At 40.9% G+C, this 132,648-nt stretch overlaps 1 protein-coding gene and 1 pseudogene across 5 annotated transcripts; one reads left to right on the top strand and one right to left on the bottom strand.

Annotated features, from left to right (window-relative positions):
• Positions 1-2,000: 2,000 nt before the first annotated feature.
• PIK3R3 (phosphoinositide-3-kinase regulatory subunit 3) lies at positions 2,001-109,344 on the bottom strand. 5 transcript variants are annotated; one of them, XM_012434561.2, is made up of 11 exons: positions 109,093-109,344; positions 108,186-108,295; positions 56,758-56,866; positions 53,926-54,024; positions 43,379-43,559; positions 42,185-42,310; positions 24,841-24,983; positions 19,143-19,319; positions 8,665-8,739; positions 8,029-8,199; positions 2,001-5,734 (listed from the first exon to the last, which is right to left on the bottom strand). In XM_012434561.2, exons 2-11 carry the CDS (start codon positions 108,289-108,291, stop codon positions 5,536-5,538), a joined length of 1,386 nt encoding a protein of 461 aa, XP_012289984.1. In that variant the 5' UTR covers positions 108,292-108,295; positions 109,093-109,344; the 3' UTR covers positions 2,001-5,535. The 5 variants fall into 5 exon arrangements, with proteins under 5 accessions (XP_012289984.1, XP_012289983.2, XP_012289985.1 ...); XM_012434560.2 differs by having other exon boundaries at positions 109,009-109,104; XM_012434562.2 differs by lacking the exon at positions 109,093-109,344 and adding an exon at positions 108,402-108,926.
• LOC105727127 (large ribosomal subunit protein eL8-like) lies at positions 6,256-13,654 on the top strand (annotated as a pseudogene).
• Positions 109,345-132,648: the final 23,304 nt, after the last annotated feature.

Here is a 132,648-nt window from a genome sequence, read left to right on the forward strand (position 1 = left end):
TAGGATTAAGGGTGCAGATGGTAGTGAAGTTAAAGTGTTGTTTTGATTGATATTTGGTGAAGGACTTTAGGTAGATATGAAGCAGAAGGCTATCAAGGATGACTATATACATTTCTGACATATAACCAGATAAATTGTATTTCCATTCACTGAAGTAAGAAGGAAGAGAACCAGGGCTGAGTAGCTCAGTGCTGCATTCCATATGCCAAATATGATGTAGCTTCCAATGGAGGTCTGGGCAAGTGAAACAAACATGTAATCGGCCTAGAGATGGTAGGTGGATTCATGGCTGTGCATAAAACTGCAAGATAAAATGGCCTTGAGAGCTGAAGGAATCCAGGAGATGTAAAAGGAACAGTCAGATGTCAGCAGAATATGACGTTGAGTCTTAATAGGGTCCATAAAGGACCTTTCCATGGAGAGGATAGTTAACAGTGATGGTTATTGAAGACATCAAGAAAAGCAGTTTCAAACAGTGGTGGAACCGGTACTGAAATGCTTGAGGTGAGGAAATTAGGACATTTAGACAGCTCTCTCCAAAGGCTTGGCTTTGAAGAGGAGAAAAGAGATGATAAAGGGATATGGGATGATTGAATAGGGATTGGGGGAGTAGAATGAGAAACAACCATGTTTAGATGTCAATGGGGATGATCCAGTTGAAGTAGAGAAAGAATCGATGATTAATCTTGGGGAGATTCCTGAGGTGGAAGAAAATAGATTGCAAAATAATACATGTGGAGTAACTGACTTTAGCTGGAGGGTACTTTTGTAATTTAACAGGTAAGAGGGAGAATAGTTATGTAGATATAGATAAGTTTGTAGGTTTGGTGGTAGGAAGGTAAGGGAATTCGTAGCCAACCATACATTTTCTGCCAAGTAAAAAGTTTTTTGTTTTGTTTTTTTGAGATGGAGTCTCACTCTGTTGCCCAGGCTGGAGTGCAGTGGTGCAGCCTCGGCTTACTGCAACTTGTGCATCCCGGATTCAAGCAATTCTTGTGCTTCAAGCCTCCCGAGTAGCTGGGATTACAGGTGCATGCTACCACGCCTGGCTAACTTTGTACTTTTAGTAGAGACGGGGTTTGACAGCATTGGCCAGGCTGGTCTCGAACTCCTGACATCAGGTGATCTACCCACCTCGGCCTCCCAAAGTGCTGGGATTACAGGTGTGCGCCACCATGCCCAGCCCCAAGTAAACAAGTTTAAATCTCAGAGCCCAGTGGAAACATCCAGCTGGCAGGTAGAGTTCAGAAGAAAGAACTGGGAAGAAGAAAGGAATTTGAGCATCCTAAACACAGAAGTGGGAACAACTCTGAGTTAGGAGAAATCATCCATAGTTCTAACAGTGGTCTTGGGGGAGGGTGTGTATCATCTAAAATGTAGTGAGGAGAAAAGACATAGGCAAGGTCACTTAGAACAACAGATTGCTCCCTGCTCAATCTATTTGTAATTGAGCACACATGGGTGGGGCCTGAGACTTGGATGAGAGCTGCAATGTCCTATGCAACAAGAGGTTATCACGTTTGCTCATTACATTCCCAAAATATAATGGAACCTCAGCAATGTGCAGGAGATGACAAGGGCCTGGGGGTAACAAGACGACAGACTGTAAAGCTGGGCCCATTTCCCCCTCCCCAGAGTAGAATGTAGAAACACTTTTAATTCTGGGTAGAAATATATACGAACCAATAAACTGGGCTTATTACGAGTGGGTGGTGAGGTGTGGAGGAAATGGCTTTCAGATTTAGTTTTCTCAGTCAGTATCTGAGACTTCCTGTGTCCGGTGGACAGGACTCTGGCATGCCTAGTTGGAGTCAACGTCCTCTCCTAGAAGAAGAGAGCCTCTTGTTGCCCCAGTTCAACCCTAGTACTAGGTCTTTTGGTGCTTGCTTACTGGAGAGAAGGTTTGAAAGTTTCAAGGGCTATTCAACACCCGAGTACTCCTCCTCTCTTGACCTCCACTCTGCCCCAGCCCACCCCTTCATAGCATGAAGACAAAAAAATTACTTTATTGCAATGTCTTTATTGCATTACTAGAGCAAGCTGGCCAGACTGTCCCCTCTTGGGGAAGGTATAAAACAAAAAGACCAGTAAGTATCTCCTCTCATCTTTCCCCCTACCCTCCCCCACAATTGCACAGCAATGTCTGAACACATCTGGTGACAAGAACAATTTGCAAAGTGGTCTAGGAACTACATTATGAACTGTCCCATCACAAGACATACAGTTGGCTTTCTTGTGAGTCAGATATTTTTTACGTTAACTACATGAATTTTTTTGACTACATCAAAGACAAGATTTTTCACAAGTAACAGGGCACCAAAGTCACATGCTGGAATCTGTAAGGAAACAGGGTTGTTTGCCACAAGTGGCTGGAGCTAAAGCAGGGCTGAGCAGTTGGTAGCAGAGGGCCCAAGCAAGCCCCGATCTGGACCCTCTGGTTTCTGAGGCCACTGAAGCCTCACAGAGGGCTGCTCTGGGTTCTTTAACTAGCAGCAGAGACCACCTGAGGAAACAGGAATGGCCCAGGTGCAATTCTCAGTTTAAGAGAACACATGGGGCTGATTACGTGCAGCAAAGAGGGGAGACCCATGGAAGACACCACATTGGCTCTCAAAGCTTCTTCAAAGCACATGAGGCCTAAAGTAAGTGGGAGGTCCCATCAAGGCTTGGAGAGGGAGTGAAAGTGTTTGGAGGTCATCATTCTTGGGCAGATCAATGGGAAGGACACAGGCAGCCTATCCAGGCCCGAATCAGGGCACGGCATCTATGGCCAGGTGGAGGCAGCACTGTTTTGTGATGAAAGCTTCGCCTGGAAAAGCTGGGCCTAGCACCTGTGTCCAGCCAGCCCCAAGCTGCTTTCATGTCAGTTGCTGGGTTCTCTGGCCAGGGGTATGATGAGCCCCTCTGATCTTGGTCGCTCTTTGCCCTCTGCCTCGTTGAAACTGCAGTTAGGATGCCAAGACAGATAGTCCCAGGGTCCAGATCATGGGGCAGGACACGGCACTAGACTCTCATGAAGGAGGCCAAGACCTGCTCCCAAGTCATGGGAGAAGCACCTTGCTACCCTACCCCTCTTACACACCAGGCCCAGTAGCTAGTAGACTGGTCCCTATGCTATTTCCACTGGCTCAGGGTCAAGCAAGTTATGTGGTAACTGGTCAGAAAATATACTGTCAAACCTCTCAAATGACCCCTGGGTCTTAGATCCCATGAAACAATGAATTCAAGAATGAAGAACTGAAGAAGAAAAGTGAAGGAATGTAGGACTGAAACAAAGTAGCCCTTCTTTACAAGCCAGCCCAAGTGTAGATAAAGATGGTACATGGTCTTTCCCTGCACACCCTCAGTGTCTGCCCAAAAAGGAGCAGACACATTATTGAATACTACAGGCAAGTATCTGTATTTCCATTTTGGCTTAAAAGACATTCAGAACACATTGAAATTTTAGTACCATACAAGAGGGATTCCTTGCACATAATCTTGAGCATCCACCTGCTTCAGCAGGTTCAACACCAGACGCAAAGCCATCCAGCTGTGCCCAGCAGCAATTAGCTTGGTATTATTCAGTAAAACTTTCAGTAAGATTTCAATCGACAGTTTGGGAAAGGAATGTGCTGGCTATTAGTTAAATGACTTTGGAGGAGGGTTCATTTGTCTCTGCCTCACCCAATCCTGAAACTGCAGTGTAACCAAGGAAAAGCCAAGATAAGCACTTCCCTTCCTATCCTCATCGCTAGTAACTGGAGGTTCTTCCAAAATTATACATCTATGTCTACATTATGGTCCATATTTTGGACCCTGTCATAGAGATAAGTGCACAGGGAAAGTAATATTTTTCTTTCACCCCAAAAACTAGAGCTTTCCTAGCTGTAAGCTTTATAAACCAAGACGCAGTACTGGCTTCTCTACTCAGCCAGGATGCCTGACTGCACAGCTTTGGGCTCAAACAGCTGACTCACTCTGAGCCTATTAAGGTTCCAGGATTGGCTCAGAGGCAGCTGGACTCTATTTGTCAAATGACTGTTGACTGATGGGTGTGGGGCATGATAGGGGCAGGAATAGATGCCTGCCCCCACTCCATTTGCCTAGCTTCACTCAGTTGGAAGGCTTAAGCCACATGGAGCAGAAGATTCCTGGCCTAAAATCAAGGCCACTGGAGCATGAGGGCAAACTGCACATAACTTTAATGGCAGGATCACAAAAAAAGGCAAAGAGAAAAGCTTCCAGATGGCTTCTACTAACAGTCTAAACACTAAGCCATCTTTTCTCCCTGCAAAAGCTTCAGAAACCACTGTATGGAAGCACATGTGTAATGTGGTATGACTCTCACCCTGGACCACAGGGCCCCTGGGTCTGTGATTTACTGAGGCCTCTGACCACAGACTGACTCCCCTCCTTAGCAACCTATAACTCCCAAAACCCTATCCAGCAAAGGAAGGGGAGATGAAGGGAAATTAAACCATGTTTACAATTTCTGCAGGGCCTTTACACTTGGGGAAGCACATATAAGAATGTTGTTGTTCTATATTGTTATTTGGTATATCAAGCCATCTAAAAGCACTGGATTGCACCTTTTCTTTACTCATACAAACAAGTTACAAAGGTTTCAAACAACAGATCATTCTTTAGGCTAAGGAAACACCACACAAGCACCAACTTCATTTTATAATTCAAAGCTCACCATCCCCACAAAAAGAATGCTACTCCTCATCTCTGAGAAACAAGGCAGGACAGAAGGGGTTACACTGACCAATTTTAGTGTTTGCTAAAACTCACAAATTCTAGTCTTTTTATGTTCAAGTTTTGGTACAGAAGTATACATTCATCTACTAGTGCCACCTTTTCCCATCCAACATTGGTCTGGCAACAAACATTGTTTTGTTGGCTTCTGAACATAATACTTCTTCAGAGGGAGGGGCTAATGAGATGCTGAAGCCTAAATTATGTTGGTAAGAAATAAAGTACCTTCAGTTGAAGGTTTTTTATCACCTTGGCTTAGATTGTTTAAATGAAATCCCAAGCCTCCCCATTTTCCTTTGGTTGTCTTTTTCGTCAAATCCCATCCTATCACAAAATCAAAATAGCCTTCCCCGTGAGGGGAAGAGAGACTGCCAGAGCAAAACAGAACTTCCAGCAGAGCCATGCCCCTGCTGCACTCTCAGAGTTAAAGATTTTAAAAAGACATGGACTCTTCAGAAGCTTCCAAACACAACCCCACCCGCTATCCCCATCAAGCCTAATATTCTGTTGAGGGTGCCTGGCTAAACAAAACAAAAACCCCAATGAAATCGACTTTCAGAAAAACATCTGCTTCCAGCTTAGTATGTCAGTGCAGCAGCATGGCTGAGTCCTAGAGAACCTCAGGCCTCTAATGCCCCCATCCTGGCCAGCTGCTGCTCGGCCTCTCCACTTCACATTCACAGAATCACTTCTTGTGCAAAACAAGCAGTCTATGTAGAAAGAATGCCCTCATCATAGTCTAATAAAAACTGTAGAAAAAAATGCCAGAGAACCACCTCTCTTCCCACTTCCTTTTTATCTGCAGAGCGAGGGCATCTGTGCATGAATAGGGTAGGCAAGCCTGACGTTGAGGGAGTCGTTGTGCTGAACCAAGGATGTCTGCTGGTAATGGAGCACCAGCTCCTTCAGAGAGCTGTACAGGTTGTAGGGCTCAGCAAAGCCATAGCCCCGAGCAGTGCTGTAGATCACACAGTGCTTCACTTCCCCATCGGCCCTGCAATGATATACCATGGAAGAAATGTTAAGGCAAGTAACAATAGATAAAGGGACACTAAATGGACAGCAGTCTGAGAGCAACTGTTATGCAAATAAGCATTTTTTGTTAATCAGTCAAAGCTTGTAAAATTGTGTTCCCCCCACTCCCTACAGACTTGGCCATAGATACAGGTGTTAAAACAACCATAAATGTAAGGGTTTATTTATTTATTTATTTTTAGACAGGGTCTCACTCTATCACCAAGGCTAGGGTACAGTGGCTTCATCATAGCTCACTGCAGCCTCGAACTCCTGGGCTCAAGTGATCCTCACACCACAGCCTCCCAAGTAGCCAGGACTACAGGTGTGAGCCACATGCCCAGCTAATATTTTATTTTTAGTAGAGATGGGGTCTTGCTATGTTGTCCAGGCTGGTCATGAACTCCTGGGCTTAAGGAATTGTCCTGCCTTAGCCTGCTAAAATGCTGGGATTACAGGTGTAAGCCACCACGCCCAGCCAAGGGTAGTTTTTGATTAATCAGTTTCTTTTTTTTTTTTTTTCAGATGGAGTTTCACTCTTGTTGCCCAGGCTGGGGTGCAATGGCACAATCTTGGCTCACTGCAACCTCTGCTTCCCAGGTTCAAGCAATTCTCCTGCCTCAGCCTCCCAGGTGGCTGGGATTATACGCATGCACCACCACACCTGACTGATTTTCTACTTTTAGTAGAGACGGGGTTTCTCCATGTTGGTCAGGCTGGTCTTGAATTCACGACCTCAGGAGATCTGCCCACCTTGGCCTCCCAAAGTGCTGTGATTACAGGCATGAACCACAGCACTCAGCCCTGATTAATCAGTTTCTTTATGTAAGGACTCCAGCCAAGTCCTTAACCTACAGGCTGCCACCCAATAACCTGAGTGAGAGTAAGTGACTGCATTTACTGCCTTTCTTCTTTTTATTATTCTTAAAAGATCCCAAGTCTTGTAAGAACCATCCTCTCCTACATTTCCACTCAGATAACTTGAACAGCCCAAGTCAAGGAGAAATGAAATGTTGCAAGTAGTTCTATCTTTGGATAACAGTAATCCAATGCACTTTTCAACTCCTCCACCATTTTCCTCCCATGAGACATCCCATTCATCTTTTTGAGGTCCATCTCAGATGCCTTTTCCACAAAACCTCCCAACCCACTCTTTCTCCACTATTAATGATACTTATTTCACAGTGGTTCTGTTTATCTTGTACATTTAGTGAAATGAAGAAAGCCTGGTGCAATAGAAAAATGTAGGTTTTGAAACCAGGTAAACTTGGATTCAAACTCTGTCTCCATTACAGAAGTAGACCGCTAAAAACAAGATGATCACAGAAAGCACTGAGCAGTCTGTTAATATGGATGCCTTCTGTCTATCTTCTCCACCTTGCCCTCTAAGGGTCCAAGCACTTTGTCACTGTTTGCCTTCTGCAACATCCATCAGTAGCATCATCATAATAATATTAGCAAGTGACATTTACTTCTTATGTGCCTGCACTGTTAAAAGTATATTGTATTACATAGATTAACTCATTAAACCCTAAAGTAAGTTTTATCCTTATTTTACAGATAAGGAAACTGGGCAAAGAAAGATGAAGTAATTTACCCAAGGTTACCCAGTGGGTAAGCCGTAGTGCCAGGATCTGAACCCAGCATATCTGGCACCATCATACCTCTTTTCTAAGTGTGGTTTTTATCAATGAAGATGTTTGCCTTCCTAAGGAATATATTCCACACTCAGGCAAAAATCTGACTAAGGCACAGTTAGTTATTCCCAGAATTTCACTTTCCATTAAAAGGAAAATAGGCTTTTCTCATAAAAGTCACAAGATTATCTTACAGAAAACACATCCACATTTCCTATCACTACATCAATAGAACAATACATAATTTAAAATTTTAGATAGTTTTCCTTCTAGGGTAAAAACAGTTCTATTTAATCAAGCCTTCCCTAATCTGACATTGGAGACCATACTAGGCATATAGGATACTACTAAAGAATTAAGCGATTTTTTTTTTCAATTTAAGATCTCACATTACCTTTCACAGACACCTGAAATCTAACAGCAATACTGCAGGGCCTAATCTACTTATCATGTAAATTAAAACCTCAAGATAATTTCAGCTATCATTTCTCATAAAGCTGGGGTTTTTTGTACAAATAGTTATGGACCAAGCCATGGGTCCTTGTTACTGTACTTTCATCAGAATTTCATGAAGGGTTGATTTTATATTAATTAATGCAAAAGATTTCAAAAGGTTATATCCCCAGAGAAGACTTACACCACAGAGCAAGCATAGCATCCTTTCTTGCTACTCTCACGAATTAAGAATGAACCATCAGGTTTCCCATAAAGCAAATCCTCTGCTTGTACTCGATTGATATCCTCAACAAACCAGGTTTTCTCATCATAGTGGGGCAGGTTTTCATCTTCCTCATTAATAAAATAGTTCCTAAAAATTAAATGTTAATATATTATTCTAACAAGTTACTTCCATCTAAAAGCAAATACATAAATAAAACACTCTTCTAAATCTTTAAACCACAAATGACAAAGCAAAATTGCAATTAGTTGGCTGTTAACTTCATTACTTGCTATGGTGCAGAAAGCACAGAATTCGTATGTTTCATCCAATAAGCTGAAATACAAATATCTGAATAACAGTGCTTACACATCCAGATTTTGAGTAGCTATACTCAAAGTAGCTTATACATCCAGATTTTGAGTTTAGAGGCAGGTCTCTGAACTCAAGTACCTATAGGATACACTTTAGGCAATTCAATTCAAAAGAGAGTCAAAGTTCTCAATTCAATGCTCTCAAGTGACAATGACAACCAGTATTTAGCATGTATAAACAAGATGCATGTCTTATATATATAACAAAGCCCTCTGACAGAAAGGTATATAGAGAACTTACTCATCAGCATCCTCATTCTTAATTCCCAGCCAGGCATTCAGGCGTTTCTGTCTCACTCCTTTGTGATTGAGCCATCTGCCAGAGGGAAGACACCAGTGTCAGTATCTATGCAACTCTGACTGGACAAAGTAGATATGTCTGAGCCAATCAAACTTCTAGAGTCTAGACTCCTCTTGTTTTTCCTAATTTCACAAAGAGTAGGCAAAGATTTCCCAAAATTAGTGTCTCAATTACTTTTCTTTCAACTATCAAGATGAACTAATCTTTTCTGGAAAAAGGCAGAAATATACAGGGCTACTTGAAATTCGGCACTTCATTTTTCATTTTTCTTTTCTGGAAGATGTGACACCACAAGCACACACATACTTGCACTCACACACAGTGGGACATGTGTTTCTGAAAACATTAGTTAGGTGAGCATGCTGTCACATTTGCAATCACTAAGCCCGAGGATCCACTTCCCATGTGACCTACTGAATTGAGATTAATATTTTAACTAAAAATTTCAAGTTTTATTTTTGCATTTAAGCAAGCCACAAGAAATTCAGGGTGGCAATCTAAGTAATTAATATGAGTGAACTTCATTACCAAGAAAATCATAGTATCCAGGCCGGGCGCAGTGGCTCACACCTATAATCCCAGCATTTTGAGAGGCCAAGGCAGGTGGATCACCTGATGTCAGGAGTTCAAGACCAGCCTGGCCAACATAGTGAAACCCCGTTTCTACTAACAATACAAAAATTAGCCAGGTGTGGTAACACATGCCTGTAATCCCAGCTACTAGGGAGGCTAAGGCAAGAGGATTGCCTGAAACCAGGGGGCAGAGGTTGTAGTGACCCAAGATCACACCACTGCACCCCAGCCTGGGTGATAAAGTGAGACTCCATCTCAAAAAAAAAAAGAAAAGAAAAAGAAAATCATAGTATCTTAAAATTTACCGGTATTTTAGATGTAAAATGAGGTAAACCAGCACATTTTTTTCCTTTCAGATGGCCAATAGTCTAAAACTAGGGTGGAGTGGAAAACACCTTCATTCATCACTACCCACCAAGCAAGGCTCCTTATCATTCAGGTTTCATCACAAACACCATCTCCTCAGGGAGAACTACCCTAACTGTCCCAACTAAGGCAGTCCCCAGTCACTCTCTACACTTTACCTTGTTTTATCATCTTCACAGCACTTAGCTAAAATCCATTATTTTATATTTTTATTTGTTTTGTCTGTCTCCCCAGTGAAATGTAAGCTGTTATCCTGTTCCCAATTATTAAAGCAGCACATGCACACAGATATTCAGTAGTCAGTAAATATTTGCTGCTGGGCTGCTTTTAACAAAATCTTCACAACTCCAGGATCATCCTGTATCTCTCTCTGACCCCAAGTATCCAAGATAACTTGGCATCACACCTAATGTTAAAGTTCTGTTAGACAGATTTCAGTCTTCCTCAGTAAGACTTGCCCTTTAGTAAACTTGAATTTCATTTTTTATGCTTAGCAAAACTGGAAAATAGGTAATATATGATCTTGATACCACTGATTTAGTAAAAAAACCCCTCCCCTACTCCATCACTCCTCTCATCAAAATATACAGATGCCCTCCTCTAAACATTCTTATCACCCAAAGTCTTCAATCCTTAAAGAAACTGACCTTCTCTTTATCAAAGAAACAAGCACGCTGGCTAAAAAGGCGTGAACTGAAAGAATACACCACATTTTCTCTTGAATCCCCAAGTTCTTTTAACCACCAACCTCTTTAAACCGAGCCTCTCTTTCTGCCACACAGAATGTCAGGAACCCGTTTCCTAACACTTTCCTAATTAAAAAAAAAAAAGAATGCTTTTGCTCCACCCTCCATTTATAAAGGTGCCGACCTTCTGAGTTAGGCAGCTTTTCCAATCTCCTAAAAGTCCGTTTCAAAGACTTAACTAGTTCTGAGTCCTTACATACCTATTAACAGTGCCAAGAGCTGATTAGATTTTAAAAATCATTTTCAAATACCTCAAATAACTTTAGTAAATGTGTTAATTCACATTTAACGTTATTGAATAATGCACTGATGACAAAGGCAATAAATTCTACAGGAAAAATCTGAGGCAAAACATTCAAAGACCTAACATCCAGTTCTGATTCTGTTAGTGTAGTAACTGGGTTGTAAAACCAATTAGATTTTTAGAAAGGACGCTATATATACATATTTTTTGGCATGGTCTTGGACTTGTCTCTCTTTATACCTGAGCTATCTCTTCTTAAAAAAACAGGGAAAATACTACCCCCATAGATTACATCAAAGTAATCTTAAGAAATACAAGACAGGGGACCTCCTCTTTCGGCTTTGGAGCCCCATTTCCTCTGTCTTTGTATGGGGGAGTTTCTTCCTTCTGTCTTCTCCCTTCTTGACTATTAAACTTTCCACTCCTTAAAACAAACAAACAAACAAAAATGAAATACAAGACAGAAATAAAAGCTGGTATATCTTTTCTAGCCCTACCCCAGCAAGTAGGGAAAAAGAATGTATACGTAGTGTCCTTTCTAAAGATCTAATTGGTTTGACAACCCAACTACCACACTTTAAGAGGAAGAGAGCTTGTGTTTCAGTCTAAGACAAAAGGATTGAGCTGGGAAGCCCTTGAGAGATAAGGACAAGAAAAGATATTCTGAAGCTGAAGCTGTAGTTCTGGAAGAAAGTAGACACTTGCCTAGAGCCTGGCTAAAATAGGAAATGGAGTGACAGAAAACGGTGCCTCATGCACAGGGCATCCTGGATGGAGAGTGAGGTTTTAAGATACAGCATCAGTTGGGCATGGTGGTTCACGCCTACAATCCCAGCACTTTGGGAGGCCGAGGTGGGCGGATCATGAGATCAGGAGATTGAGACCATCCTGGCTAACACAGTGAAACCCCGTCTCTACTAAAAATACAAAAAATTAGCTGAGTGTGGTGGCACATGCCTGTACTCCCAGCTACTCAGGAGGCTGAAGCCGGAGAATCACTAGAATCCGGGAGGCAGAGGTTGCAGTGAGCCGAGATCGTGCCACTGCACTCCAGCCTGGGTGACAGAGCAAGACTACGTCTCAAAAAAAAAAAAAACAAAAAAAACAGGTGCAGCATCTGTTGGTGGCCAATGATGAGATTACTATAAAGGACACGTTGGAATTTTCTCAAACAGCCAGATGGCAAGACCCAATGATTAGGCAGAGGAGCACCCAATGACAGGAGTCAAGAGGGAGGTACAGAGGACCTTGCACTCCTCTAATTTTCTGGCACTACTTCAGGATGATATTCTTAAATCATCCAAGTGTCAGTGTATGTAGGAGGTAGGAACGATAACAGAGATTAAATATTTTTAATGTAACCAGGCCAGTGGGAGCTTAGAATACATTTAATTTTTTTAAAAAATGAGAGGCCAGGTGAGGTGGCTCGGGCTTGTAATCCCAGCATTTTGGGAGGCGAAGGCAGGTGGATCATGAGGTCAGGAGATCGAGACCATCCTGGTTAACACAGTGAAACCCTGTCTCTACTAAAATACAAAAAATTAGCCAGGTGTGGTGGCACACTCCTGTGGTCCCAGCTACTCAGGAGGCTGAGGCAGGAGAATCGCTAGCACCAGGGAGGCGGAGGTTCCAGTGAGCCAAGATTACACCACTGCATTCCAGCCTGGGCAACAAGAGTAAAACTCCGTTGCAAAAAAAAGAAATATATTAAAGAATGAGTCATTATTTTAAGAACCCAGATTATCACTAAAGGTATGAATGTAAAATAGTGCAATCACTGCACAAAACAGTCTAAGCAGTTCTTCAATGAAACACAGAGAATTACCGTATGATCCAGGAATTTCACTCCTTAGTATATCCATGAGAAATGAAAATATATGTTCATCTAAAAACCGGTATATAATGTTCACAGCAGCATTACTGAAATAGCCAAAAGACAGAAACAACCCAAATGTCCACCAACTGATGATGATTAAACAAAATGTGGTATAACCATACAACAGACTATTATTTGGCCATAAAAGGAATGAAATACTGATATATGTGCTCTCCTCCCACCGCCCAAGATGCCGAAAGGAAAGAAGGCCAAGGGGAGGAAGGTGGCTCCAGCTCCTGTTGTGAAGAAGCAGGAAGCCAAGAAAGTGGTGAATCCCCTCTGTTTGAGAAAAGGCCTAAGAATTTTGGCATTGGACAGGACATCCAGCCCAAAAGAGACCTCACCGCTTTGTGAAACGGCCCCGCTATATCAGGTTGCAGTGGCAGAGAGCCATCCTCTATAACCAGCTGAAAGTGCCTCCTGCAATTAACCAGTTCACCCAGGCCCTGGACCGCCAAACAGCTACTCAGCTACTTAAGCTGGCCCACAAGTATAGACCAGAAACAAAGCAAGAGAAGAAGGAGAGGCTGTTGGCCCAGGCCGAGAAGAAAGCTGCTGGCAAGGGGGACATCGCCACTAAGAGACCACCTGTCCTTAGAGCAGGAGTTAACACCATCACCACCTTGGTGGAGAACAAGAAAGCTCAGCTGGTGGTGATTGCACACGATGTGGATCCCATTGAGCTGGTTGTCTTCTTGCCTGCCCTGTGTCGTAAAATGGGAGTCCCTTACTGCATTATCAAGGGGAAGGCAAGACTGGGACGTCTAGTCCACAGGAAGACCTGCACCACTGTCGCCTTCACACAGGTTAACTTGAAAGACAAAGGTGCTTTGGCTAAGCTGGTGGAAGCTATCCGCACCAATTACAATGACAGATATGATGAGATCCGCCGTCACTGGGGAGGCAGTGTCCTGGGTCCCAGGTCTGTGGCTCGAATCACCAAGCTCGAAAAGGCAAAGGCTAAACAACTTGCCACGAAACTGGGTTAAATGTACACTGTTGAGTTTTCTGTACATAAAAATAATTAAAACAATACAAACTTGCCTTCAAAAAAAAAAGAAGTACTGATATATGCTACAACAGATGAACTTTGCAAACACCATGCTAAGTGATAGAAGCCAGTCACAAAAGAGTACATTTTTTTTTTTTTTTTTTTTTTGAGACGGAGTTTCGCTCTTGTTACCCAGGCTGGAGTGCAATGGCGCGATCTCGGCTCACCACAACCTCCGCCTCCTGGGTTCAGGCAATTCTCCTGCCTCAGCCTCCTGAGTAGCTGGGATTACAGGCACACACCACCATGCCCAGCTAATTTTTTGTATTTTTAGTAGAGACGGGGTTTCACCATGTTGACCAGGATGGTCCTGATTTCTTGACCTAGTGATCCACCCGCCTCGGCCTCCCAAAGTGCTGGGATTACAGGCGTGAGCCACCGCGTCTAGCCCAAGAGTACATTTAATATTATTTCATTCAAGTGAAATGTCCAGAATAGACAAATCCATAGAGATAGAAAGTAGATTAGCGGTTGCTTAGGGCTAAAGGAAAGGGGTGATATGGATAATAAGTAAAGGGTACAGGGTTTTTTTTTAAGGTGATGAAAATGTTCTAAAATATGTGATGACTGTAAATACCTGTGAACATACTAAAAATACTGAATAATACACTTTAAATGGGTGAACTTTATGGTATCTAAACTGTATCTCAATAAAGTTGTAAAAAAAAAAAAATGAAACCAGAACACACCACCATCCACAGAACTCCTTTGTTTTTTTTGGATACGGAGTCTCACCCTGTTGCCCACACTGGCATATAGTCGGGTGATCTCAGCTTACTGCAACCTCTGCCTTCCGGGTTCAAGCAATTCTCCTGCCTCAGCCTTCCGAGTAGCTGGGACTACAGGTGTACGCTACCACAACTGGCTTTTTTTTTTTTTGAGAGTCTCGCTCTGTCACCCAGGCTGGAGTGCTGTGGTGCGATCTTGGCTCACTGCAACCTCCGCCTCCTGGGTTCAAGCGATTCTCCTGTCTCAGCCTCCCGAGTAGCTGGGACTACAGGCACCTGCCACCACGCCTGGCTAACTTTTTTGTATTTTTAGTAGAGATGGGGTTTCACCATCTTGGCCAGGCTGGTCTCCAACTCCTGACCTCAGGTGATCCACCCGCCTTGGCTTCCCAAAGTGCTGAGATTACAGGCATGAGCTACTGCGCCTGGCCACACAGAACTCCTTTATCTGCAACACCCCCCCGCAAGCCAGTACATATATTACTTAAAACTCATCAATTCCCTAATAACATTAAAAAACCCTCATCATTATGTACCTGTATTGTTATGGCCATTATTCTTTATTTTAAATTTATGAATTTTTGGTTTATGAATACTGTAGTCCCTGCTTATCCATGGAAAATAGTTCCAAGACCAAAAGACACCTGAAGCCACAGACAGTACTAAACTATATATACTATTTTTTCCTATACATACTGTTTTTTCCTATATATACATACCTGTGGTCGTTTAATTTATAAATTAAGTGCAGTAAGAGATTAACAATGATAACTAATAATAAAATAGAACAAGTATAACAATATGCTGAAGTAAAAGTTATGTGAACGTGGTCTCTCTCAAAATGTCTTATTGTACTATACTCACCTATCCAGTTTATGGCTGACTGGGGGTACCTGAAAATGTGGAAAGCAAAACCACAGCAAGCAAAGCCATGGATCAAGGGAGACTACATTACCAGAAAAGGTAAATGGGAATCATGAAGGACCTTAAACTCATGAGGAAAACGAATTGCATATTAACAACAAAATTCCTTTTTTCGAAAGGGAATGTTTAAAAAAAATTTATACCTAAGAAATTTTTAATGTATTTATATAATATACATAAAGCACATTGATCTTAAGTGTACTGATGATAAATTTTTACCTATGTATAAACCCATGGAACCCCACTCATATTAAGATTCAGAACATTTCCAGAACCCTTAAAGGCTCCTCGTGCCATTTTCCCATCAAAATTCCCACCATAAATAATCACTATTTTTAATTCTCTCATCACAGATAGGTTTTACCCATTCTTGAGCTTCCAGTAAATGGAACTATATCATAGAAATTGTTTTTTTTTCTATATTTAGGAAATAAAATTCTGTATTTAAACACTCAAGAATATCCTACTAGTAGTACACCAAGATGTCAGCAGATAATCGCATAGAATCCTTGTGGGCTATGCAGTGGCCAGTCAGGGAAATGACTACATCCAAAGAGGGCTTAAAGAAAGAATGACAACCTTTAGCTAGGTATCACAGAATTCCAACCTATTCCTTTAAAACAGGACCAGAGAGAGATCATGCAGCAACTCAGTATCATGGAGCAATGCTAATATGCAGCACATATTTTACTACCAGTCTTCTTCAGGACCAACGATATACATTTCAGCATTAGAATATATCAAGTCCACCAAGTCCAGAGGCAATTCTCTGTTAGAAACATCAAAGCATGGACTATGGGACACTGAACTATTATCCTTCAAGCAGCCCTTCCCAAAGAAGTAATGGTTGTCTGTGTCTCCCTATACATCTGAGTTGTCCTTACTTGTAAGTCATCAATTTGTCATCCATGATGTTATCTAAACTCTTTTATATTTGTTGTTGTGTTTTTGTTTTGGTTTGGTGTGTGTGTGTGTGTGTGTGTGGTTTTGTTTTTTTGTTTTGTTTTGTTTTGGTGTGTTTTTTGTTGTTGTTGTCTTTTTTTCTTTTCTTTCTTCTACAGTTTATACAACCCATTAAAGAAACTTCCGGGCCGGGCGCGGTGGCTCAAGCCTGTAATCCCAGCACTTTGGGAGGCCGAGGCGGGTGGATCACGAGGTCAAGAGATCGAGACCATCCTGGTCAACATGGTGAAACCCCATCTCTACTAATACAAAAAATTAGCTGGGCATGGTGGCACGTGCCTGTAATCCCAGCTACTCAGGAGGCTGAGGCAGGAGAATTGCCTGAACCCAGGAGGCGGAGGTTGCGGTGAGCCAAGATCGCGCCATTGCACTCCAGTCTGGGTAACAAGAGTGAAACTCCATCTCGGAAAAAAAAAAAAAAAAAAAAGAAACTTCCAAGGTCTGGTTTGCCACATACTACAGTCTGAATGTTAGCATCTTCTGAAAATTCACAGGCTGAAATTCTAACCCTCAAGGTGATGGTATTAGGAGGTGAGGACTTTGGGAGATGATTAGGTGATAAGGGGAGAGCCCTCATGAACAGGATTAGTGCCCTTATAAAAGAGGCCTGATAGAGACCCCTAGCTCCTTCTGCCAGGACATAGCTATAAGGTGCCATCTATGAACCAGAAAGCAGATCCTCACCCCTCACCAGACACCTAATCTGCCAGTGCCTTGAGTTTGGACTCCTAGCCTCTAAAACTGTGAGAAATTTGTGGTTTACAAGCTACTCAATTTATGGTATTTTGTTATAGCATCCTGAATAGACTAAAGTACTACACTTATTCATGTCCCTTGGGATGGTATATTCCTTGTATTTCTTACTGCTTTTCAGGGTAAAGAAGGACTGCCATTCATTGCTTTGGTGTATAGCATAGCCTTCTTGGGCCTTTCTTCAGCTTCATGATGTGATTAGAGCCACATGAGCATTCCAAGAGCAGACACATCCTACTTTCAGATAAGAGCACCTCCTTGCCTTGTTTACAAAGCTCTTCAGTATGCTATATACACTTGGCTTGACTTTTTTTGGCCACAATAGCAAACTAAAATAATCTCTTGAGAGGGTTGTTATTAAAAATTACTCAGCATGGTGTAGTTGTAATTGTTCACCCCCAAAAATATCATCTTAGACCGGGCGCAGTGTCTCACACCTATAATCCCAGCACTTCAGGAGGCCAAGGTGAGCAGATCACTTGAGGTCAGGAGATCGAAAGCAGACATGGTGAAACCCCATCTCTGCTAAAAATAAAAAAATTAGCTAGGCATGGTGGTGCACAGCTATATTCCCAGCTACTCAGAAGACTGCAGTAGGAGAATCACTTGAATCTGGGAGGCAAAGGTTGCAGTGAGCTGAGATCATGCCATTTCACTCTGTGTGTCAGCCTGGGTAACACACAGAGACTCTGTCGCAGAGGGGGAAAAAAAAAACACCTTAGGCCGGGCGCGGTGGCTCAAGCCTGTAATCCCAGCACTTTGGGAGGCTGAGGCGGGTGGATCACGAGGTCAAGAGATCGAGACCATCCTGGTCAACATGGTGAAACCCCGTCTCTACTAATACAAAAAATTAGCTGGGCACGGTGGCGCGTGCCTGTAATCCCAGCTACTCAGGAGGCTGAGGCAGGAGAATTGCCTGAACCCAGGAGGCGGAGGTTGCGGTGAGCCGAGATCACGCCATTGCACTCCAGCCTGGGTATCAAGAGCGAAACTCCGTCTCAAAAAAAAAAAAAAAAAAAAAAAAAAAAAAAAAAAAAAAAAAAAAAAACCACCTTAAAGCTTCTTCTACTGAAACTCTCCTGCCACAGTTCCAATCTCTAGGTGTATATTTCATCCTCTTTCTTTCTCAAAGAACCCTGAAGTCTATGGAAAACCCAGAGTCAAAGGTCTCTGCTCAGTCTTCTCCTGCCAGTAGTTTGAACTGAGTGGTGTTAAATGCATCAAGGTCACCCATAAATGTACTGCAGAACAGTCTATTCATTACCCAGAACTAAGCCCAATATCTAGTATCTTCCTTTCTCATGCATTCTGTCCTATGAAGCAGTTATTTATCCTTCTAAAAATCTAATTCACATATTTTATTCTGATATCTTTCCATTTACATTTGGAAATTATCTATTATTCCTATATTTGGTTAACTCAAGTTTTCCCTAATATTAAAGAATTAGGTTTCACTACTCAAATTATCTCAAGTGCCTTTTATAGACACATTTCTGTTATTTATATAAATCATGTCATTTCTTTTTATTTATTTCTTTATTTTGATTCTCACTCTGTTGCCCAGGCTGGAGTGCAGTGGCGTGATCTTGGCTCACTGCAACCTCCACCTCCATGGTTCAAGTGATTCTCCTGCCTCAGCCTCAAGTAGCTGGGATTACAAGCATGTACCACAATGCCCGGCTAGTTTTTGTATTTTTAGTAGAAACAGGGTTTCACTATGTTGGACAGACTGGTCTCAAACTCCTGACCTCAGATGATCCACCTGCCTCAGCCTCCCAAAATGCTGGGATTACAGGCGTGAGCCACCACGCCCAGCCTAGAGCCTATTTCCCCTCAGAGGAAATAGAAATTCTCCACTCATTTCTACTATGTAAACAAAGATTCTGATTTTTGTGTTTTAGGCAAACATTAATCTGCTCTTTTTAAGGTACAGCATTTTACTCATGCCACAACCAGCCTCAGATATTTCCAAGGCATTTGTATAAATCAGAGTCCTACATTCTGGTTTGTTCCATATAGTGACTTCAGATTAACCCTGGTACCCCTACAACCATGAAGCCCACTTTCCTAAAATCGTACCATCTTACTGGCCAATTCTCAATTACAAATGTCTTCTTCCACCTCTAGTGTCTCTAGTGCTGGTAATAAACCTGACGCTAGCGTCTCCCTCCCCATACACTTCCAGACTACTTACACAAGGTGTTGATCTCGGATCTTTCGCAGCTGGATCAGGTCAGGTTTGATACTATTCATTTTTTTATCTATTTCTCGGTTGTCCAAAGCTTGTTTCTTCAAATCCTGCTCTAGACGCATTTTGCTATCATGAATCTCGCCCAGACGTGATTTCAATTTATCATAATTCATCATAATTCTGTAAAAATATGTGACATGTTAAGGCTAAAATACAAATCAAGCAGAAAGATCCCACAGTGTGAGCATGGTCCTAATATCTTTCTTTTTGGCAGGGGGGACAGTCTCACTCTGTCATCCAGGCTGGAGTGCAAGGTACCATCCTGGCTCACTGCAACCTCCACCTCCTTTCAAGTGACTCTCCTGCCTCAGCTTTCCCAGTAGTTGGGGTTACAGGCACCTGCCATCACGTCTGGCTGATTTTTGTATTTTTAGTAGACATGGGGTTTCACCATCTTGACTAGGCTAGTCTCAAACTCCTGACCTCAGGTGATCCGCCCTCCTCAGCCTCCCAAAGTGCTGGAATTACAGGCCTGAGCCACTGCCCTGGGCGAGGTCCTAATATTTTAAGTGTGGTGAATGTTTGTTTTTGCCTGGCCCATATCCATTCCCATTTCTGGTATTAGCACCCTGATGTTCCCTGGAGGTAAGGATTCGTGCCCTCTCGCAGATCCAGGGATGGACACACACACATGGCCCAAGACTGGCCAGTAAGAATATTCCATTCTATCCCATCCCTCCCCTCAGGCCACAGTGACTGGTTCAGGAGTGGAAATAAGACTAAACTGACCCAATGAGAGTCAATTCTAGAACATGTGCTAGAAGTAAATTGTTAAAATAAATTCTCTCTTTCCACGCGAATTGCTAAATTATGAATATGCAATTCTTGTCCCAGCAGCTATACTGTCACTTCACTGGCAAAGCCTGCCTGAAGATGAAGTCAACCCAGAGAAAAAGTGAGCCAAAAGACAACATGAGAGAGAATCTCAATAACCTTATTTGGGCCCTGAATCCAGCCATGACTGAACAAGTGAAAAAAACTATATGTTTGATATTCAACAGGTAGCACAACACGGCGGTTAAGAACAATGGTTTTGCAATTAGCCTACCTACGTCTGAATCTCTTCCCTGTCACCTGCTGTGGGCAAGTTATTTAACTTCTCAGTGCCTTCATTTCCTCATCTGTTTAAAATGGTGATATGGTTTGGCTGTGCCCTTACCCAAATCTCATCTTGAATTGTACTCCCGTAATTCCCATATGTTGTGGGAGGGATCCAGGAAGAGATAATTGAATCATAGGGGCCGTTTCCCCAGTGATTCCCCCCATACTGTTCTCGTGGTAGTGAATAGGTCTCACGAGATCTGACGGTTTTATCAGGGGTTTCCACTTTTGCGTCTTCCTCATTCTCTCTGTGCCTGCTGCCATCCATGTAAGACGGGACTTGCTCCTCCTTGCCTTCTGCCATGATTGTGAGGCTTCCCCAGCCACGTGGAACTGTAAGTCCATGTAAGTCTTACAGTTGCTCAGTCTCAGGTATGTCTTTATCAGCAGCATGAAAATGGACGAATTCAGTAAACTGGTACTAATAGAGTGGTGCATTGCTGAAAAGATACCCAAAAATGTGGAACCAACTTTGGAACTGGGTAACAGGCAGAGGTTGAACAGTTTCGGGGCTCAGAAGAAGACAGGAGAATGTGGGAAAGTTTGGAACTTCCTACAGACTTGATGAATGACTTCGCCCAAGAGGCTGATAGCGATATGGACAATAAGGTTCAGGCTGAGGTGGTCTCAGATGGAGATGAGGAACTTGTTGGAACTGGAGCAAAGGTGACTCTTGTTATGTTTTAGCATAGAGACTGATGGCATTTTGCCCCTGCCCTAAAGATTTGTGGAATTTTGAATTTGAGAGAGATGATTTAGGCTATCTGGCGGAAGAAATTTCTAAGCAGCAAAGCATTCAAGAGGTGATTTGGGTGCTGTTAAAAGCATTTCGTTTTAAAAGAGAAACACAGAATAAAAGTTTGAAAACTTTGTAGGCTGACAATGCATTAGAAAAGAAAGGGGAAAATGTCTCCAGGGTATATCAGAGGTCTTTGTGGCAGCCCCTCCCATCACAGGTCCAGAGGCCTAGAGGAAAAAGTAGTTTCATGCGCTGGGCCCAGGGTCCCTGAGCTGAGTGCAGCCTAACGACTTGGTGCCCTGTGTTCTAGCTGCTCTAACAATGACTGAAAGGTGCCAACATAGGGCTTGGGCCATGGCTTCAGATGGTGTAAGCCCTAAGCCTTGGCAGCCTCCACATGGTGTTGAGCCTGCAGGTGCACAGAAGTCAAGAATTGAGGTTTGGGAACCTCTGCCTAGATTTCAGAAGATGTACGGAACACCTGGATGTCCAGGCAGAAGTTTGCTGCAGTGGCAGGGCTCTCATGGAGAACTTCTGCTAGGGCAATGTGGAAGGAAAATGCAGGGTTGGAGCCCCCACAAAGAGTCCCTACTGGGGCATGGCCTAGTGACACTGAGAAGAGGGCCACCATCCTCCAGAGCCCAGAATGGTAAATCCATTGAGCTTACACCATGTGCCTGGAAAAGCTGCAGACACTCAAGGCCACGCTGTGAAAGCAGCCAGGAGGGAGGCTGTACCCTGCAAAGCCACAGGGGAAGAGCTGCCCAAGACCATGGGAACCATCTCTTGCATCAGTGTATCCTGGATGTGAGACATGGAGTCAAAATAGACCATTTTGGAGCTTTAAGATTTGACTGCCCTGCTGGATTTTAGAGTTGCATGGGCCCTGTAGCCCTTTTGTTCTGGTCAATCTCTCCCATTTAAAACAGTGTATTTACCCAATGTCTGTACCTCCACTGTATCTAGGAAATAACTAGCTTGCTTTTGATTTTACAGGCTCATAGGCAAAAGGGACTTGCCTTGTTTCAGATGAGACTTTGGACTGTGGACTTTTGAGTTAATGCTGAAATGAGTTAAAACTTTAGGGGGCTGTAGGAAAGGCATGATTAATTTTGAAATGTGAAAATATGAGGTTTAGGAGGGGCCAGGGGCAGAATGATATGGTTTGGCTGTGTCTCCACCAAATCTCCTCTTGAATTATACTCCCATAATTCCCACATGTTGTGGGAGGGACCCAGGGTGAAACAAATGAATCATGGAGGTGGTCTCCCCCATACTGTTCTCATGGTAGTGAATAAGTCTCATGAGATCTGATGGTTTTATCAGGGGTTTCCGCTTTTGCATCCTCCTCATTCTCTCTTTGACTGCTGCCATCCATGTAACATGGGATTTGCTCCTCCTTGCCTTCTGCCATGGTTGTGAGGCTTCCCTAGCCACGTGGAACGGTAAGTCCAATTAAGCCTCTTCCTTCTGTAAATTGCCCAGTCTCAAGTATATCCTTATCACTAGCATAAAAACGGACTAATACAAATGGATACCTACAGGAATACTTACTTCACTGGGTTTTTCTGTTAATTAAATGTGACAATACACGTAAAGGACAAGGACATTCCGTGACATTATCTTGGTAAGCACTCAACAGATGATGGCTATAAGCTTTTCCAACACACAAAGTTTTGCTATGCTCTGAACCCTTATGGTAACAACTGTCCACATTATTCCCTTGTCACTTAATATGTGGCTTTACATTACTATTAAAAATTCATAGGCTGGACATATGCCTGCAATCCCAGCACTTTGGGAAGCTGAGGTGGAAGGATTGCTTGACCCCAGGAGTTCAAGACCCCATCTCTACAAAAATTTTTTAAAAATTAGCCAGTGCAGTGGCACTTGCCTAGAGTCCCAGCAATTCAGGAGGCTGAGGCAAGAGGGTCCCTTGAGCCCAGGAGGCTGAGGATGCCATGAGCCATGATCATGCCACTTCATTCTGGGCAACACAGCAAGACCCTGCCTCAAAAAATAACAAAAAAAAAAAAAAACAGGCTGGGCATGGTGGCTCATGCCTGTAATTCCAGCACTTTGGGAGGCTGAGGCCAGCAGATCACCTGAGGCCAGGAGTTCAGGACCAGTCTGGGCAACTTGGTGAAATCCTGTCTCTACTAAAAATACAAAAATCAGCTGGGCATGCTGGCAGTAGCCTGTAATCCCAGCTACTTGGGAGGCTGAGGCAGGAGAATCGCTTGAACCCAGGAGGCAGAGGTTGCAGTGAGGAGAGATTGTGCCACTGCACTCCAGCCTGGGTGACAGAGCGAGATTCTGTCTCAAAAATAAATAAATAAACAAAATAAAATAAAACAAAACTTTATTATTCTACTTTACTTCCCTCTGCAACGAACTAGAAGTCTTTTTCTGTTTCTTCATCGTTAATAAAAATTACCATTTATTGAAAGTCCACCATGTGCCAAGATAGGTATTTCTTAATTCTCTAGCATTCCAACAAGATATTATTCACAGTTTATAGATAACAGACTGAGAAGAGTTAAGTAATTCACCCAAGGTTATACAGCTAATAAATAGCCAATACAGAATTCAAGCCCATGGTTTTCACCATTAAGCTACACTGCCTCACAGCACTTAGCTCTAAACTCATGCACACAGAAATACACTAATACTGTGGTGCTAATAATACGAGAAATAATTTTGCTTTTCCATTGCATATCATTTAGTTGTATTTATTATCCACTTTTGCATGTCTCAACCCACTATAATCTAGCTTAGTTTCTAATTCTTCCTAAATTTGCTTTGGTGAAGGCTTTTAACATCCTTTTAGCTATCAAATCCAATACTTCTTCTGCCACTCATTCTTTTTGTGTAATCTCATTCTCAGCATCTACCATCAAATACACAGCTACACCTCCCGAATACTTTCTATACCAAGTTCCAAATCCAAATAATCAATTGTCTGCCCCTCAGAGAGCTCCACTTGTGTTCTCACAGGAACCTCAAACTCACTGGTTCCAACCCTAAACTCTCCTCATGGACTTCTTATTTTGGTGAAAAACACCATCTTCCAGTCTTTCATGCCAGAAATCTAGGAATAATCTTTGACTTCTCATAAACCTACCCTACCTTGTCAGGCATAAAGTCCTTAGCATTCCATGACCTCTCCCTTCTTTTCTGCTATTTCTCAGGTCCAGGCCCTCACTATCATTTAGCCTGATGACCACAATCATGTGCACAATCATGATTGCACAGTCATGTGCAAGTCAGGCTGGTGTTCCTGCCTACAGTCCTGTTCTACTACAATTTATTCTCAGACTGCTGCCAAAGTTGATATTCAATTCAAAAAACTATTCAATGAGCACCCATTATGTACTCCCATACATAGATAGGTACTAAGGCTACCAGGGAAAATAAGCCACCATGCCTACTCTCAATGAGTTTACAGTTGAGTGAGCATGGCATTCAGTAAATGTTACACTAGGGATCAGGACCAGACACTTTAGAGACCCAAAATAAAGCCCTTAAATTGGTCTCCAGAATCAAGGAACAGTTTTTGGAAAAGGTGGTATCTAACCTGAAGTCCTAATGGATGAGCAGGAGTTAATTTGGGGGAATGAAGAAAGAGCAGAGGAGAGAGTAGTTCAATTTGGTGCCATTAGTGGAAATAGCAAACAGTTCCAATAGTAGGGCCATGCAGTTTGAGGGGGTAAAAGCAAACAAGACAGAAATTATTGGGGAAGAAAAGAAATCCTGTCTCACTGATTCACTGATGCCCTTGGAGGTACTAAGTAGACTTACCGTTCAATCTCCTTTTCATTCCCCTCTCTGCGAAATCGCTCAATATATTCTTTGCTGTGTTGTTCTTGTGTGTGACACTGCTCTTCAAATATTTTAATTGTTTCATTAAAAGCTTCTATTGCAGTCCTCTTCATCTGTATTTCCTACAGGAGACAAAAAGAAAAAATACATTGTAACCTCGGTCTTAAACAAATTTTATAATTCTAGTTATTAATGTAATTCCATATAAGACCTAGTCTTTAAAAAGTCTTTCTCCTTGTTTAGAAGGGCTAAAACAAGACCTTTTATTCAACCCCTACTCTATTACTTATATGTAAAATACATCATTTAAACTATAAAATAGGCTAGGCATGGTGGCTCACACCTATAATCCTAGCATTTTGGGAGGTCGAGGCAAGTGGATCACCTGAGGTCAGGAGTTCGAGACCAGCCTGGCCAACATGGCAAAAACTCCATCTCTACTAAAAATACAAAAAAATCAGCCAGGCATGGTGTTCTGTGCCTGTAATCCCAGCTACTCAGAGGCTGAGGCAGAAGAATCACTTAAACCTGGGAGGCGAAGGTTGCTGTGAGCTGAGATCGTGCCATTGCACTCTAGCCTGAGTGACAGAGCAAGACTCTCTCTCCAAAAAAAAAAAAAAACAGTTGTTTATATGGCTGTCTCTCTTTCCTTATCTCCCAATCACACCAACTCACTCTATCCTGGCTTTTGTACTTACCATTCCACATACTACTCTTTTCAAGGTCACCAACAATCTCCTCATTGACAAATTGCTCTCTCTTATCCCAAACCATCACCATTTTTCCTAAAATTATATGTAATCCAGATGTCAAATATCCCCATGCGGCCTATTCTCACCCTTGCCAATTCTGACTCAAGGTACACTATCTCTTCCCATTCTCTAAGAAGAATTCACTTACACTAAAGCAATCTAGATTTTATCTAATTTCACAGGAAAAACAGAGGAGTTTTATAAGACATATCTCAACACCAACTCTTTAACCCCCCTTTAACATTTACTTTCCTTACACATTTACTATACTGCTAATTACTGGATTCCTCTGTTCCTCTTGCCTCCCAAAGCTTTAAGCCTCCATGGCTCCTCTCTGCCCAACTGCTACTCCAGTCTTGCTTCCAGTTCTCACAAGGGAAATTTCTAGCTTCTACCTAGTGGCTTTTTTGGTTGCCTCCATCTACCCCCATACCTAACTGCCCAACCAGAGATTTCCAGTCCAGCACCAGTCTCATATCAGCTGCTCAGGGCTCCTATTCTGCAGTTAAATCTCCCAATATTACTGAACATGGGGGCAGCCTATGGAGCTTTCTCTGCTTTCTCCAGTCATGGCAAGAAAGCAGATAGGCAGCTCTACACAAGTCAAAGCCACACACAACAGTGGCCTTTCTTTTCTAGTTTCTGTTCCTAGGATGATGATTAGCCCTCCTCTAGACCTCAGTTCATACAATGAGTTTGACTCCAAGACCCTGCCAAGGGAAAAGTACTTTTGGTTCATTATCTTGCATGAATTCATTCAACAAATAACTGAACACTAACCAAATACCAGGTATTATTTGAAGCATTTGGGATACAGGAGCAAACAAGCTTAGACAAAGGTGTCTACCCTCCTAGAACTTAAGAGTTTAGGGATTATACAAGCAGACATAATAAGTAAATAAATTAAATAGTTTGTTAGAAGGTGAGAATTATTATTTAAAAAAGAAAAGTAGAGTGGCAAAGGAAGAATAGAATGTAAGATGCAACTTTAAATAGCATTTTCAGGTAGGCCTTACTGAGACAAAAAACATCTGAGAAGACTTGAAGGAGTACAGGAGTTAGCCAAGTGACCATCTGGAAGAAAAGTGTTCCAGGCAAAGAAATACCCAGTGCAAATACTTGAAGGTGGGAAGTAGGACTGCTGGATTTTAAGGTAACTCTATTTTTCATTTTTTGAGGAGCCTCCAAACTGTTCTCCACAGTAGCTGCACTAATTTATATTCCCACCAACAATGTACAAGGGTTCCCTTTTTTCTGCTTCCTCTCTAGCATTTTTATTGCCTGATTTTCAGATAAAGGCCATTTTAACTGGGGAGATATGATATCTCAATGTAGTTTTGATTTGCATTTCTCTGATGATCAGTGATGTTATGTACCTTTTCATATACTTGTTTCCATTTATATGTCTTTTGAGAAATATCTAGTCATACCTTTTGCCCATTTTTAAATTAGATTATTAGATTTTTTCCTATAGAGCTGTTTGAGCTCCTTATATAGTCTGGTTATTAATATATTGTCAGACAGGTAGTTTACAAATATTTTTTCCCATTCTGTGGGTTATCTCTTCACTTTGCTGATTGTTTCTTTTGCAGTGCAGAAGCATTTAAATTTGACATAATCCCATGTGTCCATGTTTGCTTTAGTTACCTGTGTTTTTGAGGTATTACTCAAATCTGCACAGTCCAATATCCTGGAAAGTTTCCCAATGTTTTCTTGTAGTATTTTTAAATTTTGAAACTTAGATTTAAGTCTTTAACCCACTTTGATTTGATTTTTTTTTTAATATGGTGAGAGATGGGAGTCTAGTTTCATTCTTTTGCATATGAATGAAACTAGTTTTCCTGGCACCAATTATTGAAGAGACTCTCCTTTCCCCAATATATGTTCTTGGCACCTTTTGTCAAAAATGATTTCACTGTAGGTGTATGGATTTATCTCTGGGTTCTCTATCCTGTTCCACTGATCTATGTATCTGTTTTTATGCCAGTATCATGCTGTTTTGCTTACTAAGGCTCTGTAGTATAATTTAATGTCAGATAATGTGATTCCTCCAGTTTTGTTCATTTTTTTTTTTTTAATTGCATTTTAGGTTTTGGGGTACATGTGAAAAACATGCAAGGTTGTTGCATAGGTGCATACGTGGCAGTGTGATTTGCTGCCTTCCTCCCCTTCACCCATATCTGGCATTTCTCCCCATGCTATCCCTCCCCAACTCCCCACCCCCCCACTGTCCCCCCCACTCCCCCACAACAGATCCCCGTGTATAGTGCTCCCCTCCCTGTGTCCATGTGTTCTCCTTGTTCAACACCTGCCCATGAGTGAGAACATGTGGTGTTTGATTTTGTGTTCTTGTGTCAGTTTGCTGAGAATGATGGTTTCCAGGTTCATCCATGTCCCTACAAAGGACGCGAACTCCTCGTTTTTAATGGCTGCATAATATTCCATGGTGTATATGTGCCACATTTTTCCTGTCCAGTCTATCATCGATGGGCATTTGGGTTGGTTCCAGGTCTTTGCTATTGTAAACTGTGCTGCTATGAACATTCGTGTGCATGTGTCCTTATAGTAGAACGATTTATAATCCTTTGGATATATGCCCAGTAATGGGATTGCTGGGTCAAATGGAATTTCTATTTCTAGGTCCTTGAGGAATCGCCACACTGTTTTCCACAATGGTTGAACTAATTTACACTCCCACCAACAGTGTAAAAGTGTTCCTATTTCTCCACATCCTCTCCAGCATCTGTTGTCTCCAGATTTTTTAATGATCGCCATTCTAACTGGTGTGAGATGGTATCTCAATGTAGTTTTGATTTGCATTTCTCTAATGGCCAGTGATGATGAGCATTTTTTCATATGCTTGTTGGCCTCATGTATGTCTTCTTTTGTAAAGTATCTGTTCATGTCCTTCGCCCACTTTTGAATGGGCTTGTTTGTTTTTTTCTTGTAAATCTTTTTTAGCTCGTTGTAAATTCTGGATATCAGCCCTTTGTCAGATGGGTAGGCTGCAAAAATTTTTTCCCATTCTGTTGGTTGCCGATTCACTCTATTGACTGTTTCTTTTGCTGTGCAGAAGCTGTGGAGTTTGATTAGGTCCCATTTGTCTATTTTGGCTTTTGTTGCCAATGCTTTTGGTGTTTTGGTCATGAAGTCCTTGCCTACGCCTATGTCCTGAATGGTTTTGCCTAGGTTTCCTTCTAGTGATTTTATGGTGTTAGGTCTTATGTTTAAGTCTTTAATCCATCTGGAGTCAATTTTAGTGTAAGGTGTCAGGAAGGGGTCCAGTTTCTGCTTTCTGCATATGGCTAGCCAGTTTTCCCAACACCACTTATTAAACAGGGAATCCTTTCCCCATTGCTTGTTTTTATCAGGTTTGTCAAAGATCGGGTGGTTGTAGATATGTTGTGTTGCCTCCGACGCCTCTGTTCTGTTCCATTGGTCTATATCTCTGTTTTGGTACCAGTACCATGCTGTTTTGATTACTGTAGCCTTGTAGTAGAGTTTGATGTCTGGTAGTGTGATGCCTCCCGCTTTGTTCTTTTTGCTTAGAATTGACTTGGCTATGCGGGCTCTCTTTTGGTTCCATATGAAGTTTAAGGTGGTTTTTTCCAGTTCTGTGAAGAAGGTCATTGGTAGCTTGATGGGGATAGCACTGAATCTGTATATTACTTTGGGCAGTATGGCCATTTTCACGATATTAATTCTTCCTAACCATGAACATGGAATGTTTCTCCATCTGTTTGTGTCCTCTCTTATTTTGCTGAGCAGTGGTTTGTAGTTCTCCTTGAAGAGGTCCTTTACATTCCTTGTTAGTTGTATTCCTAGGTATTTTATTCTCTTTGTAGCAATTGTGAATGGCAGTTCGTTCTTGATTTGGCTCTCTTTAAGTCTGTTATTGGTGTATAGGAATGCTTGTGATTTTTGCACATTGATTTTGTATCCTGAGACTTTGCTGAAGTTGCTTATCAGTTTCAGGAGATTTTGGGCTGAGATGATGGGGTCTTCTAGATATACAATCATGTCATCTGCAAATAGAGACAATTTGACTTCCTCCTTTCCTAATTGAATACCCTTTATTTCTTTTTCTTGCCTGATTGCTCTGGCTAGAACTTCCAGTACTATACTGAATAGGAGTGGTGAGAGAGGGCATCCTTGTCTAGTGCCAGATTTCAAAGGGAATGCTTCCAGTTTTTGCCCATTCAGTATGATATTGGCTGTCGGTTTGTCGTAAGTAGCTTTTATTATTTTGAGATACGTTCCGTCGATACCTAGTTTATTGAGGGTTTTTAGCATAAAGGGCTGTTGAATTTTGTCGAAGGCCTTCTCTGCATCGATTGAGATAATCATGTGGTTTTTGTCTTTGGTTCTGTTTATGTGGTGAATTACATTTATAGACTTGCGTATATTGAACCAGCCTTGCATCCCCAGGATGAATCCTACTTGATCATGGTGGATAAGCTTTTTGATGTGCTGTTGTAATCGGCTTGCCAGTATTTTATTGAAGATTTTTGCATCTATGTTCATCATGGATATTGGCCTGTAGATTTCTTTTCTTGTTGAGTCTCTGCCAGGTTTTGGTATTAGGATGATGTTGGTCTCATAAAATGATTTGGGAAGGATTCCCTCTTTTTGGATTATTTGGAATAGTTTCAGTAGGAATGGTACCAGTTCCTCTTTGTATGTCTGGTAGAATTCTGCTGTGAACCCATCTGGACCTGGGCTTTTTTTGGGTGGTAGGCTCTTAATCACTGCCTCGACTTCAGACCTTGTTATTGGTCTATTCAGGGTTTCGACTTCTTCCTGGTTTAGGCTTGGGAGGAGGCAGCTGTCCAGGAATTTATCCATTTCCTCCAGGTTTTCTAGTTTATGTGCATAGAGTTGTTTGTAATACTCTCTGATGCTGGCTTGAATTTCTGTGGCATCTGTGGTGATATCCCCTTTGTCATTTTTTATTGCATCTATTTGGTTATTCTCTCTTTTCTTTTTTATTAGTCTGGCTAGTGGTCTGTCTATTTTGTTGATCTTTTCAAAAAACCAGCTCCTGGATTTATTGATTATTTGAAGGGTTTTTCGTGTCTCTATCTCCTTCAATTCTGCTTTCATCTTAGTTATTTCTTGTCTTCTGCTAGGTTTTGAGTTTTTTTGATCTTGCTCCTCTAGCTCTTTCAATTTTGACGATAGGGTGTCAATTTTAGATCTCTCCTTTCTTCTCATGTGGGCACTTATTGCTATATATTTTCCTCTAGAGACTGCTTTAAATGTGTCCCAGAGATTCTGGTATGTGGTGTCTTCATTCTCGTTGGTTTCTAAGAATGTCTTTATTTCTGCCTTCATTTCATTGTTTATCCAGTCAACATTCAGGAGAAAGTTGTTCATTTTCCATGAGGCTGTGCAGTTCTGGGTTGGTTTCTGAATTCTGAGTTCTAACTTGATTGCACTGTGGTCTGAGAGACTGTTTGTTATGGTTTCCGTTCTTTTGCATTTGCTGAGGAGTGATTTACTTCCAATTATGTGGTCAATTTTAGAGTAGGTGTGATGTGGTGCTGAGAAGAATGTATATTCTGTGGATTTAGGGTGGAGAGCTCTGTAAATGTCTATTAGGTTTGCTTGTTCCAGGTCTGAGTTCAAGTCCTGGATATCCTTGTTAATTTTCTGTCTCGTTGATCTGTCTAATATTGACAATGGTGTGTTGAAGTCTCCCACTATTATTGTGTGGGAATCTAAGTCTCTTTGTAAGTCTTTAAGAACTTGCCTTATGTATCTGGGTGCTCCTGTATTAGGTGCATATATATTTAGGATCGTTAGCTCTTCTTGCTGCATTGATCCTTTTACCATTATGTAATGTCCTTCTTTGTCTCTTTTGATCTTTGTTGCTTTAAAGTCTATTTTATCAGAGATGAGAATTGCAACTCCTGCTTTTTTTTGCTCTCCATTTGCTTGTTAAATCTTCCTCCATCCCTTTATTTTGAGCCTTTGTGTATCCTTGCATGCGAGATGGGTTTCCTGGATACAGCACACTGATGGGTTTTGGCTTTTTATCCAATTTGCCAGTCTGTGTCTTTTGATTGGGGCATTTAGTCCGTTTACATTTAGGGTTAATATTGTTATGTGTGAATTCGATCCTGTCATTTTGGTGCTAGGTGGCTGTTTTGCCCTTTGGTTGATGCAGATTCTTCATTGTGTTGATGCTCTTTACCTTTTCGTGTGTTTTTGGAGTAGCTGGTACTGGTTGTTCTTTTCTATGTGTAGTGCCTCCTTCAGGAGCTCTTGTAGAGCTGGTCTGGTGGTGATGAACTCTCTGAGTTCTTGCTTGTTCACAAAGGATTTTATTTTTCCTTCACTTATGAATCTTAGTTTGGCTGGATACGAAATTCTGGGTTGAAAGTTCTTTTCTTTAAGGATGTTGAATATCGGCCCCCACTCTCTTCTGGCCTGTAGGGTTTCTGCTGAAAGATCTGCAGTGAGTCTGATGGGCTTCCCTTTGTGGGTAACCCGACCTTTCTCTCTGGCTGCCCTTAGTATTTTCTCCTTCATTTCAACCCTGGTGAATCTGATGATTATGTGTCTTGGGGTTGCTCTTCTAGAGGAATATCTTTGTGGTGTTCTCTGTATTTCCTGGACTTGAATCTTGGCCTGCCTTGTTAGGTTGGGGAAGTTTTCCTGGATAATATCCTGAAGAGTATTTTCCAGCTTGGATTCATTCTCTTCGTCACATTCAGGTACACCTATCAAACGTAGATTAGGTCTTTTCACATAGTCCCATATTTCTTGTTGACTTTGTTCATTCCTTTTTACCCTGTTTTCTCTAATCTTGCCTTCTCGTTTTATTTCATTGAGTTGATCTTCGACCTCTGATATCCTTTCTTCTGCTTGGTCAATTCGGCTGTTGAAACTTGTGCATGCTTCACGAAGTTCTCGTGTTGTGTTTTTCAGCTCCATCAATTCGCTCATATTCCTCTCTAAGTTGTCCATTCTCGTTAGCATTTCGTCAAGTCTTTTTTCAAGGTTCTTAGTTTCTTTGCATTGGGTTAGAACATGTTCTTTTAGCTCACGGAAGTTTCTTATTATCCACTTTCTGAAAGCTGATTCTGTCATTTCATCACACTCATTCTCCATCCAGTCTTGTTCCCTTGCTGGTGAGGAGTTGTGATCCCTTGTAGGAGGAGAAGTGTTCTGGTTTTGGGTGTTTTCATCCTTTTGCGTTGGTTTCTTCCCATCTTTGTGGATTTATCCACCTGTTGACTTTGTAGTTGTTGTCTTTCTGATTTTGGTAATTTTAAGTCTGCTGTGGCAGAACTCATAACCCCCCTGCTCTTCCCCCCAGGTGTTCTGTCCCAGGGAGTTACGGTTTTATGATGTTCCCCTGTGCGGTTGCTGTTTTCCCTGCCCACAAGGTGGCAGCCTAGTCACACTCAGGCTGCAGAGGCTTCGCTAAGCTGCTGTGGGCTCCACCCAGCTTCCATGTGAACTTCTGGGTGTAGTTAGAACTGCTTCCGCTATGTTGGCCCGCCCCTGTAGTGACGGAGTCTCTGTAGTGGCGGGTTGCCTTGGTAGATTGCCCTGGGAACAGCAGGGTGCCTATGGAGAACGCCCCTCCTCCACAGAGCTGGACCATCCCGGTTTCAGTTGTGTTTGCAGTGGCGCTTTTTCTTTTTTTTTTTTTGCTCGGGAATCTCCTGTCTTCACTCCCTGTTTCAGGTCTTCTTGCTGGGTAAGAGGGGACACCGTCTCATCTGATCTGCCTCCGGAGCCGCTGCGTTGGCTAAAGCCGCGGCTCTGAGATTCGTGGCGCTTGGCCTGGCTCCCCGTTTCAGCTCCCCTTGCTGGCTTATAGGGGACTCAGACTCTCTCACTCTGTACAGTGAGCCGCTGCCTCAGGGTGCCAGCCCAGCGGCTGCGCCGTTCAAACCAGCGGCGCTGGCGACCCGTGTGGCTCCTCTGCGTGTGAATCTCCTGGTCTGTGGGCAGTAAAAATCAGTCTGGAAATACGGCGTCCACTCACCCTCTGTGCTTTCTCTCAGAGCTGCATTCCCGAGTTCCTCCTAAGCGGCCATCTTGGATCGATCTCCAGTTTTGTTCTTTTTGCTTGGGATGGTTTTGCCTGTTCTGGGTCTTCATGGTTCCATATAAATTTTAGGATTTTTTTTTTCTATTTCTGTGAAGACTGTCGTTGGTATTTTGATAGAGATAGCATTAAATCTGTAGATTGCTTTGGGGAGGTAGTATGGACATTTTAACAATCTTTATTCTTCTATCCATGAATACAAAATAGCTAGGCTGGGTGCAGTGGTTCACTCATGTAATCCCAGTACTTTGAGGTGCCTAAGGAGGGCAGATCACCTGAGGTAGGGAGATCAAGACCAGCCTGACCAACATGGAGAAACCCCACCTCTACTAAAAAAATACAAAATTAGCCAGGCATGGTGGTGCATGTCTGTAATGCCAGCTATTCAGGAGGCTGAGGCAGGAGAATCCCTTGAACCCAGGAGGCGGAGGTTGCAGTGAGCTGAGACTGCACGCCAGCCTGGGCAACAAGAGGAAAACTCTGTCTCAAAAAATATATGTATATATATCTTTCCATTTTTTTGATGTCTTCTTCAATTTCTTGCATAAATGTTTTATAGTTTTCATTATAGATATCTTTCACCTCTTTGGTTTAATTCCCAGCTATTTTATTTGTCACTACTGTAAATGGGATTACTTTCTTGGTTTCTTTTTCATGTTGTTTGCTGTTGGCATATAGAAATGCTACTGATGTTTGTATGTTGATTTTATATCTTGCAACTTTACTGAATTTATCAGTTCTAAGTTTTTGGGTGGAGTTTCTGGCTTTTGACAAATACAAAATCATATCATCTGCAAACAAGGATAATTTCACTTCTTCCTTTCCAATTTGGAGGCTCTTTATTTCTTTCTCTTGTCTGATTACTCTACCTAGGACTTCCAGTCCTATGTTGAATAACAGTGGTGAAAGTGGACGTCCTTGTCGTGTTCCTGACTGTAAAATAAAACCTTTCAGTTTTTCCCCATTCAATGTGATACTAGCTATGGGTCTGTTGTATATGGCTTTTATTATGCTGAGGTACGTTTCCTCTATACCCAGTTTTGTGATGGTTTTTATCATGAAGGGATGTTGAATTTTATCAAACACGTTTTGAGCATCAGTTGAAATGATCTTATGGTTTTTCTCCTTCATTCTATTGATATGATATATCACATTAATTGATTCACATATGTTGAACCATCCTTGCATCTCTGGGATAAATTCCACCTGTTCATGATGAATGACCAAAAAGTTGAAAACAAGATAAATAAACACAGCCTACCAAAACATATAGGATGCAGCAAAAGCAATGCTCAAGTGAAATGTATACCTGTAAACATCTAACTTGAAAAAGAAAGGCTAGACATGATGATTCACATCTGTAATCCCAGCACTTTGGGAGGCCGAGGTGGTTGGAACACATGAAGTCAGGAGTTTGAGACCAACCTGGCCAACATGGTGAAACCCCATCTCTACCAAAAAATGCAAAAACTAACCAGGCATGGTGGGTGCATGCCTGCAGTCCCAGCTACTCAGGAGGCTGAGGTAGGAGAATTGCTTGAACCCAGGAAGTAGAGGTTGCAGTGAGCCAAGATTTCGCAACTGCACTCCAGCCTGAGCAACACAGCACGACTCCATTTAAAAAAAAAAAAAAAGGAAAAGAAAAAAGCTCTCAAATCAATAACCTAACTGTATATCTTAAGGAACCAGAAAAAAAGTGAGTGGCAAAATAAACTCAAAGCTAGGCCAGGCATGGTGGCTCACGCCTGTAATTCCAGCACTTTGGGAGGCCAAGGCAGGTAAATCACCTGAGGTCAGGAGTTCGAGACCAGCCTGGTCAACATGTGAAACCTCGTCTCTACTAAAAATACAAAAATTAGCTGGGCGTGGTGGCACATGCTTGTAATCCCAGCTACTCAGGAGGCTGAGGCAGGAGAATCATCTGAACCGGGGAGGCGGAGGTTGCAGTGAGCTGAGATCACGCCACTGCACTCCAGCCTGGGTGGCAGAGTGAGATTCTATCTCAAAAAAGAAAGAAAGAAAGAAAAAAACCCAAACCTAGCACAAGGAAAGAAATAATAAAGATTAGAGGAGAGATAAATGAAGTAGAGAATTAGAAAAACAAAAAAAATTGGCCGGGCGCAGTGGCTCACGCCTATAATCTCAGCACTTTGGGAGGCTGGAGAGGGTGGATCACCTGAGGTCAGGATTTCAAGACCAGCCTGGCCAACATGGTGAAAACCCATCTCTACTAAAAATACAAAAAATTTGCCAAGTGTGGTGTCAGGCACCTGTAATCCCAGCTACTCGGGAGGCTTAGGCAGGAGAATTGCTTGAACCCAGGAGGTGGAGGTTTCAGTGAGCTAAGATCATGCCATTGCACTCCAACCTGAGCAACGAGAGTGAAACCTTGTCTCAAAAGGAAAAAAAAAAAAAAGAAAAATCAACAAAACCGAAAATTGGTTGTTTGAAAAGATCAACAAACTTAGCAAACCTTTAGATAGACTGACTAAGTAAAAAAGAGAAAACACAAATTACTGAAATCAGAAATGAAAGAGGGGACATTACTACTGACTTTACAAAAATAAAAAGAATTATGAAAGAATGTTATAAATAACTAACTATATGCTGGCCAGGCACGGTGGCTCATGCCTGTAATCCCAGCACTTTGGGAGACTGAGGTGGGAGAATTCCTTGAACCCAGGAATGAGAGACCAGCCTGGGCAACATAGTGAGACCTCATCTCTACAAATTAAAAAAAAAGCCAGGCATGGTGGCATGCACCTGTGGGCCCTAGCTAGTCGACAGGCTAAGGTGTGAGGATCACTTCAAGCCCTGGTGGTTGAGGTTGCAGTGAGCTGTGATCATGCCACTGCACTCCAGCCTGGGTGACAGAGCAAGATCCTGTCTCAAAAGATAACAATAAATAAATGAATAAATAACTGAATGCCAATAAACTGGATAACCTAGATTAAATGGACAAGTTCCTAGAAGTATACAAACTACAAAACTGAGTCAAGAAGTAATAGAACATTTGCATAAACCTTTTTATTTCTACCTTATTGAATGTTATTTCTACCTTATTGAATTCCTACCTTATCGCAGGTAAGGAGATGTAATCAGTAATCAAAAATCTCCCGACAAAGAAAAGCCCATGGCTTCACTCGTGAATCTATCAAATATTTAAAGAAGAATTAATACCAATACTTCTCAAACTCTTCCAAAAAGTAGAAGAGGAGGGAATACTTCTTAACACATTCTATGAGGCCATTATCACTCTGATAGAAAGTCAGACCAAGACACTACAAGAAAACTACAGACCATTATCCTTTATGATACAAAAATCCTCAACAAGCTACTAGCAAACTGAATTCAACAGAATATTAAGAAGACTATACATGACAAGCACCTGGAATTTATCCCAAGAATGCAAGAGGAGTGGTTCAAAGAGCAAAAATCAGTCAACATAATATACCACATTAAAAGAATGAAGGAAAAAAAACACATGATCATCTTAAATGATATAGAAAAACATCTGACAAAATTCAACACTCTTTCATGGTAAAATCAACATCCAATAAGGTAGAAATAAAAAAGAACTCTTCAATATGATAAAGATGCTAAAGACTAAGTTGTGTCCCCCAAAAAGTTATGTTCAAGTCCTAATCTCTGGGACCTCAGAATATGATTTTTTTTTTTTTGAGACGGAGTCTCTCTGTGTCACCCATGCTGAAGTACAGTGGCATGATCTCAGCTCACTGCAATCTCCGCCTCCCAGATTCAAGTGATTCTCCTGCCTAAGCCTCCCAAGTAGCTGGGATTACAGGCATGCACCACCACACCCAGCTAATTTTTGTATTTTTAGTAGAAACAGCGTTTCACCATGTTGGCCAGGCTGATCTCGAACTCCTGACTTTAAGTGATCCACCCACCTCAACCTCCCAAAGTGCTGGAATTAGAGGCATGAGCCACCATGCCCAGCCTCAGAATGTGATCTTATTAAAAAACATGGTCTTCGCAGATATTAGTAAATTAAGATGAGGTAATACTGGTGAGGATAGACCTTAATCAGTGACTGGCTCTTCATAAGAGAAAACAGATATACAGAGAGAGTATGCCATTAACAATGGGGACAGAGATTGGAGCAACATAGCTACAAAACAAGGACTGTCAGCAACCAACCACCAGAAACTAGGAAGAAGCAAGGAAGGATCCTCCCCAGACCATTCAGAAAAGGCATGGTCTGGCCCTTCCAACACCTTGATTTTGAACTTCTAGTCCCCTGAATAGAGCAATAATAAAATTTTTGGTGCCCAATTTCTGGTATTTGGTTACAGCAGATCTAGGAAACTAATATAGTCATATATGAAAAACTCAAGGCTAAAAATCATAATCATGAAAGACTGAAAGTTTTCTATTTAAGATCAGGAATAAGACAAAGATGTTCACTCTCACCACTTTCATTAAGCACAGTACTGAAAGTTCCAGTCAGAATAATTAAGCAATAAAAATAAACAAAACCACCAAATTGGAAAGGAAGAAATAAAACTATCTCAAAAGACATGATTTTGGACAGGTGCGGTGGCTCACACCTGGAATCCCAGCACTTTGGGAGGCTGAGGTGGATGGATCACTTGAGGTCAAGAGTTTGAGACCCAGCCTGGCCAACATGGTGAAACCCCATCTCTACCAAAAATACAAAAATTAGCCAGTCATGGTAATGGACATCTGTTAATTCCAGCCACTCCAGAGGCTGAGACAAAGAATCACTTGAACCCACAAGGCAGAGGTTGCAGTGAGCCAAGATTGTGCTACTGTACTCCAGCGTGGGCAGGCGACAAGACTCTGTCTCAAAAGAGAGAGAGAGAGAGAGAGAGAGAGACATCAGCAAAGTTGCAGGTACACACAAAATCAGTTTTATTTTATTTTTTTTCGAGTTCAAGTGATTCTCCTGCCTCTTGAGTAGCTGAGATTACAGGCATGCACCACTATACCCGGCTAATTTTGTATTTTTAGTAGAGATGGGGTTTCTCCATGTTGGTTAGGACGAGTTCATGTCCTTTGCCGGGACATGGATGAAGCTGGAAACCATAATTCTCAGCAAACTAATGCAAGAACAGAAAACCAAACACCATATGTTCTCACTCATAAGTGGGAGTTGAACAATGAGTACACATGGACACAGGGAGGGGACCATCACACACTGGGGACTGTCAAGGGGTGGGGGGCTAGGGGAGGGACAGCATTAGGAGAAATACCTAAGGTAGATGATAGGGTGATGGATGCAGCCAACCACCATGGCACATGTATACCTATGTAATAAACCTGCATGTTCTGCACATGCACCCCAGAACTCAAAGTACAATAAAAAAAAAAAAAAACTAAAACTCAACAATAATAAACTACCACCAATGAAATACCATGGGTTCAAGGTTACAGTGAGCTATGATCATGCCACTGCACAATTACTTGGATGACTATTTTTAAAAACTACAAAAAATAATAAGTGCTGCCGGGCGCGGTGGCTCAAGCCTGTAATCCCAGCACTTTGGGAGGCCGAGGCGGGTGGATCCCGAGGTCAAGAGATCGAGACCATCCTGGTCAACATGGTGAAACCCCGTCTCTACTAAAAATACAAAAAATTAGCTGGGCATGGTGGTGCGTGCCTGTAATCCCAGCTACTCAGGAGGCTGAGGCAGGACAATTGCGTGAACCCAGGACGCGGAGGTTGCGGTGAGCCGAGATCGCGCCATCGCACTCCAGCCTGGGTAACAAGAGCGAAACTCCGTCTCAAAAAAAATAATAATAATAATAATAAGTGCTAGGGAAGATATGGAGAAACTGTAACCCATGTGCACTGCTAGTGGGAATGTAAAACAGGTTAGTCACTCTGAAAACAGTTCCGCAGATTCTCAAACACATAGAACTACCAAAAGTACTAGTTAGATATCCAGAGGAACTGAAAGCAGAAACTCAAACAGATATTTGTATGCCAATGTTCATAGCAGCATTATTCACAACCAAAAGCTGGAAACAAAGCCTAATCAATAGATGAATGGATAAACAAAATGTGATATATATATACATAATGAAATATTACTCAGCCATAAAAAGAATAAAATTTTGATATATGCTACAACATGAACAGATCTTGAACACTTAAAGAATAAGCTAGACACAGAGGGACAAACATTATATTATTCCACTTATTTAATGTACCTACAGTAGACAAATTCATAGAATTAGAAAGTGAGAGTTGGAGCAGGGTGTGGTGGCACACACCTGTAGTCCCAGCTACTTGGAGGACTAAGGTAGAAGGATCACTTGAGCCCAGGAGTTTAAGCACAGTCTGGACAACATACTGAAACCCCATCTCAAAAAACATATATATTTTTTGGCTGGGTGCGGTGGCTCACTTCTGTAATCCCAGCACTTTGGGAGTCTGAGGGGGGTAGCTCACTTGAGGTCAAAAGTTCAAGACCAGCCTGGTCAACATGGCAAAACCCAGTCTCTACTAAAAATACAAAAATTAGCAGGTGTGGTGGGAGGCGCCTGTAATCCCAGCCACTTGGGAGGCTGAGGCAAGAGAATTGCTGGAAGAACCTGGAAGACAAAGGTCACAGTGAGCCAAGATAGTGCTACTACACTCCAGCCTGGGCAATGGAATGAGATGCTGTCTCAAAAAACTAAATTAATAAAATTTTAAAAAAATAAAGAAAGAGCTGGCTGGGTGCAGTGGCTCATGCCTGTAATCCCAGCACTTTGGGAGGCTGAGGCAGGTGGATCACCTGACGTCAGAAGTTCGAGACCAGTCTAGCCAACATGGTAAAACCCTGTCTCTACTTAAAATAGAAAAATTTGCCAGGCATGGTGGTGCATGCCTGTAATCCCAGCTATTCGGGAGGCTGAGGCAGGAAAACTGTTTGAACCCGGGAGGTGGAGGTTGCAGTGAGCTGAGATGGTGCCACTGCACTCCAGCCTGGGCGACAGAGCGAGATTCTGTCTCATAAAAATATCAATAATAAAATTTAAGTCAACAAATGTCAAAAGACTGTAAACTTAATTAATATATTCACTAACAAAATTAATTTAAATTAGAAATAAATAATATATTTGAAAGTCCCAAATATTTAAAAATTAAAAATACATGGGGCCAAAGAAAAAATCACAAAGAAAATGAGAAATTATTAAAAACTGAATAATAAGGAAAACAGAGTATGACAAAAGTTGTGAGATGCATATATGCAGGCTTAGAAGGAAATAGATTGTTTTAAATGCTTATTTTAGAAAAGAAGAAAGTTTTTAAACCAATGAACAAAATTTCCACCTTCAGAAGCTAGGAAAAGAGAAAATCAAACTGAAAGGAAGCAGAAAAACATTTAAAAGAGCAGAAATTCAAGAAATAGAAAGTAAACACTAAAAAAAATCCATTATTGTTATGTACTAGAAAGAACCCAGGTTAAGTTATTGTTGCACTGAGAATTCACTATTAATTAAGTAGAATCAGCATGGACTAACGTCTCTATAAATCATTTGATATTCAGAGTAATAACCTATGTTTCAAGAGAATGTATATGAGAAATACAATTAAATACATTTTCCTAGGCCACTTCCAACCCAAATATTATAAAAGGTAAACTTCTCTGAAGATACCCAGCTTCATAAAAATTCCAAAATATGTAACAACTGACAAACTATGTAACAACTTAGGGCAAATTAAACCAATCCAAGTCTAGCTAAAAAAGAATCAAAGTAGTCAGGCATAAGAAGTCCTAGGAAAGGAACTAGATTATTCTACAGAATTTTGCTCTATATCATAAATATTAAAAATAATTATTACTGATTATTAAAGTTAATGATCTAAAAACTGTACAGTTAAGCCTACTAGTAATCCCACAATTTCTGCCATCAGCTCCTTCTTCCTCAGGAAATCCCCACGTTAGCTGAGCACACATGACCAAATAAAAACTAGATTTCTCAGCCTCCCCTACAGCTAGCTGTGAACTGTAGCAAGGTATGACCATGTGACTTAGTTCTAGCCAGTGGGGATTAAAGTGAAAGCTGAGTGTGCTCCTTTTAGGAAGTTGTCTTAAAGATAGAGAACCTTCCCTTCTCCTTCCTATTCTTCCTTCCTGTTTACTACAATATGGTTGTGATGGCTGATATTAGAGTAAGCCCTCTTCCACAGATAGCAAAGCATCAAAACAGAAAATGCCTTTAAGTTCTAAGGACAGTGGAGTTACCCTAACACCCCTGTAGTGCCTATATACACATGAAAGAAAACTAAATTTCTATCTGAAGACTTTGTTATGTTTTTTGTCATTTGCGACCAGTTAACATTAACTGATACAATTATATCCCTAACCAATTAAGAAAGGAGGGGAATTTATATCATCCAAGTTTCAAAAAAAGCTGTTTTAGCCTTTAAGACATTAAAACAGCTAAAAATCACCAAGTGAATGATAGAAAATTTAATGTAACTAAAACATTGCACACATACTAGTCAAAACAACATAAATATACCAACCTGGGATGTTCTAGTATATTCTTCATATAGCCTATCATACTCTTTACTCTTCTCCTGATACTGAGAGTGGTATTCTTGCAGTTTTTTACCTACTGCATCAATATTATCTTCTTTTACCAACTGATCCTATACAGGTAAACAAAAAAAATAAAGAATGTTAACAATTCTGACATGCAACTTTTTCCACATCTGTTGTTTAAAGGAAAATATCACCTCAACCATCTATTATTTTTAAATTGTATTTCAACTGTAGAAGTTTAAGCACTGTATTAATATCAAGCACACAAAGGTACCAAATCCTTTTTTTTTTTTTTTTTTCGAGACGGAGTTTTGCTCTTGTTACCCAGGCTGGAGTGCAATGGCATGATCTCGGCTCACCGCAACCTCCGCCTCCTGGGTTCAGGCAATTCTCCTACCTCAGCCTCCTGAGTAGCTGGGATTACAGGCACGCACCACCATGCCCAGCTAATTTTTTGTATTTTTAGTAGAGACGGGGTTTCACCATGTTGACCAGGATGGTCTCGATCTCTTGACCTCGGGATCCACCAGCCTCGGCCTCCCAAAGTGCTGGGATTACAGGCGTGAGCCACCGCCAAATCCTTTTTATAACAGTAAGATCAGCCTTTAAATCACATCAAAATAATTAATACCTTAAAAATTAAGATATGAAGTATAAGTGGGAAACATAAACATAAGTATTTTTATGTAAAGTTAACAAATACATGCGAGAAGCTATTACAGAAGGGTAGCCACAAAATAAGTTCCAAAAATATCTAAAATCTTAAGCAGGCACTAGGCACAGTGACTCATGCCTATAATCCCAACACTTTGGGTAGCCGAAGCAAGAAGACTGCCTGAGCTCAGGGGTTCAAAACTAGCCTGGGCAACATGGCAAGGCCCTATCTCTACAAAAAATTTTAAAATTAGCCAGAAGTTGTGGCATGCATCTGTGATTACAGCTACTCAGGAGGCTGAGGCAGGAAGACTGCTTGAACACAGAAAGTCGACTGCAGTGAACCATATTCATGCCACTACACTCCAACCTGGGGCAACAGAGACCCTGTCTCAAAAGAAATAAATAAATAACAAAATGGCTAGATTTTTTTTAAAACTGATAAGCCTGGTAAATAAAATCAAATAAGGTTGTTAAATAATGACTTGCTCAATAGCTATCAAGGACTTCCATAATCATACCTGTTGGTATCGGGACACTGGGTACATCAGCTTCACATCAAGTTTGGGATTGTACTGAGCAAGAGATTCATGGTGATAGTGGTTAATGAGCTCCACCACAGAATTAAATGTCAGAGGATCAGAAAAGCCATATTTACCATCCCGGTGATAGATCTTTATTAATTTATTATTGCCTCCCTTCCTGTGAACAACAAGACAACAAAAGTAGATGTTTTTTCCCCCAAATTCAACTGAAGTACTGGTTTCATATGGAGATGTGAAAGCTTGGTGTCACATAATAAACAAGTTTTACTATGTTAATGAGGCTGGAAGGAGCGAAAGGGCATATATTATTGTGTGTGTAAACATATATACATTATTATTTTCACTTTTTTTGTCCATAAAATACCTTGGTTATTAAAGATCTACGGATCTTCAGAGCATTCAGTATGAACAAATGTAGCAAAAAAAATCACTTAAGAAAAATAAAACAGAAGTAAAATCTATTTTTGTTTACATTCTGAATGAATTTTCAAATTTAAATTCTATCATTATTTTTTTCAGGGAGAACAGAAAAAATATCTCTTAAGGACCTAAAGATATGTGGTTGTATGTCTCTGTTGGGGGAGCAGAAGCCATCTCTATATGAAGGGGATGATAAACATTTGTTGCACAATCACCAACACACTCAAGGTTTTGTTGTTAATGCACAAACATAATTGAGCTCCTTAATCTATGATTTATAGCTTTGTAATTAATCTAGAATCTTATTTTGTCTTTTATACTTGCTTATAATTCTCAGAAATGATTGTTTAGGTCATTACAACACGTAAATGATTCAAGTCATTCAACTGTTTTACAAAGTGTAGCTTTTGAAGAGCTATGTATATTAGATGAATATAATTTCATGCTTGGATAGTTCAGGCCACCTTTGTTTACTGAGTCATATCTAAATGGTCCCTTAAAAGATAATTTATAACCAAAGTTCAAAATAGCAATGTTTTGCAAGTCCCATAAGGCATAATCTAAAACAACAGCAGGCTGATTCATGGCAAAATGCTGTACCATTCCCATTCAACTCTTCTTATAGCAGCATGCAGACTTATGCCCCCCTCTCTTTATACCATGCCATTTTATATAATAAATGAGGCATTGGAATTTGTAAAAGGTCAAACACAATAAGTTTGACCCTAAAACTGATTTAAACAATGTTTAGAATGTCAGTTTTTAGATGGAGATAGACTATTTCTATTAAATATACATGAGAAGGACCATCTAATCATATACAGTTACTATAAATGTGCACACCCACAAATACAATAATTGCAAGCTGGACTCTCTATTAAAGTTAAAAGGCATTCATTCATTTAAAATGATGTGCTGCATAACTATGTGCCAGGAATTACATAATGCACTACAGATATATGATAAGCCAGATACAGTCCATGCTCTCATGGAGCTTCTAGTTTAACTGCATAAGGAACATATCTCTATCTTTCAGTTTATTAAGGAGGATACAAAATTTCTCAAGATAGAACACAAAAATAAACAACGAACTATACCAAATGGTAATATGCCTACTGGGAAAAAAATAAAGCAGAGTAAAGGGAAAAGAGTTCTTGTGGTGGAGGAATTGTTTGTGTCGCTCAAGGAAAACCTCTCATTCACGTGACATTTCAACAGAGTTCTAAGTGAAGTGAGGGAGCTAGCACAGCAGATATGTAAGGGAAGTTTTCCAGAGAGAGGTGCAGTAAGGGTATGCATGGCATGTTCGAGCAACAGCAAAGAGGCCAGTGATGCTGGGGCTGAATGAGCAAAAGTGAGAGTAACAGAAGGCTAGGTAAGAGATGTAAAAGGAGCTTAGATTATGTAATAGCAATCTGTAGGTTACTGTAAGGGCTTTAGTTTTTACTGAGTGAGATGGGGAGGCACAAAAGGGTTTTCAGTAGAATTATATAATCTATCTTGTGGTTTAAAGGGCTCACTCTAGCTGCTGAGTTGAGAAAAGACTGTTCAAAGTGGGCAGGAGTAGAAGTGGCAAGATCAGTTATGAAACTATTATAATAATCTAGGCAAGACATGATGGTGTCTTGGATGAGGGTAGCAGCAGTAGATAGAGATCATGAGAAATAGTGAGATTCTTAATATATTTTGAAGACAGAGCTGACAGGATTTGCTGATGGCTTAGATACAAATATGACAGAGACAAGATAAAGATGACTACAAGGTTTTTGTCTTTAGCAATCAGAAGAATGGAATTGTCATTTATTGACATGAAGAAGGCTATTTAAAAAGAATGTGTATAGCTGGGCGCAGTGGCTCACACCTGTAATCCCAACACTTTGGGAAGCCAAAGTGGGTGGATCGTTTGAGGTCAGGAGTTCAAGACCAGCCTGACCAATATGGTGAAACTCCATCTCTACTAAAATATAAAAATTACCCTGGCATGGTGGTGCATGCCTGTAATCCTAGCTACTTGGGAGCTTGAGGCAGGAGAATTGCTTGAACCCAGGAGGTGGAGATTTCAGTGAGCCGAGATCGTGCCACTGCAGTCCAGCTGGGGTGACAGAGTGAGACTCCATCTCCAAAAAAAAAACCATCCAGACATTTAAAACCATACTATAAGCAAAAAAAAAAGTTTGAGATGCCTACTAAACATTCAAAAGCAGATGATCCAGAAGCCTACTTAAAGAATCTAAAGTTCAGGAGAAAGGCCTGGGCTAAAGATACAAATTCAGGAGTTGCCAGCCTACGGATGTTATATGAAGGTGAGCATAGCTGGACAAAAGAAGAGGTCCAAGGTCTAAGCACTGGGGTATGCCAATGTTTAGTGGTCAGAGATATGGAAGGAAGAACCAGCAAAGGAAACCAAAAGGGAGCAATTAATGAAGTAAGAGGAGAACTAAGAGTGTGATATCCTAAAAACCAATTCATACAAAAGCATTTCAATAAAGAAGAAATTATCAACCAAGTCCAGTGATAACTGGTTTGGCAAAGCAGAGATCACTAAATGAACTGAGTAAATGGTTTCAGTGAAATGGAAAGGACAGAAGCCTGACTGGAATGGATTCAAGAAAATAGAAGAATATGGAGAAGAAATGCCCATAGACAAGTGTCTCAAGGAATACTGCTGTCAACAAGGGAAGAGAAATAGGGAAGTAGCTAGAAAGAGATACAGGGTTCACAGAATTTTATTTATTTGTTATTCTTAAATGGGAGATAATAGACCATATCTATATGCTGATGGGAATGACTCAGTAGAGAGACAAAAATTGTTGATCCAAAAAAGAGGACAAGATAATTCCTAGAGTGATGTACTTGAGTAGATTAGAGGGATGGGATGGGATACAGTCCATAAACGGAGAAGCAGACCCTGGGCAAGGACATGAACAGTCATCCACTGGAATAGGAAAAAGGCAGACTATTCACATTAATGTGTAAATATGTTGATAGCTATGGTAATAGGAGCATGAAGGAGTTCTCATCTGACTGTGTCCACATTATCAGTGAAATTAAAAACAACCTAAAGAGGTTGCTTTTAATTTCACTGATAATGTGGACACAGTCAGACAGAAGAGTTGTCCTTTAAAAGAAAAAAAAAAGAACATGTGAAATTGTCACTTAGGAAATAGATGGGGGAGCAGGGTGAATGGATTGTGGAAATGTGGAAGTTAAGCAAGGCAGTTTTTTTTTTCTTTTTATCTTTTTTCTTTTTATCTTTTTTCTTTTTATTTATTTATTTTTTTTCTTTCTTAAGCTAGGCAGTTTTAAAGGTCACTTAAGGTTAGTGGTCATAATTAATGTGAGACCAGTTCGTGTGGTCATGTCCCTTTCTCCACATTCAGCAGATCAAGTACAGGCAAGAACTAGGTGGAGAATTGAATTTAGTAAGTGTTGGAATTTAGTCAGGTTAGGGTCAAATTTCTTAAGAATATATTAATATGGGTAACTTTAATAATAATGGACCATGGACTCTAAGCAGAGATGAGAGAAGGAATGAAGGAATTGAAGGTCATGTCTTTATCTTGCTAGTCCTCCTTGTAATCTCAGCACCTAGTCCAATGCCTGGAAGATAGCAGATTCTTAAAGATTTCTTAAGTATCCAGATTTTCTACAACGAATACTAGCTACCAATTTAAATACTAAGAATTATTGAACTGAAAAATCTCTATTTCCTCACTACCTACTACTCTCTGCAGTCTGGCTCACAATCATTCCTCTCATTTGAGAGTCACCAATGACTGTGAACAAACTGAGACTGTGTCCCCACCCTTTATCCCAGACCTTCCTTCTCCCTCACTCTCTCCCTTCTTAGTATTTCATCCTTCCATAACTTTGATGAAATTATTATTTTCTTTTGCTCTCTCAAACTACTTTTCCTGTCTCTTCCCTGACCCCAAACACAGTTATTCCCTAAAAAAAAAAAAAAAAAAAAAAAATTTGCCTTCAGCTTCCACCTTTTAAAATTTATATATTTTTTCATAAAAATCCCATTTACTCTATATGCATATGGTGGCTTGACTCCTTCTCTGGCCCTATACTCTCTTCTAAGCATTAAACCTACATTTCTAGCTATATCCTAGATACAAATTTACCTTGCAATTCTGGAGCAGCTAGAAGTCAACATCTATCCCTTCTAAAAATCAATACTGGCTGGGTATAGTGGTTCACGCCTGTGATCCCAGCACTTTGGGAGGCTGAGGCAGGCAGATCATCATGAGTTTGAGACCAGCCTGGCCAACATGGTGAAACCCCATCTCTATTAAAAATGCAAAAACCAGCTGGGCGTGGTGGTGGGCGCCTGTAGTCCCAGCTGCTCAGGAAGCTGAGACAGGAGAATGGCTTGAACCCAGGAGGTGGAGGTTGCAGTGAGCCAAGATGGCACCACTGCATTCCAACCTGGGCAACAGAGTAAGACTCCATCAAAAAAACAAAAACAAACCAGTATCTATCCTTTCTTCCCCCTAAAACTGCTCCTGACTTTCCTATTTCTATAAATGGCATATTCATTCTCAGCCTACCAGGTTCAAACCACAGTCACCTTCAGGTTTCCCTCAACTTCATACCTATTCTATTGTCAAATCCCTCTGCTCTCAAACTCTACATTGCCTTTTAATTCCCCAACTCCTTTCCTAGAGCTACTAGCCTAGGTAATTGTGTATCCAATCATTTGATCATGTCATTCCCCATTCCCTTGCTGGTTCAAGCAATTCTTCTGCCTCAGCCTCCCAAGTAGGGGGACTATAGATGCACGCCACCATGCCCAGTTAATTTTATATTTTTAGTAGATATGGGGTTTCACCATATTGGCCAGGCTGGTCTTGAACTCCTGACCTCATGATCTGCCCCCATCTCAGCCTCCCAAAATGCTGGGATTACAGGCACGAGCCACTGCGCCTAGCCAATATTGATTTTTAGAAGGGATAGATGCTGACTATCCCTTCAAGCTAAAATATAGCCTGATCACAGTTTCCCTGCAGAAATAATATAGTGGTTCTTCCCAACTACCTACAACATTAAATACAAACTCCCAAGTTTTGGAATTCAAAGCCCTCTTAAACATGACCCCTTTCCAACCTCTTATCCCTTACCACTTCTTCTTTACAAATTTTATCTTTTAGCCAAACAGGACTACAACTTACAGAAAGCTGCTATAAATTCTCACCTCTGTATATTTGCTCCTACTGTTATCTATTCCTGCAACTCTCTCCCACTTTTTACATGTCTAAACCTATCCCCTTCTTCAAGATATTCTGCAAATGCAATTTCTTCCATGAAGGTCAGTTTTCTACATTCTCTTAACAAAGATAGCTCTTTTCCTCCTTTCAGCCTCCAAAGCATATTGTGTGAACCTCTCCTGCTATTAAACTTTCACTCAAAGCCATTTTCTCATTTCCTTTGTCTTCACTAGACTATATATTCCTTGAGACAGAAGTTTTAACTCATTGTTAGATACCCTGCAGAGTAACTAGCACCAAGTTGCAAGTACTTATTAAATTGAATTAAGATCATCACTCTTCTGCCTTGCAAAATCTATCAAGGTCTAGTTCAACTGTCATTTCCTGAGAAACCTTCTCTTTGTCTTTCTCTTGTTAAATGTCTTTCCTTCAAACATTTATTCAACACCTATCAAACACCTACTGTATGTCAGACTTTGTGATAGACACATGAAAACTTTCAAACATTCTTGCTAATGCTATCAAGTGATGAATGGATAAACAAAATGTAGTATATATATATAGCAGATTATTATTCAGCCTTAAAAGGAATGAAATTCCATAACTTAGTGTGGGATTAAAACCATTTTCCAGATAAATAAAAAGCATAGTCATCTATTAAATAAGTATTTATAGGCTGGGCATGGTGGCTCATGCCTGTAATCCCACCATTTGGGAGACCAAGGTGGGAGGATCACTTGAGACCCATAGCGTGAGACCAGCTTGGGCAACATAGTGAGTGAGACTTCATCTCTACAAAGAAATTTTTACAAAATTAGCCACCAGGCAGGGTGGCATATCCCTGTAGTCCTAGCTACTCGGGAGGCTGAGGCAGGAGGATCAACTGGCCCATGAGTTTGAGGCTTCAGTGAGCTATGATCACATCACTGTACTCTAGCCTGGGTGACAGGGAGAGAGCGAGCCTATCTCTTTCTCTCTCTCTCTCTCTCTCTATATATATATATATATTAGGCATCCATTCTCTAATGCTTACCCATTATCAGGCACTAATCTAGACACTGGAGATATAGCAATGACTAAACAAATTCCCCAACCTCAGGGAATTTAAATTCCAGTAAGGCAAGATAGACTAGGTAGAAAAGGAGAAGAAAGTAGACAGTGAGCTACCCATACAGTGAATTAGTCAATGCCATGGGTCTATATGAGTCAGACTATTCTGACTGTTGCTTTGCCTCTGCTGTCCTTTATGATAACTATGTCCACCCTGCCTTTGTCAACTGAGTGCCTTCACTTGGCCTCTGCTACCCTGGGATCCAGTTATTTCACTGCATTTACAATTGACTGACTGCAGTTCCCATTTTAAGGTTTGGCCTAAAGAGAAGAGCAATCATGGCGTTCAGGGATGATGGGGTCCTCCTCACAAAGTACTGCTGAAAAGTATGTGATCTGGACCCACCCAGTGTGAATAAACTTTAAGTGACAAAGCCACTCTAGCAACCCAGTCTCCTCCCTAAGTCTTTGAATCTCTCCCTCTATGTTAACCAAGATAGATCAGATACCTCCAGCTGGCTCACAGTAGGCCATCTTTTCATCCATGTTTCAGCCAACTAACCAAATAAATTTTTGCCTTTCCTAACTCCCTGAGCCGCAATATTAAATGCAGAATCTCTATTTGGTAGGCCAATAACAATAAATTCAGCCTGATCCAACTTTATGTTCCTTCCACCATTATCTTGCACCCTAAATATCTATTCCCATACATGTTTTCCAGATTTCTGCTTGTAGAAGTTAGAAAACTCAAGTAGCTCTTTTAGCATGTAGCGCATCTCCTCATGGGTCATATTTTGTACCTCATCTTTAGGGGCTGCTGTGATCCAAAGTCTAGTTATAGGTCTAGAAGCAAAGAAGGGTGGCGGGCATGGGTCCTGAGGCGACTCAGCATCCTCTTGCTTAGCAACTGCCTTGAGGAAGGCCATTATGGTTTCCTGAGGCAATGCAGGGTCAATCCCCTTAGACACAGGTGGAAAGGCCAGTGTAGGGGGGATGCTGCTACTGGGGGTGGAAGGCCATTTCTGCTAGCAAACAAGACTCATCAGAATTTAGGAGCTCAGTGTCCCCAGGTTCATCAGGGTCTTCCCACACATCCCCATCCCAACGTACAGAATCCCATTCTTTCCCAACCAACGCCCTCACTTTAACAGCAGACACCTTACAAGGCCAATATTTCAACTTTGATTGTAATTCAGCTAATCACATGATGAGGGCATGATTGATTTTTTGCAATTTCACACCTGTGGCAACAGAAAAGAAGATACTGACTCAGGGTATACTTAGAAGCTCTTGGGCTATTTATGGCAGAGCTGGGGCCAGGAAATCAAAACCCTGAGCTCATCCTTTACTTTCATCACTTTGTCCAGCAACATTAGAAAACCTTAGTTTTCTATAAATGTTTGAAAGTATCAAATACAGAGTTGCCAAGTTTCTTGCCTCTTACAGGTGGTAAATTAGGTATCAAGTGCATATATTTTGCATATCTCTATATAAACAGTTCACATCATAGACTATCAGTTTTCTCTGTACTATTAGAAGTAGGGTCCTTAGCATTCTTAAGTCTCATCAAATTAGCCAATTCCAGAAACCCCAAAACTAATTAAGGAAACTGATTGTTAAAATTATCTTCCCAGGCTGGGCGCAGTAGCTCACGCTTGTAATCCCAGTACTAGGAGGCCAAGGCTGGAGGACTGCTTGAGCCCAGGAGTTTTGAGACCAGCCTAGGCAACACAGGGAGACTCCATCTCTACAAAAAATAAAAAACACAAAAATCAGCTGGGTGTAGTGGCATGCACCTTCGGTCCCAGCTACTCAGAAGGCTGAGGTTGGAGGACCACTTAGGCCTGGGAGGTTAAGGCTGCAGTGAGCCATGATCACGCCACTACACTCTAGCCTGGGAGACAGAGCAAGATCCTGTCTTAAAAAAAAAAAAAAAAAAAAATTATCTTCCTATAGAATCATTCTTGGTACCAAATCTGTGTTAATCAGAGTTCTGCAGAGAGACAGAACCAATAGGAGAGAGAGAGATAAATATGACAGGATTTATCAGGGGAATTGGTTCACATGATTATGGAGGCTGAGAAGTCCCATTACAGGCCATCTGCAAGCTGGGGTGCCAGCAGTGTGGCTCAGTCCAAGTCCTAAAGCCTCAGAACCTGGGAAGCTAATAGTATAACTCTCAGTCCAAGACTGAAGGCTTTGAGAGCCCACAGGCATGGGGAGGATTGGTATACGTCCTGGAGTCCAAAGGGTGGAGTTCTGATTTCCAAGGACAGAATAAGAGTGTGCTCCAGCTCCAAGACAGAGAGATAAAATTCTTTCTTCTTTTTGTTCTATCCTCAGCCAATTGGATGGTGCCTACCCACATTGAGAGGCAATCTTCCTTACTCAGTCCACTGACCCAAATGCTAATCTGCTCTGGAAACACCCTCATAGACACATCCAAAATAATGCTTTACCAGTTCTCTAGGTATTCCTTAATCCAGCCAAACTGACACCTAAAATTAATCATCAGATATATTAAGGCCATGGAACAGGACAAGTTCACCTTAAGAGAATGAATACAGAGAAGAAAAGGAGGCCCAAGTCTGAGCCCTGGAACACTTAACATTTAGATATTTAGCAAAATAACTTAAGAAGAAAATCAGGAAAGTATGATGTCTTAACAGCCAAAACAATAAACTGCTTTTAGGAAGAAGTGTCTATGACTAATGCTGCTAAAGGTAAGAAGAGAGAAGTGGCCACCGGTTTAGCAGTATCTGTGGAGTGGTGGAGACAGAAGCCTGACTGGAGTAGAGGAAAAACTGTGTTCAATGAATTATTGTAGAATACTGATTAGTCAGCACAATTCAAGTGCCAAGGTATTCATTTCTTTAGCTCTTTACCTGAAACTAAAATAGTGCCTCCAAATTTATGCCATATTAGCATAAAATATTGCATTATTTTTCCTAAAGATATTAAGCTGGAAAGGCAGCAAAGAGTCAGATGAATCTGGATTTGAACTCTTCCACTACCACCTTCTAACTATATGACTTTAGGTAAGTTTCTTAACCATGTTAACCCTTAGTTACCTCACCTATAAAACAGGAGTAGTAATAATACCTACCTCATAAGGCTGTTGTGAGGAATAAATGATACATTGCATGTAAAGGGCTTAGTACAAGAAAGTTAGTCATTGTTATTGTTACTGTTATTTTCTTTTTGTTAAATAGTTCCTTTTTTTAAAAAAATCATAAGGCTTTATTGTAATTGGGCTACTTTATTAAAATTAAATATAGAAATTTCTCATGCAGTTTTCTCAACCTTTAAAAAATATGTGTAAATATAAAAATTCATATATCCAACACTTAAAAGACTCTAACATGCCCAAGTGGGAAGCATGATACTGGCTGAGAACTACTTCATCTTCAACATATCCTCATTAACCAAAATTATGTTGAGTTCTGCTTTCTAAAGTCTGCATTAAGGAAGATAATAGGGTTATTTGAAGGACAGATTCATTTTTACCCTTACAGTATTCCCATGACTTCTACTTCCTTTATAAGGTCAACTGTATGCTTCTTACTCCCTTACATTTTGGGATTTTAGCCTTTTCATTTTATTTCTACATTTTTTTAAGTTACCATTTTTATACAAAATGTTTAAATACTTATTTAAATACTTAATATACAGAAAAAAGAATTAGCCAAACTATATATTTATGTACATTTAATTATGTACATAAATTAAATCAAAATATGAAAAATTATATAGATAAAGATACAAATACAGAAATATCTGTATACCCAGAACTAAAATAACATTAGTAGAGCACTAGCCAAAAGACTGAAAAGTACTTACCGCAAAGTCAAAGTATAATCTCCCTGCATTTTTGTTGAGGCATCTCGGACCAAGAAGGTCCCATCTGGCATATCCCGCAATTTGTCATTTACCTCCTCCCTGAAGAACAGAATTTTAGGAAAAATGAAAAAATATAAACACTGGTTGCCTTTACATGTTACTACTAAAGCTGCTTGGGTAGTAGGTGTGCCTAAGGTTATAGAATAATGGAGGCCTTTAGAGGTCATTTAGTTCTTCTCCCTAAATATGTTCTTTCTGTTTTGATTTTTGGTGTTATGCAATCTAAAGGAGGGCTATTTGATTTTTAAACTCTTCCAAATTTCAAATGTGTGCAAGAGATACTGTTTCCATTAAACCTTTAGGGCTTCTTTACGCAGGTCTGAACTTGTAAAGTTTCAGGAAAAAACAGTGACTGTTTAGAATGAAGGTTATATTTAAGTAACAGTGACAGCTGTTTCTGAACAGAAGGGGGAAAATTCACTAAATTCATAACCTTTCAACTGGATATTCTCCTAGTTTGAATTTTACTAATAACAAATTCCTTCTGTAGAGTTGGTTTAGGACCTTAAGGCACAACACTAGAATGCTTAAGGAAATGGCAGGGCATAAAAGACCCTTGAATCACAGCAGAACCACATGATCTTAAAATAAAAAAATAACAGACTATTTTATTGTACAATATTAAAATAGAAATATTCGAATCAATTTTAAAGTAAAATGGCCAGGTGCAGTGGCTCATGCCTATAATCCCAGCACTTTGGGAGGCTGAAGCAGACAGGTCACTTGAGGTCAGGAGTTTGAGACCAGCCTGGCCAACATGATGAAACCCTGTCTCTACTAAAAATACAAAATTAGCTGGACATGGTGGTGGGGCAAGCGCCTGTAATCCCAGTTACTTGGGAGGCTCAGACAGGAGAATCGCTAGAACCAGGGAGGCAGAGGTTGCAGTGGGCTGAGATTGCACCACTGAACTCCAGCCTGGGCAACTGAACGAGACTCTGTCTCAAAAATAAAAAAAAATAAAAATAATTTAATTAAATGTATTAAGTCCTCTTCAAAAAAATTAAACACAGAATTACCATATGACCTGGCAATTCCATTCCATTACTGGATATATACCCAGTATATACCCAGGGACTCAGGGACTCAAATATTTGTACACCAATATTAATTGCAGCATTATTTACAATAGCCATAAGCTAGAAACAATCCAAATGTCCAGATCATGGATAAAAAACTATATAGCATATACATATAATAAGATATTACTCAGCCTTAAGAAGGAATAAAATTCTGACACATGCTACAACATGAATGAACCTTGAAGACGTATGAAAAAAGTGAAATAATCCAGTCACAAAAGGACAATTATTATATGATTCCACTTATGCATGGTACCTACAATAGTTGAATTCATAAGACAGAAAGCTGAATGATGGTTGCCATGAGCTGAAGAAGGGGAGAAGGAGAGGTTATTGTTTAATGGGTACAGAATTTCAGTTAGGAAAAATGAAAACATTCTGGAGATTGATGGTGATAATGGTTTCACAACAATGAAAATGTACACTTAAAATAGTTGAAATAGTAAGGGTAAAAAAATTAAATAAATACCATTTTGGTAGAGGAAGAGAACACAGAAGAGAAAGGAATAGATAAGTGTATTGAGGAATACAGCATCAACCTTGAAGCTGATTTGACAGAAATGGATAGAGCTTTAAAAAGAAAATACATTTGAGACCCATTAAAGCAAAGTTTAACAAGAAAAAAATTTTAATAAGAAAATATAATATTCTAATTAAATGTATATAATTCCCTCTTTAGATTCAAAATAATCTAAAACCACACTTTACCCAAAAAACAAATTTGTCTTAAAGAGTCCTGTTTATCAAACTGGGGTGTGTAAAGAGACTGCATTAAATTCACCTAGGGAAGCTGTTAAATGCAGATTCCTGGGCTCCACCTCAATTAATTTTTGTGCATGCAAAGACTTTGGTATCACTGGCTTAGAGAAATAAAGGTACAGAAATGTAAGCACCCACAAATATTGTTAATTCTAAAACACATGTAACTATCCTAAATGTCTAGGTGTCACTTGTTCAGAAATCCATCCTCAATATAGTATTAGAAGTAATAATCACACCCATAATTTAAAATTTTTCAGCTGGGCACGGTGGCTCAAACCTGTAATCCCAGCACTTTGGGAGGCCAAGGCGGGTGGATCACCTGAGGTCAGGAGTTTGACCAGCCTGGCCAACATGGTGAAACCCCAGCTCTACTAAAAATACAAAAATTAGCCAGATGTGGTGGTACATGACTGTAATCCCAGCTACTCAGGAGGCTGAGGCAAGAGAATTGCTTGAACCCATGAGGCAGAGGTTACAGTGAGCCAAGATTGTGCCACTGCACTCCAGCATGGGCGACAGAGTGAGACTCGGTCTCGAAATAAATAAATAATAAAGATTTTCTTGTCACTTTTTCATGGGAAGCAAAGTATTAAGACACTTACGAAATGTTCCCACCCAAAATTTTTTAAATTTTAATCTTTAAATGACAATTACTAGTGCATTACAATGCTCTACTTTCCTTCTTTTTCTTTTCTTTTTTTTTTTTTGAGAGTTGGGGGTCTCACTGTTGCCCAGGCTGGAGTGCAACAAAGTGCTCTCTACAACCTGGAACTCTGGTATCAAGCGATTCTTCAGCCTCAGCCTCCTGAGTTGCTGGGATTATAGGCGTGAGCCATCATGCCTGGCTTAAAATTATTTACTTTAACTACTAATTATCACAAATGACTTTTTAAAAAACTGCATTCAATTACAGTAGCATTCTAGTTACCTTGAAATATCCCCCCAATACCATTCTGCATCCTGAAGAGAAACAGAACAGTCCTTCATTCCATTTGTAACTGCTGAAGTCATTGGCTTAGGTGGTTTTGGTGGAAGAGCTAGAAGAGAAATGAATATTATTCTGCAGATGTAAATTATTGTTTTCTAATTTCCTCAGTTAGGAGCAGCACACTAACCAAGGTATGTTAAGATTCTAATAATTATCAATCAAGTTAAGTATTATTTTATGTTAAATGTTAGCCACAGAAAGAATCCTTTTGATTGCCTAAAAAGTGAAAATTTCAAGATATTTGGTTTTCCCTTTCTTCTGAAACACCGACTTCTAAGTCTGTAAAACTTCATCATCTCTCAAAAGACAATACACAGCCCCTTTCAAAACAACACAGTCCAAAAGCCACTAGGTGACCAATGTACAACATAAAGACTATAGTTAATAATATTGTATTATATACTGGTAATTTGCCGAGTAGATTTTAGGTACTCTTACTACAAAAAAAAAAAGGGGGTAACTCTATGAAGTGATGGGTATGTTATTAATCACCTGCTTAACAATAATAGAATGAACCCTCTTGTTTTGAACTGGAATTATAGCTACTGATATCAACTCATGAATTTCAATGTATATAAACATAAATATGTAAATGCCTGTACACAGAATACATATATTCCCTAGCTCTGTCCCCTGAGACAGAGATCCCAAAATCCCAGGCCACAGACTGGTACTGGTCCATGACCTGTAAGGAAAAGGGCCACACAGCAGGAGCGGAGCAGTAGGCAAGCAAGCATTACTGCCTGAGCTTCAGCATTAGATTCTCACAGAAGCACAAACCCTATTGTGAATTGCACATGCAAGGGATCGTGGTTGTGTGCTCCTTATGAAAATCTAACTAATGCCTGATGATCTGAGGTGGTACAGTTTCATCCTGAAACCAATACTCCCACCCCAACCCCACCCCAGCAATGAAACCGGTCCCTGGTGCCAGAAAGGTTGGGGACTGCTGCCCTGAGAGGTCCTGGGGACAATACCCCAATATGGGCACCTAGACCTTGCTTTATAATACCATTCTCTACTAAAAGGAAACCGGGCTCTTTGAAGAAACAGCTGATTCCAGGAACAGAATAGCACAAGTATCAAATAAGCCTGGAACATCATCTTGTGCCAAAAAGGAAGGAAGTGCTCAAAGAATGAGAGAGGCTATGTTAAAAGAACAAAATGGTGAGCTTGAAGGGGCTCTCACTAACCAAATCTGGAACAGCTGGCATATCAACACAAATGAAAACAGTAAAGAAATATAACTCGTTAAACAAAACAGGAATATATGTGTCCATGTAGATATAAATAAATGAAAGAAACAAAGGTTGATGAAGACCGAAATTAGTATTATCTCAATGTACTGTCCCACAAGATGCTAACTGCAAAAGAAAAAACAGTAATAGTGGGAAAACCTGGCAAATACCACCTTAATCAAGCAATCAAGGTCAATGTTACAAATAATGGTGAAACTCTGGGCCCTAATACAATGCACTAAAAAGGACATAACATCACTTCTATGACATTCCTGCCAAATATGCATAAACTGAATCTAATCATAAGGAAACATCAGACAAACCATGATTGAGGGATATTCTACAAAATAACTGACCTGTAATCTTCAACAATGTACAGGTCATGAGGGTCAAGGAAAGACTGAGAAAATGCATGTGTAATTCTGGACTGGATCCTTTTTGCTATTCAGGACAACACTGGGACAATGGGCAAAACTTGAATGGGATCTGAGGATGACATGGTAGAAATAGAGCAATGTTAGTTTTCTGATTTTGATGGTTATATTGTGCTTCTGTGCAAAAATATTCTTGTTTGTGGAAAATATGCAAAAATGATCATCATATGTCATCATGTTGACAACTTACTCTCAAATGCTTCCAAAAAATTATGTTCTTTGAACCGTACTTGAATCTTTTTTGAGATTGTTTCTTTTTTCTTAATTTAACCAAAAAATTGCAAGCAATCTGGGGGAAAGGAGAACATTGTGAATATTTTCCCCAAAACAGAAGTCCCTTAATTGGCCAGGTGCGGTGGCTCACACCTGTAATCCCAGCACTTTGAGAGGTGGAGGCGGGCAGATCAGCTGAGGTCAAGAGTTCGAGACCAGCCTGGACAACATGGTGAAATGCTGTCTCTACTAAAAATACAAATATTAGCTGGGCACGGTGGTGCACACCTGTAAGCCCAGCTACTCAGGAGCCTGAGGCATGAGAATCACTTGAAGCCAAGAGGCAGAGGTTGCAATGAGCCGAGATTGCACCACTGCATTCCAGCCTGGGAGACAGAGTGAGACCCTGTCTCAAAAATGAAAGAAAGAAAAGGAAGAAAAAAAGAAAGTAAAGAAAGGAGAAGGAAGGAAGGAAGGAAGGAGGGAAGGAGGCAAGGAGGGAAGGAGGGAAAAGTCCATTAGTCAACTGATTTTCAACATGGGTGTCAAGATAATTCAATGAGGAAAAGAATAGTCTTTTTAAAGAATTGTTCTGAAACAAGTGGATATCCACATGCAAAAAGAATGAAGTTGGATCCCTGCCTCACACCAAAATTAAATAAACATAGATCAAAGACCAAAATATCAAGAGCTAAAACTATAAAATTCTTAAAAGAAAAAATAGGCTTAAATCTTTGTGACCTTAGATTAGGTAATGGTCTCTTAAATATGACCCCGAAAATAACAAACAAGAAAAAACAGATGAACTGCATCAAAATTAAAAACTTTTGTGCGACAAAGGACATCATCAAGAAAGTGAAGAGACAACCTACGGAATGGGAGAATGCTTTTGGAAGTAGAACTGATAAAGTATATTTTTGTAAACATTTGTCAATCTATCTGTAAATATATTTTTGTACTTGTATCTATAATTCATAAAAAAATTCTTTCAATTCTATAAAAGACAAATGATCCAATTAAAAATGGGCAAAGGATCTGAATACATATTTCTCCAAAAGACAAGCAGCCAATAAGCACATGAAAAGATACTGAACACAGCCAACAGAGAAATGCAAATCAAAACCACAGTGAAATACCACTTCACACCCACTAGGATGACTATAATCAAAAAGAAAGATAATAACAAGTGTTGGTAAGGATGTGGAGAAATTGGAAAGCTCATAGACTGCTGGTGGGAATGTAAAATGATGCAGCTGCTTGGAAAACAGTCTGGCCGTTCCTCAAAAGATTAAATGCAGAGTTGCCCAGCAATTTCACTCTAGCATATACCCGAGAAAAAAGAAACATGTATCTACACAGAAACTTGTACATGAATGTTCATGATAGTTATTATTTGTAATGGCCAAAAAATGGAAAACAACCCAAATATCTATCAACAGACAGATAAATAAAATGAAGTATATATCCATACAATAGTATTATTCAGCAATAGAAAGGAATGAGGTACTGACATATGTTAAAACATGGACAAATATGAAAACATTCTGCTAAGTGATAGAAGCCTGTCATGAAAGGCCATGTATTATATAATCCCATTGTCCAGAATAGGCAAATCTATAGAGACAGAAAGTAGATTAATGGTTGCCTACAGCTGGGGAGCAAGGGGGAAATAGGAAGTGACTGCTAATGTATAAAAGATTTCTTTCAGGGTAATGAAAATATTTCAAATTTGACTATGGTGATGGTTGTACAACTTGCTGAAGACACTAAAAACCACTGAATTATACAATGTGGGTGAATTGTATGGTATGTGAATTATACCTCAATAAAGTTGTTTTAAAATAACTAAATATCAGACTTCTGAAATTACTAGATGGGGGAGGATGTGCTATAATCCATACTTTTTTTCAAAGTAGCTAAATACCCATCTTATTTGAAAGGGATTTTATGTGACTTATAAAAGTAGCTACAGTTGGAACTATAACTTAGCAAAATTTAAAATTCTTCTACTTACCCACTTAACACAAGGACTAACAGTGTGAACAGGTATTATACAAAGTACTGCACTATAGCTATGCAAAGGTACAAAGACAAAGTGTTCCCTGCACTCAAAAGAACAAATCAAGAGGGAATGACACATAGAAACACCTAACTATAATACTCATTCAGAATGGGGTAAAAGCAAATTTTAATGGAAACCCAGCAAAAGGAGTAAATTGGGGAAACTTTAAGGTCAAAAACTAAGCTTCTCAAATCTAGTCCTTAGTGATTTGACTGTATGACCAACAGGGCCCAACAAGAATCAATGTGCTTCCTTGCATCAGCAGGTAGGTTACTCACTAATCACCTTCAAAAGAAGTTATGGAGACTTGTCTACATCCCTTCAATGGAGGAGCACTATGTTGAGATGAGTTAAGTTGACTAGACTGCCTGAGGAAGCTGCTATTTATGGGTAATGATAGTTCACAGATAGCTCTACCACCAACAACACATAATGACCATTTCACGTCTATCACAGAGGGCTGACTCCTTGTATCTTGCTGTTCTCAACTACGGAAACGTAAGAAGAATGAAATTATTATAAAGGCAGTTCCTACATGAAGTTGCTAAAAGAACACAATTATAAGATCTGAACTAAATGGAATATTGGCCTATTTCTTCATTCCTACTATCTATCATCACACTCCACACATACATAGGCAAATATGTATTGAACACCTCCTATGTTCCAGAAGCTGTGAACATAGCAATGAACTAGATAGACATAGTCTCTATACAGACGGACTTTACAATCCAAAAGGATAAATTTCAAGATAATTCATTGTTCCTAAAATTGTGAGTACACTCAAATATAGCTCTACCAAACTAAACTAAATCTTCAATCTAAATGTTTTGCCTTAGAGGAGAGTTGCTCCGCACCTTCCCATGTGGATTGTAGAATATACTGGACAAATGTGAATAAAAACTTACCTCCTAATAACCTAATTGGATGAAGATAAGCAGATTTTTATCTATATGTCTCTTCCAGGTTGTGATATTATAAATAAAGGTAAAACAATTCCAAATCATTTAGCTTTTAAGTAGATCAAAAGGACTATCTTGAGGGAAAAACTGATTAGGGTACATTAGTCATCTTTTCAACTGCTTGACAAAGTAGTTCTTGTATTAGGTGAGCACTGCAATGCTGAGTGATAAGTACACCTGAGCAAATACCTTCTGAAATGACTATCTATAAAATACAGAGCACTTTTATTTCTATTTAGTAGACAATGAAAAATATTTGTTTCCATTTTTAGAAAATATATTACAAGTTTGGGTTTTTTTTAAATTAAGAGACACAGTCTCATTATGTTGCCCAAACTGGTCTCAATCTCCTGGGCTCAAGTAATCTTCCTGCCTTGGCCTCCCAAAGTTCTGGGATTATAGGCATGAACCACTTACACCTGGCCTATATTACAAGTTTTTAAATATTAGCAATACAGAAAGATATTTTCAATTCAGTTTTAATTAATATGTAGATATATGAACAAATGTACAGACATATACATGTAAGTGTGTGTGTATGTGTGTATATAGATATATATGCATAGAAACATATGAAGAATACACAGACTGTTAATAGTGGATACAACAGGGACCAGGGAACAGCAGAGGAGAACACTGTGTAAGTAAGTATATATATTGTATACATTTTTTAAATGTGTTTCAATAACAAAAACAAAAATTGTGCCAGGTGCAGTGGTGTGCACCTATAGTCCCAGTCACTAGGGAGGCTGAGGTGGGAGGATTGCTTGAGGCCAGAAGTTCAAAGCCACAGTGTGCTATGACTGCACACGTGAATAGCCACTGCACTCCAGCCTGTAATCCCTAGACTTTGGAAGGTTGAGGCAGGTGGATCACCTGAGGTCAGGAGTTTGAGACCAGCCTGGCCAACACGGTAAAACCCTGTCTCTACTAAAAATACAAAAATTAGCTGGGCATGGTGGGGGGCTGTAATCCCAGCTACTCAGGAGGCTGAGGCAGGAGAATGGGCTAACCCTGGGAGGCAGAGGTTACAGTGAGCTGAGATCACGCCACTGCACTCCAGCCTAAGCAATGAAGTGAGACTATCTCAAAAAATATTAAAAAAGCAATCTGATTCACACCACTGTACCCTGGAAAGGCCAGGAATTGGAAGCACAGTGCATCTCTGAAGGGAGGATTGAGTCATTGGGCCAAAAACAGAAGAGTTGGCTGACAATCTACAGAAAGAGCAGTTAGGTCCTTAGCTCTCCCCACCTGCCCAAGCAACCAGGCAACTACCCCTCCTCCTCTCTAGACCAAGGTTGCCTGTCAACTCATCAGTCCAGAGAAATAATTAGAAAGGCTCTAGACTCAGGGAACACCAAGTTCAGCTGAGAATAGGGGTGAACTCTACACTGAAAACAGCATAACTAAGGAAATTTCTACCAAATAGGTAGATTCCCCTAGCCCCTTCTGGTTACCCAAACAATGAGCTGTCAAGCATATACCCCCAGTCAGGAGTTGGTAGATTTTTCTCCATAGAAACTGACGGGACCCTAAAAAATGTCTAAAAATACAGATATTCTCAGGTTACCCAATGATAAAGATATTCATCATCTTTTTTTTATTTTATTTTTTTGATTTTTGGTAGAGACGGGGTCTCAGTATATTGCCAAGGTTGGTCTTGAACTCCTGGGCTCAAAAGATCTTCCTGCCTTAGCCTCCAAAGTGCTGGGATTACAGGTGTGAGCTACCACATCTGGCTGGTATTCATCATCTTATCACTTCTCAGTGAAGGCCCCCAGTTAACAAGTTCCTGCCCACTCACATGGAGCTTCAACATGGATGAACCTTGAAAATATTATGCTAAGTAATGTAAAAGGAAAGACGGCATCTAGGAAAGACGGCATCTAGGAAAGACAAATAAGATCTATAATAAAGTCACATTCAAAGAACAAGAGCCTTTATGTATTAAAATTATGATAGAAAAATGTTTAGGTCAGTTTACAATCTGGTAGGTAAAGCTGAAATCTCCCAGGAAGTGAAACAAAAAGAGAAAGTAATGAAAAAATAGGGAAAGATAAGAGAATCAGAATATCAACTTAGAAGATCCAGCATCAAACTAATAAAAGTTCCACAAAGCAGAAAGAGAAACGTTTAAAATAAATAAGGAAAAATGTTGAGAACTGAAGGGCATATATTTCTAGAATGAAAATGCCCACAGAGTATGCCGCACAATGAATGAAAAAGATCCACATCAGCAGTGGCTCACACCTGTAATCCTAGCACTTTAGGAGGCCAAGGCAGGTGGATCACGAGGTCAAGAGATGGAGACCATCCTGGCCAACATGGTGAAACCCTGTCTCTACTAAAAATACAAAAATTAGCTGGGTGTGGTGGCATGCACCTGTAGTCCCAGCTACTCAGGAGGCTAACGCAGGAGAAACACTTGAACCCAGGAGGCAGAGGTTGCAGTGAATCAAGATGGCACCACTGCACTCCAGCTTGAGAGATAGAGCGAGACTCCATCTCAAAAAAAGAAAAAAAAAAGATACACATCAAGGTACACCCCTGTGGAATTTCACAACACTGGGGAAAAAGAGAAGGTCCTAAAATCTATCACAAGGGGAAAAAAAAGCTCACAAAGGACTAAAGAATGTCTTTGGGTTTCTCAGCAACACTGGAGACTAGAAACACTGAAGATAAACCTTCCATATCTGAGAGAAAATGATTTTTCAAGATAGAATTATATATCCTGCCAAATTATCAATTACATATGAGGGTAGAATTGATATTTTCAGATATACAAGATCTCAAACAACTTATCTCTCAGCATCCTTTCTTAGGAAACAACTGAATGATGTGCTCCACCAAAATGAAAAATTAGGAAACCAGGTAGTATAAAATTCAGGAAAATGGATGCCAACACAGGAGAGAAGCAAAGGCAATGCCCAGCATAATGGTGAATGCAGTACTAGGGTTACAGCTGAAAACAACAGAATTCAAACAGGAAGAAGAAAGGCAGCTTAGAGGGTATGTTTAAGAAAAGAATGGAAATGGTAAATTATCTGATGTTTAACCATACTGTGATGAATTTTATGGTTCTGACAGAATCATAAAATTCTGTCTTTAAATTTATTTAAAGAAAGGAAATATGGCAAGGCGTGGTGACTCAAGCCTGTAATTCCAACACTGTGGGAGGCAGAGGCAGGCGAATCACATGGTCAGGAGTTTGAGACCAGCCTGGCCAATGTGGTGAAAGCCCATCTCTACTAAAAACATAAAAAACTAACAGGGTGTGGTGGCACGCACCTGTAGTCCCAGCTACTCAGGAGACTGAGGCATGAGAATCATTTGAACCCAGGAGGCAGAGGTTGCAGTGAGCTGAGATCGCACCACAGCACTCCGGCCTGGGCGACAGAGTTAGATCCCATCTCAAAAATGAAAGGAAATGTAATCATAATATACTAATGGTTTAGCTGTGAACACTATACAGTATTAACAGTGTGAATATTGAAAGATAACTTAACAGTTGTAATTGTGATATAAATATACTGGAAAATGTATAGAAGGAAAGAGTGTATGGCATAAGTAAATCACTATCTTCCTTAGAAGGAATAAATAATATCAAAAAGTGAAAAGTTATAAATAGCAGTATAACCATATTATGAAAAATAGGGAGGTAAACACCAGCAGAAAAAGCTAAAAGAGTTAAGTATTGCCCCTGGGGGCTAGAAAGTGGCAGAAGAGTGGGTAAGACAGGTAACTGATGATTCTGTACTATAAACCTTGCAGTACTTTTCAACTTTTTAAACTATAAACCAGTATTGCTTTGATTAAGATAAAAATCAAAAGAAACCTAGAGTTTATTCTGATTCCACCACTTAAATTTGATTTGGTAAATTATCTCACCTCTCTGAGCCTTAGGTTTCATCCTATGTTGACTCCAACTTGTACAGGCTAGTGAAAGCTGTATTTTCAGGAATTTTGCAAGCCGCTATTCTACACAGTCATTATTAAATATTAAATCATGTAAGTTCACAATTAAATTATATTAAAAATAAAGTTAAAAAATACTCAAAACCCATCACTTCATTAATAATGTATTTATGCTTTTAAGAAACATCTACTGTATTTATATAGTGGAAATACTGTGTGTTACTGAAGATTTCTTTCAAATTCTGCATTCAGTATGTCCCACTAATGGACTGAAATCAGCCACAGTAGGAGTATTTATATTTTAGAAATCAACAAATACTACAAATCAGAGTTTGATTTATTGTTATACTGATGATCTGCCTGGGGTTGGCAAACCATGGCCTTCTGCCTGTTTTCCAAGGTGCAAAGAATGGTTTTTACTTTTTTTATTCTGAGACCAGGGTCTCACTATGTTGCCCAGGCTGGTCTTAAACTCCTGGGTGTTCAAGTCATCTTCTCGCCTCACCCTCCTGAGTAGGTGGAACTATAGGCGTGCACCACTGTGCGAGCATTTTTACATTGTTTTTTTTTTGTTTTTTTTTTTTTGAGATGGAGTCTCACTCTGTTACCCAGGCTGGACAGCACAATCTCGGCTCACTGCAACCTCCGCCTCCCAGATTCAAGCCTCAGCCTCCATAGTAACTGGGACTACAGGTGTGTGCTACCACGCCCAGCTAATTTTTATATCTGTAGTAGAGACAACGTTTCATCAAGTTGTCCAAGCTTGTCTTGAACTCCTGACTTTGGGTGATCCACCCGCCTCGGCCTCCCAAAGTGCTGGGATTACAGGTATGAGCCACCATGCCTGGCCAGTTTTTACATTTTTAAATGGTTATAAACACACACACACACACACACACACACACACACACACACACACACACACACACAAAGAATATGCAAGAGATCATCTGTGGCCTGCAAAGCCTGAAGTATTTACTATATGGCTCTTTATAGAAAAAAATGTGTCAACTCCAGATTTAGCCTTAAGGAAACAATAAAGAAAACGTTAATTGATTATAATAATCTCCACTCTTCTGAACTCTATGGCGCCAGCTTTAGTGAAACAAGCAAACTAGAGAGTGTTCAAAACCAAATATATACAATCATCCCTCAGTATCCTCATGGGATTGGTTCCAGGACCCCTTCATATACCAAAATCCAAGGATGCTCAAGACCATTTTATAAAATGACAAAGTATTTGCATATAGCTTATGTAAATCATCCCATATACTTTAAGTCATCCTAGATTACTTATAATATCTAATACAATGTAAATGCTAAAAAGTTGTTATACTGTATTTTTATTTGTATTATTTTTGTTGTTGTATTGTTATTTTTATTGGTTTTATCACACACACCCTGAATATTTCTGATCCACAGTTGTTTGTTATTTCAATCCAAGAATGCAGGATCCATGAATAGGGAGGGCCTACCATATTTCCTCACCTGTTTCTATTTACCCTATCCTGAATAAAGGGCACCACTATGCATTTGTCAAAACTCAAAGAACTGTACACTATGCAAATTTTAAAGTATTTTTTAATTAGCTGTATAACTTAAATGAAGATGCCTTAACCCAACTCCCTACAGATGGTGATCCAGAATGAGACCTGGGCAACTGCATTTTTTTTTTTTTTTTTTTAGATGGAGTCTCGCTCTGTCACCCACGCTGGAGTGCAAGAGCGTGATCTCAGCTCACTGCAACCTCCGCCTTTCAGGTTCAAGCGATTCTCCTGCCTCAGCCTCCTGAGTAGCTGGGATTACAGGTGCACCCCACCATGCCCAGTGAATTTTTCTATTAGTAGAGACAGGGTTTCACCATGTTGGTCAGGCTGGTCTCGATCCCCTGACCTGGTGATCCACTCGCCTCAGCCTCCCAAAGTTCTGGGATTACAAGCATGAGCCACTGCACCCAGCCTATGTTTTCTTTTTTTAAAAAAAAGGCATTAGTAATTCTGATATAAAACTAGAATGAGAACCACATTCTTAACCCCACAAATGTACTCTTTGACTTCTCTCTCTACATCTTTACCACATACTCCAATAATCCCAGTTCTTTCACTTCAATGAAATCTCCAATTTATTCAATACTACCACTGTTCTTTCACCTCAGTAAGACCTCTAATTCCTCAAACTTAATACTTTCTTTCCATCCCATACTGGTCTTCACTCTCTCTCTCAACTAATACTATCATCTCTTTTGCTCTTTTATCCTCCCAACCGTACCTGTCTGGCAAAACCCTGACCATAGCTCAATCCAGTTTCATGCTTTATCTGCTCTCTCTCTAGGCTAATAAAAAGGAAAAAGTTACATCATCTTCAATTTGTTTCACTAATAATGGTCTCCAACCATAAGTGGACCCTCAAAACAATCCAAAAATCTTACCCTAAATTTACCTCTCTCCCATTCTTTACTATAAGCTATTTCAAACATCATATTCTACCTCCCTGAACCAGCCCTAAGTAACATGTAGAACCAAAAATGGCAAACATAAAAGTATTATTTCTGTATTAGGAAAAAGTCCCCAGTACTTACAGCTTTATTAGCTGTTACTGGTAGTTTAGTATAACTAGAGATCATAAACTAGTAGATTAGAATTTGCCTTTAAGTTTCATTAAGGAAGAAATAAAGACACTATTACTAATTCATGTTTCTGTTTTGCAGTTAACTCATTTAAGCTATATTTATTTACTCATTTTGATCAACCAGCTGAAAAAAAATACTGTAAAGGGATTTGCAATGTCCCTCAGTATCTCCTTCTCTTTCTCAACTTCTCACATTTGCTTCCCAAAAAAGTCTTAATATTTACCTTCCAAATAGTAAATGTTATCGCCTACAAGTATCTTTGACATGAAAATGCTCAGTTTAAGAAAAATGTTTCAGTCGTATAAATCTTTGCCATATAGCATTGAGGGCATTTAAATACTAAGAACATAGAAAATTATTCTGTTATATGCTGTCAGCCAGATGTGGTAGCTCATGCATGTAACCCTAGCACTTTGGAAGGCTGAGGCAGGTAGATCACTTGAGTCCAGGAGTTTAAGACCAGCCTAGGCAACAGATGGAGAAACTGTTTCTACAAAAAAATACAGCAATCAGCCAGGTGTGGTGGTGTGTGTCTGTGGTCCCACCTGTTTGGGAGGCTGAAGTGGGGGATCACCTGAGCCCGAAGTCAAGGCTGCAGTGAGCCAAGATTGTACCACTGCACGCCAGCCTGGGCAACAGAGTGAGACCCTGTCTAAAAAAAAAAAAAAAAAAAAAAAGTTGTTGGCTGGGCACAGTGGCTCACACCTGTAACCCTAGCACTTTGGGAGGCTGAGGTGGGTGGATCACGAGGTCAGAGATAAAGACCATCCTGGTCAATATGGTGAAACCCCGTCTTTACTATAAATATAAAAATTAGCTAGGTGTGGTGGCAAGTGCCTGTAATCCCAGCTACTTGGGAGGTTGAGGCAGGAAAATCGTTTGAACCAGGGAGTCAGAGGTTGCAGTGACTGCAGTGCAGAGACTGCGTCACTGCACTCCAGCCTGGCAACAGAGCGAGACTCTGTCTCCAAAAAAAATAAAATAAAATAAGTTGTCAAAGGTGAACGGTGTTATCAAAGGCACAAAACAAACCTAAAATATTCCATCAGATAATAATTCTGACTATCTGCTAAAGAACCAAGAAACAAGAAGAAAAATCCCAAAGATATCTATTTGTGATATTATAAAAGGTTCAATACAAAACAAAATAATTTGATAATATGTATTTCCTAAAATTCACAAATTTATTTCATTTTAGAGGAACAAAAAACGAAGAGAATTAGAACTGGATGTTAGGATATAATTTTAGATGTAGAATAATGCTTAGGAAAAAAAATTAGTTAAGCTACCCAAGAGGAAAACATTTACTTTAATTAAATTTGCAACTTTTTGGAAGCCTAAAAATAAAATTATGGAAACAGGAAAAGAGGAAAAAGACAAAAAAACATTTCATCTTTCTAAAAGGGAAAAAGTGACAGCTTGTACTAAGTTCATTTTAAAAGACAATGATTAAACAAAATTTCCCCCCAGCATCAGGGAGCTGCCACATCCAAATCCAAACTTCACTATTTGGCTGCAGCACTGAATTACAGAACAACTTTGTTCATGCATGGACAAATGCTATTTTTCCCCACTGGAATGATTTCCCTGTAGTGTGCTCATTAGTAACACTAACGCTTTCCTATGCCCCAACAACCAATTGCTTTGTGAGCTAAATCTCAATCCCAAATCAGACACTGTTGGCAAAACTAATCTCTGAATGAAAACTGTACAACAGCAATCACAACATAGACTTTGGATCGTATGTTACTGACGCTGAGACAGAAAACTGCCATTTCCAGCAGGTAGTTTTAGTTGAGTTTCTTGGCTAAGCAAAATTAAAGGATGATTTTATCTTTGGAGACACGTATGATATTTCCAGCTGTGCGCGGTGGCTCATGCCTGTAATCCCAGCACTTTGGGAGACCAAGGCGGGCAGATCACAAGCTCAGGAAATCGAAACCATCCTGGCTAACATGGTGAAACTCCGTCTCTATTAAAAATATAAAAAATTTGCCGGGTATGGTAGCATGTGCCTGTAGTCCCAGCTACTCGGGAGGCTGAGGCAGGAGAATCACTTGAACTCGGGAGGTGGAGGTTGCAGAGAGCTGAGATTGTGCCACTGCACTCCAGCCTGGGTGACAGAGCACGACTCTGTCTCAAAAAAAAAAAAAAGAAAGCCATATGATATTTTCATAAAATTATAATACTATTTTTCTTTGAAAATACATTTTAAAAAACTGTTTCACAATGAAAATAAACAATTACTTCAACAATTAGAGTGTGGCAATTCCTCAAAGACCTAGAGGCAGAAATGCCATTTGACCCAGTAATCTCATCACTGGGTATATACCAAAAGGAATATAAATCATCCTATTATTAAGATACATGCATGTGTATGTTTAATGCAGCACTATTCACAATAGCAAAGGCACAAAATCAACCTAAATGCCCACCAGTGACAGACTGGATAAAGAAAATGTGGTATATATACACCACGGAATACTATGCAGCCATAAAAACAAATAAGATACTGTCCTTTGCAGGGGACATGAATAGAGCTGGAAGCCATTATCCTCAGCAAACTAACTTTGAGAGGCCAAGGCAGGAGGACTGCAGGAACAGAAAACCAAACATCACATATTCTCACTTATATGTGGGAGTTCAATGATGAGAACATATAGACACATGGCAGGGAACACCACACACTGGGGCCTGTCCAGGGGTGGTGGGGGAAGGGAAAGCATCAAGAGGAATAGCTAATGGATGCTGGGCTTAATACCTAGGTGATGGGATGATCTGTGTAGCAAACCACCATGGCACACATTTACTCTGTCTCAAAAAAAAAAAAAAAAAACCCAAGAGTCTACCAACAGATGACTGAATAAACAAAATGTGGTCTATATGTGCAATATTATTCAGTCATGAAAACAAATAACATTCTGATATATGCTGCAGTATAGATGAACACCAACATTATGCTAAATGAAATAAGAAGACACAAAAGGACAAATATTGTATGATTCCATTTATATGAAATATCTAGAATAGACAAATTCATAAAGAAAGTTGAATAGAATTTACCAGGAGCTGAGAGTTAGGGGAGAGTGAGGGAATTATTGCTTAATGGTTATAGGGATTCTATCTGGAAGATGAATATAGCTGCAGAACATTGTATATGTAACCAATGCCACTGAATTGTACACTTAAAACAGTTAAAATGGGCTGGGTGAGGTGGCTCACATCCATAATCCCAACACTTTGGGAGGCCAAGGCAGGCGGATCACGAGGTCAGGAGATAGAGACCATCCTGGCTAACACAGTGAAACCCCGTCTCTACTAAAAAAAATACAAAAAATTAGCCAGGTGTGGTGGCACACGTCTGTAGTCCTAGCTACTCGGGAGGCTGAGGCAGAAGAATCACTTGAACCTGGGGGACGGAGGTTGCAGTGATTCGAGATCACACCACTACACTCCAGCCTGGGCAACAGAGCAAGACTCCGTCTCAAAAACAAACAAACAAACAAACAGTTAAAATGAAAAATTTCGTCATACATATTTTATAATTTTAAAAAATTAACAATGTAATGCATCAAAACATTGAATTATATACTTAAAATTGGTGATTTGTATGGTATGTGAATTATATCTCAATAAAGCTTTTTTTAAAATTACAATTGTTATATGCTACTTGTATAAAGGAATGCAACTGTATAGTGGTCTTTGATCCAACCACCTTATTTCATATATATCAGCAAATTAGCTTTTTACACAGTGTTCATCTTTTTACACAGTGTTCACCCATTAAATACATATGAGAATGTTTCTTCTTTTTATTGATTCAGGAATAATTCATCTATAATGTTTGCCTACAAATGTTTGGTAGAACTCATTTATAAATCTATATGGACCTGATTAAGATGGCTGCTAAAGGAAAAAAGAAAGAAAAGAAAAGAGCAAGTGTTGGCAAGGAAGTGTAGTAACTGGAACCCTTGAGCACTGTTGGTGAGATTGTAAAATGGTGCAACTGCTATGGAAAATAATATGAAGGTTCCTCAAAAAAAAAAAAAACATTATGATCTAGCAATCCTTATTCTGGGTATATATCTTTAAAAAAAAAAAAAAGAAAGCAGAGTCTCAAAGAGACATTTATACTAGCAGACCCACATTCACAGTAGCACTATTCACATTAGCTAAGAGGTGAAAGCAGTGCAATGTCTATCAACAGATTAATGGATAAACAAAATGTAGTATATACATACATGGAATATTATTCAGCCTTAAAAAGGAAGAAAATAATTTCATATGCTAAAACACAACTGACGCTTGAAGATATTATATTAAGTGAAATAAGCCAAAGACAAATATTACATGATCCCACTTACTTATACAAAGTATCTAATCTAGACAAAATCATAGAAACAAAATAAAAGTTGGTTACCAGGGATTGGGGGATAGGGGAAAAGACCAGTCACTGTTTAATGGGTACAGGGTTTCAGATTTCCAAGATGAGATCTGGAGATGTGCTTCAAAACAACATTAACATGCTTAATACCACTCAGCAATACACTTGAAAATGGTTATGATGGGCCAAGTGTGGTGGCTCATCCCTATAATACTAGCACTTTGGGAAGCCAAGACAGGCAGATTCCCTGAGGTCAGGAGCTTGAGACCAGCCTGGGCAACATGGTGGAACCCCATCTTTACTAAAATACAAAAATCAGCTAGGCATGGTGCGAGCGCCTGTAATCCCAGCTACTCAAGAGGCTGAGGCACGAGAATTGCTTGAACCCGGAAGGCGGAAGTTGCAATAAGCTGAGATGTGCTACTGCACTCCAGCCTGGGCAACAAAGCAAAACTCTGTCCAAAAAAAAAAAACGCCGGCCGTGGTGGTTGGCTCACCTGAGATCAGGATTTCAACACCAGCCTGGCCAACATGGTAAAACCTCATCTCTACTAAAAATACAAAAAATTAGCCAGGCATGGTGGCTGATGCCTGTAATCCCAGCTACTTAGGAGGCTGAGGCAGGAGAATCGCTTGAACATGGGAGGCAAATGTTGTAGTGAGCCAAGACTGCTCCATTGCACTCCAGCCTGGGCAACAAGAACAAAACTCCATCTCAAAAATATATATATATGATGATAAATTTTATATTATGTGAAGGTCTTTTTTGTTGTTTTTTTGAGAGGGAGTCTCGCTCTTTCGCCCAAGCTAGTAATAAAGTGGCATGATCTCAGCTCACTGCAACCTTTGCCCCCTGGGTTCAAGCTATTCTCCTGCCTCAGCCTCTCGAGTAGCAGGAATTACAGGTGCCCACCACCACGCCTGGCTAATTTTTGTATTTTTAGTAGAGACAGGGTTTCACCATGTTGGCCAGGCTGGTCGAACTCCTGACCTCAGGTGATGCAACCTCCTCAGACTGCCAAAGTGCTGGGATTACAGGCATGAGCCACTGTGCCCAGCTGTGAAGGTTTTTTTTAATCACAATGATTTAAAAACAAAAAGGAAATTGTATGGATTGTTTTGGTCAATTTTTTAAATTACTAATTAAATTTCTTTTATGGTATGAAGATTTTCAATTTCTTTTCAAGTCAGTTTTGGTTAAGTTTTTTTTAGTTATTTTTAAAAAGTGCTTCCCCTATTACAGCTATCTTTTCATAGCTCATTAAATTGTCTAATATTTAATTCTGTGTAGTTACCAGGTAAATCCTATAAGAAAGCATCAAGTACTCATCTGAAGTCATAATCCATTAAATATCTATGAATGAGACAGATTACAATGATGGGAATTTGCACCAAAGAAGCAGCTGCATTGCCGCAGTTCTATGTTCACCTTCTCAATGTTTCCCTCAGTCAAAAATGCACTAATGGCTGGGCACAGTGGCGCACACCTGTAAGCAATCCTAACACTTTGGGAGGCTGAGGCAAGGCGGATCATTTGAGGTCAGGAGTTCAAGATCAGCCTGACCAACATGGTGAAACCCCATTACTACTAAAAATTACAAAAAAATTAGTCAGGCGTGGTGGGAAGCACCATAATCCCAGCTAGTTGGGAAGCTAAGACAGGAGAATCACTTGAACCCGGGATGTGGAGGTTGAAGTGAGCCAAGATTGCATCATCACACTCCAACCTGGGTGACAGAGTAAGACTCAGTCTCAAAAAAAACCAAAACAAACAAATAAACAAAAAAACCACACACACTAAGTCGTCTCCAAGTTCAAAGCATTAAGCGAACAATGGCAAGGCAGAGCCACCAGAAACGTACTCCTGATTTTCATGACAAATATGGTAATGCTGTATTAGCTAATGGAGCCACTTTCTGTATTGCTGTATGGATATATGAATAGAATGGAACCTGTGCCCTATTGGGAGAGCCACTCTAAAGGAACGGAGAGATCAGAAATCATCCCAGTTGGTGTAATACTGTATTGTTTAAAAAACAGGTAATCAGTTAGACACAGTGGCTCATGCCTGTAATCCTAGCACTTTGGGAGGCTGAGGTGGGTAAATCACCTGAGGTCAGAAGTTCAAGACCAGCCTAGCCTGGCCAACACAGCAAAACCACGTCTCTACTAAATATACAAAAAGTACTCGGCCGGGCGCGGTGGCTCAAGCCTGTAATCCCAGCACTTTGGGAGGCCGAGGCGGGTGGATCACGAGGTCAAGAGATCGAGACCATCCTGGTCAACATGGTGAAACCCCGTCTCTACTAATACAAAAAAATTAGCTGGGCACGGTGGCGCGTGCCTGTAATCCCAGCTACTCAGGAGGCTGAGGCAGGAGAATTGCCTGAACCCAGGAGGCGGAGATTGCGGTGAGCCGAGATCGCGCCATTGTGCTCCAGCCTGGGTATCAAGAGCGAAACTCCGTCTCAAAAAAAAAAAAAAAAAAAGTACTCAGGTATGGTGGCAGGCACCTATAATCCCAACTACTCAGGAGGCTGAGGCAGGAGAATCACTTGAACTAAGCGGGTGGGGAAGGTGAGGGCAGAGGTTGCAATGAGTTAAGATTGAACCACTTCACTCCTGCCTGGGCGAAAGAGCAAAACTCCGTCTAGAAAAAAAATTTGAAAATGAATAAAATAAATAAAATAAAATAAAAAACAGCCCATAATTGATGCCAAGTGAAAGCACTGTGTACCCATTAAGATAAGGCATCATTGAAGAAGTAAGGTATATCTGAAACCTTCAAAAAAAAAAAGATTACAATGATGACTACTTCTTGTGGCAATTAATTTACACATGGCAATTATAGGCATCTCAAATATTAAAACTGATGAATAATAAATCCACATACAGCACTCCCTGTTTTAACCTTGAGTACAGTACAATCATTTATTTATTAAGACACAGTCTTGCTCTGTTGCCCAGGCTGGAGTACAGTGACATGACTATGGCGCACTGCAGCCTTGACCTCTCAGGTTCAGGTGATCCTCTCACCTCAGCCTCCCTAGTAGCTGGAACTACAGGTGCATGCCACCACACCCAGCTAATTTTTTTTTTTTTTTTGTATTGTTAGAGACAGGGTTTTGCTATGTTGCCCAGGCTGGTCTCAAACTCCTGGGCTCAAGTGACAGACCCACCTTGGCCTTCCAAAATTCTGGGATTACAGGTATAAGCCACCATAACCAGCCTCAATCATTAAATCCTTTCTGATACATTCTTGATGATTCTCTCCCTGCCTGCCCCCGCAAAATCTAAATCTTTGGTTTCAGTGGCTTTTAGCTGTTGTTTCAAATTATTTTTCTTCCACTAACCATAGTAAAAATAATAATCACATATAAATGACTTAGGAGAAAAATAACTTTAGATAATAGATGAACAGACAGATATACTGATATTTACACTTGAAATAGATTCTAGAAGGCCTATCAAGGAGTTCATGACTCAATTTACAAAGTTAGTTGGAAGCCATATTTCTTCCATTCCTTTGCTGTTACTTGGAAGTGATATTTCTTCCATTCCTTCCAAAGCAGTCTTATTTAATGATACCCCAGGGATAAGCAAATAATGTCGAGTCCCTTATGATATCCACAGATTGATTGCCTTAGCCTTATTTATTTATTTATTTATTTATTTGAGACAGAGTTTTGTTCTTGTTGCCCAGGATGGAGTGCAATGGTGCAATCTCAGCTCGCTGCGACCTCTGCCTCCTGGGTTCAAGCAATTCTCCTGCCTCAGCCTCCCAAGTAACTGGGATTATTACAGGCATACACCACCACACCCGGCTAATTTTGTATGTTTTAGTAGAGACAGGGTTTCACCATGTTGGTCAGGCTGGTCTTGAACATCCTGACCTCAGATAATCCACTCACCTCAGTCTCCCAAAGTACAGGGATTACAGGCGTGAGCCACCTTGCCCGGCTGCCTTAGTCTTTGACTAAAAAACAAGCAGCTCATGCCTGTAATCCCAACACTTTGGGAGGCTGAGGTGGGTGGGTCACTTGAAGTCAGGGGTTCTAGACTATGCTGGCCAATATGGTGAAACCCTACTAAAAATACAAAAATAAACCAGGCATGGTAGCAGGCACCTATAATCCCAGCTACTTGGGAGGCTGAGGCATGACAATTGCTTGAACCTGGGAGGTTGCAGTAAGCCCAGATTGCACCACTGAGATCATGCCACCGCACTCTAGCCTGGGTGACAGAGTGAGACTCTGTCTCAAAAAAAGAAAAAACAGGCTGGGTGCAGTGGCTCACTCCTGTAGTCCCAGCACTTTGGGAGGCTGAGGTGGGCAGATCACAAGGTCAGATGTTCGAGACCAGCTTGGTTAACATGGTTAAACCCAGTCTTACTAAAAATACACACAAAAAAATTAGCTGGGTGTGGTGGTGTGCACCTGTAGTCCCAGCTACTTGGGAGGCTCAGGCAGGAGAATCACTTGAACCCAGGAGGCGGAGGCTGCAGTGAGCAGAGATCACGCCACTGCACTCCAGCCTGGGCGACAGAGTGAGACTCTGCCTCAAAAAAAAAAAAAAAAAAAAAAAAAAAAAGCAAAACTACTATTTTTCTTTTATCTAAGCAAAGGCTCCAGATACATGATACCAGACTATTACAGAGAACTAGTTTTTTTAATATGGAAAGGAATAAATCAAAGAGACCAAAAAGACTATCCCACCTATCCTTCATAGTCCAAGTTCAAATATGACTATCTCCAAAGTCTTTCTTCAACTCTAGCCTACAAGAGCTTTCTTTTGAACTTCTCTAGCACTTGGTATCACTCTTTGCAACTTGCAAAGTTAGTTAGAATCCACTATTTAGGTAACTCATACTTAGTTATCTATTGCTTATATTGTTATTCTCCTATGAGTCCGCTTTTTTAACTAAAAATTAAAATTAGAGCAACATGTGAGAAAAATATTAATACTACATAATAAAACAATGCCTGTTACAGTAACTATTCCATAAATTTTAACAATTCTCTTTGCCATTTACCAAATTTGTGACCCTGAACAAGTCACCCTTACTAAATCTCATTTTCTTCACCCATAAAGAAGAGCTAATAATCCCTGTCAAATAATTGTCTACATGTGAATAGGTGTGACCAACATAATGGTTTTGTATCTTTTCATCATTATGCCTAAAATAATCACTTGAATATTACAGTTATTACTAACCCTTTATACACTATATAGCACTTTTATTACCTTAATGTTATAAAATAAACACTTTATTTATAAACTCATCATAAACATAAATGCCAATAGCAGAAACATAGTTTTTTATATGACTGTATCATCATTTGCTTAATTATTCCCTTAATGTTGAACATCACCCACTCTCTTGCCAGGATACACCCAGCTCCCTATTGTTCTTTTGCCACAGTAGACAGTAAATCTCTCAACCAGGGGGAATCAATCCAACCACCTGCTTCCTCTATTCCCATACCACAGCTACTGAGTCGTGCTGAAGAAACTCATAATAAGTTAGAAATTCATGCCACTACAAATTTACAGTCTCTAATCCTGAGATTACTATCCTGTTGGTAATTTATCCATGTGCCTCTGATCAGTGACCTTTTCCATCCCACATAGTAATCAATGGGTACTCTAAATCTGAAGCCCAACACTCTATTATAATCTCTTCTCTCACTACTGCCCTTTAACAGAAAAAATAAATCTGACCTCACCCAATTTTCCAGTCTACATTCTTTTTCAAACCCATATTCTTCATTCTAAGTGTTAGGCAAAGATTTATCTCGTCCTTCCTTGAGCTAGTACAGTAATCCCTTCTCACCTCCACACCCACCACCTTCCTGTTCCATCAAATCATACAGCCCTAAATATTCAGTCTTAACTCTATTCTACTCCACCAAAATATAACATATGCTTAACTCTTCCACCTTTAAAAAAATTATGTTTCGAGGAGAGAGTTCCAAGATGGCCGGTTAGGAGGAGCTCAGGATTGCAGGTCCGAGTGAAAGCGCAGAGGGTGAGTGGACGCCGCATTTCCAGATGGATTTTTACTGCCCACAGACCAGGAAATTCACAGGTGGAGGAGCCCCATGGGTCACCAGCACGGCTGTTTTGGCCGGTGCGGCTGTTTGGCCTGCGCCCTGGCGCAGGGGTTCCCAGTGCAGAGTAAACTAGACTGTGTCCCCCTTAGCCAGCAAGGGGAGCTGAAACGGGGAGCCAGGCCAGGAGATTCCTGGGCAAAAAAGCGCCACAAATCTCAGAGCCACGGTTTCAGCCGGCACAGCGGCTCCCGGTGCAGAGTAAACAAAACTGTGTCCCCTCTTAGTCAACAAGGGGAGCTGAAACAGGGAGCCAGGCCAGGAGATTCCCGGGCAAAAAAGCGCCATGAATCTTAGAGCCGCGGTTTCAGCTGGCGCAGCAGCTCCCAGTGCAGAGTAAACAAGACTGTGTCCCCTCTTAGCCAGCAAGGGGAGCTGAAGCAGGGAGCCAGGCCAGGAGATTCCCGGGCAAAAAAGCACCACGAATCTCAGAGCCGCGGTTTCAGCTGGCGCAGTGGGTCGCTGCATGGGAAATCACACAGATCCCGGCACCTATTCAACAGGCGACCAGGTCACCTGGTACAGAGCCGACCATTCAACTAAAAAACAAAAGGCTCTGAGGCAGGGAGCCAGGTGACCAGGCCCGGCTGGTCCCACCCCCACAAAAACAAAAACAAAAACAAAAAAACAGCAATTGGAAACGCTCTGGGTTGAGACTTTCACGGCAAGCACAACTGAACCCGGGACAGTCCAGCTCTGTGGAGGAGGGGCATCCGCCATTACGGAGGCAACCTGCAGCTCCTGAGGCAACCTGCCGTCACCAAGGCAACCCGCCATTACACAGACAGTCCATCACTACAGAGGCGGGCCAACATAGCGGAAGCAGTTCTAACTACACCCAAATAAACAGGACTGCAGGGAAGTTCACACGGCAGCTGGGCGGAGCCCACAGCAGCTCAGTGAAGCCTCTGCAGGCTGAGAGTGACTAGGCTGCCTCCTTGTGGGCAGAGAAAACGGCAGCAGCACAGCGGAAACTCATAAAGCCCTAACTCCCTGGGACAGAACACCTGGGGGATAAAAAAGGGGGTTATGAGTTCTGCTGCTGCAGACTTAAACTTACCAAAATCAGAAAGTCAACAACTACAAAGTCGACAGGTGGATAAATCCACAAAGATGGGAAGAAACCAACGCAAAAAGGATGAAAACACCCGAAACCAGAACACCTCTCCTCCTACAAGGGATCACAACTCCTCACCAGCAAGGGAACAAGACTGGATGGAGAATGAGTGTGATGAAATGACAGAATCAGCCTTCAGAAAGTGGATAATAAGAAACTTCTGTGAGCTAAAAGAACATGTTCTAACCCAATGCAAAGAAACTAAGAACCTTGAAAAAAGACTTGACGAAATGCTAACGAGAATGGACAACTTAGAGAGGAACATGAGTGAATTGATGGAGCTGAAAAACACAACATGAGAACTTCACGAAACATGCACAAGTTTCAACAGCCGAATTGACCAAGCAGAAGAAAGGATATCAGAGGTCGAAGATCAACTCAATGAAATAAAACAAGAAGGCAAGATTAGAGAAAACAGGGTAAAAAGGAATGAACAAAGTCAACAAGAAATATGGGATTATGTGAAAAGACCTAATCTACATTTGATAGGTGTACCTGAATGTGACGAAGAGAATGTATCCAAGCTGGAAAATACTCTTCAGGATATTATCCAGGAAAACTTCCCCAATCTAGCAAGGCAGGCCAAGATTCAAGTCCAGGAAATACAGAGAACACCACAAAGATATTCCTCAAGAAGAGCAACCCCAAGGCACATAATCGTCAGATTCACCAGGGTTGAAATGAAGGAGAAAATACTAAGGGCAGCCAGAGAGAAAGGTCGGGTTACCCACAAAGGGAAGCCCATCAGAATCACAGCAGATCTCTCAGTAGAAACGCTACAAGCCGGAAGAGAGTGGGGGCCGATATTCAACATGCTTAAAGAAAAGAACTTTCAACCCAGAATTTCATATCCAGCCAAACTAAGATTCATAAGTGAAGGAAAAATAAAATCCTTTGTGAACAAGCAAGCACTCAGAGATTTCATCACCACCAGACCGGCTTTACAAGAGCTCCTGAAAGAGGCACTACACATATAAAAGAACAACCAGTACCAGCCACTCCAAAAACACACGAAATGGTAAAGAGCATCAACACAATGAAGAATCTGCATCAACCAATGGTCAAAACAGCTGGCTAGCATCAAAATGGCAAGATCAAATTCACACATAACAATATTAACTCTAAACATAAATGGACTAAATGCCCGAATCAAAAGACACAGACTGGCAAATTGGATAAAAAGCCAAAACCCATCAGTGTGCTGTATCCAGGAAACCCATCGCACATGCAAGGATACACAAAGGCTCAAAATAAAGGGATGGAAGAAGATTTAACAAGCAAATGGAGAGCAAAAAAAAGCAGGAGTTGCAATTCTCATCTCTGATAAAATACACTTTAAAGCAACAAAGATCAAAAGAGACAAAGAAGGACATTACATAATGGTAAAAGGATCAATGCAGCAAGAAGAGCTACCGATCCTAAATATATATGCACCTAATACAGGAGCACCCAGATACATAAGGCAAGTTCTTAAAGACTTACAAAGAGACTTAGACTCCCACACAATAATAGTGGGAGACTTCAACACACCATTGTCAATATTAGACAGATCAATGAGACAGAAAATTAACAAGGATATCCAGGACTTGAACTCAGACCTGGAACAAGCAAACCTAATAGACATTTACAGAACTCTCCACCCCAAATCCACAGAATATACATTCTTCTTAGCACCACATCACACCTACTCTAAAATTGACCACATAATTGGAAGTAAATCACTCCTCAGCAAATGCAAAAGAACAGAAACCATAACAAACAGTCTCTCAGACCACAGTGCAATCAAGTTAGAACTCAGAATTCAGAAACCAACCCAGAATCGCACAGCTTCATGGAAACTGAACAACTTTCTCGTGAATGTTGACTGGATAAACAATGAAATGAAGGCAGAAATAAAGATGTTCTTCGAAACCAACGAGAACAAAGACACCACATACCAGAATCTCTGGGACACATTTAAAGCAGTCTCTAGAGGAAAACATATAGCAATAAGTGCCCACATGAGAAGAAAGGAGAGATCTAAAATTGACACCCTATCGTCAAAATTGAAAGAACTAGAGGAGCAAGATCAAAAAAAACTCAAAACCTAGCAGAAGACAAGAAATAACTAAGATGAAAGCAGAATTGAAGGAGATAGAGACACGAAAAACCCTTCAAAAAAATCAATAAATCCAGGAGCTGGTTTTTTGAAAAGATCAACAAAATAGACAGACCACTAGCCAGATTAATAAAAAAGAAAAGAGAGAATAACCAAATAGATGCAATAAAAAATGATAAAGGGGATATCACCACAGATTCCACAGAAATTCAAACCAGCATCAGAGATTATTACAAACAACTCTATGCACATAAACTAGAAAACCTGGAAGAAATGGATAAATTCCTGGACAGTTGCCTCCTCCCAAGCCTAAACCAGGAAGAAGTCGAAACCCTGAATAGACCAAAAACAAGGTCTGAAGTCGAGGCAGTGATTAAGAGCCTACCACCCAAAAAAAGCCCAGGTCCAGATGGGTTCACAGCAGAATTCTACCAGACATACAAAGAGGAACTGGTACCATTCCTACTGAAACTATTCCAAATAATCCAAAAAGAGGGAATCCTTCCCAAATCATTTTATGAGACCAACATCATCCTGATACCAAAACCCGGCAGAGACTCAACAAGAAAAGAAATCTACAGGCCAATATCCATGATGAACATAGATGCAAAAATCTTCAATAAAATACTGGCAAGCCGATTACAACAGCACATCAAAAAGCTTATCCACCATGATCAAGTAGGATTCATCCTGGGGATGCAAGGCTGGTTCAATATACGCAAGTCTATAAATGTAATTCACCACATAAACAGAACCAAAGACAAAAACCACATGATTATCTCAATTGATGCAGAGAAGGCCTTTGACAAAATTCATCAGCCCTTTATGCTAAAAATCCTCAATAAACTAGGTATCGATGGACCGTATCTCAAAATAATAAAAGCTATTTACGACAAACCAACAGCCAATATCATACTGAATGGGCAAAAACTGGAAGCATTCCCTTTGAAATCTGGCACTAGACAAGGATGCCCTCTCTCACCACTCCTATTCAGTATAGTACTGGAAGTTCTAGCCAGAGCAATCAGGCAAGAAAAAGAAATAAAGGGTATTCAATTAGGAAAGGAGGAAGTCAAATTGTCTCTATTTGCAGATGACATGATTGTATATCTAGAAGACCCCATCATCTCAGCCCAAAATCTCCTGAAACTGATAAGCAACTTCAGCAAAGTCTCAGGATACAAAATCAATGTGCAAAAATCACAAGCATTCCTATACACCAATAACAGACTTAAAGAGAGCCAAATCAAGAACGAACTGCCATTCACAATTGCTACAAAGAGAATAAATTACCTAGGAATACAATTAACAAGGAACGTAAAAGACTTCTTCGAGGAGAACTACAAACCACTGCTCAACGAAATAAGAGAGGACACAAACAGATGGAGAAACATTCCACGTTCATGGTTAGGAAAAATCAGTATCGTGAAAATGGCCATACTGCCCAAAGTAATTTACAGATTCAACGCTATCCCCATTAAGCTACCAATGGCCTTCTTCACAGAACTGGAGAAAACCACCTTAAACTTCATATGGAACCAAAAGAGAGCCCGCATAGCCAAGTCAATTTTAAGCAAAAAGAACAAAGCAGGAGGCATCACATTACTGGACATCAAACTCTACTACAAGGCTACAGTAATCAAAACAGCATGGTACTGGTACCAAAACAGAGATATAGACCAATGGAACAGAACAGAGGCGTCAGAGGCAACACAACATATCTACAACCATCCGATCTTTGACAAACCTGATAAAAACAAGCAATGGGGAAAGGATTCCCTGTTTAATAAGTGGTGTTGGGAAAACTGGCTAGCCATATGCAGAAAGCAGAAACCGGACCCCTTCCTGACACCTTACACTAAAATTAACTCCAGATGGATTAAAGACTTAAACATAAGACCTAACACCATAAAAACCCTAGAAGAAAACCTAGGCAAAACCATTCAGGACATAGGCATAGGCAAGGACTTCATGACCAAAACACCAAAAGCATTGGCAACAAAAGCCAAAATAGACAAATGGGACCTGATCAAACTCCACAGCTTCTGCATGGTGAAAGAAAGTCAATAGAGTGAATCGGCAACCAACACAATGGGAAACAATTTTTGCAGCCTACCAATCTGACAAAGGGCTGATATCCAGAATTTACAACGAACTAAAACGGATTTACAAGAAAAAAACAAACAAGCCCATTCAAAAATGGGCAAAGAATATGAACAGATACTTTACAAAAGAAGACATACATGAGGCCAACAAGCATATGAAAAAATGCTCATCATCACTGGTCATTAGAGAAATGCAAATCAAAACTACATTGAGATACCATCTCACGCCAGTTAGAACGGCAATCATTAAAAAATCTGGAGACAACAGATGCTGGAGAGAATGTGGAGAAATAGGAACACTTTTACACTGTTGGTGGGAGTGTAAATTAGTTCAACCATTGTGGAAGACAGTGTGGCGATTCCTCAAGGACCTAGAAATAGAAATTCCATTTGACCCAGCAATCCCATTACTGGGTATATATCCAAAGGATTATAAATCATTCTACTATAAGGACACATGTACATGAATGTTCACTGCAGCACAGTTTACAATAGCAAAGACCTGGAACCAACCCAAATGCCCATCGATGATAGACTGGACAGGAAAAATGTGGCACATATACACCATGGAATATTATGCAGCCATCGAAAACGAGGAGTTCACGTCCTTTGTAGGGACATGGATGAACCTGGAAACCTTCATTCTCAGCAAACTGACACAAGAACACAAAGTCAAACATTGCATGTTCTCACTCATAGACGGGTGTTGAACAATGGGAATACATGGACACAGGGAGGGGAGCACTATACACTCGGGTCTGTTGGGGGGGAGTGGGGGGGACAGCAGGGGGTGGGGAGTTGGGGAGAGATAGCATGGGGAGAAATGCCACATATAGGTGAAGGGGAGGAAGGCAGCAAATCACACTGCCACGTATTCACCTATGCAACAATCTTGCATGTTTTTCACATGTACCCCAAAACCTAAAATGCAATAAAAATAAAAATAAAAATAATTATGTTTCTCAGCTCTACTTCTCTAGCTATCTCTTATTTTTGCTTCACAGCAAGTTTTCTAAGAATGGTCTGTATTTGCAGTCTGTTTTCTCACCTCTCCTTTGCTCTTTTGTCTATTGCAATTTGGCTTCTACCCCAATCACTAAATAAATACATATCTTGTTAAGGTTGTGTCAATAGCAAAGTCTAGCGGAAGCTTTTGTATCATTATTTCACTTAATCACTTTAGAGTTTACACTGTTAGCCATTTTTTCCTTCTTGAAAAACCCTCTCCCTGGGCTTACCAGAGACCAATCTCCTGCCTTTTTTTTTTTTCCTATTTTTTTTTTCTTTTTTTGAGACGAAGTCTCCCTCTATTGCCCAGGCTGGAGTGCAGTGGCTCGATCTCGGCTCACTGCAACCTCCGCCTCCTGGGTTCAAGCGATTCTCCTGCCTCAGCCTCCTGATTAGCTGGGATCACAAGCGTGCACCACCAAACCCAGCTACTTTTTTTGTATTTTTAGTAGAGAGAGGGTTTCACCACATTGGCCAGGCTCATTTTGAACTTCTGACCTCGTGATCTTCCCACCTAGGCCTCCCAAAGTGTTGGGATTATAGGCATGAGTCACTGCTTCTGGCCAATCTCCTGGTTCTTTTCCTCCCTTCTCTGTTTCTTTTGAATTTCAAATCTAACCATACTGGTTTAGCACACTGTTTCAAGAGTTCCCCACCACATACAAGGTAAGGTTCAAACTCTTCAGCACGGCACAGAAAGCCCTACATGGTCCAGTCTCTGCTTACTATTCCAAGCTTATTTTCCTATTACTTCCCACAGGCACCTTTCACCCTAGACATACAATACCTGCAGTTCATCCAAACACACAACTCTTTCTCATGTACATATGGTTTCCTGTATCTCATAAATACCCATCCCTATTCCCCTACCCCCTCTCTCTTTCACCACACTGCCTTATCCACTTTTTTTTTTTAGATGGGGGTCTCACTTTGTTGCCCAAGCTGAAGTGCAGTGGGGCAATCTCAGCTCACTGAAGCCTCTACCTCGCAGGTTCAAATAATTCTCCTGGCTCAGCCTCCCAAGTAGCTGAGACTACAGGCATGTGCCACCACATTAGGCCTTTTTTTTTTCCAGTAGAGACAAGGTTTCACCATGTAGGTCAGGCGGGTATTGAACTCCTACCCTCAAGTGATCCACCCACCTTTGTCTCCCAAAGTGCAGGGATGACAGGTGTGGGCCACCGTACCCAGCCTAAGCCACCATGCTGGGCCCAACTCCTTTTTTTAATACTCAAGTTATGCATGTTTTTTTCCATGAAACTTTCCCTCATATTCTCAGGCCTTGTTAAGTAATCCCTTTTCTATGATTCTATAGAGGTCTTCTCAACCTTCTAATATAAAGTTCACTGATTATAGTTTAGTTGTTGAACCCTATCTTTGTACTCAAAGACTTATGAGCTCCTTTAGGGCACATATTTTCTTACCTATCTCTGTATTTCCAGTGCCAAGTGTTTCACACATAGAAGCCATTCAATAAATATTTGTTGAATTACTGCTTGAGATGGTCAGCATTTAGGCTTACCATAGAGAAAAAGTGAAGCCGAGAAGTAATTATGCTGAACAGCAGTGGAATTTTACTGAAGGCAGAAAATTAAAAAAAAAAAAAGGTGGGGGGAGGGTCAGCCTGGAGACAGAAAAAGGTTTTTTTTTAACTTTCCCATAGAAAAAGTTGAAATGAGTCATAAAAAAAGAAAGATGGTGACTCACACTTGCTACATTGCTTCTCTTGTCCCAAGATTTTACCCATCCTGATCTTAGAGCCAAACATACTAGAGCCAAGTAGCCTCTAGCAAGTACGATATGTAGCTGCCTCTAACAAAATCTCTAGCACAAGCTCTACACATTTCCCTATTACCATATCACAAAAACACTGACCTTCAAGAAGGATGTGTAGAGTACCTGCTATATGCCAGATACTAGATGTTATTTCATTACATATATATGTGGGTACATAGATATTATAATTTATAATTCTTATTAAAAATCCTTGTGAATTAAGTATCATCACTCGAATTTTATATGACAAACATTCAATGTCACATATTTGGTAAGCAGACCATATTCAAACCAGTCTTCTAACAAAAACACAACACTTTTTCCTCTCAAGGCAGCATGTACATAAAGCTTCTCAGCGATCCAAAACATGCCCTGCTACCCCCACTTCTTATCTCTGGTGGTAAGAAGGGGAATATAATTAGAAAAGGGCATGTTTTAGGCTCCGTGCAGTGCTCACACCTGTAATCCCAGCACTTTGGGAGACCAAGGCTGGCAGAACACTTGAGGCTAGTAAATTCAAGATCAACCTGGCGAACATGATAAAAACCCATCTCTACTAAAAATACAAAAATTATCCACATGTGGCTGTGCACACCTGTAATCCCAACTACTCAGGAGGCTGAGGTATGTGAATTGCTTGAACCCAGAGGCAGAGATTGCAATGAGCTAAGATCACGCCACTGCACTCCAGTCTGGGCAACAGAGCGAGACTGTCTCAAAAAAAAAAAAAAAAAAAAAAAGCAGAGGAAGGCATGTTTTGGGTCTCTGAGAAGCTGGCTATCTATAAAATCTTTATCTAGGTGGCTGTTCAATTTACATTAAGTCAACAAATTATATGTTTATGTTTCCTACACTTTCTAGTATTGTATTTCACAAAAAGAAAGGTAAGTCACCTTATCAGTGAGGCCTCCTCTAACTACCCAAAATAAAATAGCAATTTCATCTCGGTGCTCCATCCCCCTTAAGTCAGTAGTTGTTTTCTCTATAATATGTATCTCCACCTAACATACTATATATTCACTTCTTATTTATTGTCATATACCCTCCTACATAAAGCAAAGACTTTGGTTTGTTCACTGCTATATCCCATGCAAAGAGGACCTGAAATAAAATACACCTTTACTCCTTTCTTCAGGTTCCTATAATCCTAAAAAAAAAAGTGAAACATCATTATTTTTTATAAAAATAGGATCTTATTAAATATATGTATTTATTTATAACTTGTTTGTCTTACTCTACAATCTATCACAGACATCCCTCCAGGTCAATATATATAGACTTGTAACACATTCTCTGAGTTGAAAAATATTCCACAATATAGGTACATTACAATTTATATTTCCCTACCTACTACTGATGAATATTCAGACTGTTTTTAGTAGTGAATATTGGAAACAATGCTATAAAAATCTCTACACATATGCCTTTATATGTTGATACTTTTATTTCTACAGAATAGATTCCAAGAAGAGCTTTTTTTTTTTTTTTTGAGACAGTCTCACTCTGTCGCCTAGGCTGGAGTGCAGAGGCTCAATCTCAGCTCACTGCAACCTCCGCCTCCTGAGTTCAAGCAATTCTCCTGCGTCAGCCTCCTAAGTAGCTGGGATTACAGGAATGTGCCACCATGCCCAGCTACTTTTTTTGTATTTTTAGTACAGACAGGGTTTCACTATGTTGGCCAGGCTGGTCTTGAACATCTGACCTCGTGATCCGCCCACCTCAGCCTCCCAAAGGGCTGGGATTACAGGCATGAGCCACCACACCTGGCCCAAGAAGAGCTATTTTACTAGATACTGTCAAACTTTCCAAAACAGCTGCAGCAATTCACATCTCCACCAATGGTGAAGCTAATTCATAAATCTTAAGAGCTAATTTTCTTATAATTTATACACTTGCTTTCAAAAAGAATGAGGCAGCTTAAACATCTGAAAACTAAAAATTACTTTAGCAACTAAAACCCTGGAAGCATTCAGCTCCCACTGTAATCCTCCTCCACCCTATAAACTGAGTAGTATCTGATTTACTATCATCTGCTCTAGTCCCCACACCTAGAGTAGTAGAAGCCACTCTCCTCTCCTGCCCATGTGAAGCCTAAGAGAAAAAGAATCCCAGGAGAAAATCTGGACCATTTCACCATTGCCTCATTTTTATGTAAGAGGCCATATAATCCAGATCTGTTCTTCTTCCTTAACTTGCTTCTCTTGGTTTATACTACCACCATCTACCAAGCCAGAAAACTAAAAGTCATTCTAGATTATTTCATTTTCCTCAGAATAGGCTCTCTAAGGCCCACCAATCCTACTTTTTAAACAACTCTACTATTCATTTTCACTGCTAAAATCTTAGCCTTAGGCTTTTATAACATCTTTTTTCTGTACTGAAATAGCCTCCTAACCAGTTTTCCTTCTATAATCTTATTCTGCTCCAATCTATTTTTCACCTTACAGCCAACATACTCTCTTCCCTACTTAAAACCAATCAGTCAATGGTTTCAGTCAAATGCCCACAAGATAAAATTCAACCCCTAAATGTAGCCTTCAGGGCCTTTCATGACCTGGACCCCACCTACTGGTCCAGATTCATCTAATACCACTTCCTATCTCTCAATTTTTTTTTGTTTTTTTTAGACAAGTTCATGCTCTGTCACCCAGGCTGTAGTGCAATGGCCCAATCATAGTTCACTGCAGCCTCCTGGGCTCAAGGAATCCTCCCACTTCAGCCTCCTGAGTAGCTGGGACTACAGGCATGTGCCATTACACCCAGCCAAAAATTTTTAAAACAGATGGGGTCTCACTATGCTGCCCAGGCTGGTCTCAAATTCCTGAGCTCAAGAGATCCTCCCACCACAGCCTCCCAAAGTGCCAGAATTACAGGTATGAGCCACCATGAAAAGGCCACGTCCTATCTCACACATTGAGCTTCAACAAAACTTAAGGTGTTTTAATAACTTTATGCATTTACTCAGGCTGTTACCTCTCCTACTCCACCAGTAAACCAATCATTGCCTATTTCATTTATATATTTTTATATTGCTATACTTCAACATTCATTCAATCAATATTTACTGAGTACTTTCTTTGTGCCAGAGATGGGGCTAGGTATTGAAGATCCAGCAACTAATCATGGACTCAGACTTTATCCTGATTCAATTTATAATTTAATGAGGACTAAAGACACTAAACAAAGTATGGTTAAGAATTATAAAGGCGGTAGTAGTACAGTATATAGTAGAAATATATTTTAGATGACAGCCAGGAGAAAGAGAGGGAATTATAAAGAGGAGTACTGCATGCGTTTGTTTACAGGTATGTCTTTCATAATTACAGTCTCAGCTTCTTGAGGACAGGGATTATGTCATCTTCATATCCCTAGCCAGGAGAGTAAATAGCAATGTATAACAAGGTACACTGACTAACCTACAAAGATCACTGCACTATTCACTCCTGAGCTGATCACTGTGACTATGCAAGCGCTCTTATTGACCAGGCCTAGATCATGTGCCCATCCTTAAAACCACTGGGTTAGGCCAACCACCCAAGCCACATCATTCCAAATGAAGGAAGAATGGTTCCAAGAGAAAAATCAGAAAGTTCTTACCTACATAAGAGGGAAGAGAAACTAGATACGCAAAAAAACCAGCAGTCTTCTCTTCAGTGGACATTGTCATTATCTTCCAAAACATTTTATTCCTCTCCCCTCACTGGTAAAAAGTTTAAGTGGGATTGACCTCTTCCTCAGCTCTAGGAATAGGCCCTGATTTGACAAAACTGTGGTTCTCAAAGTATGGTTTGTGACCAGCAAAGTCAGTAACATCTGGGAACATGTTACAAATATAAATTCTTGGAACCAAGCCTACTGAACCAACTCAATTAGACATTTTGGAGATAGGACCTAGCAATCTGTGTTTTGTTTTTGGTTTTTGAGACAGTATCTTCTCTGTCACCCAGGCTGGAGCGCAATGGCATAATCACAGCTCAATACAGCCTCGACCTCCCAGGCTCAAAAAATCCTCCCATCTCAGCCTCCCAAGTAGCTAGGACCACAGGCATGCACCACCATGCCTCATTAATTTTTTTTTTTCCATAGAGACAGGGTTTCACCATGTTGCCCAGCCTAATCTTGAATCCTGGACTCATGTAATCTTCCCACGTAGGCCTCCCACAGTGCTGGGATTATAGGCATGAGCCACAGTGCCCAGCCACAATCTGTAATTTAACAAGTCCTCCAGGTAGTCCCAATGCACACTCAAGTTTAAGAGTCACTGGTCTAGACACAGAAAGCTACCCAGATTTTAAGACAGTGATCCTTTGGAGCATGAGAAGGTTAGATTAGTGTCAAGCTTAGGATTTCTGCACTGTATTTGTAGGAAGCATCCTCTTTCTCTCCTAGGAATAAGGAAACATACAGTCCCAGGAGCCAAAGGCAGCCATCTTGTACTACTGGGGAAGCCAGTCTGAGGGAAAAAAAAGGTAATATAGGGTAAATTATAGAAAAACAGAGCCAAAGCCTGTACCCTTGATCAACCATGCCAGGGGCCCTCACTCCCTTTGGTCTTTTCTATTACATAAGCCTATGTAATTCAAACTGGTTAAAACAAATTCCCTTTGTTCTAACTAATTCAAGTTGGATTTTCTATTATTAAAGCTGAAAGTATCCTGATACCCACTACATCAAGTTTCACATGTGTTCTTAAACACCACAGAGAATGTACTAGAAAATATAGCCTAGTCAGCAGCCTCTCTCTGAATTAGGGTTGCTAGATTTAGCAAATAAAAATATAGGACACCTAATTAAATTTGAATTTCAAATAAACAATGAATAATTGTTTACTATAAGTATGTCCCAAATATTGCATGGTCCATATTGCACATATTTTATCTGGCAATACTAAATTTCAAGGGCTGAGCACTAGGAACCAAAAAGAGAACAGGCCAGTCCCAGTCAGAGAGATATGATAGCAACTCTTATATAGTTTATGACTATCTGGAGAAAAACTAAATTCCAAGTCCCGAATTAATGTCCTGCAACAGGTCTGAACCACCTCATTGTCTTTTTAAAACTAAACAGACTTTTTTTCCAAAAGCCAAAACATGTTATATCCTCTACCACAAATAAATGTGACAGAAACAAAAATGTTGCTATATTTGAGTATTCATAGCTTTTCTTTGCTCTCTTGGTTCCTGGCCCTTACTGTACAGATCAGAATAATGACATGGGCAAAGTAAAGAGTTTAATAAGAGATAGGGAGAGAGATCCAAGATGGCTGATGATTAGCAGCTCGGGCACGTACCTCCCAGTGAAAGCGCAAAGAACGAGAGGACGCCACACTTTCAGACGAATATTTGTTGCTCATGGACCAGGAGATTCCCAGTGGAGGAGCCCCACGGGTCGCCAGGGCAACTCTTGTGGCCGGCGTGGTGGTTTTGCTGGTGCCTTAGCACGCCAGTTTTTGGTGCAGAGTCCGGAGATTCCCGGGCAGAAAAGCACCATCAATCTTAACACCACTGTTTTGGCTGGCTCAGTGGATTGCTCAGATCTCGGCGCAGGGAATCAACAAGTTGGACGTCAGAGACCCAGTTAGAAAGCCTGTAATTATAAAGACGACAGACGGACAAATATATAAAGAAGGGAAGAAACCAGCGTAAAAAGGTAGAGAATACTCAAAATCAGAATGCCTCTCCCTCTACAGGGGATTGCAATTCCTCATCAGTAACGGAACAAGGCTTAATAGATTACACGTGTGTTCCAATAACAGAAGCAGGTTTCAAAACGTGGGTGATAAGAAACTTCTGTGAATTAAAAGAACTTGTTCTAACCCAATGCAAAGAAACTAAGAACCTTGAAAAAAGGTTTGACGAACTGTTAACGAGAATGGACAATTTAGAGAAGAATATAAGTGAATTGATGGAGCTGAAAAACACAACAGGAGAACTTCGCGAAGCATGCACAAGTTTAAACAGTCGAATTGATCAAGCAGAAATCAGAAGTCGAGGACCAGCTCAGTGAAATGAAACGAGAAGACAAGAATGCAGAAAAAAGGATGAAAAGGAATGAGCAAAGTCTCCAGGAAATATGGGACTATGTGAAAAGACCTAATTTACGTTTGATAGGTGTACCTGAATGTGATGAAGAGAATGAATCCAAGTTGGAAAATACTCTTCAGGATATCATTCAGGAAAATTTTCCCAACCTGGCAAGGCAGGGTAATATTCAACTCCAGGTAATACAGAGAACACCACAAAGATATTCTTCAAGAAGACCAACCCCAAGGCACATAATCGCCAGATTTATTAGGGTTGAAATGAAGGAGAAAATACTAAGGGCAGCCAGAGAGAAAGGTCAGGTTACCCATAAAGGGAAACCTATCAGACTTACAGCAGATCTCTCAGCAGAAACCCTACAAGCCAGAAAAGAGTGGGGACCAATATTTAACATCCTTAAAGAAAAGAACTTTCAACCCAGAATTTCCTATCCAGCCAAACTAAACTTTATGAGCGAAGGAAAAATTAAATCTTTTGCGAACAAACAAGTACTTAGAGAGTTCACCACCAGGCCTGCTTTACAAGAGCTTCTGAAAGAAGCACTATACATATAAAGGAACAACCAATATCAGCCTTTCCAAAAATATATCAAAAAGCAAAGAACTTTAACACAATAAAAAATTTACATCAACTAATGGGCAAAACAGCCAGCTAGCATCAAACGCCGGTATTAAACCTATATATATTTTAATTGGATAAAAAGCCAAAACCCATCGGTATGCTGCATCCGGGCCCATCTTACATGCAACAATACACAAAGACTCAGAGAGAAGGAGGAAGATTTACCAATCAAACAGAGAGTAAAAATAAACTAATAAACAAAAAGCAGGAGATGCAATTCTCGCCTCTGATAAAGTAGACTTTAAAGCAACAAAGATCAAAAGAGGCGAGGAATGACATTACATAATGGCAAAAGGATCAATGTAACAAGAAGAGCTAACGATTCTATAGATCAACGAGATAGAAAATTAACAAGGATATTCAGAACTTGAACTCAGACCCAGAACAAGTAAACTTAATAAACATTTATAGAACTCTCCACTTCAAATACACAAAACATACATTACCACCTCACACCTATTCCAAAGGTGACTATATAATTGGAAGTAAATCACTCCTCAGTAATCGCATAGCATTTCATAGGTTTAAATTAAATATTGGTTGGCTGTTTGTTTGTTATCTTCTTCCCTTATTCCTTCCTGACTACATCATTAAGTATAATTATCAGTATAAAAGAGCTTTTCAATACCCATTACTAAATTGCATTCTAGCCTGGGCAAGAAAGCAATACTCCCATTCTCTCTCCCTCTTTCTTTTCCTTCTCCCTCCTCCTCATTCTCTCTCTCTCTCTTTCTCTTCCTTTTTCCTCCTTCCTATTCTCTCTCTCTCTTTCAAAAAAAAAAAAAATGCATCTTTAAAAAAAAAAATAAAAATAAGAGATAGGTACTCATGGAATAGAAACTTAATAGGTTTGAGAAGGATTACAAAATAAATACAAAAAATGAGACTGCTCAAGTTGTTATGAGTTGGTAAGTTTTAAGAGAGAAGAAAGTTTCAGATTAACCATGCCAAAGATGAAGAAATAGGATTTTAAGTAGTATCATAGTGTTATAAATGTAAACCCCTTTGGCATTTTTGAGAGGATTAAATAAATACTTTAATTACTTTTCAATTTAATTTGAATGTTAGGCTGGTTCTTCCTCTGAACGGAACACTATGGAGATGGGCCACAAAGCATTCCAGTTGTTGTTTTCTTTTGAGATGAAGTTTCGCTTTCGTTGCCCAGGCTGGAATGCAGTAGCATGATCTTAGCTCACTGCAACCTCTCTCTCCTGGATTCAAGCAATTCTCCTGCCTCAGCCTCCTGAGTAGCTGGGATTACAGGGATGCGCCACCATGCCCGGCTAATTTTGTATTTTTAGTAGAGATGAGGTTTCTCCATGTTGGTCAGTCTGGTCTCGAACTCCTGACCTCAAGTGATCCACTCCCCACCCTCGGCCTCCCAAAGTGCTGGGGTTACAAGCACGAGCCACCGTGCCTGGCAGCATCCCAGTTTTATTAATAATAATGAAAACAGGCCAGGCACAGTGGCTCATGCCTTGTAATCCCACTGCTTTGGGAGCCTGAGGCAGGAGGATCATTTGAGGACAGGGGTTTGAGACCATCCTGGGAAACATAGTGAGATCTTGTTACTATAAAAATTAAAAATAAAAAAAAAAAATAGCCAGGTATGTGGTGCATACCTGTAGCTACTTGGGAGGCTGAGGCAGGAAGATCCGTTGAGCCTAGGAGCTCAAAGCTGCAGTGAGCTATGATCAGGGCACTGCATGCTACCTGGGCAACAGAGTAAGACCTTATCTCTTTTTAAAAAAATTGTTTTTGTAGTCCCAGCTACTTGGGAGGCAGGAGAATCACCTGAACTCGGGAGGCAGATGTTGCAGTGAGCCGAGATCAAGCCACTGCACTCCAGCCTATGTGACAGAGCGAGACTCCGTGTCAAAAAAAAAAAGTATTAAATAAATAGACAGGGTCTTGCCATGTTGGCCAGGCAAGTTTTGAACACCTGACCTCAGGTGATCCACCAGCCTCAGCCTCCCAAAGTGCTGAGATTACAGGCATGAGCCACCACACCCAGCCATAAATAATAAAAATAAAAATAGTAATAGATACCTGCCCTAAGTGTCTTATGTGTACTATTTCATATAATTCTCACAATAACCCTTCAATAAGATTAACATTATTTTCTATGCTATACAGATTAGAAAACTGTCCAAGGTCACAAACTATAAATAGTCAGGGCTAGAACAGGAAATCCCAACAACCTGCATCTGGAGCTCTTAAACACTGACACTTTCCCCATTTTATATCAGTATCTATCTACATTCAAGCATTTAAACATTACAGCAAAAAGAAAAAAACATAAATCTGTATTAATTATTCTCAGAAAGCAAAAACTTCCATGAAGCATTTTTGCTGTTTTGTTCACTACCATACCTAGAATAGTGCTTGGCATCAAATATTTGTTGAAAAACATGAATTAACACAAAAACAAAAAAATTTACAGGTGTTTAGTATGTTCCAGGTACCACACTAAATACTTGACAGTTATTAATTTACAAAATCCTCACAAGCCCATTAGATGACAATTATCACCCTACTTTTTGGGTGCAGAAACCACAATAAAGAAAAGTAAACTGCCCAAGGACATATGTGACGAAGTGGCAGAGGTGCAGTCTGAACTCAGGAGTTCTGATTCCAGAGACTCCTCTCTTAACTACTCCATGATACTGCCTCTAGATTTCTAACATACTGAGAAAAATCAATACTTAGGCACATCATACATTTTAATTGAAAGATATAATCTATAGGTTACTTTAAAGTAGTATTCTAATTTTTTTTTTTTGAGATGGAGTCTCACTATGTTGCCCAGGCTGATCTCCAACTCTTGGTCTCAAGCAAAACTCCCACCTCAGCCTTGCAAGTAGCTGAGACTACAGGTACATACCATTGTACCAAACTCCTAAATGCTTTTTTTTTTTTTGAGACAGGGTCTTGCTCTGTTACCCAGGATGGAGTGCAGTGGTATAATCACAGCTCAGTGGATCCTTGACCTCCAGGGCTCAAGTGATCCTCCCACCTCAGCCTCCCAAGTAGCTGGGACTGTAAGAGTACACCACCATGCACAGCTAATTTTTGTATTCTTTGTAAAGACAGGGTTTCTCCATGTTGCCCAGACTGGATGGCTCCTAATTTTTCAGGCTAGCTTTCAAATCATAAATCATTCCACAGGTCTCAAGTTTACTTAATTTACTGAACTTTAGAATTTGAAATGTATAGTTTTGCAAAATGTTCTCTTACACTCGTTTACTTGCTATATTAACACTCCATTCCAATGCCTATATTCCTAAAATTAGTTAACTGTCAACCAGAGAAGTTAGCTTCCTCATCTTCTAGTAAGCAACCAACAAGACAGAAAGAGATGTCTTATATTAACCCATTACCATGTGACCCTAAGAATTCCAACTTAGAAAATAAAAATGTATTTCCCACAGCTAGATTTTAATTTTGAAAAAGGAAAAAATAACTTGCTAATATGATTTATTGAGAAACACAAAGACAATAACATTGAAAAGAGTTATGGTTTTCCAAATTACTTTCCTAGAATCAATTATCTCGCTCTTCCTCTTTAAAAGAATCCCTCCCCAATACAACCATATACCTCAGGAGAAGCCAATACCATTCCAGTCTGAGAAACGAGATTAACTTAATTTTAAGGGTAATCACTGGTGATTGGTTCAGGAACTAGCCTATGACCCAATTCTGGCTAAAAAGATGAGAAAGAACTTTGCTGGAGGTTTTTGGAGAGTTTCCTCTACCCAAAAACAGTGGCTCAGGAAGAGATCTTTTTCCTCTTCTTTTAGAAGTTGTTGTTTATGAATGTGATGCCTGGAATCACCGCAATCATTTTGCTACTAGCCTGAGGATGAAGCCAGTCTCAAGGATGGCAGAATTCAGCAATATATGGCTAATCAAAACATGAGGGCTTTTTTTTTTTGAGATGGAGTTTTGCTCTTGTTTCCCAGGCTGAAGTGCACTGGCGAGATCTCGGCTCACCGCAACCTCCGCCTCCCAGGTTCAAGTGATTCTCCTGCCTCAGCCTCCCAAATAGCTGGGATTACAGGCATGCACCACCACACCCGGCTAATTTTTGTATTTTTGGTAGAGATGGGGTTTCACTATGTTGGTCAGGCTGGTCTCAAACTTCTGACCTCATGATCCATCCACCTTGGCCTCCCAAAGTGCTGGAATTACAGGCATGAGCCACTGCACCCGGCCAAAATATGGGTTTTTACTGACATTGTTGAGCTGCTGAAATCAAGTGACTCTATTAAATGAGAAGATAAAATTTATTATTTTTAAAGCCATTTGGAATTAGTTCTGTTGCTTGCAGTTGAAAACATATTAAATACTTTTTATGAAATACATCCCAGAACGAATATCAGAAAAAATGTTTGCAGTTAATTCTATAAATCCCTATTAGAAGTTCAATATAAATTAGACCATATTGAGTAACTCTGCTGTAAAAAGGTCACTCTATACTCTATGGGGAAAAAAAAGCCTAATATATATGTAAGAACAGAATCTAAAGCAATATATTTCCAGCACAATAATTCCTTTCAACAAGACCTTTTTCAAAGCAATATTCATTCAGATTTTTAATTTTAATTCGTAATTGAAGTTTTCTTAAGTTTAAAAATAGGCCAGGTGCAGTAGCTCACGCCTGTAGTTAGTCCTAGTACTTTGGAAGGCCAAGGCGGGCAGATCACAAGGTCAAGAGACCAATGGTACATTTGCTGATTGGTTAGATTTAGCCATTCCACAGTATGCATATACTTCAAAACATCATGTTGCATCAATAAATAATGACAATTTAGCAAATAAATTTGGCCAGGTGTGGTGGCTCACGCCTGTAATCCCAGCACTTTGGGAGGCCAAGGCAGAAGAATCACGAAGTCAGGAGTTCGAGACCAGCCTGGCCAACATGGTGAAATCCCGCCTCTACTAAAATATAAAAAATTAACTGTGCATGGTAGTGGGCGCCTGTAATCCCAGCTACTTGGAAGGCTGAGGCAGGGGAATTGCTTGAATCTGGGAGGCGGAGGTTGCAGTGAGCCGAGATCATACCACTGCACTCCAGCCTAATGACAGATTGAGATTCTGTCTCAATAAATAAATAAATACTGGCTGGGCATGGTGGCTCACACCTGTAATCCCAGCACTTTGGGAGGGTGAGGTGGGAGAACTGCTTGAGCCCAGGAGTTCGAGACCAGCCTGGGCAACCTGGTAAGACTCCATCTGTATTTAAAAAAAAAAAAAAAAAAAATATATATATATATATACACACACACACACACACACACACACACACACACACACATATGTATATGAAGTAAATTAACAAATACAAACTATTACAATAAGTATTTAAGACTGCATAGCTGCATGCTCTATAGATTTGTTGTCACATACCCTGAGACAAGGATAGGCAATCTGGCCCACAAACAGAACATCAGACAGGAAGTCCAAGTATAGATAAGGGTAGATGGTATTGACTTTGGCTTTGTGTTGGTTCATCAATACCAAGTCGCAGGGCAGTTTTCACATTGATATGGGATATGCAAAATGGTGTGATTTGGCAGGTTGGACATAGCCTACTCCATCTTTTATTAAAATAATGAACTTTGAAAATTAGCCAGGCATAGTGGTGCATGCCTGTAGCCCAGATACTTGGGAAGCTGAGGTGAGAGACCACTTGAGTCCAGGAGGTTGAGGCTGCAGTGAGTTGTGACATGCCACTGCACTTCACCCTGGGTAACAGAGCAAGATCCTGTCTCAAAAAAAAAAGAAAAAGAAAATGAGATAACCCTCTTTATGTGAATTTGCAAATATGCACAAGGAACAACACATACAACACATATGGGCAAGCAATGTGGAAACTGATCTTTAATAAGACTTGATAGCTCGCTTTACCTTGTTAAAAGTCAAGTCTTACACATGCTAAAATTAATTGGTATAATAACACACTGGGTAACTTAAAAGTCTCCATTTGTCCCTGTGCTATGTAAAACTAAACTAATACACTGTGAAAAACTTATTACTCATTTCTTTTTTGAGACAGTCTGGCTCTGTCGCCCAGGCTGGAGTGCAATGGCGGCATCTTAGCTCGCTGCAACCTCTGTCTCCAGGGTTCAAGCGATTCTCCAGCCTCAGCCTCCTGAGTAGCTGGGACTACAGGTTCCCGCCACAATTCCTGGCTAATTTTTGTACTTTTAGTAGAGATGGGGTTTCACCATGTTGGCTAGACTTCTGACCTCAAGTGATCTACCCACCTTGGCCCCCAAAGGGCTGAGATAACAGGCACCAGCAACTGCGCCCAGCCTACTCATTTCTAATTATTCAAAGTTTCAAAAACAACTTTTACTCAAAATCATATGATTTTGCTAATGACATTAAGTATTGCATTTTTTCATTATTTCCTTTGTTATAATAAGTGCCCAGCCAATTATCTTCATAAGTTTAGAGGTCACATGCTAATAATAAAGCTTAAGTCACAAAATCAGGTTAGTTAGATCCACGGGCCTAAAATTTAACAAAATACTTGGGCACTGGCTGTTTAGGAAAACAGATACAAGCTGGATATGGTGGCACATGCCTGTAGCGCCAGTTACTCAGGAGGCTGAGGTGGGAGGATCACTTGAGCCCAGGAGTTACAACAGCCTGATCTCAAGAAACTTATCTTGTTTGGGAGATAGATTATATTCATGAAATAATTATGATTCCATGTCAAAATAACAGAGGTTACCCTACATATACAGGGGTGCAGTGCTAGAATTTTTGGAGAAAGCTTTAAAAAGGAAGGGGTACTCAAACAGAATCTTGATTTAAAGATCAGGGTTGGATGGGCATATTCTACATAGGAAGCAGCTTAAGCAAAAGCTTGGAGATAGGAATGAGCAAGGTATAATCAGGGTATTGGGCTGGAAGAAATTAGACTAGAAGAGAAATATGAATAGAAAATCAGAAATAAAGTTATAAATATACAAGTTGGTGCCATATTACTAAAGACCATGTATGCCAAGTTTAAGATGATCTCTACTTAAAAGAAATGAAGAGCTGCTGATTATTTTTGGGAAGAACAGTAAAATAATAAAAATAACATTTCAGTAGGACTAATCTGGCTGAAGAATTCCGGACAAACTTATAGGGAAGGGGAAGAAGAAATCAGAAAAAGAGCAACCAGTTAGGAGGTACTGGTTAAGAACCCGAGCTTTAGTTAGGCAGAAAGACCTGCTCTGCTACTTGGTAAGTTACTAAACCTAAGTCTCAGTTTCCTGTCTGTAAAGTGGAATAATAATAGTGCCAATTTTATAAGGTTGTTATGTGGCTAAAAGAATACATATAAAAGCATTTAACATAGTTCTTAGACTATAATAATTATTCAACAAATGTTAACAACTATTACCTTCATTAGAAATCATTTCTAAGGTGAGTTATTGAGGAACTGGACAAGGGCAATAGAAACTAAAAGGAAAAGATGACTTGAGTTGACATTTCCATAGACTCATGAAATATTATTAACTAGAAAAGATCCTAGAGAACAATTCCAAAAAACAAAATGAATAAAATGTGGCCCCAGTAAATACTGGGAAGGAAAAGAATGGGGCAAAATAGCTCAAAGGTTTTGACTGCAAGAATACCCAAAGAGGTAGACATGGATAATTACATGTTATCAATAATAAGCTCTAAATACAAGCTATACTTATTGGGTACATACTGCATGTCAAATACTATACTAGATATTGATAACATATATTTAATCCCCACAACTCTGCAAAGGTAGGTATTATTAGTTCAATTTCACAAAAAACAGATGTACAGAGAGATTAAGTACTGGCCATATAACACTGGGCAGGATAAGAAGCAAAGCTAGTTTTGTAATCTGTGTCAACTATTTTCAAGGCCTCTGTTCCTTCTACTACACTCAGGATGTCTCCCCCTTTAATACCAATAAAAAAGTATATCGTATCCCATAGATACATTTATATTTTTCTACCTATCTTGTTAAAATGGCAATCATAAACACATCCTATCTTTTCTATACTCTAAGAAAAATATAGAAGTATTCAGCATCAAAACAATGAGAATAAATTTTAAAAGCATTATCAAATGGGAGAATCACCATACTTCTAGTGAAACATAGTTGGATACACTATACATTATAATATATTAAATGAAAGCAATGACTAATCTTTTTCAATAAGAAGACAAAAAAACTGGCATGGCTTTTACATCATTTGATTATATTAACATTTGTCCCAAACAACAATATCATTAAAAACTGACACCTAGATCATAAAAGAAACATCTTACTATACAAAGGAGAACCATTTATATAAGATGAAACCAAATGTTCAGGGTTAAAAATAAAAACTCAACCACAGAAGGCTACTTAACCTGTTAACAGTAAGAATCATGAAGTGGCAGATGACCTATTTCTTCAATGTAGCTCTCAGCAGATATTTTCCCCAACCATAGGGCCAGTGTACCAGTTTTCCACCAAAATGTTAATCTAAATTTTGCAGGGTTGAAAATACCAAGTATGTCAGGGTAAGCAAATAAGTTTCTTAGAACAACCTTTGTGTCTGGCTTCAAAGTCAGGAGATACTTTACCAGGTTGTCCACCAAACTATGCAGTCTAACTTCTAGACTAATAGATCTCAAAACGTGATCCAGAATTCCTAAGGCCCTTCGGAGAGTCCAAGAGGTCAGAACTATTTTCATAGTATCACTAAGACATTATTTGCCATTTTCACTCTCATTCTCTTATAACTATACAGTGGAGTTTACCTGAGGTTATAACCTGTAAACATCTCAACAGACTGAATGCAGGAGCAGATGTGGGAATTTAAATGTCTTCTATTGGCCGGGCCCAGCACTTTGGGAGGCTGACGTGGTGGATCATTTGAAGTCAGGAGCTCAAGACCACCCTGGCCAACATGATGAAACCCCATCTCTACTAAAAATACAAAAATCGGCCGGGCGCGGTGGCTCACGCCTATAATCCCAGCACTTTGGGAGGCCAAGGCGGGTGGATCACGAGGTCAAGAGATCGAGACCATCCTGGTCAACATGGTGAAACCCCGTCTCTACTGAAAATGCAAAAAAAATTAGCTGGGTGTGGTGGTGCACGCCTGTAGTCCCAGGTACTCAGGAGGCTGAGGCAGGAGAATTGCCTGAACCCAGGAGGCGGAGGTTGCGGTGAGCCGAGATCACGCCATTGCACACCAGCCTGGGCAACAACAGCGAGACTCCGTCTCAAAAAAAAAAAAAAAAATACAAAAATCACCCACACGTGGTGGTGGGTGCCTGTATTCCCAGCTACAGAGGAGGCTGAGGCAGGAGAATCGTGTGAGCCTGGGAGATGGAGGTTGCGGTGAGCTGAGATCATGCCACTGTACTCCAGTCTGGGCAACAGAGTGAGACCCAGTCTCAAAAAAAAAAAGTCTTCTATGAAGTTGGATAGTAAAGATGTCAATGCCACTCTTCCCACTAATTCTTTTTGTTTTTTAGAAATAATAGTTACTTTTTTCATTTAGAAAAGTTATGCTAACATATGTTTGCCAGGCATGGTGGCAGAGGGAGGCTGAGGCAGAAGGGTCACGTGAGCCAGGAGTTCAAGACCAGTCTGGACAAACAAAGCAAGACCCTGTCTCTTTAAAAAAAGAAAGAAAGAAAGAAAGAAAGAAAAAGAAAAAAGCCACATGTGCAATGCTTTATTATTTTTAATGAATTAAATATATTTTAATTTTTCAGTTTTATTCTAATACTACAAATATCAATAGATATAATCCACTTAAAGAGAAGCTCTTTGAGGTCCTCTAATTTTTTAATTCTAAAAGGGGTACTGAAACCAAAAAAAATTGAGAACCACTTTTTTAGACTTTCCTATTCATGTTTTGCCAAACAAAACTTTTCATTTTCTAATTATCTACGGAAGGAAAGATAATTTCAGGCTGGGTGCTATGGCTCATGCCCGTAATCCCAGCATTTTGGGAGACTGAGGCAGACAGATCACTTGAGTCCAGGAGTTCAAGACCAGCCCAGGCAACATGGCAAAACCCTGTCTCTACTAAAAAGTAATTTTTTAAAACATTAGCTAGGTGTGGTAGCAAGCTCTATAGTCTCACCTACTCAAGAGGCTGAGGTGGAAGAATCATTTGAGCCCAGGAGATTGAGGCTGCAGTAAGCCAGGATCATACCACTGTATTCCAGCCTGGGCAACAAAGGTGAGACCCTGTCTCAAAAAATAATAATTTCAGAAGTCTATCTAGATAAGAACAAAAAACAGCCAACAACTTTAAACAAGAATTATCCATTAATTTAAAAAGGAATTTATTACATTTTCCTAAAATGAAAACAATGTCAAAACTAAAGTGCAGCTAACACATCACTAGCTATAACCTTTGTGCATGAGTTATGATCAGCTGTGTATAGTTAATCCTCAAAAGACCAAAGGTGAGGCTCTTTGAGAGGCCTCTATCCAGCTTTGTTACAGAATAATCCCAATTCATAGCAAGACTAACAAAGATGCTTATAGGTAATTCTCTGTACTACAATATTAACATTTCTACAATAGAAGTTTTGTTGTTGTTGTTGTTTTATAGAAACTGCATCTCTACAAAGTGTTCTGGTCCAGACCTCCTGGCCTCAAATGATACTCCTGCCTTGGGCTCCCAAAGCACACTGGGATTATAGGCATGAGCCACCATATCTAGCCAACAATAAAAAGTTTTATGTTTCATCTGAATAGTTCAGTATATCTACTGCTGCCGGAAAATACGCAAACATTAACACATTAAACTCCCATTTGGATTCAACTTACACATTACTATGACAGTAGATACACCAATCCATGCAGTTATTAGAAATCTTCAAGATGCATAATGTTAGTTATTGAAATGATAGGCTAGAGGGAAGCATCTTTGAAAAATAGTTTTTGAGGCCACTAGAAGCAATAATAGATAAAATTTTGCATTTATGGTTCAGTCTAAAATTAAGATGAAAGGCTAGGTATGGTGGCTCTCATCTGTAATCCTAGCACTTTGGGAGTCCAAGATGGGCAGATTGCTTGAGGCAAGGAATTCAGGACCAGCCTGGCCAACATGGCGAAACTCCATTTCTACTAAAAACACAAAAATTAGCCAGGCATGGTAGTGCGTGCCTGTACTCCCAGTTACCCCGGAGGCTGAAGCACGAGAATCCTTTGAACCCAGGACGTGGAGGTTGCAGTGAGCCGAGACGGCGCCACTGCACTCCAGACTAGGCAACACAGTGAGACTCTGTCTCGAAAATAAAATAAAGATGAAAAAAATATTAAAAATACTGGCACCATTACAGTTAAGGGCCCTAAGTCAACAAATGTCTAATTCAAAAGTTATTTAACCCTAGGCTGCTGCAATAGCCAAGCAATGAGTTGAGCAAGGACCTTAAGTAGAAAGGCACCTAAAGACTAGAAGGAAACAATGCTCCTTATTTATTAATTCAACATATATTGATTAAATTGTCTACTACTTGCAAGACCCTGGGCAAGCTAAGAAGCTCAGGACCAGGTGGGAAGCCAATTTCACAGGAAAAAGTATACATAAATATTACAGTAGCTCCTCTAGACGGAATGGAAAAAATTTCATCTGAGAAGTACTAGAAGAGTAGGCTGGGCACGGTGGCTCATGCCTGTAATCCCAGCACTTTGAGAGGCTGAGGCGGGCAGATCACCTAAGGTCAGGAGTTCGAGACTAGCCTGGTGAAATCCTGTCTCTACTACAACTACAAAAATTAGCTGGTGTGGTGGTGCATGCCTGTAATCCCAGTTACTCGGGAAGCTGAGGCAGGAAAATCACTTGAACTCAGTAGGCGGAGGTTGCAGTGAGCCAAGATCGTGCCACTGCACTCCAGCCTGGGCAACAGAGTGAGACTGTCTCAAAAAAAAAAAAAAAAGAAGAAGAAGAAGAAGAGGAAGAAGCGCTAGAAGAGGGAGGCAAAAGGAGGGAGGGATGATTTTTAACAGAAGGGTTTAGAGAACATATTCTGACACCGAAGGCATCTGACCTGGGTCCTAAAAACACATACATATAAGATTTCAACATGTGACTACTGCAAATGAAAGGCATCCCAGAAAGAGGAAAAAAGCATATATTCAAGGAACAGCAAATACAAAATTGCTTCTACAGAATTTATGACAGACTCCAGGAAGAGAATGAACTAGAAAATTAGGCTGGAAGCAAAAATAGAGGGACTTATATGACAAGGTATGCAATCGGGGTTTTTTTTTTTGGTAGGCAAAGGGAAGCTATTGGAGGTTTTCAAATCACTGGAAGATTTATCATTGTAAGATAAATCATCAGATGATACTCTTAACATTACTGTGGCTTGAACAGAGTAGAAATGGAAGAGCAGTTAGTTCGCTATCACAGCAGTCCAGGAAGGAAATAATAAGAGCTTGATCTGGGTTGGGAGCTAGGAAAAATGTACAAAACAAGCTGCAACAGCTTCACCAATGATGTAGTTTTAAATGTTTTGAAAACTTAATTTATCACATAAAACAAGGTTGACATCACACTATCTCCATGAAAAACCATTCACTTCATAGGTAATGTTTCAGCATACTCAAGTATGCTTCATTTTTAAAAAGCTACTAGGAATAACTAACCATACTCTACATTAAAGCTACAAAAGGGGTAATAAAGAACAGCATATGTATCTTTTCAGTATTCTCAATAGAATCTCAGTATTCACAATTTCATTCAAGGATGAACATTTTAAATTCAAAAGTTTATTTCCATGGAAAATAAAGTTTGGATCAGAATTTTCTATACGACCTTATAAGACCCACATCTCCATATATCAGTCAACTTTTCTTAAAATTATTTTTGGACAACTCGACTCCACTTAGCTAGTATTTTTCTATTAGGCTAATATATTTAAACCAGAGTGCATTCTTCATTTTCTCCCCTCCTCCCTACTCACCTCCCACCCAACAAATTCCCTTTGTATGTCTGCAAGGCAAGATACTATATAATGCAGTATAATTCTAAGGCAGTTTGAATATATAATTCTTGTAACAGGAATCTAAAATTATTAACCTTACTTTTTACAATAAAATTACCAGTGATGTACTAAATTTCCATTCACATGTATGACAAATGTATCTAATATGCTTTTACCATTAGGGGGAAACAAAGGGGGAAAGACACAATAGATGGGTGGCAAATCTTACAAACTTTGCAAAACACTAAAAAGCTGCATCCTGATTGCAGTCATAATTATAAAAGCAAATAAAGAAGGCTCTGAAATGAAGGAAAAGAAAAAAATACTAAGTGATCATCAAGAGTGAAAAAGGTTTATTCAATATTAGTTTTTAGTATAGCATCATATAACACTATGACTAATTTAAAAAAAAAACAGGATAATTTACTGTTTGCAAGGACACAGTAAAGGATTTCTACATACCTTCTACAAGACAGTTACACTTCTTCCCATTTGCATGGCTCAAATCCTTTCAAACGTTTCCAAAAATAGTCTTATAATAAGCGAGGTTCCCCAATGACACACATTTATTCTGTAGGCTTAGCCATAATGCGTTTTAAAATCATAAAGAATTCATCCTCAACAGAAACAAGGAGTCATAAAGGCCCTCTACTTATCCAGAATCATTACATAAAGCACCATCTGTAATTGCAAACGGGGTTTGAGAAAATCTGACAGCTAATAATCATAAAATGAGGTAGACTTTAAAGGAAAAAAAGCCAACTTTTCCATTTTGCCTTCCTTTTCCTTTCCTACCAGATACACAAAATGTCTGTAATAGCGTCACACAACGCTTAAAGTAAAAATATAGTACTATATATGTATATTTTACGTCATGTGTATAGGAACACATATGTACATATCACATATTCACAGGAAAGAGAAAGATTCCCTCATTTTTTTTTTACTCTAAGAATTGAAGTTATATTAAACCCTATCCCACAAATTAAGTTAAATCATCATTAAATTAAAGAGTAATATAATATTGTACATAGATCTCTCTAAGCAACTACCTTCTGAGAAGGAAAACCTCAGACTAAGACCATGGCTGAATACGAACGCCCAATCCCTAAAAAAATCACTAACCGGCATTTGTTTCTGCAAGAGAAAAAGGGAGCCTTACAATGAATAATCACATAGGCAACTCAGTTTCAGAAGTTAAAAGGGGTAAAACACAACGAACCAAATTAGACAAATGTATGAAACGACAAGCTTTCAAGAACTTGCCCAAAGGGGAAGACTGGCTTCCAGCCCGGGAAATAAAACATCCTTTGCAGGTAGAAGAATCTTTAATTGAAAAATAAATAAATAAATAAATAAAGTGGAGGGCACAAGAAAAACCTGGACATGCAAAGGCAAAGTAAAAAATAATGATAATTTTTAAAAGGGGTCTCTATTCCCACCCCCACTTCCAGCCCCCACCCCACCTTTGCAGGACAATAGGTTCAGGGTCCTAACTGAACTTTAAACGAGTAAACCAGAAGCAGTTTTACCGCAGCTGTAACTGCAAATCTTCCCCTCATCCCTAATCTAGCGCACCCAGGAATACTTCTGCCCTGAAAACATCACCAAGCTCTTGGTAAATACAAATGAGACCCATCACGAGATTCTTTTTTTTCTCCCAAGTACCTGGAGGATCCATTTCAATATAAAATATCAGTTCTGTCGAATAGGGCATCATCACCTCCCTCCAGTCTGCGTCATCGCGGTCCATACTCCACACCGTATTGTACATAGCGCTGTCAGGGGCAGGTCGTCAGGAGATACATAGAAGGCATATACTTTTAATCTGGTATTTAAAAATTTAAAAATACGTATCTGCAAAAGTTCCACACGGAAACGTACTTCGGGGTTTCCAACGGCCAGTACTAGTCCAGCCAAACTACCAGAACAGGGACCTCCCCCTCTCCTACAGCACCCAACAAAATGCCCCTGAACTTTCAAGCTACGGGCTTTCTCCTCAGAGTTACAGAGAGGCTTGGGGGACCGAGGGCAGAGGTGTTAAAAAGTGGCTTCCCAAAAATCCTTTCTACACAGTCGCTCTCCGGAAAGAAAAGCTCCCACCGCCTCCAAATCTTTCCTCGGAAGCCACTTTTGTGTTCTTCCGAGCAGGGAGAATGAAGAGGAAAAAAAGAACACGTTGGGAGGAAGCCGGGAAAGTGACAAAGGCAGGCATAAAAAGGGGGTTGGAGATTGCGTTCAAGTTTCGGGGTCCCACTGGTCTGCAGAGAGCGAATCCCCCAGGGGCCGGGACTCGGGCTCTGCTCCGGTTGGACTCGGAACCGAAGCTGCAGCAACCTCGGGAATGGGACGGGCTGGAAAGTCCAGTCAGTTCGGCTGGTCCGGGCGCCCCGCCTACACCGGCTGCCCTCAAGCTCTGCCCTGACTCCAGCCACTAGAGTTTCATTTTAACGGCGCGGAGGGGACACCCTCCCCGCCCCACGCTGCCCACCCGCTGAGGCGCCACCCAACCGCGCCAGGAGGGGGAAAGCAGGCATCACCACCGCCCCTTCCACGCTGTCCCGCCTCGATGTACAGGTATTCTGTCAGGTGCCTGAGTATATGTTCAAAACCCTGCCCTCCATCTCGACTTTCAGATCTCCCCACCGCTCTCTAGGCTTCGGCTCCCCAATCATCCATCCGCGCTCTCCCCCAGCCTCAATCAGAATGGTACGCTCCGGGCGCTGGCCGCACTCCAGGAGTCAGTGCCTGGAGCACGCGAGCCAGGCGGGGAGGGAGCGGCGAGGGGGAGACAGACAAGGTGGGTGGTGATTGGCTGAGGCCGGTTGCCGGAGCCTGGAGTCTGCGTCTTTTGTCTGCCTTGCTCCTGCGAAGGAGCGGGAGACGGCTGCGCGCCCCAAGCGGGCCAATCAGGAGACAGCCGGCGCCGGCCGGTAAGGCGGCGATTGGTCAAAGCCCAGTTACTAAGTGGGACAAAGGCAGAAGGGGAAAAGAAAAGAAAAGGAGGAAAAAAAAGAAAGAAAGAAAACCCGAACGGCGATTACTGACAGGCTAGGCGAGCTCTCGGGGGCTCAAGCTGCCTGGAGACAGGCGGGGCTCCCGCCGCGGCTCAGTCCACCTGGACGAGTGAGAAGAGGAGCCGGGAAGGACCTGCGTGAGACGCCTTTACCCGGAGACTGACCGCGGGGGAGGGGAGTGGACCCAGTGGGGGCGCATACGGTCATTTGGCGGGGTGCGCGCTCTTCAGGTCCTTAGGAGGTCTCTGGGCAGACTCCTTTCCTATAGACCTCTTCACCTTGCTGGGACGGCCCTCCCTGCACCCTTGATAAGTTGTCAAAGCAATGGTCCCCAAACCCCTTTGCAGGAACCTTACCGCTCAGTGAGAGGATGTGACCGTGGGCCCTGCAACCTTCCTGACTGCTACCTGAGCCCACTCCCTGCTTCTCCCCTTGAGCAATTGGGCATTTCTGAGGGAGACATTTTGCAGTTCCTCTCTGCTTCCTTCCCAAGGACTTCTGAACCCCACGCCTAAAATAGGCAACTCAGCAAGCCCTCCAGCTCGAGTGCTCAAACCAGAAAAAAAAAAAGTCTTGGAATTACAGTGCATGTGTAATTTCTGAGATAAATCGCAGGCGTTGGAATCTCTCACCAAAAGGGCTCTATTCTGTTTATTCTGTTTCCCTGACAGGCCCCTTCCTCGTATACTCATTCCTACCCCCAAAGCTTAAATCTAGGAGATTGGCTTCACTATGAAAATGTTGAATATTTCCATGCATTTCAGAAACAGCTAATTAACTTGCTGGGGAACACTGAATAGCTAAAAGCAGATTTGTGTCTTCTAAAGATTGTGCCTGGAATTGCCATCCTGTATACCCTACAATACAGTCTGAGGAGGCCAAAAACTGCTCCATTTCCTCTTTACATAGGAGTAACAAAGCCCATTGTGTTTGAGTTGACAACCTGATTTAAGCCCTAGCAAAACCTACCCTGAGCATGTCTGCTATATTGATTCGCCTGTAGAAGAGTTGCCACGTTTCACCCTCTGCCTCCTAAGGTGGTTCTGTCTTCCTTAAAGCTGCCTTGACTGAGTTGAGACAGTTCCCGAGGGCAGACAGTCAAAATGTATATGAACTGGGCATAGAGTGGTTGAAAAGGGCCAGAAAGTATGGATGGACAGGGTTGAGCTAAGAAAACACACCAGTATTATTATTATTATTATTATTATTATTATTATTATTATTATTATTGGAGTCTTGTTCTGTCACCAGGCTGGAGTTTAGTGACGCGATCTTGGCTCATTGCAGCCTCTGCTTCCCGGGTTCAAGTGATTCCCCAGCCTCAGCCTCCAGAGTAGCTGGGACTACAGGCGTGCGCCATCACGCCCGGCTAATTTTTTGTATTTTAGTAGAGACAGAGTTTCACAGTGTTGGCCAGGATGGTCTCGATCTCCTGACCTCAAACACACCAGGATTCTTGCATGCTTTCTTATATTTCTGAATTCCAAATATGAGTTCAACTTTGAGGCAGGACTCATTAATTATAATCTCCTGAACCATTCCTTACAGGTAAAAGATCCTGGAAGATCAACTCTTATTTTGTGACTGCCTTCCCAGCAGTCTCTACTTCAGCATATCTGAGAGCCAGAGGTACTCAAGTTTGATAACTCAAAAGACAGAACAGTCAAGGGTAGGTTGGTTTATTTTTGTTCATGGGTATTCCTGTGCATTTCCAAACTAAATGAGTGTGAAGAGAGAGGAAGTATGGAAAAGATAATGGCTTTCAGATTTCCACAGCACCTTTTCCCTGGACCACTTTTCAGCATTTAGTGGTGGAGTTTCAATTTCTAATACACAGAGCAATCGCCCAGGCTTTTCCCACAGCTAAGGTTTTGAGGGATGAAGTGAAGTCGAAGCACAATATATAATCAAGTACTCAAGGCTGACACATGGAGTAAAGATGTGATTCAGTCTTGCCACCTAAAATTGTATGACCCAACTGTCCAACTTAAATAGACCTTTGAATAGATCTCAAGAGAATAAGTGTTGCAAGAGGCAGTGATGAATCAAGGGGAAGCACACTTTCTTCAGATGAGCTTAAACCAGTGCCTGACAATGCGGGAAAGCACCTGTCAGATGATGCTAGTCTTTCTTTCTATTGAGAAATAGAAGTGAGGTTGTGATTGCTTGTCACCAAACTGCCCCAGGCTCTTTGGCAAAGGTTAAAAATGTTAGCTCGGGTGTCCTGAACCACTTCCAAGTTGGAGAATTATATTTGGCCTAGGTGTAGATTAAATTCAGCTCTAAGCACTCAAACTCCTGGGTCACAACCTGCTACTTTGGGAGCTGCTTGTTTTCCTTCACCTCCTCCCTTTGTTTTTTTTAATTTGAAGTAGTCTTAGGTAAATCATGAAATCTGTCTGCCTTCATTTATATATATATGAAATAGATTTATGCAAGCTGCTTAGTTTATAGTGAAACACTCAGAATGAAAAAAATGTGCCACTTAAGTATTTAGAATTAATAGTACTTTTCTGTAGCTGCAAATGGCTACGATGCCCTTCAGTTTTCACCCTGGTATGGTTTTGTTCTGCAACTGTTCAAACATGCTTCATTTCTCCTCTTTATTTTAGAGATGGATGAAATATTTCTTCTGTGCTCTGAATATAGGGTATGATCTCAGAGTTCTCTGTGCCAGCAGAATTAGTCTGGAACTCAGCCAGAAGTTCTTTGTGATTAAAGGTGCCATCTGAGCACACAGTATTTTTTAAGAGCCTTGCAAAATGGAGCCGGGCACAATGGCTCACGCCTGTAATCTCAGCACTTTGGGAGGCCGAGGCAGTGGATCACAAGGTCAGGAGTTCTAAACCAGCCTGGCCAACATGGTGAAACCCTGTTTCTGCTAAAAATACAAAAATTAGGTGGGTGTGGTGGCAGGTACCTGTAAACCCAGCTACTCTGGAGGCTGAGGCAGGAGAATCATTTGAACCCGGGAGGCAGAGGTTGCAGTGAGCCAAAATCGCACCATTGCACGCCAGCCTGGGCGACGGGGTGAGACTCCATCTCAAAAAAAAAAAAAAGCCTTGCAAAATGGAAACATACTTTTTTTTTTTAAGGTCACTAGCATTAACACCAGGACTGACTTTAGCCTTTGGATAGGGATTCTACCAGCCTCAATCCCTTCTTTTTTTTCTTCTCTCATCATCTTCCCTTGACCACTTGTCTTGTGATAAGGCCCAGTCCGTGCAATTAAATAAACTCACTTAATAAATGCAACTCCCAGAAAGCACTACAAATTATCAGTTGCAGATTTTAGGGCCTCCCCAGACAGATGACTTCTAAGTAGAAGATATATCAAGTTTTGATGGAAAAGTCTGCCTTTACAGTGTACAAAGAACAATGTTAGTGGATCTTCTGGAAAGACATCTTACCTGGAAATTGATAGTCATCTCTTGAGACAGCAGTGTCTAAAATTGTGATTTTCCATTTTTTCCAAATGGTATTACTTTTATTTGGCATTTGCAATTTTTTACTTCTCATCTTTCTTAGCCTTGAATACCCATAATAGAGTTAATCATCCAACCCAAGGCACTGAGAAATTATGACATGATATGAATGAGTAGACTTCATTGAAGTGGCATTCCTCTAGATGTTGCCAAATTCCAGGGCTTAGAAGACAGTGTTTGAGGCCTCACTTATACCCCTCTGCAAGTGATGTAGATCCGCTCTGCCTCACTTTTCCCACTTTGGGTCCTCTTTCAGGTTTAGAGGTCACAAAAGAAGCAAATCTCTCTCTGTAGCTTGACATGCTCCCTGCTTTTGATGTCTGCCCTTCTAGTAACACAGGGGTCAACTGGATGATATGTATGCCATTACTGAAAACTTCCCCTCCAACAATTGTGGCAACAGATTTCAGCTCAGCTCTCACCAGGAGAGAGAGCACAGATGAGATCCAAATGGCAGGAACAATAGTCCTGGCTGTTTCAGGAGGGCAGGGCACAAACAGGGCAGGCAGCTGGTGTAGCTCTGTTACCTCATTTAATCTCCATAACCCTGGGGAGAAAGGCTGTATTTTTGTTCTCCTTTTACAGATGAGGAAATTGAGACCCAGAGCAGTGAGGGGACTTGTTCAAAGTAGCAGAGCCAGGATTAGAGCCCCATGTCTTGACTGCCAGTTCATTGCCTTTCCCACTGCACCACACAGCCTTCCTCTCCCATTCATTCACAGCAAATGTGTGTTGATGCTTCCAAACACTAAGGATACAAAAATGAGTAAGACTGAGTCCCTAACATTGAGTCCAGAATTCATAGAGGAAGGACCAACAAAGGAATAAATAAAGATGTGATAAGTGCTATAATCGAGAACTTGACAAAGTGCCATGGGAACCCCAAAGACAGTGATGATCTCTAACCGTGTGCAGGTGAGTAGAAGCTTCTTAGAAGAAGTGACACTTGGCTACCCCAAACTTGCATGCACCTGCTGTAAATACATGGTCCTTTACTTCTCAGTTTTCCCAATTTATATGATTAACTCAAAGCCTGAAAAAGTTTTGTTGAAAGCCGACTCCACTAAAAAGTGGCAAACTCCTACTTCTCTGCATCTGATCTTACACATTGTGCTCACACAGCCCCCTGTGCTGGCTTCTGCACATCCCTTGGCACGCCATGTCCAAAGTGTTTGCTTCCAGGTCTCTCCTCCTACTCTTTTAGAGTTCCTCATGTTGGATAACAGTGGTTCCTCATAGTCCTTTAACCATCAATTCCCAGCTCAAGGCCTGGCACACAGTGGGTAGCCAGTGAATATTCTTTGATCGAATAAGCAAAAGTTGCAAGTACACTCTCCAAGTAGGCTCCGGGGAGTCAAGTTCAAGTTACCGTAGTAATCCTTTCTGTAGGTCTTCAGCTGACTTCCGTTTATTTAAAAGGACAAAAAGAAAACCAAAAACTTGTACGGTTCTTTGGCTACAGGAACCAAGAGGGACAGACAATGACCTTTCCCTCCTGCTGGCTGTCCCTAGAGTCTTCACCACAGACACAGTTCCCCTGCTGTTTTATTTTATCAGCTGTGAATTGTTTGCAAAATTCCAAGCAGTTTGTAGGAAATTCAGGGAATCTCAGCAGCTAGAAGAGAAACTGGTTTCATTTTCCAGCTCAGCTTTTTCCTGAAATAATCACGATATAGGGCTTTAAAGTATGCTCACTTCCTGTGGTCATTATTTCAATAGTTTTAAGCAATCTGTAGTTCCTGCCTTCTTTCTGGAATGTCCAATAATCACCCGGTAGTTCCACAGGTTTCAAATCTTAAAAAAAAAACACTTTGTACGTTTCATTGTTAGAGGGCAGTATCAGTCCAGTTCCCTTATTGGACAATTTTGGTTTAAAAAGATAAAGAGACCAAGCATGGTGACATTGTGCCTTGATCCTCCTGCCTCAGCCTTGAGCTCAGGAGTTCAGGACCAGCCTGAGCAACATATGGAGATCCCTGTCTCAACAAAAAATTAAAAACTCAGCTAGGTTTGGTGGTGCCAAGCTGCTTGGGAGGCTGAGGTTGGAGGATCACTTTAGCCTGGGAAGTCAAGGCTACAGTGAGCCAAGATTGTGCCACTGCTCCCAGCCTGGGCACAGAGTGAGACCTTGTCTCAAAAACAAAGGCCTGCAGCCTCCCCAAACACTTCTGCAGGGGCATCATTCTTAAAATCTGGGAAAATGGTATGACTTCTAGGGTTTAAAGATCACCACTTGAGTAAGAAAGTACAAGCATGGAATGTAAAAGGCATGATAGTTTGTGTCATCACCTTTGAGCATTTGATTAAAAAATGATACACTCACAGTGATTTTCTTCCAAGGGTAGAGGCTACCTTTCACTTTGCTCATCTTACGCTTCTTGCAAGGAGACATTCAGTGAAGATCACTACTATTCTCCAAAACTTCATTCAAGACTCTCTTTCTCCCCCTTGATGTCAATGTATGAAATTCTAAATTATGTCACGGGAGTATATGTTCAAAAGCAATATATTTTCATATAAAAAATATAATTGGCCATCATATATATCAAAGATGCAATATGATAATTGTGCTAAAGTAGCTTAAAATGACAAGCTCTTTCAGTTTAATTCAAATGAGTCCCTCCCATGGGTCAGATCTTATGCTGAGTACTCAGTAAGACACTATTTCTGCCCTTTATGAACTCGCTATCTAGTAAGGGAGACTTATGTGAACAGTTTTGCTGACCATGTGCTGCTGCTTTTTTTTTTGAGACAGAATCTTGTTCTGTTGCCTAGGCTAGAGTTCAATGATGCAATCTCAGCTCACTGCAACCTCTGCCTCCCAGGTTCAAGTGATTCTCCTGCCTTAGCCTCCAAAGTAGCTGGGATTACAGGTGCCCACCACCATGCCTGGCTAATTTTTTGTGTTTTTAGTAGAGCAGGGTTTTACCATGTTGTCCAATCTGGTCTTGAATTCCTGACCTCAGGGGATCCACCCACTTTGGCCTTTCAAAGTGTTGGGATTACAGGCATGAGCCACCGTACCCGGCCTGACCCATGTGTTTCTAAACTGACTAACTTTCCCTGAGACCATAAGATCAGGACAAGAGAGGACCCATTATTTACTTCCTCATCTTTCCTCTTCAACAGCCTTACTCTCTTTCTCAGCTTCTTCCTGGCATCCTTGACTGCTGAGTCTTAACGTCACACTCCTCACTGATTCTGTTCTTTTTTTTTTTTTTTTTGAGTTTAAAAGCATTCAAGAAATAACTTCATCTGGTTTCCTTGGACTTGTTTAAGAGATTACTAATGGCAATATCAAGTGGAAATTTTAATGGATCAGTAGGTCTTTTTTTTTCTTTCTTTCTTTTTTTATTTTATGAGAGAAAGAAAGAAAGAGAAAGAAAAAGGGGGAGAGAGAACAGGATTCTTGCTGTATTGCCTGGGCTGGAATGCAATCTAAAAATAGGTATTAAAAACCTCTTTTATGCCGATAATTGTGCTTAACAACGGAGACAGGAAGGAATAAGGGAAGAAAATAACAAACAAACAGCCAACCAATATTTCATTTAAGTCTGTGAAATGCTATGCAAATACTGAAGAGTGATTTACTTCCAATTATGTAGTCACTTTCAAAATAGGTGTAATATGATATTGAGAAAAATGTATGTTCTGTGGACCTGGGGTGGAGAATTCCATAAATATTCACTGAGTTTACTTATTCCAGGTCTAAGTTCAAATCATAAATGTCCCTATTAATTTTCTATGTTGTTGATCCGTCGAATATTAACAATGTGGTGTCAAAATCTCCTGCTATTATTGTGCGGGAGTCCAGGTCTCTTTATAAGTCATTAAGAACTTGTCTTATGTATCTGGGTGCTCCTGTATTGGGTGCATATATATTTATAATGATTAACTCCTGTTGTTGCATTGATCCTTTTACCATTATGTAATGTCCTTCATTTCTTTTAGTCTTTGTTACTATTAAAGTCTATTTTGTGAGAGACGAAAGTTGCAACTCCTGTTTTTTTGGTTGTTTTTTTTTTTGCTCTCCATTTAATTGGTGAATCTTCCTCCATCCCTTTGTTTTGAGTCTTTGTATGTCGTTGCTTGTGAAATAGATCTGGATACAGCGTACCGATGGGTTTTGACATTTGTTTTTTTGTTTTTTTTTTGAGACAGAGTTTCGCTCTTGTTACCCAGGCTGGAGTGCAATGGCGCGATCTCAGCTCACCGCAACCTCCGCCTCCTGGGTTCAGGCAATTCTCCTGCCTCAGCCTCCTGAGTAGCTGGGATTACAGGCACACGCCACCATGCCCAGCTAATTTTTTGTATTTTTAGTAGAGACGGGGTTTCACCATGTTGACCAGGATGGTCTCGATCTCTTGACCTCGTGATCCACCTGCCTCAGCCTCCCAAAGTGCTGGGATTACAGGCGTGAGCCACCACGTCCGGCAGGGTTTTGACTTTTTATTCAATTTACCTGTCTGTGTCTTTGATTGGGGCATTTAATCCATTTAAATTTAGAATTAATATTAATATTCGTGAGTTCAATATTGTCATTTAATGCTAGCTGGCTATTTTGCCCATTAGTTGATGTAGATTCTTTATTATAGAGATACTCTTTAAGTTTTGGTAAGTTTTTGGGATGACAGATACTGGTTGTTTCTTTCTGTTTGTGGTGCTTCTTTCAGAAGCTCTTGTAAAGCACGCCTGGTGGTGGTGAAATCTCTGAGTGCTTGCTTGTTCGTGAAAAATTTTCTTTTTCCTTCGCTTATGAAGCTTAGTTTGGTGGGATATGAGATACTGGGTTGAAAATTCTTTTATTTGAGGATATTGAATATTGACCCCCACTCTCTTCTAGTTTGTAGGGTTTCTGGTGAGAGGTCTGCTGTGAGTCTGATAGGCTTCCCTTTATGGGTAACGTGACCTTTCTCTCTAGCTGCCCTTAGAATTTTCTCCTTTATTTCAACCCTAGTGAATCTAGCGATTATGTGTCTTGGAGTTGCTCTACTTGAGGAATATCTTTGTGGTGGTCTCTGGATTAGCTAGAGTTGAGTATCGTCCTGCCTTACTAGATTAGGAAAGTTTTCCCGAATAATATCCTGAAGAATATTTTCCAACTTGGATTCATTCTCTTCATGACATTCAGGTATACCTATCAATCGTAAATTAGGTCTTTTTACATAGTCCCATATTTCTTGGAGACTTTGCTCATTTTTACTCTTTCTTCTCTAATCTTGTCTTCTCATTTCATTTCATTAAGTTGGTCTTCGACCTCTGATATCCTTTCTTCTGCTTGATCAATTCGACTGTTAAAACCTGTGCGTACTTCACGAAGTTCTTGTATTGTGTTCTTCAGTTCCATTAATTCACTTATATTCCTCTCTAAGTTGTCAATTCTCCTTAGCATTTCATCAAACCTTTTTTCAAAGTTCTTAGTTTCTTTACATTGAGCTAGAACATGTTCTTTTAGCTCACTAAAGTTCCTTATTATCCACTTTCTTAAACCTAAATCTGTTATTGGAACGCACTAGTTCTCCATCAGGCCTTGTTCTCTTGTTGATGAGGAACGGTGATCACCTGTAGAAGGAGAGGCATTCTGATCTTGGGTATTCTTAGCCTTTTTACGCTGGTTTCTTCCCATCATTGTAAGTTCATCCACCTGTCGTCTTTGTAATTGCCTACTTTCAAATTAGGTTTCTGAGTGGACATCCAACTTGTTGATTCCCAGCTCCAAAATCTGAGCAACGCACTGCGCTGGCCAAAACAGTGGCATTAAGATTCGTGGTACTTTTCTGCCCAGGAATCTCCGGTCTGGTTTCCCTCTTGAGCCCCTTCTTCAATCAGGTAAATGGGCGACTCTGCCTTCCCAGAGCTCCAAACGTTAATCAAAAGGGGACCCAGTCCCATTTACTCTGCACCAAGAACCGCTGCGCCAGGGCATGGGCAAAACCGCGACACTGGCCACAAGAGTTGCCTTGGCGACCCGTGGGGCTCCTCTGCTGGAAATCTTCCAGTCCGTGGGTAACAAAAATTCGTCTGAAAGTGTGGTGTCCTCTTGTTCTGTGCGCTTTCTCTGGGAGCTACAATCTTGAGCTGCTAGTGATCAGCCATCTTGGATCTCTCTCACTGATTCTGTTCTTGCAGCATTGACTTCTAACTCTGTTCCCTAAATACAACTCAAATGTGCCACTTGGATCATATCTTCTTTTCCAAGACGATGGAGGAATCTAGCCCAGTATCCTACCCTGACATAGAGGCATGTTGTTGGTGTTTCTGCTGAGTTTCCCAGGACCCTGCAGAAAAGAACCAGACAAATCTGTCATAACTATGAACTGCTCCCCATGTGAAATCTTTCTGGGGGGCAGCACAAGGAATGGTGTCTCACTCTCTCACCCATACTGGAATGCACTGGTGTGATCATGGCCCACTGCCGCCTTGCCCTCCTGGGCTCAAGCATTCCTCCTGTCTCAGCATCCGGAGTAGCTGGGACCGCAGGTGCACACCACCATCCCTGGCTAATTTTTTCTTTTTATTTTTTATAGAGACAGGGTCTCCCTATGTTGCGCAGGCTAGTCTGGAACTCCTGGGCTCAAGCTATCCTCCTGCCTCAGCCTCCTATGTGCTGGGATTATAAGCGTGAGCCACCACACTCTGTCCTGTCCCTGAAATCTTAATTCTAATAGACTACTCTCTTTGACCAACCCTAACCCCCAACATTTGTTTTTTCTGGTCAAGTACAGATATTGGGGAAAAATTGCCACTAATATTACTTTAATGAGCTGAATAGTAATACCAAAAAAAGATATGTCCAACTCCTAAGTCCTGGAAGCTCTGAACATGACCGTATTTGGAAGAGGGTCTTTACGGATATAATTAAATTAAAGATCTTGAGATAAGATCATCCTGGATTTAAGGTGGATGCTAGATCCAATGATCAGTGTGTCCTTATTAGAAAAACGAAGGTTGGAGACATAGATGAGAAGGCAATGTGAAGACAGTAATAGAGGTTGAAGTGATATATCTATAAGTCAAGGAACACGAAGAATTGCTTGCAACCACAAAAAACTAAAAGAGAAACATGGAGTGGATTCTCCTTCAGAGCCTCAGAAGAAACCAACCCTGCCAACACCTTGTTTTGGACTTCTGGCCTCTAAAATTATGAGATAATAACCTTGTTTTTTTTTTTGTTGTTGTTTTTCTGAGACAGAGTCTCTCTCCGTTGCCCAGGCTGGAGTGCAGTGGCACAATCGTGGCTCACTGCAACCTCCGTCTCCCAGGTTCAAGTGATTCTCCTGCCTCAGCTTCCTGAGTAGCTGGGACTACAGGCATGCACCACCATGCCCAGCTAAATAAACTTGTTTTTTTGTTTGTTTGTTTTTTGAGACAGAGTCTTACTCTGTCACCCAAGCTGGAGTGCAGTGGCATGATCACAGTTTACTGCAGCCTTGAACTCCCAGGCTCAAGCAGTCCTCCCACCTCAGCCACCTGAGTAACTGGGACCACAGGTGTGTGCCACCACATCTGGCTATTTTTATTTTTTATTTTTTATAGAGATGAGGTCTCACTATGTTTCCCAGAGTGACCTTGAGCTCTTGTCAAGGGGTCCTCCCACCTTGGCCTCCCAAAGTGCTGGGATTACAGGCATGAGCCACTGCACCTGGCCAATTTCTGTTGCTTTAAGCTACCCAGTTTGTGGTAATTCATTATGGCAGCCCTAGGAAATGATACAATACCATAATTTAATTTTTTCAAACACATTTTAAAATCAAGATGTAGAGATGATATAATTTTTAGAATAAAGGGCCATTCTTCCCAATAAATGACTGTAAGTGACACTAAATATAGCACTCAAACCTATGAAACTTTGTCCTAGACTAGCTGTAGTTCTAGAAACCAGAAACCTAACCTCAAGGTGAATCTTTTAAACCATTTTCTCCCAATGTCATCAACTGTCTCTCTCCTGTCTTTCTGAAAGAGTCACCCAGCCAAAGCCAAATCCCAGGCCAAAACAACAGTCTGCTTCTGCTCTTATGCCCAGGCAGTTGGGCTTAGGTAAAGAAAAACCAAGTTTACCAACTTAGGTCTGGGCTGGTCTCTGGTCATAATTGGGATTCCTTTGGCTCATCCTGTATCTGCTTCTTCTGATATTCCAAACTTTCACTACTCATCTCAAATGACTGCCTTCCACCATCAGATCAGTAAATGTGACCTCACCTTTTACTTCACAGAAACCAACAGGCATAACACCCCCTTCCTTTCATTCATCCCTTCAAGAGCCTGTGAACCTGTACCCATTCTTGCTTCCTTGCCTTCCTTTCTGAGGAAGCATGTCTTTGCTGGAGTTGAAAGCTAATTACTAGATTTGACCTCTGGATGGCACTCTCTTCAGCCTCCTAAAACCAGTCCTATCCCCTCTCCTGTCCAACCAAATGCCTACTAGATGCCACACAAATGCTTCAAAATCATCATATCTGAGCTAGTTCCTTTTCTAGTTAGGTGACAGAGCCAGATGAACATATAGGCCAGACAGGAAGAAAGCATGTACAAAGCCCCAGAAGAGAACACATGGCTCTTTGGGGACATTAAAGTAATTGCAGGGTGGCCTAATGTTGAAGGAGGTAAAGGGTGGTGAGGGATGAAGCTACAGGGTAAACATGAAGAGGCTTGTAAGTCAAGATAGGAATGCGTACTTTATGCTCAAGCAATGGGGGGTGTTTAAGAGTTTTAAGCAGAGGAGTGTTGTGATCAGATTTGCATTTGAGAATCATCAGATTGCAGAATGGATTGAAGGGGCAAACTTTGAAGACTTGGAAAACATTGTTGCAACAACATGGACAAATGATCAAGAGTCCTGTGTAGATTTATGTAGATTCGAGAGATGATTAGAAGGTAGACAAGGCCACTCGTGATGAGCGATTAGGTAACCAGCATGTCCCCACCCTAAACAATGGGCCACTCAATAATGAGATTACAGCCTTTCTTGTGCCGAATCTCTCCCTTCATTGGTAGTATTTTCCTCCTTTGCTTCTGCATGTGAGTCATTCATTTCCAGGACCTCACTGGGTAGCTCTGCTAGCACCAAGAGCATTGCTTATGGGTTAAGGCCTAAGGGTGTGAGTCAATCAATGACTCAAACTGGTCAGTTGCTCCATTGTAGTAGATACCTTTTTTGTGTTTATTTTTTAAAAATTGGTAAACAATACTTTACATATTTATCGGGTACATGTGATATTTTGTTACATATATACAATGTGAGATGATCAAGTCAGAGTATTTAGGGTATCCATCACGCTGAGTGGTTTTTGTTTGTTTTGTTTTTGAGGCAGGGTCTCGCTTTGTCGCCCAGGCTGGAGTGCAGTGTTGTGATCACAGCTCACTGCAGCCCCGACCTCGACCTCATAGGCTCAAGTGGTCCCCTCACTTCTGCCCTCCCTACCACCACCCCTGCCCTCCAGTGCCAGTAGCTGAGACTATAGGCACATGCCATCATGCCCAGCTAATTAAGAAAAAAATTTTTTTTGTAGAGACAGGGTCTCATTATATTGCCCAGGCCGGTATCAAATTCCTGGGCTCAAGCAATCCTCCCGCTTTGGCCTCCCAAAGTGCTAGAATTATGGATGTAAGCTACTGTGCCTGACCACCTTGAGTATTTATCATTTTTATGTGTTGGGAACATTTCGAGTCTTCTAGCTACTTTGAAATATATGTTACTTGTATCTCTACTCTGCTATTGAACATTAGAACTTACACTTTTCTATCTCACTGTTAACCAACCTCTTTTCATCACCCCTCCCACCTCCACCCCCTTTCCCAGTCTCTGGTATCTATCACTAAGTAGTAGTAGCTACTTTTTTCTTCTTTTTTTTTTTTTTTTTTGAGACAGAGTCTCGCTCTGTTGCCCAGGCTGGAGTGCAGTGGCACTATCTTGGCTCACTGCAACCTCCACCTCTTGGGTTCAAGCAATTCTCTCCCTCAGCCTCCTGAGTAGCTGGGATTACAGGTGCCTACCACCACGCCTGGCTAATTTTTTGTATTTTTAGTAGAGACAGGGTTTCACCATGTTGGCCAGGATGGTCTTGAACTCCTGATCTCATGATCCACCCACGTTGGCCTCCCAAAGTGCTGGGATTACAGGCATGAGCCACGACACCTGGCTGTAGTGGCTACTTTTTAATATCTCTGGCCAGTTCACCATGATGTCTCCCTTCTCAATTTGTATATGACTGTGTCCCTGGCCATAGCTGATAGGGCCCAAGCTGAGTTGCTTAGAGTTTCTTTCACAAATATTAGAAATAGTACCTAAAACAAGATCTTAGCTCTTCAGGGTCTTGGACCTATAACATGGATTCAATCTCTGGAGCTAGTTATGGCCATGTCCACCCTGAGGATTAAGTTGCAAGGGAAGCCAGTCTTCAGAAAGCCAAGGAAGTATGAAGGAAATTTTCTGAAAGGAGCAGGGATGAGGAATAGAAAGAATACAAGCAGTCATCAATTTCCTGAGTATAGAGCTTCTTAAGGCCCAGCTTGGTTCCTATACTAAGGTCAGGCCTATACCTAACATTTGCAGGACCCAGGACAAGAGTATAAATGGAGGCCCACATACCATATGTCAAAATACTTAAAAGTTTCAAATCAGGCAAATGATTAAATAAAAAATATTCAATTCTCCGCCAGGCAAGGTGGCTCACATCTGTAATCCCAGCACCTTGGGAGGCCAAGGCGGGCAGATCACGAGGTCAAGAGATCGAGTCCATTCCAGCCACATGGTGAAACCCCATCTCTAATAAAAACACAAAAATTAGCTGGGTGTGGTGGTGCATGCCTGTGGTTCCAGGTACTTGGGAGTCTGAGGCAGGAGAATCACTTGAACCCAGGAAGCAGAGGTTGCAGCCAATGCATTCCAACTTGGCAACAGAGCGAGACTCCATCTCAAAAAACAAAAAAAAAAACACAAAAAATAAAAAACCTCAATTGTCCTATCTTGCCAAATATATCTTCATGCAAACTTAGAAAACTAGATTGAGGCCGGGCACAGTGGCTCATGCCTGTAATCCTAGGACTTTGGGAGGCCGAGATGGGCAGATCACCTGAGGTCAGGAGTTCCAGACCAGCCTGACCAACACAGAGAAACCCCATCTCTACTAAAAATACAAAATTAGCCAGGCATGGTGGCTCATGCCTGTAATTTCAGCAACTTGGGAGACAGGAGAATCACTTGAACCTGGAGCACCTGGGCAACAAAGGCAAAACTCCGTCACAAAAAAAAAAAGACTGTGTTGAAATTTAGAATTCACAGATTAAATAAAAAGTGTTCTGACAAAACATAGGGGAGATGGGAGGCAGAAAACTGACCCTTTTCTCTTCCTACCTTGGCTCTATCCTGCACTGTGAGACTGTCAGGGGAGTCTTTGTGTACATGTCCAAACTCCTTCCATCCATCCCTGTCTTATTCCATTTTGTGTTACTATAACAGAATACCTGAGGCTGGATAATTTTTTTTAAAAAAAGGTGCTTATTTTGACTAATGATTCTGTTGGCTGGAAAAGTCCAAAATTGGGCAGCCACATCTGGTGAGAGCCTCATGCTGCTTCCATTCACGGTGCATCGTGGAAGGGCAGCTGGCATGTGCAGAGATCACATAGTGAGAGAGGAAGCAAGAGAAAGAAACTAAGGAAACAAGGCTCTTTTAACTCGTCTATTCCCATGAGATCAAGAACTCACTCACCCCTACAGGAGGGCATTAATCTATCTGTGACCAATCCTCCATGACCCAAACGCCTCCCAGTAGTCCCTACCTCCCAACACTGCCACGTTGGGGATCAATTTTCAACATGAGTTTTGATGGGAATAAACCACATACAAACCATAGCAATCTCCTTACAAATAGCTATCCCTTGATCACTTCTTGGGTCTAAAGGTGCTGATACTGACAATGGTGTCCTTAGGAGAACGGATTCAGGGAAAAGGCCCATGCAGTTCCTAGAAACAGGCTAAAGTCCATTTGGGCAGAGAATTCCAGGACTCAGGACACTGAGCATAGTTGAGAAGAGGGAGGTGAGATAAGAGGAATACTTATCTGGGTGGAGAAGCCATTGGCCATATGGATTTCTCATCCTATGAGGAGAGGTAGGCTCAGAGAAGAGCCAAAGCAGGGCCCTCTAGACATGGGGCCCAGGGCAGGAGTCCCTCTTTTTCATGTCTAATGGGGGTGCTTATATAAATTTATTGTTTATCTAAGGAGGCTTCAGCTACATTCTATTACTTGCAGCCCAAGAATCCTAAGTTCCCTTTGCCCTCTGAACCACTGTCCAGTTTTCTCTCTGTTCCCCAAAGACCCTAGAGTAGTACCTGGGAGAGGGCTTCCTCTTGAACCCTAATGCTGACCAAATGCGACAGAAGCAGGGATGCAGCTTTTTTCATGGGTTCTGCCATCAGAGGTAAATTATTTTGGTCAGTCACTGTGACTTTCTTCACCCATTTTCAGTCTATATATTATACCTCCAATTAGAGATTTTGAACTTAATAGGCAGCCCAAAATTCTAAAAATTTCACTTTATTTTATTCTTGCATCTTCTGGCAACATACTCAATATCATATCAGAGTTTATGGACCCTGCCTCCATCTGATTTGGCAGTCCTCCAAAATGGGAAGAGTGTTCAGATGCTAGGCAGCCAAAAATGTCAGATGTTCTCTACAACCTCATCAATCAGGTCTTGAAGCTATCTCCTTTGGAGGAGGCTCCAGTTCTCTCCCTTGGGATGCCTTCGGTATTTTTTTTAGGGACAGCTCCCCTACCCTCCAACTTTTCTCACACACATACACACACACACACACACACAGACACACACACACACACACACATTTGGCTTGGGTGTAATTCAATATATACCTTTTCTAACATATACGTTTCCTGCCCATCTTTCCTCTCTCCAATTCTATACTCATAGTTGGGGTCATAATGATCTGCCATAGACTACACAGTCAAATGCTACCATGAGCATGGTATTCAAGACAGACAGGAGCTTCCTGCTACGGCTGCCTCAGAGCCTCACTCTCAGTGCCCTGAATATATCAGTGAAGAGAAAGCATCCACACCCTCACAGACCTACAGTGGCCTCTACTAGAAGCAACCAGCCTAGCACCGGGAAACAAATGGCCAAGGGGTGGAGGGAGGGTAATATAGCACCTGATACTCCTGCTTTCTCAGAACTTACCTGTGATTTCCTACTTTTGAAGCAGGAACTCTGTTTTTTATTTTTATTTTATTTTATTTTACTTTTTGAGATGGAGTCTCGCTCTGTCGCCCAGGCGCTGGAGTGCAGTGGCGTGATCTCAGCTCACTGCATCCCCCACTCTGAGGTTCAAGTGATTCTCCTGCCTCAGCCTGTAGCTGGGACTACAGGTACCTGCCATAACGCCCAGCTAATTTTTGTATTTTTATTAGAGATGGGGTTTCACCATGTTGGCCAGGCTGGTCTTGAACTCCTGACCTCAAGTGATCTACCCACCTCGGCCTCCCAAAGTACTGGGATTACAGGCATGAGCTGCCGTGCCCAGCCAGGAACTCTGTTTTGTTAAATGGTGTTGTACCTCACTATCAGATTTGTGCTAACGAAAGCTACAGACTTCCATTCTTCTTCACTTTTCTAACATATACCTTATCCTGATGCCCTCCAACCATCCATGTGGGTCAGCAATTGCTAGGATAAACTTCAACCAAGTAGCTCACCAAAACTACCAAGGCATTGAACTCTTAAAAGGGTTCAAAGGAGTAAGAAAATTGACTTCCTTCTGGATTTTAAGCTGACTTCTAAATTGGTGCCCTGGGTTGGCCCTGATAATGCCAAGTTAAAACACTAAAGAATTTTGCAGTCCTGGAAGAGTTTTTCATAAACATTATGAATGTCTCTAATTTTCCATAGTTGATGGAGAGGGACCAGTGTTAATAATGGAGATCTTCTTATGGCCTGTGCTTACCCCCCATGTGATACTATCTTTTACTGAGATTGAGCAAAATTACTGAAGCTATAAAGGGACAACTTCAGGCTCGAGTCTTCCATATGGTCCAGTATTACTGTTGTAATAGCATGACTTTGCAGTTGCAAGTGACAGAAAACCAGCTTAAGACAAATAAAGGGGTAGTCCAGGAACAGCTGAGTGGAGGTGCTCAAACAATGTTAGCAAGAACCAGACTCATTCCCAGTTCTATTACTGAAAGGAAGAAGGAGACAGTGGTTACAGCCACACATTCCAGCTGAGGCCTATGCAAAACTCATGAGCATAAAAAAGAACAGCTTGTTTGGAGAATAGAAAAGTTCAGAATCTGTTGAGCACAGTGGTACATGCCTGTAATCCCAGCACTTTGGAAGGTTAAGGCAGGCAGATCATTTGAGCCCAGCAGTAGAGACCAGCCCTGGCAACATAGCGAGACCCCGACTCCACAAAAAATAAAAAAATTAACCATACATGGTGGCACACACCTGTAGTCCTAGCTATTTGGGAGGCTGAGGTAGGAGGATCACTTGAGCCTGGGAGGTTAAGGCTGCAGTAAGCCATAGTCATCCCACTGCACTCCAGCCTAGATGACAGAGCAAGACCTGTCTCAAAAGAAAAGTTAAGTGTGAGAGACAGCACTGAGGGAATGAGGAATAGAGATAAGTGGAGGACTCATTGTAAAGGTTCCCTGTCTCTCACTTTATCTCCTTTTAACCCTCACTCCTAACACACAACTATTCTTCACATCTGCTTCAGCCTTTTATCTGTCAGGTTCTGATAGGCTCAGGTTCTTTATAGGTAACTGCTTTCCCTCTACTAGAATGTTCTTTCCCCCAGATCTTCACATAACTATCTCTTTCTCTTCATTTAGTTCTCAGCTCAAATTTCACCTCCTCAAAATGGCCTTCCCTTATAGTACTAGCCAAACAAGCCCTCTCCACATCAACTTTTATTCCTATTTTAATGTCTTACTAGCGTGTGTCACAATCTAAAATGATTTTACTTATGTTTTTTGTTCAATGCCTGTATCTCCATCTAGAAAGTAAATTCTGCCCAGGCATGGTGGCTCATGCCTGTAATCCTTGCACTTTGGGAGACCAAGGTGGGAGAATCGCTTGAACCCAGGAGATGGAGACCACTCTGGGTAACATGGCAAAACCCAACTCTACAAAATATACAAAAAATTAGCTGTGGGTGGTGCCATGTACCCGTAGTCCCAGCTACTCAAGAGGCTGAGGTAGAAGAATCACTTGAGCCCAGGCGTTCAAGGCTACAGTGAGCTGTGATCATACATGCACACTCCAGCCTGGGTGACAGAGGAGACCCTGTCTCAAAAAGGAAACAAACAAAAAAACAGGAAATTCTGCGGAGTCGAATATATGGTTTACATCTCTGAATACCAGTGCCAAGAATGCTGATTCACAAGTTTTGTTTCCTTTTTCTTTCTTTCTTTTTTTTCTGAAACAAGGTCTCACTCTGTCACCCAGGCTGGAATGCAGTGGCACAGTCTCAGCTCAATGCAGCCTCAACCTACCAAGGCTCAGGTGATCCTCCCACTTGAGCCTCTTAAATAGCTATGACTACAGGCACATGCCATCACACCCAGCTAATTTTTGTATTTTTGGTTGTTTTTGTAGAGAAGGGTTTTGTCAAGTTGCCCAGACTGGTCTTGAACTCCTTGAGTTCCCTGTTGCCTACCATCCCTCATGCGATCTGCCTACCTTGGCCTACCAAAGTGCTGGGATTACAGGTGTGAGCCATGGTGCCCAGCCTAATTTTTTAAAATTTTTTTCTTTTTTTATTTATTTATTTAATTCGTGTGTGTGTGTGTGTGTGTGTGTGTGTGTGTGTGTGTGTGTGTCTGTGAAGATCCAAGAAGAGCAGTTAGGCATTGTTTGTTTTTTTAAATTTTTAATGTTTAAAAGAGTACATCTACATTTTTTAATGATTGAGAAAAAAAATCTCAAGAAGCATAATAGCTTGTGAAAATTATATAAATTCAAATTTCAATACCCATAAGTAAGTCATGCTCATTCATTTACGTATTGTCTGTGGAGGTCTGGCAGAGCTGAGTATTTATAACAGAGATTGTATGTCCACAAAGCCTAAAATATTTACTATCTGGCTCTTGACAGTGAAAGTTTGTTGACCCCTGGTTTAGACCCACAGTAACATACGTGAAAAAGAGTAAATTTTACTTATGTAAATTGTAAAAAGTGTATCTTAAAATGTGAAACTATAGATGCCTACACTGAGTTATTATCAGCTGTGCTGGAATATGTGTTTCTATAAATGTGCATGTTCTTCCTGGTTTTTCTTTTAGAACATAGTGAATAATAGAAATTCATTGCTGGCTGGATTTTGATGCGAACATTTCCTGTTTTAAAAAAAATTGTCAGCCTGGCCAACATGGTGAAACCCCATCTCTACTAAAAATACAAAAATTAGCGGAGCGTGGTGGTACATGCATGTAATCCCAGCTACTCCCGGAGGCTGACAGGAGAATCTCTTGAACCCAGGAGATGGAGGTTTCAGTGAGCTGAGATTGCACCACTGCACTCCAGCCTGGGTGACAGAGTGAAACTCTGTCTCAAAAAAAAAAAAAACGTGTGTAACATTTCTGACCGTGAAGAATCTCATTCAGTCTCCTGAACACAGAGACAGTTCTCCAGAGAAGACATCTGTAAAGTAGCTAATACCCTGTGCACTTGTTATCAGATCAGTAACAGAGTCTGACTGGGTCTGAGCTGTGACTGCCTCTAAACTGAATGGGGTATTTATCACACTGTTGCGGACAAACCAGCTGACCATCATACACACAGGCCCAAGTGCCTGTCAATTAGCTTTTGTGCATTAGCCCTTGTCCAAATACACACTCTGGCCCTGGTACTGCAGTCACGTTATCAGTCCCCTCCAGACCCTGGAAGCGTGAGCAGGCATGAGTTCCCTGTTTCCTATCATCCCTCAACTCCACTTGGACAAACTGTCAGTTAATTAGCTAATGTGAACAAAAACACTGGAAGTTAAAAAGTGCTCAGCTGGACTATTATGATAATTGTCTCTTGCCCCCTACCCCCTTGCAATTCCCTCCATACCAAAGTCTGCCCACAGGATTCTTTCTATATGTCAATAGGAAAATTATACAAGAAGTGACGAACAGTCACCCATACTCAAGGCCGAAGCCCCTCAATCCTCCTGATGTTGCTACTATGGATTTAGCCAACTAGAATCACAAATCCCAGGGCCTGAGGTTTGCATTGGCGTTCCTATTTATTTATTTATTTTGAAGCATGGTCTGGCTCTATTGCCCAGTGGTACGATCTCATCTCACTACAACTTCTGCCTCCTGGGCTCAAGCCATCTTCCCATCTCGGCCTCCCAAGTAGCTGGGATTATAGGCATGTGCCACCACACCCAGCTAATTTTCACATTTTTGTAGAGACAGGGTTTCGCCATGTTGCCCAGGGTGGTCTCAAACTCATAAGCTCAAGCTATCTGTCCACCTCGGCCTCCCAAAGTGCTGGGATTACAAGACTTGAGCCACTGCGCCTGACCATAGATGAGCTTTCCTCTCTAAAAAGAATAGTGGCTCAGCGTATCCACTGAGCATTAAAAAATTTCCACTGAAGAAATTTAAAAATTGGGGATGATTTTTAATTTCTTCAACTGGATGGACCATTTAGAAAGTCAAAACAGCCTTTCAGAATGATTATGTGGAAATCATAGGCTTATTCAATTTAAACCTTGTATTCTCAGGGCCAAAACTCAATTCTCCATCTCTCAATTCAAGCTCCTCTTGCTGCAGTGGAGGAGGAGACCTTAGAGTCAGCAAGGACTCTAAGCAGGGACTCCAAGAGAAATCCCTGTTCAGAAAGTTGGTCCTTGAAGGACTGGGTGATGGCTAATATACCCAAAGGTGCTGAAGCTTTGTGCAGTTATCAGATGCCAAAACAAGAAGGTGCCCAGGCCAGACACATGTTATTCCCCTCTATCTTCCCTTCTGAAAAGTATTTCCATGGAGTGGGACTGAAAATAGCTGACCTCAACCACCCAAAGCCCAATTTCAGAAGAGTTAACAGCATAGTTTTATTACAATCATATTTGGGCAATTCCTATATGCTCCCTGATAATTCTTAGGGGGCAGGTAGCATATCCTTTATTTCCTCCTGCATTTCTTTCTCTCTTTTTTTTTTTTTTTTGAGACGAAGTCTTGCTCTGTCACCAGGCTGGAGTGCAGTGACACAATCTCGGTTCACTGCAACCTCCACCTCCCGGGTTTAAGCCATTCTCCTGCCTCAGTCTCCCGAGTAGCTCAGACTACAGGCACGCACCACCACACCCAGCTAATTTTTGTATTTTTTAGTAGAGATGGGGTTTCATCATGTTGGCCAGGATTGTCTTGGTCTCTTGACCTCATGATCTGCCCACCTCAGCCTCCCAAAGTGCTGGGATTACAGGTGTGAGCCACCACGCCTGACCTTCTCCCTGCATTTCTATCATCATTCCTCTCGATTTCCATTCCTAAGGCTTCATCAGTACTCACGATGATAGCTGTTAGCCTCCTGGGTCACCCAATCTCACTCCTCCCCACCCCCATCCCTGCTGACTCTAAGCTTTCCTCCACTGCAATGAGAGAATTCATTTGAAAACATTGTGACTGTATCACTCCCTGCCTAAAAGTGTCCAGTGGCTTTCTATCATTCTCAGAATACATCCAAACTCCCCAGCTTAATTAAGTTACTTTAGAATCTGCTCCCCACTTCTTCCCTTCCAACACACCATGCTTGTACTATATCAGGCAGTTTCCCCCTCCCCACTGGTGACTTGGGCATGCTAACGTCTCACACCTTTCCTTCTTCCTGGAATGCCCTCTCCACCTTATCTTCATCTATCCTCAAAGGTCAACCCAAGTGCCACCTCTTCCAGAAAGCCTTCCATGAGCTCACCTCTGAACTCCCAGAGCACTGCACTTGTTATTCTCTTGGGCCTGCTCTGCTTTATACAGTGGCTACCAATGTACAGCTGTTCTCTCCCCCATGGGACAGTGAGCATCTTAAGAAAGTCCTACAACCTAGTATGTAGCAATATAGTAGGTGCTAGTACATTTAGTGACCAATTAACAAAGTGCAGTCGAAAGATTATAGGCTAAAAGAGCATGAATCAGAGAAACAGAACTGGGATGGAGGGAGAATAACAAATCATTATCAAAAAAGAATGGTTGACAAGGTTGAAGACTAAGCTGTCATCTTAAAAACAATAGATGATTATGGGGGTCGAGGTGACTCACACCTGTAATCCCAGCACTTTGGGAGGCTGAGGTGGGTGAATCATGAGGTCAGGAGATCAAGATCAGCCTGACCAACATGGTGACACCTTGTCTTTACTAAAAATACAAAAAATTAGCCAGGCATGGTGGCACACGCATGTAATCACATCTACTCAGGAGGCTGAGGCAGGAGAATCCCTTGAACCCAGGAGGCAGAGGTTGCAGTGAGCCGAGATTGTGCCACTGCACTCCAGCCTGGGTAACGGAGAGAGATCCTGTCTCAAAAAAAAAAAAATAGATTACAAGGTGTGAGCACTGTGCTAAGAATTGTCACATTGATTCATCACATCCATTCTGTGATGTAAGTACTATCATCATCTACA

The sequence above is a fragment of the Aotus nancymaae genome, unplaced genomic scaffold (genome assembly GCF_030222135.1).
Source record: "Aotus nancymaae isolate 86718 unplaced genomic scaffold, 86718_ANA_hifiasm-v0.15.2.pri h1tg000007l, whole genome shotgun sequence".
Lineage (NCBI taxonomy): Eukaryota > Metazoa > Chordata > Mammalia > Primates > Aotidae > Aotus > Aotus nancymaae.

Excerpts from the sequence above, each read along its gene's own strand:
- PIK3R3 (XM_012434561.2), bottom strand. The coding sequence starts at position 108,291 with ATGTACAATACGGTGTGGAGTATGGACCGCGATGACGCAGACTGGAGG. Across the intron at positions 42,311-43,378 it reads CAGTGTCCCGATACCAACAG|GATCAGTTGGTAAAAGAAGA; the intron begins GTATGATTATGG and ends TTACCTGTATAG. Across the intron at positions 24,984-42,184 it reads AATATACTAGAACATCCCAG|GAAATACAGATGAAGAGGAC; the intron begins GTTGGTATATTT and ends TGTCTCCTGTAG.